Source organism: Convolutriloba macropyga, chromosome 10 (assembly GCF_964194025.1).
Source record: "Convolutriloba macropyga chromosome 10, txConMacr16.3, whole genome shotgun sequence".
NCBI classification, from domain to species: Eukaryota; Metazoa; Xenacoelomorpha; order Acoela; family Convolutidae; genus Convolutriloba; species Convolutriloba macropyga.
In genome coordinates this window covers 29201595-29312460 of record NC_134477.1, presented here as the reverse complement: position 1 = coordinate 29312460, position 110866 = coordinate 29201595, and the positions used below count along the sequence as shown (strand labels likewise).

The window sequence follows — 110866 nt, the reverse complement described above, 5'->3', positions numbered from 1 at the left end:
GTATGGTTTTTGTAAGTTACAAATTATTTTTGCTACCGACTTTTAGTCTGACAATTTGACCTTCGTCCTCTAAAACGGGATGAACAGGCAATGCCCAGGGGTCATTAATTTGTTTAGCCGTTAAATAGAGTTTGACTAGTCTCTAGGTGAACAAGTCACCGAAGCAGCTGAGAAAATAAAAAGTTATGGCGTCTTTGGTGGTGTAGGCCCTCCCTCGTTCTAACGCCTCTCCTTCTCTATCAATCACGTTTGTATGTCGATTTTCGTAACCCTTTGATTTTGTTATTATCAATTAAACTTTGTTCTAGTTAATAGCCGCGAAGCGATAGCGGCTATTATTGGGGACATCGTGTTTTTTTTTTTTACAATTCAAAGAATTTGAATTGTATTGGGGCGCTGTCTTTTTACGACTCGAAGAGGAGTATTGGAGAAGTCCTTTTTTAATCAATTTTATTGGAGTGAATTTTGAAGCGGGAAATGAAACACGTGAAAAAATGTGGAGTGATTTTGTTGCTGAACAAAATGAAGAGTGTAGCGAAACGAGAGTGGTTTTCTGTTCATATCGTTGTTTTCTAGAGAGCGAGAAATTGAGGTGTGAAAAAAATTCTGTAAGCGAGTGAAATTTTTTGTTCACGTGTGGCATTTTAAAGCAGTTTTTTTTCATTTTTTTGGTAAAGAGCTTTGGTTATGATTAATAGCCGCCCTGATCTTCTCAGCCGGCTATTATTGCGCTCGTATTTTTTTTTTACTTCGTCAAACTTTTTTTCGCTTTACCATTTTGCCGCTTTTTCGACATTTTGCGTGAAATCTTTCTGACTTCTCTAGGCTAGTTTCTCTCTTCTCTCATTCTGCTAAAAGTGAATTTGAACATCAGTTGCTAAGCAAAGCAATTCAAAATGAACAGAGTCGGTATAAAAAATTGAAGTCAGAAATAGAAACGGGATAAACCCATAAAGCCCAATTTTAGATGCCCGCTATTTGAACGTCGTTCCTATAAGTCTTAGTTACCACCTCTAATGCTTATTGGTGTTGATAGTAGCACCTGTAGCCTCTCTCTAAGAAACAGAAGTATGTTCAACTACGAAATGCCATCAAAATAAATCGGACTTAAAAATATTTTTGTACAAAAATCTTTTTTTTCAATAAATTCTATTCGTTCAATCCCAATCATGCTTATTGGAATCAACGGCGGCTATTTTCCGGCAATCTGCCGGGTATGTTTTTCTTTTAATCTGGGACTGGTTTTGGTAGTGGTTTGAAGGTTTCGGGAAATTTATTTGAATTTTATGCTAATTTGGTGGTTTTTCATGTATTTTGATGATTTTTGGTCTTTTGACTTTTGTTTTGTTTCACTGCCTCAAATGGGTACTGAAGAGACCCCTATTACTTGAGCATTTCTTAGTTTACAGGTGGTTACAGTTTTCTTGATATAAAGCTTTATTTGTTGAAAAATATGGCGAAAATTGGAACTATTTTTCTTAATTTTTTGCAGTTTTTTTTTCTGGATTTTAGAAAAATTTCTTAGCCTATTATGGCTTGCCTATTGTTGTGCGAGCATTTGGATGCACTAATGGCTGGAAAGAATTTTTCTTTGAATTTAGGTGCTTTTGTAATATTAAAAATTTTGTAAACTCTTTCCAGTTTTTTAGTCAAAGTTGTTTGTAAGAGCTTATTTGTTTTTTAAAATTATCGTGAGTGGTTTTAGTAGGTACTAGATGTGTTGGCGAAGTAATTTTGGCTCAGATAGTTAATTCGGGATCTCGAGTTATGACAAATATTGATCAGATTTTAATAGATCTGTTTTTTTTACTCTTTTGTATTACGGTTTTGTTTCAAGATAATTCTAAATTAGTGGAGGTACTTTTTGTATGATGGGTACTTGGAAGGTATTTAAGTTGATTTCCGCTTCGAGTCGTTTTCGGAATTCTTCCGGCTATGTTTTAAGATCTGTTCACACATTTTCATGATTTTTGAAGTCAAATTGGAGTAGTGATTTTGGTCACGCCGAAACAGGAAATGGATCGAAAAAGCGAGTGGTTTTGCGGCGTGAATTTTTTTCGCTCTAATTTTAAAGTAGAGTGAGAAAACGGTGTTTGAAGTAGAGAGAAAATTCGGTTTATCAGTAGTGGTTTTTTGTTCACATGCGGCAATTTCACTCTGATTTTCACTGTTTTTTTTGGATCGGATTTTTTTCTAAATGGTTTTCCCCAATCCATTCACAGCTTATTGTAGGCTTAGTTTTTTTGTTTGAATTAAATTTTCATTTCTCGCTAGTGGTTTTTTGTTCACATGCGGCATTTTGACATTGATTTTCTGTTTTTTTTCCTTATTTTTGATTTTGTTAAAAATAGTTTTTTCAATTCACTTATAGTCCATTCTAGGTCTAGTTTTTCTGTTTAGTCAATGAAAGTTCTTTGAATTGTACGTCAGGACTTGTCCTGCTGTGTTTTTTTAATTCGTCGTCTCCATCGATGATTCTTACGACCTGACTTCTTGGAATTGATATCAGTGACTTTTATTGCTTTGCATTTAAAATTTGTGTGCGTGACGTCATTTCTGCTTTTAGGTCAATTGCGTGACTTACCTCACTCAAAAAATGACTTCTGAACTCACTTATGGAACTTTAAATTTTAGGAACATTTTAGTTAGAGATCAATAGTGTGCATCTAAGTATTGCCAAATTTATATACCCTAATTCTTGAGTATTAGTCTTGAGTTTTCGAAATCGAATATCAATTTTGAAAAAGCTCTCTGAGCGCGAAGGCCTCAAGCGTCTATCGCGGCTTTTTTCCGGCAATCTGCCGGCTATGAAGAAAATAGGCACGAACAATTTTTTGCCTAATTCTTCATGCCTACATAATAGTTTTCGTTGTTCAACTGGTGAATTAGGGTTGCTTGTAGTGTTATTGTTGCTAAGTGAACGCATTGTAAAGGTTTAGGTGTTTTCCAAGTGCGTTTGTGTGTCATTTGGTGATCAATATCTCGAAAAAAGTACTGTCACGAGCCAACATCAGAACGAGAAACCACGAACGGAAAATGAATACACAAAGAATACCTCAGAATAAAAGAGCACGATATGCAGGATATGCTCAAGCAACAAAAGGCAAACCAAGCAAAAATCATCCAGCAAAACAGACAAGAAAGAAAAGCACAAGAAAAACAGTCGGGCATCATGCTCTCTCGACAACAAATCAAAAACATACAAAATGGTAGCAAAGATGTCTACATAGCAAAAAAGAAAAGGGGGAACAATCGGTCACTGTGCCCAGAAGAGTAGTCAAAGCAACACGAAATCAGGCATATTGTCACCGAGAAAAGGAAAGTTGGCACGATGTTTACACAAAATAACACAAAAGGACATGGTTTAAAAAGGGGGGACGTTGTGAGTTTTTCCAGCAAACTAAATGCAACATCCAGCCTAGCCATAGGACCAATAACTCTAGTTTTAGTTGACTTTTGTATCAAACACAGCAAAAGCACAGAGCTTGGTTGCAGTTTTCAGAGGGTTTCCAGGTACAATCCAGAACTTATTTAGGTGTCTCGATATATCCTAATTCCCCAAAATAAGAATGCACCTGTCGAATTTGGAGCAGTACAGATCGTCCGAGTCTAGGTGCTTGGCACGCATACCTGGCCTACAGTTAAGTGTGATGTTCCTTGTCTTTAGCAGATTGTTGTCAATGTCGAAGTCCGGTCGTACAAAATTGCGTCATCAGTTATCACAATTGAAGCGTTGAAAGAAATAATAAAAATCGAATCTGGTTTTAAAAGAAATTGGCTCTTTCTGCGGAGCTCAGACTTATTTGGGTACATGAGTTAATAATTTTTAACTTGTTACACTGTTGCCAATTTAAACGAAAAGATAAGATCAATAAGGAAAAAATAATCATGCTCAAAACCGTCACTTAACGCTTACTAGAAGACAAACTTCCTCGACTAAAACCATTAATTTAAATGCAACTCAGCAGCAGGAACTATATCTAAACCGTCAAGACCGAGAAGCTCAAAAAACAAACGTTTTAAGGACCTCAGTGGGCTTAAATTCATTCACCAATTTGGCTGCTTTACCAACAGCAAAAGAGCTGACTTTGAATTGTTACATTGAAAGACACGCAAACAAATTATAACCACTTCTTGAATAGGAGAGGGAAACGAAACATTTTCTAGACCTAACAACACCTTCTGTACAAAACTTTTGAACGTTTTCTAACACAGTCAGTCCTTTCAAACTTTTTTCAGAGTTTTTTCCGGTATCTTTTCATAGGAGGATTGATGTTTAACAAATTGCTCTTCTGTAGCTTTGGGCTCTTTTACTGTCCCTTGTATGGCATCCATTGAACCATGATTTGCGGATTTAAAGCGTAAGGCTGAAAAACATCAGAGCGGCCTCTTCCCTATAACTTGTTCGCACAAATGTCTCATTGTGTGAAAGTTGAAAGATTGCGATTCCGAGCCGTAGAGATCAACAAAGTATTCAAAAAACAATTTTATCAATATTTCGTTCACGTTCACGTTTATCCTCCTGCCTAGTATCAATATTAGATTAAGGTCTAGCAGCTAGATCTGTTTTGTGGAAACGAGTTTTTCAAATAGGTTATTGGCGGTAAAGTTGATAGGAAAGTCCGAGGGAAATTGTTTAATGACGAAAGAAGTTCTACCCATTTTTCTTCTTTAAACTGTGTATATTTCAGCTATAGGATTTGTTGTGTGATGTAAAACAAGGCGGCGAAAAGACGATAATTTGCTTCTAAATTGTTTAAATAAATCTCAAGTACGAAGAAGACAAACTGCACTTATTACATAGACTCTATTCAGACTTACTGCTTGTTCAGACTGACACGTGTCAGTAAAGCGTTAACACTAAAAACATCAACAAAGTACAATCAGCGGGGCTGATACTACGAGTTTGTAAGATATATATATATATATATATATATATATATATATATATATATATATATATATATATATATATAGATTATCATAGTTTAAGCAGTGTTCATAAAAGTACTTGTAACTAGCTTTGTTACGGGATTTTCACTCTTCATTGGAGACGTGTCTTTCAGTGCCTTGTGCTGTTGTATTTTCTTTACAGCTTTGACCACTCTCGGTGTGCGGATGGTTGACGTTAATATGTTCGGGATTTCAGGGCTATTTGGAGATGTGACCATGAAATCGTGTGGAATTGATGTGTAAATGTGTACTGGGTTGTTCTGCGTGGAGTCCGACATTAGGGTGACAGTTCGTGAACTTTGAAGCAGGCTTTCGTTTACTTTAATGAATGATCCGTTCTCTTTTGTTCGTTCCATATGGAGTCTTGTCTGTTGTAGCGCTGCTGCTTTTGACTTTGTGATGAATGATTCGTTTGCTTTTGCTGCCGCTCGCTGCTTCGATGTGGTTTGTCGTGTTGTCGCACTCTCTGGAATTGTGTTTTTCTTTCGGCGTTGTAGTGATTGTCTTTGTGGTCGTCTCTTGCATTGAATTTCGTTTCGTCTTCTTTGCTGTTGCTTTTTTTATTGTCCTTTGCTAGGGCTATTAGTTTCTCGTGCTCGTCAAGTTGTGTGTCTCCACTTGGAGTTTGGCGAGTGGAGGTGCTGGGTCCTGATTGCGCTGCTTGCTGTGCTCTTTTCTTTTCCTCTAAACAGAATTGTTTTTTTTACTTGGTTTCGTTTGTATTCCCGACTGTTTTGCAGGCTACCATGCGTTTTAATCGTTTTGGTAGACATTTTTGTTTTGTGTGTGAGTGTAGTGGTTGTGTGACAGCAGCTCAGTCTTTTGTCTCATTACTGTTTTTTCTAGTGTTTTGTGTGGTGAGTAGTTATAGTTATTGTTCCATTTTCTAGGATGTTCCATTGTGGTTTCAGTGTTGAGGGACTTTCGGGTATTTTTCGTGCGAAGGTTTTTCTTGCTAGTTATCTCTTAGAGTATATCACCTTGGATGTTTTATCGCCAAAGTTCATTTCTAATTTTGATGGAGTTATCTTACCCGAAATGCGCTTGTGGCTAAGCAGTGGTGCATTCACGGAGTCGGTCACTGTCCTCGCTTTTTCGTTCTTTGTTGAAGTTGTCGGACACATGACCTGGTGTTTGTTGACTGTTTCCTTCGTTGTATATTAGCTCCGGTTCTGAGTCGCCCTCCATGTTCCACATTGCTGCATTTGTCAGTACTGGTTGTTTCTGCAGTCGTTGAGCTGAAGCAAATTTCTTTCTTTTATGTTTGTTTAGTTTTGTTACAATATTTGACAATGCTGTGTTTGGTGTGCGGCTGGAGCGCGTTTCGAAAGATGTGATTTTTGTTGTGCGGTTTGGTATAATTCCTATGTTTTGTATTATGTGTGCGATGGTGGTGCTAATGTCTTTTAATGACAACGGTGGCCTGGATTGGTTTGATGGAGTGCATCGATGACAAAATGTTTGAGTTGTCCTGGAATTAACAATTTGTTGTATAATATACACCCTGACTCGGTAACTGCGAGATCTTTTCTTAATGATTAAAAGTAGCTATTCGTCTTTTTTAGGCTTTTTCCAGTCCTTGTATTTGAATATAGAGGCAAGTGACTTGTCGTTTTTGCTTTTTCGGCTAAAAATTCTTCGCCGAACACCTTGGCCAAATGTTTGCTATAGCCGTAGAGATCAACAAAGTATTCAAAAAACAATTTTATCAATATTTCGTTCACGTTCACGTTTATCCTCCTGCCTAGTATCAATATTAGATTAAGGTCTAGCAGCTAGATCTGTTTTGTGGAAACGAGTTTTTCAAATAGGTTATTGGCGGTAAAGTTGATAGGAAAGTCCGAGGGAAATTGTTTAATGAAAGAAGGTCTACCCATTTTTCTTCTTCAAACTGTGTATATTTCAGCTATAGGATTTGTTGTGTGATGTAAAACAAGGCGGCGAAAAGACGATAATTTGCTTCTAAATTGTTTAAATAAATCTCAAGTACGAAGAAGGCAAACTGCACTTATTACATAGACTCTATTCAGACTTACTGCTTGTTCAGACTGACACGTGTCAGTAAAGCGTTAACACTAAAAACATCAACAAAGTACAATCAGCGGGGCTGATACTACGAGTTTGTAAGATATATATATATATATATATATATATATATATATATATATATATACATATATATATATATATATATATATATATATATATATATATATATATATATATATATATATATATAGATTATCATAGTTTAAGCAGTGTTCATAAAAGTACTTGTAACTAGCTTTGTTACGGAATTTTCACTCTTCATTGGAGACGTGTCTTTCAGTGCCTTGTGCTGTTGTATTTTCTTTACAGCTTTGTCCACTCTCGGTGTGCGGATGGTTGACGTTAATATGTTCGGGATTTCAGGGCTATTTGGAGATGTGACCATGAAATCGTGTGGAATTGATGTGTAAATGTGTACTGGGTTGTTCTGCGTGGAGTCCGACATTAGGGTGACAGTTCGTGAACTTTGAAGCAGGCTTTCGTTTACTTTAATGAATGATCCGTTCTCTTTTGTTCGTTCCATATGGAGTCTTGTCTGTTGTAGCGCTGCTGCTTTTGACTTTGTGATGAATGATTCGTTTGCTTTTGCTGCCGCTCGCTGCTTCGATGTGGTTTGTCGTGTTGTCGCACTCTCTGGAATTGTGTTTTCTTTCGGCGTTGTAGTGATTGTCTTTGTGGTCGTCTCTTGCATTGAATTTCGTTTCGTCTTCTTTGCTGTTGCTTTTTTTATTGTCCTTTGCTAGGGCTATTAGTTTCTCGTGCTCGTCAAGTTGTGTGTCTCCACTTGGAGTTTGGCGAGTGGAGGTGCTGGGTCCTGATTGCGCTGCTTGCTGTGCTCTTTTCTTTTCCTCTAAACAGAATTGTTTTTTTACTTGGTTTCGTTTGTATTCCTGACTGTTTTGCAGGCTACCATGCGTTTTAATCGTTTTGGTAGACATTTTTGTTTTGTGTGTGAGTGTAGTGGTTGTGTGACAGCAGCTCAGTCTTTTGTCTCATTACTGTTTTTTCTAGTGTTTTGTGTGGTGAGTAGTTATAGTTATTGTTCCATTTTCTAGGATGTTCCATTGTGGTTTCAGTGTTGAGGGACTTTCGGGTATTTTTCGTGCGAAGGTTTTTCTTGCTAGTTATCTCTTAGAGTATATCACCTTGGATGTTTTATCGCCAAAGTTCATTTCTAATTTTGATGGAGTTATCTTACCCGAAATGCGCTTGTGGCTAAGCAGTGGTGCATTCACGGAGTCGGTCACTGTCCTCGCTTTTTCGTTCTTTGTTGAAGTTGTCGGACACATGACCTGGTGTTTGTTGACTGTTTCCTTCCTTGTATATTAGCTCCGGTTCTGAGTCGCCCTCCATGTTCCACATTGCTGCATTTGTCAGTACTGGTTGTTTCTGCAGTCGTTGAGCTGAAGCAAATTTCTTTCTTTTATGTTTGTTTAGTTTTGTTACAATATTTGACAATGCTATGTTTGGTGTGCGGCTGGAGCGCGTTTCGAAAGATGTGATTTTTGTTGTGCGGTTTGGTATAATTCCTATGTTTTGTATTATGTGTGCGATGGTGGTGCTAATGTCTTTTAATGACCACGGTGGCCTGGATTGGTTTGATGGAGTGCATCGATGACAAAATGTTTGAGTTGTCCTGGAATTAACAATTTGTTGTCGTATAATATACACCCTGACTCGGTAACTGCGAGATCTTTTCTTAATGATTAAAAGTAGCTATTCGTCTTTTTTAGGCTTTTCCAGTCCTTGTATTTGAATATGGAGGCAAGTGACTTGTCGTTTTTGCTTTTTCGGCTAAAAGTTCTTCGCCGAACACCTTGGCCAAATGTTTGCTATAGTCGGTCATAGTATTTGGAATTTGGTTGAGGTGGAATGTGTGTGTGTGTGTGTGTGGTGTGTATATATTTATATATATATATATATATATATATATATATATATATTGTGTGTGTGTGTGTAGGTCTGATTGAAACGGTGTGCGGCCTTATCGTTGCTTTCCGTTTGGGTGCTTGATGTTAGAGGGAGGGATTTTGAGGACGAAGAATTCATCTTTCTAGGTAATCGTGCAAATGTTATGTTGCGGGCTCTGAATCTCCTGGATATTGGTCTTAATGCTGTATCTATATTTGGCCTATTACGCGTAATTGCAAGTATATGCGTTGTGTTTAGAGGATTTGTTGTGTTTGTGGGGAGAAGATTACATATGCCGATAGGTTGATACTCGGCACCCAAGCAGCATATGCATTCTTCCCCGGTTTTCAGAACCTACCCGACAATGATAGTTCTAATTTTCAAAACACTTCATTTGCTACTTGAAAAATTAAATAAAAATATTACTAACCTCACTTTGCGTTCCTAATAAGAATACCAACATTGAAGCACACTGTTTGAGGGCTGCGGTGAACATTCAGGTTTGACCCCTCCGTCCTGTCTTCCCGTCAATAATTCGTGTTAATTTAGCGCTTGTTCGAATTTTTTCGTCAATAATGCAAACTGTTCTATGGATAATGTTATTAAAATAACCAATTTCTTCATTTTGAGCCAACTTGAGACTTTTCCTCCACTGCGCGTGCATCACCACGAATTTGATCTCATTATACTTTTTCTCTAGCGCCTCTATTACCTTTGCGCAACTTTTACCATCCAGCGCTTCATGACCGTTATGGTACTCCAGCGAATTTCCGACAATATCACAATATATTAAAATAGCTTTTGGTGCGTGCGTAATTGCCTCCATTACAAGATTCCTAAACAAATACAAAATAAAAACAGGAATGTCAATAATTAAACACTTTCCAAATTAAAACAAAGAGAAGAAATTACTAGAGGCTCTCTGTTTCATGATTCATACGAGCACCAGACACGCTCACAAAATTGACTTCTTCCACCCACTCAGTCCAATGAATGTCCTTTATACATTTATGGTCCACATTTACACCATCACAACTCATAATCTTTTTCAATATTTGACGCACCAACGACAACAAGTTTAGTCATCTTAGTGTAAATATCGAACTGGCTGCTTTTTTAGTTAAAACTTACTTGCTCGTCAAGGGTCCGTGGTTCAAAACTGGCACTTTGTGATTTTTACTTAATCGAAACAATTTTTAAGAGCATAAATCAATTAAACTACTCTAAGCAAAACTAAAGAAACTTAACATAAAGAGAGATCTGTTTGCAAAGTATACACGCCAGAGTCTGCTCTCGCTAGAAGGGGCTTGTACGACTAAGACTTGAGTTTATCTTTTGATCAGCTCAACAATTGATGGTCAGCAAATCAGTTTGCTCGCACTCGCTGGACAGGGTTTGCATGACTATCAACTTGCAGCCGCCTTCAACTTTCTAAACTTTCCCACTCTTCATGAAATTCTGTCATGCACAACAATCTTGGGTACATTTCACTTGTAGCCCGAATTGAGAGATACTGCCGCACTCGAAGTTCTTTAAAGTTGAGAATACCCTCCCGAGGCATCTGATAGAAAATAGTTTGGTCATCGACACGGAGCTGCAGCAACCTCCTCAAAATTCCGCCTATATGGTGTACGTGCTTTATGAGGCTGATATTCAGTGTTTCAGCCCTTTCGAGGCAACGCAGCAATTTTGACGGGGCTTCGTCGTCACAAATTTCTTCAGCCTGTTCAAATTCACGGCCGGCAAGATCATCTGCCTGCCTTACGATGCTGCGTAACTGATCCACCGTTTGCTGCAAAACAAAGTAAATAAAGAATATTTTACGTGAACTGTCTGCATCATTTTTTCCCAAGACGTCAACATCATTAGTCAGGAGCAAAATGCATTGAAAACTACTTAAGCTCACCCTGTCTCTTTCTTCTCTGTTTCTTCTCCTCTTGTTGGGTGATGCATTTCTGTTGGGTGCAGGTGGAGAAATGAACTGTTTTTTAGCGGCCTCACTTTCTTCATATGAGGGAGGTGGATTTCGGACACCCCGGTGTTTTCGAGTGCCTGATTCGACAGCTCAGCAGTACTTGGTGACTCAGGCGACGGGAGAAATACTGATTCCTCCAAAACTCTGGCGGCTTCTTTCAGCAGACCGTCATTGTTGTTATCATGCCCTCCCACATCACGGCCAAGGAAAACCAAGGCTGTCTCCGTCTCTTGGACATCCATACATTCGGAGCAGATGGCAAAACTGTATCAGATGAGAACTCAAAGGCCTCGTTTTCGCCGTCTCCTTCTTCCAAGGCCATCCGACTATTATAGTCGGAGAAGGAGTCTAAAATGTACTGCGCGCCTCGACGTTGAGGTCTCAATCTGAGCCTCCTGTTCATGGAAGTTAGCTCCTTATCGTCATCTTCCACTACTTACTGCGAATTTTGATTACCGTTTTCAAACATTAGTGCAAACTCATCTCCATTTTCCATTTCCAATTGAGGCGAGGGAAGGATAGACACATCACTCGCGTTATTGTCCGAGTTAGGATAGTGGACTAACATGGCAGAAGCAGGAGTAACATTTGAGTTGGTGCTCGACATTCTAAATAATTTTCGGATTTTTTACGTTTGCGTGTTTGTTTATTTTACTGACTCATTTGTTTTTTTCCTCTTTTTTGCAGTCAGTCGGATCAACTCCTTCCTTTTATCGCAAAAAAATTAAATCTTATTTTGATGACTTGCAATATGTTTTGCAAAAACAATCTACTTTTCAAAGGATTTATTTTCATAGTAGAAATACTAAATTTTTCAGCAGCAAATTGTAGCAATTCTTCAGTTAGATAAAAAGGAAAAGTTCGGGTCGGTAAATAGATACAGTGAGCAACGTATAAACAGTACAATGCACACAGTTTACTTGTCGCTAGCTGTTTGAACAAGGGACGAATTACGACAAATTTAATGGATGTTTCTGCAGTCTTTGGAAAATACTCGGAAAACTTCGTGAAGATCTCGTTTGAAGGAGTCGTAGAAAAGTAGTTGTCCATTACTGTCTGCGATCAAAAGCCAGTGTTCCCCAAAAAAGCAAGATGGTTGATTGTTAACAATCACAAATTTGTTTCGCTTAATGAAAGCGAAGTTGTCAGCAGAATAACAGCCAAGGTAACGCAGTCTAAGCTCAGAGTGTTTACTGACAAAACTGTCATTGTCACAGTTGTCAACCACTGTCAATTGCAGAGTTTTTAATAACTTCTCTATTGCAATCAATCAAAGCAACAGATTGACGTTCAGCCATAAGTATGACTCTAATGAGTTGCTTGGTTGGTGTTTTGAATTTGAATTTGATCCGGAACCGTTCCACAGTAAGTTCTGGGCAGATTGTGTTGTCCCGTAAATTAAAATCAGCTGCAGGGTTGAAAATCAACGCAACATGATTGGCAAAGTTTTTGAAAGTAATTCCGTTGCCGCCGACAGAATGACTCAAGGCCCTCATTGTGGAGAGAAGAATGCATATGCCGATAGGGTGATACTCGGCACCCAAGCAGCACATGCATTCTTCCCCGGTGTTCGGAATCTACCCGACAATGAAATTGTTCTAATTTTAGAAACACTTCATTTGCTACTTGAAAAATTAAATTGAAATATTACTAACCTCACCTTGCCTTCCTAATAAGAATACCAACATTGAAGCACACTGTTTGACGGCTGTGGTGAACATTCAGGTTTGACCCCTCCGTCCTGTCTTCCCGTCAATAATTCGTGTTAATTTAGCGCTTGTTCGAATTTTTTCGTCAATAATGCAAACTGTTCTATGGATAATGTTATTAAAATAACCAATTTCTTCATTTTGAGCCAACTTGAGACTTTTCCTCCACTGCGCGTGCATCACCACGAATTTGATCTCATTATACTTTTTCTCTAGCGCCTCTATTACCTTTGCGCAACTTTTACCATCCAGCGCTTCATGACCGTTATGGTACTCCAGCGAATTTCCGACAATATCACAATATATTAAAATAGCTTTTGGTGCGTGCGTAATTGCCTCCATTACAAGATTCCTAAACAAATACAAAATAAAAACAGGAATGTCAATAATTAAACACTTTCCAAATTAAAACAAAGAGAAGAAATTACTAGAGGCTTTCTGTTTCATGATTCATACGAGCACCAGGCACGCTCACAAAATTGACTTCTTCCACCCACTCAGTCCAATGAATGTCCTTTATACATTTATGGTCCACATTTACACCAGCACAACTCATAATCTTTTTCAATATTTGACGCACCAACGACAACAAGTTTAGTCATCTTGGTGTAAATATCGAACTGGCTGCTTTTTAAATTAAAACTTACTTGCTCGTCAAGAGTCCGTGGTTCAAAACTGGCACTTTGTGTGATATTTTATTTACTCGAAACAATTTTCAAGAGCATAAATCTATTAAACTACTCTAAACAAAACTAAAGAAACTTAACATAAAGAGAGATCTGTTTTGCAAAGTCTACAAGCCAGAGTGTCTGCTCTCGCTAGACAGGGCATGTACGACTAAGACTCGAATTTATCCTTTGATCAGCTCCACAAATGATAGTCAGCAAACCAGTTTGCCCGCACTCGCTGGACAGGGTTTGCATGACTGTCAACTTGCAGCCGCCTTCAACTTTCTTAAGTTCGCCACTCTTCATGACAGGCTTTCTGCAATTTCTTGTATCCCGTCAAAAGACTTGACGAGTTTTGAAAGCCTGTCACGCTCAGCAATCTTGGGTACATCTCACATGTAGCCCGAATTGAGAGATACTGCCGCACTCGAAGTTCTTTAAAGTTGAGATTACCCTCCCGCAGCATCTGATAGAAAGTAGTTTGGTCATCGACACGGAGCTGCAACCTCCTCATAATTCTGTCTATATGGTTTACGTGCTTTATGAGGCTGTTGTTTTTCAGAGTTTCAGCCCGTTCGAGGCGACGCAACAATTTTGAAGTGGCTTCGTCGTCACCAATTTCTTCAGCCTGCTCAACTTCAAGTCCGACAAGATCATCTGCCTGCCTTAAGATGCTGCCGAACTGATCCACCGTTTGCTTCAGAAACAAAAAAAAACAAAATAAATAAAGAATCCTTTAATTGAACTGTCCGCGTCAGTTTTTCTCTCTGTCTGTCTCTCTCTTCTCTGTTTCTTCTCCTCGTGTTGGGTGATGCATTTCTGTTGGGCGCAGGTGGAGAACAGAACCGTTTTTCAGTGGCCTCACTTTCTTCATATAAGGTAGTTGGATATCGGACACCCCGGTGTTTTCGAGTGCCTGATTGGACAGCTCAGCTGTACTTGGTCACTCAGGCGATGGGAGAAATACTGATTCCTCCAAAACTCTGGCGGCTTCATTCAGCAAACCGTCATTGTTGTCATCATGCCCTCCCACATGACGGCCAAGGAAAACCAAGACGTGTGTTGCCTGTCTCTCTCCGTCTCTTGGACATCCATACATTCGGAGCAGATGGCAAAACTGTATCAGATGAGAACTCAAAGGCCTCGTTTTCGCCGTCTCTTCTTCCAAGGCCATGCGACTTTTATCGTCGGAGAAGGCGTCTAAAATATACTGCTCACCTCGACGTCTAGGTCTCAATCTGAGCCTCCTGTTCATGGAAGTTAGCTCCTCATCGTCATCTTCTACTATGTCCTGCGAATTTTGAGCACTTCCGTTTTCAAACATTAGTGCAAACTCATCTCCATTTTCCATTTCCAACTGAGGTGAGGGAGGGATAGACACATCACTCGCGTTATTGTCCGAGTTAGGATAGTGGACTAACATGGCAGAAGCAGGAGTGAAATTTAAGTTGGTGCTCGACATTCTAAATAATTTTTTGGGAATTTGTAGGTTTGCGTGTTTGTTTATTTTACTGATTCATTTGTTTTTTCTCTAGTTTTTGTCAGTTAGTCGGATCAACTCCCTGTTATCGCAAAAAAAATTAAATCTAATTTTGATATTTTGCAATATGTTTTGCAAAAAAAGTCAACTTTTCAAAGAATTTATTTTCATAGTAGAAATACTAAATTTTTCAGCAGCAAATCGTAGCAACTCTTCATCAGTTAAAGAAAAAGGAAAAGTGCGGGTCGGTAAATTGATACAGTGAGCAACGTAGAAACAGTACAATGCACACAGTTTACTACTCGCTAGCGGTTTGAACAAGAGACGAATTACGACAAATTTAATGGATGTTTCTGCAGTCTTTTAAAAATACTCGGGAAAACTTCGTGAAGATCTCGTTTGAAGGAGTCGTAGAGAAGTGGTTGTCCATTACTGTCTGCAATCAAAAGCCAGTGTTCCCCAAAAAAGCAAGATGGTTGATTGTTAACAACCACAAATTTGTTTCGCTGAATGAAAGGGAAGTTGTCAGCAGAATAACAGCCAAGGTAACGCAGGCTAAGCTCAAGAGTGTTTTTTGACAAAACTATCATTGTCACTGTTGTCAACCACTGTAAATTGCAGAGTTTTGATAACTTCTCTATTGAAATTAATCAAAGCAACAGATTGACGTTCAGCCATAAGTATGACTCCAATGGGTTGCTTGGTTGGTGTTTTGAATTTGAATCCGATCCCCAGCCGTGCACCAGTAAGTTTTGGGCAAATTGTGCTATCCCGTAAATTGAAATCGTCTGTAAGATTGAAAACCAACGTTAAATGATTGGCAAAGTTTTTGAGAGTAATTCCGTTGCCGCCGACAGAATGACCCAAAGCCCTCATTGTTGTCTGGTACAGAAGGACGTGACTTTTAGAGATATCAATGGGTGTGCCACCTACTTCCGATCCTTCTCGTGTGATCCTCACTGAACACGAACTAAGGTCCTAGAAAATGAAAGGATTAGATTTGTACGTTCCCGTGAAGAGTTCTCTGGTACCACGACCACAGCCAATTTGAAAGCTGGAGCTCTATTGAACAAATCATCCTGGTAAATTCCGCTAAACTGTTTAAATCAAAGGCTTATTTTACTCACAATATTGTCGGAGTGAAGCCCAAGATGCTTTTGGATTTAGGTTCAATGACACTCCTCCACTTTTTGTTTTCTTCCAATGTGAAACAAAATCTAAATGTAGTAGTGCAGGTCAATCTGAAATAAAGTGGATGGGCTGTTTTTTAAAACGAAAACAAGCAAAAATGAGGAATCACTTTAATTTATTTTTGTTGATGAAAAGTAAAAACAGCGAACGACCAAATTCTACAATTTGTGAAATTGGAGCAAGATATCCCTCGCACGTTAGAAATAAACCTCTTTTTTACAATCTGTAAAAAGAATCGATATAAAGATTTTACAATTAGAAAAATTGTTTGATAAGAAATTTTTGGACTCCAGTTTTCATCATTAAACTGTGTGTAAACGTCTGTTTGAGGGCCGTTCCGCTATAGGATGAGCTTAGAATAGATTGAAAGGTTGAGAAATGCGACTTTTTGAATTTTCCGCCAGGTACTTCTTAAATGATTGAAAACGTTATGTTATCGCTACGCATAACATATGATAGACAATTTTATAGGAACTGTTTGTTTTTTTTCACTCTCAACTGAATACTGACAGTTGTTTTTGTGGTGCTTGCTACCTAATAATGATTCAAAACTGATGCAGTTGTGGAAAAAGTCTCATTTACAGAACAAAAAGTTGATTAAAGCATTATTTATTATAAGCTGGAAAGCACTGGAGAGCTGTCTAAGGCCTTTATTAGTGCTTTCCCGTTCCTTCATAATTGGTTTTAACAGAATGAACCATTGAACGGGTCATTGAACTATTTTGTTAGAAAGCCGTATTTCAAATACGTTATCAGCGGTTAAGTTGATATAAAAACTTTCGTGTAGGCCCGAGAAAAATTGATTGATGGCAAAAAAAATTCGCCCCCATTTTCTTGTTTAAACTGTATGTAAACTTCAGTACGAGTACCGTTCTGCTTTAGAGTGTGTTCAGAACGAAACAAAACGTTGGCCGCTAAAACCGTTTACCGTTACTTCGTTCAGTTATGTTGAGTGTGTAGTTTTTGTTCCGACCCCCACTTTAGTGGGTAGGGAGGAACTATATACTCAACTGGGTTTTTTTGTTCAGTCAATTTTGGCCGATCCATTTATTCATCGTAGAGAATTTTGAGTGGTATTTTTAAAAAGCCCGTCCAGCGTATAATACAGAATTAAAAAGATTTTTTCGATTACCGTTTTTTACAGGGTGTTATCGAGGTTTAAAGTTTTGTGAACATTCGACTGTTTTTGTTCATATTTTCAGTAATTTTTGCTAACATTTGGCACAATTTCGCTAATATAATTCAAAATAAGTTAAAAGTTCTTTAACGGCAGAGTGTTGTTGTTACCGTTAGAAATAGAAGAGCGTTGCTGAATTGTTTGATTGAAGTTTTTTGGCTAAAATTTTCAAAATTCAAACTTTTTTCATCAAAAATGGCACAATATGCTTTTTTGGTCCACTTTGTTAATGTTTGCCAGACTTAGTGACCGAAAAACCTTAACAAAGACTTCATAATCTCAAAAAGAGTGCTAATTGCAATTAAGCGCCGTATGAAAGTCTTCTGGAACTAAAACTTTGCCGTTTTTTGCAGATTTAACTAGATAATTATACAAAATGCATCGTTGTTTTTTTTAATATTTGAAGAATTCCACTCAACAATTGGTCTAATTCGCAAACACTTGGTCGGTTTGCTGGGCGCGCGACAAAATCAGTGAGAGGTTTTATAATATCATGGATTCTTAGAATCAGAGACTTTTTGGTTTTTTTTGATAGTGCTTTTTTTCAAAATATTTTGCATTTATTTTATTGTCAATCACTGACAATATTTTTTATTCACGGCTACGTTAATGACAGCTCCAATTTACGTAAAGTTGAGACGGATTGTAGATACAGAGAAGGGTTTTTATCGCTTTGAGGAAGAGTTTTAGTAAAATTTAACTGAATTCTTGTCTTGTCTTCAATTGTTATTCTTTTGGCAGTCGGATTTTCCAGATTAACCACTCAGAGATCTAAATTTCTTACTCAAGAGGTACAAGTGAATCTTTTCTATTCATTCGGTGGTTACCTAATGTCTCTAATGTTATTGAATGTATTTGTTTTAAGGAAATTTCTGTGATTTTTTGAACTTGTCAATTTTTTATATTATTAGTCAACATTTTGCTTATTCTCAGGAAGTTCATGTCAACCTTTCCTCCTTATAGAATACAAACTAATTTTGTGGCCCATTGGTTTAACAGAAGGTTTTCTTGCTTTTGGTAGTACGAGTTTTCATACAAATTTTTCTGATTTTTGTTCATAATTGCCCATTTTTGCTGTTGTTTTTGTTTCTTTTGTAAATTGTAACATAATTTAACAATCTAACTGAAAAAGCTTAACAACATTCAAAACTGAACATCTTTTTTGTTTTCATAACATATGGTTTGAAGGGCTGCGACACCGTTCTCTTGCAGAAATTGGTAGAGATTTTTTTTGCCCTTTTTTTGTTGTTAATTTTTGTTGTCATGTGCCAAATATTGTTTAATTAGAGGTCATAGTGGCCAACTATAGATAAACAAATGAACTTAATAACTGTTATCGGTAAATAGCTCATGGTTTTTTTGACTTTCGAATTAAATTTCTAAAAAAAAAGAGTAGTGTTCTTCAACTTATCAATTTTTGTTCTGGTTTGCGTTTTTTTCGTCTTTACTATGTTATCATTTTCGTAGATTAGTCTCATTACTTAGAGCTCTTTTAATGTTTTGTTGAGTCAAACAATACTTTTTCTGTTGTTTAAACGTTTTAAATGATGTCTTCAGGGCTTAGACAATTTGTTTCGGAAGAATTTCGTGATGTTTAGATACTTTTCAGTTTTTGTGGTTCTTTTTGTTGTCATTTTATGATAGTCGTTTTACAAAAAGACGTTACGATCATCAAAGGAGACGCAAATGAAGATGTTAAATTCTCGCGGTTAATGTGTTATAAATTTAATGGCTTCAAAACTGTGGTTTCGTAAAGTTGTTTGTGAAACGTTAGTTCAGCTTGTATTTAATGTTATTTTATAGTCTTATGATTAAGTCTCATTAATAACAGTCGCAATTAGTTTTCCGAGTAGTTGCAAGGCAAACTGTCTACACTTTTAGTCGAAAGCTTTTGTTGGCTATGAATTTTGAAACTGTTTGTTTTTAATAAAGAAAAGAGATAGATTTTTGAGATCTGCCAATTTTAGTTCTGTTAAATTGTAGCTAAGCATCTCTATATACACTTCCCATCATTTATCTATTGAAGTATAATTTGGTCTTTATAACGGTTTTATGTTCCTCAAATGGTCTTTGTTCTTGGAACAACCAGTTTTCATAAAACCAATTTTTGTGATTTTTGTATATTTGCCCCCTTTTTTTGTAGGTTATTGTTTTCATTTCACAGTATCACAATAATGGGCGTCATTCGATTAACAAATGTTTTCACCTGCAAAAAAATGCAAACGAAGATTTTTATTGTTTTTAGTGATCAGCTTAATATTTATTTGATTGGGGGGACATCGTTTTCGTGCATAATTTTTTGTGCATATTTTTCGTTTTTGCCTGTTTTTGTCGTTCTTTTTGTAGTCGTATGACTTATCCTGGGTAATGAAAGGCCTCAGTCGCTCTCTATTGAGGTATGAAAGACTCTCTCCATGATTTCATTTGATGCGTAATGTTTCTAATCAGTTCGAATTTTTTTTTTAAATTATGGTATTTTAATAGAATTAAGGTCATATTATGGTAGCCACAGGTCTCATAGGCCCTCTAGAGTAGATTGTTTTATTCTTTTAGTAGTTTGTTGAACAATATGTTAATTTTTTATCTCTTCCTCATTGGGTAGACAATTAAGTGAAAAATGTAAATGAGCGGGGTCGGAACTTAATGTGCGAACGCACATTACCGAGCCGCATTGTTGTTTTTTAAATGCACCTCAATTTCGCAAACATACAAACTCAGCGATCTCGGATTTTATTTACTCATTATTGGAAGTCTGTTTTTTTGCAAGAATCTTGCAAGATAACCGTTCATCTTGCAAGATTACCATACGGTCTCGACTGGGGTAGAAAGTGAATCGTGAGTGTGTAACGATTGAGTGTTTTTTATGGCAAATTCCTTTTTACCAGCGTAAGAGCAGACTCAAGGGAAACAGAAATCTAGTAAACTTCATTTTGCATCCTTTAACTGTCGGTCCTGAAAAAATTTGCTGATCACGTTTGAGATCTTGTAGTATTGGATTTGAATATGGGTCTGTTCGGTCTGAACCCACTGTCTGCGACCCAGGTCTGTCTGGCCTATACCTGTTTTAGGTTGACTGATCATAGCAGTCACCATGACTAAACCTTGTTTACGCTTTGTCGTTTTTTGAAAAACTAGCAGGTTTGACTTTTCGGATCTTTTCGACAATTGCCCCCCCCCCCCCTTTTGCAAAAGGGGGGGGGGGGGCTATTCTTAAAATAGAATTTAAGCGAGCTATTTATTAACCAATCAGAGACGACTAATAACTTTCCACGCATGCACATATTATTAAACTGAATAGAATAAAATATACCGTGGTATAGCAATTAGCCGAACCGGAATATAAAGCGAAAAGAATTTCCGACTGGCGGGTCGGTGGGCGCGCTTCGCGCGCGTCGCGGCTTCGCCGCGATAACCGACCCGCGATTTCCGGATTACATCCCACAGCGCATGAGAGGCATGGCCATGAACAGCGGTTCGCAATTGCACTTAAACAATTATTCGGCTATCTAAAGTATAGGCCAAGTAATATTGTGGTAAAGTATAGCACAAAAGGGGAGGCGGTTCTCTACTAGGTACCAAGGGGGGGGGGGGGGGGGCAATTGTTGAATAGATCCGACTTTTCTAACGGCAGTTTGATATCTGTTCCATTTCAATCAATCGTAGTATATGCACAACTTAGTAATTTCGTATCAGCTTCCGCCGTAAAGTGCTCGTCGGTTGTTTCCTTTCTCTGGTTGATATTATCCGATGTTCCTCGACCCAAATTGGTGCTTATGATATGGTAAATGTTCAAAGATTGTACGGTTTACTTGTTCAGAGTTGTCAATTATAGCTAAGGTTATTGATATCGTGGTTTATGTGCTAATATGATCACCGTAATAAAGTTGAATAATGAATGCATTGTCCTATTTCAAAAAGTGCTGTAAAATATTTCACACTTTTTTCACTCTATTCGTTGCTTATACCTGCCTAAATAAAATCTAGTTACTGATACTTTTTTGTGATAGCTATGCGCCAGTAATCTAAGTATACAAACGAAAATGCTCATTTTATCCATTGGACTGTGGGGGATAACATCAACCTATTTTAATTGTCCTGCTAATGTTCATGAAAACAGGCTGGGATTTCCCAGTCCGTTGGGAGCACACCAAATACCCATTAGTTTAAGGCCAAGTAATTTTCGGCTACTTTACTGTTCGTCATTTTCAGCGTCGAAGCGTCAGTGTTAAATTCATGTAAAGTGTGCTCAACTCACAAAATGGCCTGCGCCGCATTGGCCGACAGTGCGTTTAGCCAACAACCAAAAAATCGAAATTTAGCCGACAATTCACAAAAAATGCGCCATAGATTGTGAAGCTTTGTTGGGCTTATTAAAAATTTTGGGGCAAATATTCTTCATCGACTAACGTAGCGAAGGTCAAAATGCGAAGGGCTTAAATTCTCATGTTTCCTTTTCGGCTAAACGCCCTGTCGACCAATTTTCTTAGCACCGGACAAAATGTAGCTAGCTGAACAACTAACAATTCAGCACCGCACATTTAGTACGTTTACAAACACGTTGCGTAGATCAGTATCAACGTGTAAAATGAATCTATTTTGTGTATAATTTATTCGGTCCCCTAATTCTTCAGCCTAAGATCGAGCGTGTTTAGCATTAATCATCTTTTGGAAATGGAAGCGAGAAATAATGTGCAAAATTTGTCATTTTGGTGTCAGACACAATATGGTAAGGGTCTCAAAATTATACAGAGAGTACTCTGATTCTATAAAAAGAAACTTGTTTTAAAGCATCATTCGATTTCAATTTAGTATGTTTCAGTAACAGGGCGCGGTTCATACTTACTTGGCGTGGGCCTTTCGTGGATCACGTAGCACGAAGACCCAGGGTGAGGTGTCTGCATTGCACTCGGCAGAGGTTGACCCCTGCGACTTCCTCTAATAGGGGATTTCGGGCGCGCAATTTCTTCGTGTGGGACTGCGTTCGCGCTTTCCCTTTTAAGAATTGGATAAATATTGTATAACAGAAAATATTGTATTGTATCAATATCATATTTTAAAAGAAGTCCGAACTTGACTGACATCTTTTCACGAACACCCTTTCTCAGCTATAGTCAATATTGATCCAGATATGCTCCCTTCTGTCCCCAGTTTACCACTACCAATTTAGGTGCAATCGTGGGTCGCTTTTAAACGGCCATGCGATGTGGAATTTAATCCGGTAATCGCGGGTCGGTTATTGCGACGAAGCGTGCGCAGCGTCACGACAGTCGGAAATTCTTTTCGCTTTATATTTCAATTTGGCCAAATCACATAGCATTGTTTGTTTAAATTAATTTCATACAGCGTTTCAGAGTTATCCCGAGAACCTACATAAGAACCCAATTTTTGTCATATTGTTAGTGAGGACATAGATATTGCCCACGACAGAAAACCAAAAGGACTTTTAAGTTCCTGCTGCGGGGTGTTAGGACTTTTAAGTTCCTGCTGCGTATCAAAGATGTCGAGATATGATTACACCAGGGAGAAAGCTAAATTCAAAACCGAAGAGATATTGATTACAGCTCCTCTAAATTAACTTGAATTTCTAGAAACTTCAATCTGAGCACTATACTGCGGAAATCGAATTGCGACATCAGTGAAATATACGAGAACATATCTGACCATTTTTGTAGAAATTGAAAGCAAACTGCTGATGGAAACATTATTAATCAAATCGCAAAATCAACTGAGTTGATAACTCTTTAGATTGTGAATCAGCTTTTGAAAGATTTCATGGAATTGTCCTTATTTATACGAAAGAGATTATCATAAAATGTCAACATCAAACACAACCAACAAACTCTAACAGCCGTGAAATTTGAATGGAAAAAATATCAGGTTGTATTGTCTTTTCAATAAACAGAAAATTGTTTTCATAAACACTATCGGGAAAACTATAGCAGACAAAAGTAAACACAGCTAAGAGATATTGTAATATGAAACAAAATTCGAAATGTATATATCTCATGGGAGCTATTAAAAAAAGAATTTTCCTAGCAATTGACACTGAAAATAAATAGCAACACTGACCATGAAGTTAGCAATTCTGTGCTAATGACAAAAATGCCCTAGTTCTAACACGTACAACTTTCGTGCACAAATTTTTTGAAAACAGGTTTCACGAGTTCACAAAACGCTTTTAGTGCAAATCATGCGATGGACAGTTTTTAAAGAACCGAAAAAAATACAGATTATTGGTTTTTTACTAGCAGTAGTTCTTGGAATTATCAGCCATAAAAATGACCTTTCTTTCGCATATTTTGTCATTCTCGTTAAAATTCTGTGAGTCAATTTAATTTTTGACACAGATAGATCTGAAGAACTCACTTGACAATGTCAAACACCGGATGTTACTACAGAACTGGAGTTTGTAAGAATGGGAGGATCAATTCTGTTACAATTTTTTAAACTTCTATTTTTCTCAAAGTAATCAAAAAATATTTTTGTTGACTTTTTGATCATTTTTCCTCTTGTTCTGGTTTCCCTTTAACCCATAGTAGTGCTACAGGTATCATTGGAGTTTGACCGTAAAGATTCTTTAATGATCTAGCAAGTGGGGAAGGAGAAATTTAAGTACAAATGCAGAAAGTGCTTTAGGTACAAAGAGCTAGAGTCGTCAATTAACTGCATCCCACATCCCAGTTGGTCATCGGATCAGAAAAGTAAGTAAAAATAATTTAAATGCAAAATTGCATCAATGCAAAAAGCATTTTTGTCATTTTTTGATGTCATAATTTGGCTTTAATCCCTTCCAGCTCCTACCCAATTCGACAAAAAGTAGAATTTGATTATTTTGTTTAATGAAGATTGTGTAGAGTTTTAACTAGAGATTGTGTAAAAGCTATTTTCTTTAGAGATTTGTTTTTTCTGTGAATTGATGAAGCACTCCACAAGTTAACAGTTAACTGAATTGTCTTCGGTCTCTCTTTGGTGGCTTTTTTGAATGAGATCTTGTGTTTTTGTATTGTTTTCACTTTTTAAGTCTGTTGGTTTTAACGAGAGAGTGGCTGATATTGTCGTGGTCGATAACACGGGTCAAAGAATTCAATAAGTTAAATATTCAATTAAATTTTGAACTGCAGATATACAAAAATTAGTTTGTTTTTATAGTAGTTATCTATGCGAAAATATACAGAGAAAAATTAGATTTGCTAAAAATATTTTACATGATTGGCATGTGAATACATCTTAACTCCGATTCCCGGAGCTGATTATCTATTTTCATCGACATTTCATGCGAATCAGATATGGCTTGTGTACAATCGAGTTCATTAGTTGGAGGTCGTTGGATGTTAGAATCAGGTTTCTGTTGGTGGGAGAATTTAATTCCGACATTTGATTGATAGGTCAATAAAATAATGATAGCGCCGAAACAAAATTAAAATTGAGTTTAGTTTTGTGGCCATTACTTATCGACAAAGCAATAAAATTCGTCAGGTAAGTTCTTCTTTCGTTCTTTGAAACTTTTATACAGAAGACTTCTAAGTTTCTTGTTGTATCTTTGAAACCGTTACAGTTCTGTAAGTCAATTTCATTTTTGACACAGACGGATCTGAAGAACTCACTAGACAATGACAAACACCGGATGCTACTACAGAACCTGGAGTTTGTAAGAATGGGAGGAGCATTTCTGTTATAATGTTTTAAATTTTTAATTTTCTCAAATAAAGTAATCGAAAAATACGGCATTTTTGATCAAAAACGAAAAGAAGTTGAAAACTTGACATCTAAAATTCACAAAAAACAAAATGAATGGTCTGCCCTAAACAAATATATGTTATATTTGAGAGATACTAAGTTTTTTACGAAATGCTGGACCTAATTTCAATTAATTGGAAAAAATTTGAGTGAAACGCGCTAAAAGTCCTGCAAAATTAGACTTTTTTCATAATAATAAGATATCCTGCCGACTAAAAGGTTATTCTCTCTTGACTTTTTGATCATTTTTCCTCTTGTTCTGGTTCCCCTTTAACCCATAGTACTGCTACTGGTATCATTCGACTTTGACCGTGAAGATCCTTTAATGATCTAGCAAGTGGGGAAGGAGAAATTTAAGTACAAATGCAGAAAGTGCACTAGGTAAAAAGAGCTAGAGTCGTCAATTAACTGCATCCCACATCCCAGTTGGTCATCGGATCAGAAAACTAATTAAAAATAATTTAAATGCAAAATCGCATCAATGCAAAAAGCATTATTTTCATTTTTTGATGTCATAATTTGGCTTTAATCCCTTCCAGCTCTTACCTGATTCGACAAAATTAGAATTTGATTATTTTGTGTAATAAAATTGTATAGAGCTTTTTAAAAGCTATTTTGCTTAGAGATTTGTTTTTTTCTGTGAATTGATGAAGCACTCCACAAGTTAACTGTTAACTGAATTGTCTTCCGCCTCTCTTTGGTGGCTTCATTAAATGAGATATTGTGTGTTTTTGTATTGTATTCACTTTTTAAGTCTGTTAGTTTTAACGAGAGAGTGGCTGATACCTGTATGTTTAAAATTTACTTAGAATATCAAAACTGATTTTTCATGCCTGTACCCAGTTCATAATCCCCAATAAGTTGTTATTCGATTTTGCAAATAGTTCCTCACTTTGTACTTCAAGGAAAATACGAGGAACGTCCGTATAGCCAATCTACTTGTGAGGGAACACTTATGAATTGTAACTAAAAGTATTCTAATTGCCCATTTTACAAAAGCCGCTTGTCTTCCCAATGAAATTAATTTCACTGTCAAATTTCATACACGAAATTTTAACGACAGTTGCCTCCTTTAGAGTTGTAGTGCCAACTGAGGTGTTGATTCAATAGAAAAAATCAGTTGTGATCATCTGTATTATATCACGAATTCAAGTATAGTTTTAATAAACATCAATTGTTTATTTTATAGCTTACTACCAAGAGCAGCTTAAACAATAACCAATTTAAAGAGGTCTTTGAGTTTTCAAAAAAATTCCAATCCCTGCCTTATTTCAGACTTCATTGGGAGCCATCAAAAGATTGTTATAGTAAAAGTTGGGGTCAAAACTAAAGTGAAAAAATTTCAAATGTAGCAATTTTGTATCGTAGAGGAACAAAGCTTTTCAGCTCTTGTTAATACTTTGCAGATTTAAAATTTTTAAACGATTGCGCAAAGATAAAGGAAAAATTAAAAAAAAGACTTGAAATAGGTCAACAAGGAGGCTCGGTAATGTGCGATCGCACATATGGTTCCGACCCCGCTCATCCAAAATTTTGGCATAATTGTCTACGATAGAAAAACACAAAAATTCAAGTATTTTTCAAAAAAACTGGTGTATGAACGAAAAGATAGCCTCCAAAACAAATAACTCAATGGAGTAAAAAATGATGCTTTAGATTGATGAGATATGCTGATATTAAGAAAGCGAGCGAGGACGAACGGCAAAATCAAGCAACAACAACAAACATTAATTACATCAAAAATTTTATGTCCGTTTTAAAAAACAAAAATTAATAACAAAGTCAAAATGCCGTCAGATAAAACTGAAAGTAAACAAAATAAACTGCAATTAACCAGAAAAAAATGGTTATTCACCAGTTCATATTAAGGCTTGGTAACAATTAGACAAAAAATAACAGAAACTTCAAAGTTAGAAAAATCGCTGAATTTTTTTTAAAAATACAATTAGTTTCAAAATAATGAAAACCATTAGGAATCAACTAAAATTTCCCATAGGTTAACAATTACCAATGTTTTTTTAGAAGGCTATTAAGAACTGTCGGTGTTCAATTTTTTTAAGTTACAAAAAGAACAACAAATAGACAACAAACAATAAATCAATTAAAACTTGTCAGAAAATGCTTTCGAAGACGTAAAGCCTTGCTTTGGCCCTCAAAATATGTTCAATTGCAACTTCGTTGAACACCGATAAGGAAATTAGGTAACAATTACACAAAAAAGAAAAAATTGCAAAATTATGTAATACTTGTTTTTTTTTCAAAAATTTTTTTTCCAAAGATATGAAAGCCATTAATTACAAAATTAAAAATTTGAATGGGTTCGTCCATTCTTCCAGATGAAGCCCTTGGGACTTGCAATTATCCAGAATATGTCTTACAGCTACAAAAAGAATGTCAAATATAACAGAAACAAAAATTCCTTTACTTTTTTTTGTAAAAAAAAACTCATGTCGAAGCCGGTAAAGTAATAACGAATTCTTTAAAAACATTAGACTTTGTGACATCAATCCCTTTTGACACCTTCCCCTGACAAAAATAAGGTCATCTTTAAACGTTATTTAACGAGACCAAGTAACAAACAGACAACAAAAGGAACAAAAATTCGAAGTTAAAGTGTTTTTTTTTTCATTTTGGAAAACAATTGTTTTCAAAGTCATGAAAGCCTTCAGCTATCTACTATTATCAGAAAACTGGCTCATCTAATCTTCCATGAAAAGCCAATCAAACCGTGTCATTGTACAAGAAATTAAATAGACTAAAAAAACAAAGTAAAAACGACAGTTAAAGACAAAATTACAAAATTCAACTAAATTCTTCGAGAAAGTATTGTCGAAGCGCTAAAGAACCACAATCTATGTCTTTAAGTTTCTAAATATTATCAATTTTACGTAATTTTCAAAGCGAATAATGTGATATATGAACTGCCAATAATGCAATAACTTGAAAAAACTAGAAAACATGAAAAATGGGCAAATACCTAAAAATTAAAAAAAAAAATGTGAAATCTAGCATTATAAAAGCCAGAACACCATAACTTAAAGCGTAAAATAGCATAAAGACCGTCTTTGAATTCATTAGAAAGAAGGAGCACTCTTTGATTGCTTACACTAAGCTAGAAGCTGACAAAAATAAGAGAAAAATGGAGGCAAAGTTCAAAAAGCCATTTTTATTTAAAAATCAAATATTTTAAAGGTCAAAACGACCATAAGATTTCAAGCAATCAACTAGATCAATGATTTGGAGCTAATTTAGGAAGCCAATATGACCTATCACTAGTGAGCTTTGATTTGAGATGTTCTGTTATAAAATTAGTATAAAAAAGATTGAATTTTCTATTTAAAATACTGACTGATGGCAATCCGAATTATTTGTGGATTGTAACGGTCCACGATTGGTACCAAAATACTCCTGCAAATGCTAATTGTACATCAGGAATAATTAATTTTTCAAATGTCAAAGATATAGATGTTTTGTTATTTATAAATCAAAAAATAAATGCTGCGTTTTTGACAATCAATGAATAAACTTAGCAAAAAACGGCAAAAATTTAATTACAGAGCACTGTCAACGGAATTTGAAGTAGAATTAGCCCCCTTTTCAGTCCACAAAGGATTGTGTTAGTGGTGTTTGGGTGTGCACTTCCTGCAAATTTAATCAGAGTGGACTAAAGAAACTTATTTCGTGCTGTTTTTGATGATAAAGTCTGAATTTTATGAAATATTTAGCCGGAATTTTTGACAAAAAAAATTCAATAAAAATAGCCGACAATATATTTTGTCTTTAAAAATAAAATCAACAACTTTTTCATGAAAGAATTTATTAAATTTTAGCAAAATTGGCGAAGTTGTAGTCAAAAATTCCGAAAAAACGTGAATAAAATCAACGGAATTCACTCTATTTTCTCGAAAGTTTAATCCTCGATATCTCCCTGTAAAAAGCGAAAATCAAAAAAATCTTTTTAATTCCATATTCTACGCTGGACGTACTAGTGTCAACTCTCTACGATGAATATATCGATCTTGAGCATATAACCGTTATTCGCAAGAATCTTGCAACATCTTAGTAGATAACCGTGCCAGTTCGTCTAGTGTGTTGCATGTCTTTGCTGTGAATGGCGGTGACAACTGGGTCCGCAAAGGCGGTTTGTAGTTACTGGAAAAATTATTGAAAATTGGATCGTGGAGCTACATTTAAAAAAAATAGCTCATCACTGAATCAAACGTTATTTTCACGAAATTGCGCCTCTGTGATAGAATTCAGGCCTCAAAGCACATTTATAAATACTCTGGGGTGTTTAATTGCGGAAACTCTAGGTAGGAACGAACAAAAACTGCTCACTGAAAAATGCCAATTATCTCAAGAGTTAAATGTTTCTGGTCTAAGCTGACGACCCTTTTGTTCGCTTCGAACTTTCAAAATAACGTTTTAAAAACTATTGAAACCCTCCTGACTTATGTTATGAACTTATAACATTCTTTTATTGTCCGACTATGGCATCCAAAGTAATCATTTAAACACTTGGTGTTTACAAAGACTATTTATTAATAACTTTAACACAGTTGTTTATAGACCGGTCATGACCTCTGGAACCATTTATGTATCTTGTGACAAACATCTTTTACCTTTTGTACAAAGTAAAAGCTTTTAATATTTTTGAACATTAAAATGAAAATGCATTATGTTGCTAGTTTGGCCCCATTTACCTGTAAGTTGCACATTTTTATGTTTGACATTTTGATTGACTTTTTTCTCAAACAAGGCGGCTCGTTAATGTGAGTTCGCACATGATGTTCCGACCCGAGCTCATCTACATTTTTGACTTAATTGTCAACCAAATGAAGAGATAACAAAAATAGATGTTTGAATTTTAAAAAAAATGCTACAAAACCTAACTACAAACTGAATTACATAATGCCATTTCTCATTACAGCGCTCACGAGATCTACCAATAAAAAGACTACGAGAAAAAACAGCAAACAACAAAAACTGCAAAACAAAATTTTCACGGCAGAAACCAACTATATAATTTTAAAAGCACCTAGTAACAACGTCAAATTGCAATCAGATGAAACCTCAACTCCACAAATTTAGTTTTTGCTAACTCTACAGCAGATGTATGGTTTTCATAATGAAATTAGGTATAAAGTTGACATAGAGAAAAAAAATGAGGTTAAAGTCAAAGATCAATCAACATTTCTTAAACCAAATAATTTCAAAAGTCTAAAAAATCTCTAGCTTTTTAACAAAATAATTCTTGATAAATTTACTAAAAAGTCAATATGAAACTAATGGGACCTGTCTTTGCTGTGACTAAACCATAGGAATAAACTAAATACGCAGAAAATCTCAAAAAAACGAACAATTTACACAAAGATGCAGAAAATCTCAAAAAATTACGAACAATAACATAAATTATTGAAGCCATTAAAATCATTAGCTATTATCTGAATTTTATTTGTTTTTATTTCAGTTTACATTTATACTCATTCAGCTAAAATTATACTGAGAAAAAAAGAAGTTCGTTCATTTGGGCCACATTTGAAAATCATTGGGATCTGTTATTACCTGAATAAGCTAAAAGAAGAGAAAAAAGAAACACAAAAACACCACTCACAATATTTTTTGTGAAAACGCATAATGTCCACCAAACAAAACATCAGTTACGACATAATATTAGTAGAAAAGTTGTTTTTCGAAATTCAAGGAATTGGAGTGGACTTCTCAATGACGAGAATAAGTTGACGAAAAGAACAAAAAAAATGAAACGTTTGAAAAATCTTTGAAGATGAATAATATCATAATTTTTAAGACTATTGGCTTTAAACTGACTGCTTTGGGTAACATCACTCATTACAGGTTTATGGGCAACAGTACAGGCAACATTACAGGTTTATGAGACCGATCAGAATTTTACGGCTACCTAAAAACTAAAAAAAAAAGCAAAAACAGCAAACTCACAAAAATTAAGCGAGAAAAGTTTTAAAGCCATTAGAGAATGAATTTTTCAGTATAAACCCTTCTATTTGCAATTAATTTTTAACAGCAAGGTGATTGTTTCTATTGTTACAAAATGACTTGAAAAACAACAAAAATAAACAAAGATATTAAAATCACGAATTTTTTGAGAAAAGCCCTAGTATCAAAGACATAAAATTCAATTATTTTCAACGGAGTTATTTAAACACACTAAATTCTGCCTCGATGAAATAGCAATCATAGGTTTCATTCATGTGACATCAATAACTCATAACAATATGTCGTATGGCACAGAAAAATACATAAAACCACGAAATTTTTGAGAAAAACCATAGTATCGAAGTCATAAATTTCTACAGCTTTCAACGGAAGGCATTTATTACGCTAAATTATGCCTAGATGATGTAACGAATAGGATGTTTGTCATTCAAAATTTATCAATAAGACATTACATCAAGTCAGTGACTATGAAAACAACAACAAAAACAGGAAAAATCCAAAAGTTCGGTAGAAAATTGAGAGAAGAAAGTGTCGAAGCTATTTAAACCATAAGCTTTTTTCTCTGAAAACTTTTTCAACGATCCATTGAACGTCTTTACTAAGCCAATGGGAGCTATCAATATTAGGATATTGTAATACAATTTCAAAAGGAACCAAAATTACTAAAAAAATCCAAAAATTATAAAAATTATGAAAACTCGTGCACCGAAGTCAGAAAAACCAATATTTAGAAGACAAAACCGCTAATTAGATAAATTGTTGTTGATGTAGAAACAAAGCGGTTCTGTCATTACCGAGACTGACTTACAATCACCGAAAATAAGCTTAAGATTGATTTATGTTCAAAAAAAATTCAAAAAAAGTATTTTTAAAGTCTTAACAGCTATTAAACTCAAAATCTTTCATAGGAATTCAATGAATACGCTCAACTATGCCATGATGTGAATACAAGGATGTTTATCATGTCTAGGTAATCAATAAGACATCACAATATGTCTTATGACTATGAAAAAAAAACAACAAATACAGGCAAAAACCAAAATTTCTTTAGAAAAATGGGAGAAGAAAGTGTTGAAGACATTTAAACCATATTTTTTCTCAGAAAGTTTTATCTATGATCCTTTGCACGTCTTCACTAAAGGAAGATTTAGCCATCAATATTAGGATGACGTGATAAGATTTCAAATTGAACAAAATAAAACGAAATGTCCAAAAAATTTTTTGAAAAATTTGAAATCTTGTGGCATTGAAGACGTATAACCAATAGTTATTTGATAAAGCCGCCAATGAGATTAACTTATTTTGCAGTGGTATGAAGGAGTTCAATCCTGTTTTAACTGAGACGAATTTACAGTTCACAAAAATAAGTTTATGATTTACTAATTTAAAAAAAAGATTCGAAATTTTTTTTCAAAGTCTTAACAGCCATTAGTTGTCCACTCACAACACTAGATAGGTTCACTTAATGCTCATTAGCAAATTGATTGCACCTTTAGTCAACAAGTTTATGCCATAGGGTTATAAAACTTTAGTAAAACCTCAAAAAATAAATCAAAATTTCATTTGAAATTACGAAATTTGAGATACGAATCCAAAAAAAAAAACATGAGCGATCCCTTCGAAACAAATTTTTTGTTCATTGGGCTTCATTTGATCATAAAAGAGGTTTGTCATTAACGGAACTTCGGTATTAAATGTGTCTACTAGTCTCTAGGTGACCTAAAGAAACAAAGAAATAGCAAAATTTTCTAAAAAAAGAGCTCCCAAACCTAATTCGGTTTTTTTATATATTAAACCTCCCTCTAAGACTAGAACTAGTCTTTATTATCTCCTTTCATCTACTAAAAGCCTAAAATTGATTTACTTTTTGTCGTGAAATCTAGTTTTGAATTAAATTTTTCGTAGAAAAAACGTTAATTCGAACGAAAATTACGGTAAAAGTATTTCTGGACTCTGCGAGCAATTCTGGACTCTGCATCTCAGAATAATCTTGTAACTGAAGCTGCAGTACAAAGACTTCAGCTAAAGAGAAAGAGGAACAGTACGCGTGTTTTTGGACTCGGAGGAAATGAAGTCTCAACTAATCGCGGATTTGTTGACCTTTGCCTTCAACCAAAAAACAAAGCACCAATTATCATTGACGCGTCAGTTTTAACGAAAACGACAAACGATTTACCTTCTCGGTACATCAACACAGACAATTGGGAGACAGTAAAGGAACTACAGTTGGCTGATCCCGACTTTAACAAGCCCGCCCAAGTTGATCTAATCATTGGAGCTGGACACTACGAGGACTTGATGGTTGGGAACAACAGACTGAAAGAACCAAACATCCCCGTTACTTATCGGCTCTCAGTATTCGGTTGGTTAGTAATTGGACGCGAAAACGTGCAAATTTCCAATTCTTCCAGTTTGCAAACCTACTTTGTGTCATCATTTGAAGACAGTTTGCAGCGTTTTTGGGAAATCGAGGAAGTGCCTGCAACTAAACATCTGACCGACGAAGAAAGAAGATGTGAAGAACACTTCAAGTCAACCACACGAAGAAGCCCTGAAGGAAGGTTCATCGTAAAACTGCCGTTTAAGAACGAAATTGGAGAACTGGGGGATTCCCAGCAGCAAGCACAACGAAGACTTAGAAGTCTCCTTCATAGACTTCAAAAACAGCCTGATCTGTACAGAAGATACAACGAGTTCATCAATGAGTTCATTAAACTAGGACACATAGAAGAAGTACCAGCAAAGGAGATGCTAGTGCCAATAGAGAAAAGCTATTATCTCAGCCATCACTGTGTGTTCAAGGACTCAAGTACAACTACGACGCTGCGTGTAGTCTTTGATGGTTCAGCAAAGACTACCAGTGGAATTTCTTTGAACGATAGACTGATGGTGGGACCCAAGATCCAGAAAGATCTATTCAGCATCCTGATCCGTTTTCGTATGTATCCTGTAGCCCTTTCAGCAGACATTGCAAAAATGTACAGACAAGTGCAACTGGATACCGAAGATAAGGACTATCATCGACTACTTTGGAAGGAACCGAACTCAACAGATATAAAGACATTTAGGATGACACGTGTCACGTACGGAATAGCATCATCAGCGTTCCATTCTATTCGCCCATTACAAGTTATAGCGGAAGATGTTACGGACAAAAATGTACAGCTAGGAATCACGACAGACATGTACGTCGACGACTTGTTGACAGGAGCACCCGATCTGGAAAGCGCAATGAAACTGCAGGACTCAATCATAGCAGTTCTTTCAAAGGCAGGGTTTGAGATTCGCAAGTGGACTTCAAGTAACCCAGAACTTGTTGAAAGGCTACCTGCAAAGTTTCGAGAAACTACCGACGAGAGGACGATTAAAAGCGACGACTACAGTATAAAAACTTTAGGCGTCAAGTGGAACCCAAATCCAGACCACTTCAGTTTCATAGCAAAACTAGACGAAAAGACAACATCTACAAAACGCGAAATACTGTCAGAAGTTACACGGCTCTTTGATCCGTTGGGATGGCTTTCACCTACAACAATTCAGTTCAAATCTTTTGTTCAACTGCTTTGGATGGACCGACTTGGATGGGACGAAGCTTTGTCGAAATGCCTTCAGCAACAGTACAGCCAACTCAGAGTTCAACTGAAGGAATTGGAAACTATTACACTGCCCAGAAAGGTAGTTTCAATCTCGCCAGCATCATCGGACATTGAACTTCATGTCTTCTGTGATGCATCAACTACAGCCTACGCCGCAGTTGTGTATATACGACAATCTTTCGACTGAACAGTTCACACAAGGATGTTGACAGCAAAGACCGGAGTTGCACCAATAAGGAGTTTGTGCTTTCCCCGGTTGGAACTTTGTGCAGCACTTCTTGGAGCAAATTTGGTGGAAGCGATATCATCATCTTTGAACGATCAACGTTTCCCGACACCAAAAGTGTACGCTTGGACAGATTCAACGGTAACACTGGCTTGGCTGCAAGACTTTCCAAGAAAGTGGAAGACATTCGTTGCCAACCGTGTTGCATAAATTCAGAACCTCATTCCATCCAGCAATTGGAATTTTGTGCCGACGGAGGAGAATCCTGCCGATTGCGCATCACGAGGAATCTCAGCCGCAAACCTATCCAAACACAGCCTTTGGTGGAATGGACCCAGCTGGCTAGAAAAAGTGAAGATTATTGGCCGAAGTCAGAATCAATTGAAGAACATCAGCATGCAGTGAACAACGAAGTGCAAGGAGAAACACTAAAGCAAACAACAATGGTTGTTACTCAGGAGAACAACTCAATAGTTCAGCTAATTCATCGAACATCCTCATTTGGAAAACTGGTTCGAATTTTTTGTTATGTCAAGAAATTCATTCAGAAGGCCAAACAACAAAGCCAGAAAACCATTGCCATTAGAACAGATCCAACAAAATCCGATACCAAATGCTACTCACAGAAGAGGAACCTATCATCAAAAAGATGTCAACAGAAAAAGTCGGAAGCTGCAATAGCATCTGAATTTCAGTCACTTCAACTCAGCTCTTCAGATCTTTACCTTGGACGGATTGCCATATACAGCCTGATTCAAAAACTTGACTTGCAAGAGTTTGATGCCATTGTTAGTCAATCATCATCATCAATGACAGAAGGGAAAGGTAACAACATTCCGGAGAATGTGTATTGTCATAAACCCCTTGGTAAGGTTGAGGTAGGTAAAGTTGGTGAGGTTGAGGTAGGAAAGGTTGAGGTTGGTAAGATTAAGGTAGGTAAGGTTGGTCAAGGTGAGGTAAGTAAGGTTTCTAAGGTTGAGGTAGGTAAGGCTGGTAGGGTTGAGGTAGGCAAGATTGGTAAGGTTCAGGTAGGTAAGCTTTGTAAAGCTCAATTAGGTATTTCAGATAAACCAACAAGATTCAACGATTTGCAGCAACAAGTAGGTACAAGTGAAGAAGAATTGATCAACAGTACCACAAAACGAAGAATAAAGCTTTTGCCAAAAAGAGGACGACTTTTCAAACTTTCTCCCTTCTACGACCCAGACAATAAAGTTGTTCGCGTGGGCGGACGACTAGCAAATTCGCCATACAACATAGACAAGAAGTTTCCTATCCTTATTCCCAAAGATTCTCCAATCACAGTGCTCCTGATTCGGGAAGCTCATGCAAGGAACTTACATGGAGGCCCACAGTTAACATTGTTTTATCTTCGACAAACGATTTGGATACCCGGAGGACTATCAGCTGTTAAAAAAATTATTTACAACTGCAAGCCCTGCATTCGCCACGACGCCAGGATTCTTCAGCCTCAAATGGGAGATCTGCCAACAGAACGTGTTGTTTCATCATTTGCTTTCACCCACACTGGTTTGGACTACTGTGGACCTTTCAGCATAAAAGACTGCAGCGGAAAATTGCAGAAAACGTATGTTGCCCTTTTTGTATGTTTCAGCACAAAGGCCGTCCATATGGAAACAGTGACAACGTTGACCAAGGAGGACTGTCTGCACGCCATAAAACGTTTTACAGCACGACGTGGACTGCCCGAAAATATTTATAGTGACAACTCAAGGACTTTCATTGGAACTCGGGGAGAAATTGAGTTTCGTAAATTATTAATGGACAGAGAATTCCAGGAACTGGTAGATGCCTTCACTACAGGACATCAGATAAACTGGTTGACAATTCCTCCACGGACGCCTCATTTTGGAGGTCTCTGGGAAGCCGCAATAAAATCCATGAAGAGACATTTTTACAGGACTGTGGGGACAACAAAGATGTCTTTTGAGAATTTCACAACCCTGATCACTCAAATTGAGGCCATCCTCAATTCTCGCCCACTTACAGCCCCCTCTAGCGATGCCAATGACCCCTCAGCACTAACACCCGCTCATTTTCTTATTGGACGCCCACTGACAGCTTTGCCGGAGCCATCTCAAGAAGACAACCGGACACTAAACAGAAGGTTCAAAAGCATCAACAACATTGTCAGACAATTTTGGAAAAAGTGGTCCGTGGACTACTTGACAACACTTCAACATCGACCAAAATGGCAGGATAACAAACAACAGCACGCCGTCAATGACATTGTTATCATCAAGGAAGAAAACACGCCTCCAATGCTATGGCCACTGGCAAGGATTACAAAAATATTCGACGGAAATGACAAGATAGTACGAGTAGTCCAAGTTAGAACGCAAACAGGACTCTACATACAACCAGTAAGCAGACTGGTTCCATTGGAGAAGGAGAGACCAGAATCTCAGTTACCCAAATGGAAGACAGCGGATGACTCAATGGATGAGGATTGACCAGTCAGCAGCACAACCCAATTCAATACAACAAGACCGAAAGATAAGCGTTCCTTAGACAATGAGCAATCAATATTCAAGTCAATATCATCAGCATTCAATATTTGCAATATTTTGAAGTCTGTCAAGCTAATTGTAAATCATTCACCTTCATGACATCAACGACAATGACGACCACAATGATGATGATGTTGATAATGAACACGAGGATAATGATGATGACAACGACAAAGACGACAACGATGACGACTACGACGACGAAGATTACAACAAGGCAAACAACAATCAATTTTCAGAAAACAAAAATTTTCTGTGAAATGTCTTGTGTCAAAAGGTCTCAAGTGACTTCAATATTACTTTTCAATTGAACTCGTTCAAGGAGGCCGGGTTATGTTGTGGTTAACAACTTTTTGACCTTCATATTGCGAGAGCTTCTAAACTTCAATTCAAGATGACTTCTTCAACAAACGCAACAATAAATTACCACGTGATTTGAACTAAGAAATCATAATTTCATCTGATTTTATCAACAACACTTGTTTCCTTTTGAGCTTGAGTTCTTCTTAAGCATAAAGCATTTAAGTCTTTAAAGCGTTTAAAGCAAGTCTAATCAACAAAAATAAGTGTTGCGACGCAACACCTTTCATCTACTAAAAGCCTAAAATTGATTTACTTTTTGTCGTGAAATCTAGTTTTGAATTAAATTTTTCGTAGAAAAAACGTTAATTCGAACGAAAATTACGGTAAAAGTGAACAAAAGTGAACCAAATATCCAGTGTTTACATGAAACTTTAAACCTCGATAACTCCTCGAAAAAAACGAAATTCAAAAAAATCTTTTTAATTTCGAATTCTACGCTGGTCGAGCTTTCTAATGATACCACGCACATTTCTCTATGATGAATATATCGGTCGGCCAAAATTCACGGAACAAAAAAAACCCATTTGAGTATATAGTTCCTCCCCCCACAAGTGGGGTCGGAACAATAATTGAATTATTGAATTGATATTAAAAACTAATAAGAAAAGTAACAGTTTCAACTTACGATAGGTTAGTGCGTTTTAAGCCTCTCTGTGGTTATCTGTACTACAAGCAAACTGAGAAACAGACAAGTAAATTTAGAGCAAACCATTCCAAAATTACAAATCGGTTGTTGTGCTCTTCAATTATTACCGAAACTTCAGATCTGTGACCTGACAAATTATCTGAGACTTCACAAATTTGCATAATCGATAAAAATAATTTTGAAGCTTGTTTTCTGACAAACTGAGGGGGCCCAATCAATAGGTTTTTCAAGAGGAGCTGTCTCCTTCCTACAATGGCTTGTATAGACGAATAAGAGGTAGGAATCCTTCATTGCAATTATATTTACCATTATAAAGTTGTAAAATTATAAATTAATGAGAAATTACTGGGAATAGGGGTATTTACTTCAAGTCGCTGCAGTTTTATTTTCATTTTTAAATTGTCAAAGTTTGTTAATAATGTCTCTGGAAGTTTTCTCGGGAAAATACAGCGGATTGGAGAAACTAAACTTTGCTAGGCGAAAAAAACCGCTGCTGCTTTCTATTTCAGTTATACTGTTGGCATCTTTTTGTGGGTTTTGTGAGTGTTACGAATCTCTTGAGTTCATCCTACCAGATACGGAAAACAAACTTGGCAAACGTTGCCATGACTTCAGGTTTGTTGGAGCTGAGCTTAAGGAATAACAAGCTTGCGTAGTTGGGGAAAATAGAAACAAAACACTTTCTGTTGTCTTAGTCATCTAATAGTTATAGTTATAGTTCTAGTTCTAGTTACAGTTTGTCACGTGAGAAAAAAGAGAAAAAGGGGGAAATAACAAAAGCAACACACAGAACGCAACGTAGCATCCGCAGAAAACGGCTTAAAGTATAACGCAGCAAAATTATTGCAACAACAAATTGTCTTGAGCAGTAAATAACGTGTTACTGTGTCTTGAACTAGAAATATTCCTGAGCAGTAAATTGTTACTGTGTCTTGTATCCAAAATATTATTCTTGAGCACTAAATTCTGTTACTGTGTCTTGCATCAACGAATTATTGGAGCTGAAATTCAACTGTTACAACCCCAACTTCTGGTATTCTCAACTTGTGAGTACAAACAGCAAAAGCCAACTTAGGTTTAAATTTAAATATTTTTGCACAAACAGGTCTTAGACATAAATTTTTGTCTTCGATTTGTTTTTTCTATCGGATTGAACTGGTATACATAAAGAGATCCCGTATTGTGTGATCTGTAGCAATCCAGTTCAAATTGATAGTTGAAAAAACTAAGATCAGCGAATAGTTACGAACTAAAATAGTTAATGCAACGGTAAGTACAGCAGAGCGGATATACAGTTACAAAAGCGAACTGCATAAACGAAGTATCCGGACAGATTTTGTAACCACTCAGAACGAACTGGGCGGTGTAAAACTTTCTTTGTGAAACACAAGGAAAGCAGCCATTACATTTGGTCCGCCGACCCGGACAGTAGAATAAACTGCTGTCCAACCCAACAGTCGAAGTGACGAAGTCACCGACGAACGAGAACAAAACTCAACAGGCAATTAAACGAAGCCAAGCCAATTAGGCAAAGTGCATTTGAAGTTAAATAGCAAGGCTTAATTAAAGCAAATAAACAAAAGGTACTGTAGAGATTCAAGCTGCAGTCCCAAAGTACAAACGCAGTGACTCCGTCACAGAGTCAAGACATTTTGCAGAGACAGAATAGCAACTCCAAAAAACAAATCGAAGCAAAAATTCAGGAGGGCCAGGAGCTGATCAAAAACAACGATAGATCAAGCAAACTCAAGACCGTCTATAAACAGGTGCTGAAACTTGACGACTCTCTTTGCATTCTTAACCGAAAGCGAGCAAATTTTCTTCGTGATTCTGAATTGTTTGAATGTTACGAAGCCGAACGACTAAATTTCTTACAAAAATTAAACGCAGACTGGTTGCCATACATTCACGGAGAAACAAACATGACGGATCAACAGAATCAAACCGCACAATTGACAAGCGATGCAGAACCAACTGCCGCTAAGTCTTCACAATTTGTTGTAGGAGTTTCTCAACAAACTGCTGAAAATGGAAACCCAAACAAAGACAACAATTCAAAGGCCTCCTCTGATAAACGAGCTAAGAAGGCAGAAAAGCTTGCGGCTCTAGAGAAAGACTTTGCATCAAAATTGAGGTTGAAGAAAATTGAATTCGAATTGAAAAGGAAGGAGCATGAAATGGAGATGCAACTTTTTGAAGAAGAAGGAGCACTGAAACTGGAATACGAGAAAGAAGGTCTTGACGCAAGAGCACCAGAATCTGATGACAGTGCAACCCCTAGTATTCGAAGTAGATCACCATTCAACTGGAAAACCCCGAAGGATAAAGATGTTTCCGGTTGGCTCGATAACTCGGATAAATTCTCCAACTTGCACGATCATAGTTTCGAGCGTGCGAAAACCAGGATCGACAACAATTATCCCAGGGTAAGTTTCAATCGCGAAGGTGTACTTAAATCACGGTCACCAAGTGGAGAGCGCGCCAGCACAGCCCGGGAACAAGACAAATTTAAGCGTAATAAACCAAGCAGTAGTAGTCAGTTACCTAAGTTGAAGTTGAGTTCATTCGACGGAAACCCCCTAGAGTGGCCGGAGTGGTCGAATATGTTCAAAGCAACGGTTCACCATCGCGATATACCCGACTCAGAGAAAATGAGCCACTTGAAAACCTTGTTGACAGGTAAAGCAAAGTCAGCTATATCAGGAATGGGCTATTCGGGAGAGTTCTACGCTCAGACGTGGGAACTCCTGGGACGGAAGTTTGGGCGACCTTACTTAATTGTCGACGCTCAGCTTAACATGTTGCGCAAACAACAATCAATTCGGATGCACGACTCAACGGCTATAATTAATTACTCAATAACAATCAGCAACCTAGTTAATGTACTGAAGCAATACAACTATGAAGGCGATCTGCAATCAAGTTCAACACTGCAAGTGGCAACTGAAAAACTGCCCCCAAACTTGAAAGAAAAGTGGTTCTTCTTCGTTGACGAGTGTCAAGAAGATAGACCCGATCTCACTCTCCTTGAAAAATGGTTAGCTCGAATGGCTTTTGTCCATGAAGGAATGACATCAACCAAGAGCGAACGAAAGGAGGATGATCGACCAAACGCTAACAAGGAAAAACGATTCTCAAAATCGTCAAATATTAGTGCAAGTTCGAATGCGAACGAAACGAAGCAAATGCAAAACAACAACTGCCCACTAGCGGATGGCACTCATAAAATATGGAACTGTCCAATATTTAAGAATATGAATGTCACCGATCGCTATGCAGTAGTGAGAGAAGAACGTTTATGTTATGGATGTCTGGGGAAAGGGCATGCAATCAAAGATTGTAAAGTCCACCCGTGCGGTATAAATGGATGTACCAAAAAGCACAACAGACTGCTACACTCAGAAAACCAAATGGACGAGGGTAGTCACGCAGTTAATGTAAGCGCTGCAACAATAAACCAGAGTAACCAAGTTACTAGTTTTCTTCAATTAGTTCCTGTATCGGTTCAGAGTGGTGGTAACAGGCTGACTACCTATGCTTTCCTCGATAGTGGGTCAACAGTTTCATTTATCGATCAAAGTGTCAAGAATCAACTACAAGCCAAAGGCACGGACGTTACCTTGAACATAGCTGGCATACATGGGACGCAAGATTTGAGGACAGAGAATGTTCCTATCACAATAGAGGGACTACATTCAAAGGTGCATTCGATCGAAGCGTTTGCACACCCATCAATCTCATTGGGAAACACAACATATGATTACAAGGAACTGAAGAAAAAGTTCAGACACCTGAATGTTCTCACTAACAGAACATTCAACCTGATGGAAGTAGGCATCATACTTGGACAAGATGCCTACGAAATTCAACGTCCATTGGACTATAAGATTGGAACACGAAGTGAGCCTTTTGCCGTCTTAACAAAATTAAGATGGGTAGTCAGTGGTCCCATGACAGGCAAGAAAAGTCAAAATGTTTGTCATAAAAGTTTTTATAAAAGTTTTGTGATTTTTGGATATTTGATCAAAATTTTGGTTCTTTTTAGAAGTGTTGTCACATTATCAGTGTATTGACAACTCCAATTTGTTTTGAAAAGAGGCCCAATAGGTTTTATAGGAATCCAATAGGTTTGACTTTCTGTCTGCCGTTAGCAACAAATGAAGACAGCAAATCTTTTGCTTCCTGGGAAAACCATACAACTCAATTTTTTTAGAAAAGTATGCTATGCGAAATGGAATTACAAACTTTGGCAAGATCAGGAAGAACAGCAACAGTCTCTTGATTTTGTTTAAATTAGATGCTGAAACTGGTTCAACTTGCTGTAAAACTGCATCCGCTGCTGACGTGATCTTGTGAAATACAAATAGCTTTTCATTGCCACATTTGCGCTTATCGATGAAATCCGTCATTTGAGTGAGAAGGACGCGCTCGAAAGTTTTTGCAATATCAAGCGATACAGAATTTTTACGATAGTTCGTACTATGCATTTTATTCCTGTTTTTGAAAGTTGGTGCTACTCTGGCTAGTTTCATTTACTCGGGATTATTACTCCTTAATGTGCTCAATAAAAGCGAATTGTAGATGTAAAACTGCAGCCATTCCACATGAATTAATGAGAGGAACTGTTAATTCGCCAAGTCCTGCTGCTTTGATATCATCCAGCGGGCCAGTGACTGACAACAGTTCTTTTCTAATCACAGCTACGAATGTGGACTCAGGTTTATGTAATCAAGTTTATCAGGGTGTTTACCAGCAGTGTCTGAATCTTTGAAAAACCATCAATTAGCGGTTGATTTATTTAGTCCATTAGTGATATTCGTCGGATCCCTTAAAACTAAGCCACTATCTAATCTGATTGAATGAACTTTGACGTTTTCCTAATTAATTTTCCACTTCTAGCTAACCAAAGCCATTGTGGTAACTAGTTTCATTTTTGTACGCATTAACGCACTGAATAATTCTTTCTAAAGTTGGTTTTACTACTAATTTGGAATTGGTTTGTTTGAGCGTTTTGATGAAGACTCAGATACTCGTGAAAGTTCTCAAAAACTTCCGGTTTGACTATGTCTGACTTTTTGAATGGTTTGATTTTTTGAATGGTTTGACTATGGTTTGACTTTTTGAAAAAAATGAAAAAATGCGTGTGTTTATGGGAATTTGATTTCTTATTAGGTAAGTTGATCGGATAGCATGAGCCATCTTTTTAACGTTTTTTTCAGCTGCTCAATAAAATTAAAGGTCTTGCACATTTCAATAGCAAAAATTTTTCAGTTTATTGTTGTCAAAATTTCGTTTCCATATTTAGTTTATTTTTCAGTTTATTGTTGTCAAAATTTCGTTTTCATATTTAAAATCTTTCGTATTTAAATAAGAAAAACAGGAGGTACTAAAATTTCCGATAGATTTTTTAGATAACAATCCAATAGGTTTGACTTTCTGTCTGCCGTTAGCAACAAATGAAGACAGCTAATCTTTTGCTCCCTGGGAAAACCATACAACTCAATTTTTTAGAAAAGTATGCTATGCGAAATGGAATTACAAACTTTTGCAAGATCAGGAAGAACAGCAACAGTCTCTTGATTTTGTTTAAATTAGATGCTGAAACTGGTTCAACTTGCTGTAAAACTGCATCCGCTGCTGACGTGATCTTGTGAAATACAAATAGCTTTTCATTGCTACATTTGCGCTTATCGATGAAATCCGTCATTTGAGTGAGAAGGACGCGCTCGAAAGTTTTTGCAATATCAAGCGATACAGAATTTTTACGATAGTTCGCACTTTGCATTTTATTCCTGTTTTTGAAAGTTGGTGCTACTCTGGCTAGTTTCATTTACTCGGGATTATTACTCCTTAATGTGCTCAATTAAAGCGAATTGTAGATGTACAACTGCAGCCATTCCACATGAATTAATGAGAGGAACTGTTAATTCGCCAAGTCCTGCTGCTTTGATATCATCCAGCGGGCCAGTGACTGACAACAGTTCTTTTTTTAATCACAGCTACGAATGTGGACTCAGGTTTATGTAATCAAGTTTATCAGGGTGTTTACCAGCAGTGTCTGAATCTTTGAAAAGCCATCAATTAGCGGTTGATTTATTTAGTCCATTAGTGATATTCGTCGGATCCCTTAAAACTAAGCCACTATCTAATCTGATTGCATGAACTTTGACAGTTTTTTCACATGGACTGATCTTCTGGATAATGATTTTCCACTTTTTTCCAACTTGTTTGTAGCTTTTGTTAACCATTTGACGCAAGAATTGTTGTAAACAACTGTTTTTTATGTCTCACTGCCAGGATGTTCTGCATTGTAGAACAAGAAGAGTTTTTCGTTAACTTATCTTAACAGTGTGGAGCGTTGCGTGTCCATCAACAGTTTCCTCGAAGGTATCAAGGAGTGAAATAAACATATCTTTGCTATTCTCAGATTTTTTAATTTTTCGCCATTTTTTTTATTTTTTCACCATTTGAATTTGTAATGTGAAAAAAATCTGAAATTTTTTGCAGTTTTCATGTTCTCACTGTCAGATGTCAATGAGTCAAAATTTTGATTCAAATTTTTGATTCAAAATTTACAGGAAAATGGTCAGATTTATAAAAGGGTTGTTGTGACATTGTGATCGATTATCTTTCTTTCGAAATGAAACAATGATCTATTAGCGTAGATGCTTTAGCAGCACATGTGATACCCAATTTTAACAATTGCTAATCCTGAATTTGATGCACAACTGACTGTCTAGTTTATCTTTTTTTCTGTTTTTTTTCAGACAGTTCAATTTTGTAATCCCTCAGCAAAATAACGTTGTCTGTTTTTTCAGGCCACCGATATGGGGACACTTAATCCTGTTTTATCTGATCGACATTTTCCAGAAATGTATGAGAGGCCGTTAAAAATTAGTATTAAATTCTCCGTTCAGCCATGTTCAGTTACCTTGTTTTAATAGTATTAAAAGGCGTTGTTTGCAAAAAACTTGGAAACTTTTCCAAACTTTTTATGCTTTGACTTTTTAAGAGAAAAAACAATGATGAGTTGTGCGGTCTTATCTTTTACAGGTAACTGGAACACTTAATCCATCAATCGATCTGAGACTTGGGTTCAATTTTACGTCACCTAATACGATGAGACGTACAAACGGGTAAAAAATAATTCAACTTAAGGAAGCAAACCTAAAAAGTAGACATCAACTGTTTCAAAAATTACACATTTTAGGTTTGCTGAAAAAAAAGTTTTTCAAATGTTCATTCTTGAACTTCAATATGATTTTTGTTTCCCATCATCATGCTGAAAATTTTTTAAAAAAACCACGAAAGATCACATTGTTCTATATTGCAACAAACCATAAGCATAATATACGTAGAACGCAGGATATTTCTCACAAAAACTGGAAATCTATGGCTAACTGATATATATATATATATATATATATATATATATATATATATATATATATATATATATATACTCCATTACTGCTGTTTGCTTACAGTATATTGTTTAAAAAACAATATCAAATTCGAAAACACTACTCAACTCCGTTGCAACATTCTCTAAAACTTTGTTGTTTTTGTTTATAGTTTCGTTGTATTTGCTGCAACAACAAACAATTTTTTTAACTGGTGAACTTCGCAAATATTAACTTTGAGAGGTGACCGTTTCTTAAGAAACTCTGAGAGGGATTCCATTAATTTATTAGTTGTTTCAAAACCGCTATTTCCAGAATCAACATTATTACATCAAGCATGAATAATAAGATTTTCAATCTTGTGATCATTGGTTGACAATATTTGGTAGATCATGATCTTTTGTGGAAGGATAAGAGCAGGTAGGTGTACGTGCATGCATTTTTTTTAAGTAATAGTTTGCTATATAGTGACACGTGCTCTGTAACTTGGGGAAGCATAACGTGCTGAGGAGGGCAAAAACGGAAAAGACACAGTTTAAATTAAAATGCTGCTTTGTTGTTGATGTTGTTCGACTTTGTTCTGATGGATTTGCTTTGAGTTTTTTTCGGTTATTTTTTTCAATCTTATTAACACTCATTTTGTTATTTGGTTGACAGAGGAGAGCATTTTGATCATTTTAAGTTACGTTAATAATTTTTTCAAATTCAGACAGTCATTTATCAAACTTTCTTATTTCATTTTTCTGAAATCTTTGCTTTCTTTCTGCACCTTTGTCATTTTTTTGAAAAAGCTGTGTGTTGTTTATGTGTTTCCACAAAAAGCCCATTTGTGTGACTTCTGACTTCAACAATTTATAAAAAAAGTTTTTATATGGTTGCGCGTTTGAAAATCGCTGCCATTTTTGATCATTACTCGATTTCAATTAGAAGTCAAAACTAAGTTCCAAAACAAAGTGGAATTTATGGTGTTCATGACGTTTTTGTGCGATATGTTCCGTTTCAACTCAACCAGGTTTTTTTAGGAAGTATATTGATGTTAATAAGGACACTCCAGTTTTGACCTAGTGTGCGTGCATGAGTACTTTATAACATCCCAGATAGTGGATCAGCTTCGAACGTAAAACTTTGTCAAAAGCTCAGATTCTTTTCAGGTGAATTTATCTGACAAGCTTTTGATACAATTTCTTAAGTTCATTTACTTAACAAAAAGTAAGCTAGCGATTCTTGAAAGACAAACTATGATAATTTTCTTAGAAGGGCAATTGCATGTGCACTAACGTTTATGAATAGCGATCGTTTTATGTTTGCCTGAATTAAAAAACTCAATAACCTAATTGCATATCCCTAATATCAATTAAGAAAAAACTGTTTAATTTTACTGTTTAATTTTTAATACGTGATTCGCACAACAAACCACTCTTTCACTTGTCATCATTCAAACACAATATGAATTGTTTCCGATTAGTATTTTGTGCATATATGCATGACTGACCAAAAGCATTCTCTTGCTTTTGTTACTCGGAAGCGGTTATCCAATTAAACCTAGTAAAACTGAAAATTTTGGCTCTCGATATTGAAATGACTAAAAAACGGCTAGTTAAATGTTTTGGTCTTTTGCCTAGCAGAAGCAAAATTGAATTGCTCGGTGAATTCAATAACTTTGTTCCAATAGTCTAAGATGGGGCAGCCATCGTTACGTGACCGTCCAGAGACTTCTTTGGTCAATAATCTTTATAGGATAAGTCCGCTCCCTATCCACATCTATGATGGAGGAATTGGAAAAAGCACTTCACCTTTTCTCTATTGGCGCAGAAGAATTTTGTTCTTGATATAGTCCTACGAGCACCATCTGGAAATTTTAATCCACCCCAGAGTCCCATTTTGAAATTATCAATGTTGTTTGCTCGTTAGACCAAAAAGAACGATAAAAACAAGGGGAGAAATGGCGACGTAAAAGTGAATTTGCAAAACATGTCAAAAACTGATTGAACAAACTAGCCTATGTGGAGAGAAACCATGAGCCCAAATCAACTTTTCAGTACCCTACCTATTGTTTCGACCGATAGGACGTACAATTGTCAACTGTGAAAACCGGCATGTCGGAATTGACAACAAGCTAACTGTTAATTTCAAAACCTAGTTAAGGCCATAGTCAGGCCATGGAAGGTTAAGGTCTGTCAGGCCATGGAAGGTTACTTCTGATCGTTATGTTATGTTGACATTTTTGATAGTTTTCTTAAAATGGCTATTGCATTTTTTTAACGTTATGAAATAAAGATTGTTATATATAGGCCTGAATTATAGTTCTCAATATTCTAATTGCTTTTCACTATTATCAAGCAAGAAAAACAACTTGAGCTCCAAGAATAAAAGAAAGTAGTCTTTATGTTTTACTCTATTATTTTTATTACGTGATTCGCACAACAAACCACTTTTTCACTTGTCATTATTCAACCACAATATGAATTGTTTCCGATTAGTATTTTGTGCATATATGCATGCCTGACCAAAATCATTCTCTTGCTTTTGTTACTCGGAAACGGTTATCCAATTAAGCCTAGTAAAACTGAAAACTTTGGCTCTGGATATTAAAATGGCTGAAAAGCGGCTAGTTAAATATTTTGGTCTTTTGCCTAGCAGAAGCAAAACTGAATTGCTCAGCGAATTCACTAACTTTGTTCCAAATGTCTACGATGGCCCAGCCATCGTTACGTGACCGACCAAAGACCTCTTTGGTCATTGATCTTTTTGGGGATAATTCCACTCCCTGTCCACATCTATGATGGGAGAAATGGAAAAATAACTTCACACTTTCCCTAATGGCACAGAAAAATTTTGTTCTAGATATAGACCTGCGAGTACCACCTGAAAAATTTAATATAATCCCAGAGTCTCATTTTGAAACTACCAGCGTTGTTTGATCGTTAGCCCAGAAGGAACGATAATTACAAGGGGGAAAATGGCGACGTTAAAATGAATTGACAAAACATATGTCAGCAGCTGATTGAACAAACTATGCTATGTGGAAAGAAACCATAAGCCCAAAAGGATTTTTCACCACCCTACCTGTTGTTTCGAACAGAAGGACGCAAAGTTGTCAACAGTGAAAACAAGCATGTCGAAATTGACATCGTAACTAACCGTGAATTTTGAAACCTAAATAATCTGTCAGACCGTGGAATATCACTTCTGATCGTTATGTTATAGTGAAAACCTAGGCACGCGTTGAATCAATTGGGCAATTAATTGGTTAATATAAAGAGCGCAGAGAACCGTCAGTTCGATAATAAAGAAAATGCTAATTCGAGCTGTATTCAGAGCCAATAATTTGATGTCAAGACACAAAGAGATCTTTGCGTAACGTCGCAATTCAGGTCCGATTTCGTTGGCGTGCAAAATGAAAAAACTGACCAAATTGACGGGTCAAATTTGTAGAAAGCCCTTGAAGACAAAAACGAGAGCCAGCTTCGACAATCGAAAAACATCAAAAAATCTCGACAGATAGCACTAAAATGAAGAAAAACGTGTGATACTGTTTTAGAATAATATTGATGAACTTTGTTCCGATCAATCAAGTCCTTCATTTGAAGAAATCTAAGCACTACTTTTCAATATTTGCTTGATCAGACTAATATGTTTCGCTTACAGTCAATTCTGTTACTTTGTCTTTGTAATGTAACATAAATTCTAGACTTTTGGTTGCTCTTATTTGGTTGCGACTTCTTGTCAGATGTTTTCGGAAAAGAGTAACTCTCAGGTTTTTGGTGGTAAAGTAATCATCGGCAAAGTTTATGCTTCTGAGCTCTGTAAATTAAATTGAAGACAGTTGCTTGGGATAAAAGTAGCCTATTCCATGTTGAAAATTGGTTCGGGTCTAGAACAGGTTTGATTGATATTTTTCATTTTTGGTTACGGCACCGACGGTTGAAAACTTTTTCTTATCTTTCCAAGAACTTTCAGTGTCTTGCATAAAATGTGGTGCTGTAAGCCAATTCGGGGAGATTTCTGATGGCTCAAGGCCACGCGTTCCATGGTCGAATGGATTAATATTAGTTGGGACATGATTCCACTCATTAGTTTTAGTTGGATTTTAATTTTCTTCCAGTCGATTCGACACGAAAATGTTTTGGTTCTTACTTGAGCTAATCCAATCTAAGACAACACGACTATCGGTCCACAAGAAGACGTTTTCAAATTTTAGTGTCATTTCGGTTTGTATCAAGGTGATGAGGCGTGTACCTAAAACAGCAGCTTCGAGTTCTAATTTTGGCACACTAATTTGTTTAATTGTTGCAACTTTGCATTTTCCGAGCAAAAAAGATGTTTGAAAACTTTCGTCCTGTTTTTGGGTGCCAATATAAGCAACTGCTGCCAATGCAACAGTTGAGGCATCAACAAAGACATGGAACTGATGATTTTTTTCTTGATCCGTTGAGGTGTTCAACCATCTGGGGATTTCGATATCGCATTGCAAAGTAACTATCGAGCACTTTTCATAAGTTGGAACGTAGTTCTGCGGGAAGGGGTTCATCCCACTTCTTGCCTAGCTTTCAGACTTGTTGTAAAAGTATTTTGATTCTATTGTCAGCGGGGACAAATTTCCTAGGAGATCGAATATGGTTGATACAAAGCTGAACATTTTCCTTTGTGTATACTCACTTGATTTTCGGGAAATTGTTCTAATGTCTTTGTTAGAAAACAGTCAGTTCTGGTATTCCAATTCTGACCGAGGACTTTATTGATCTCTTTCAGTTCATCTCGATTTTCTTGCTGAATGAACCTTAGGGCTTCATGTTTGTTAGACACAAATTTTGTCGAGGGAAAGCCACCTTTATGAAGGCTATTTTTAGTTTGGTTATTGGTTTCAATTGTTTGTCTATAGACGGCAAAGAATGGATATAGTCGTCCATATAAAAATGGTTTTTGTTGAATTAACTGCTTTTAGAAATTCAATTGCATTATCTTTTGCGCAACGTTTCAGCAGGAAAATTGCACAAAATGGGGAACAGGTTGCGCCAAAAATTAATCTGGTGAAATTGTATTGGTTACCCATCTCTTCATTGGGCCGGAGAAAGCGTAGTGCAGATTGGTCCTCATGCCTTATTGCTATCTTCCTGAACATGCCTTCAATATCAGAGAGAATGGCAACTGGGTTTTCTCGATATCTCAGAACAATTCCTACCAAGTTGTTTAGCAAATCTGGTCATGGATCAAATCAGAGTTCAAAGATTGGCCTCTAAACTTCGCCGCAGCATTTGCTACTCTGCGCAGTTTTCCGGGCTTGTTTGGATTCACCACCGGGTGATGAGGCGAACACCAAATTTTCTGGGGTCTGGCTGCTGCATTTAAATTGCTTGACATAAAATTTTTGAAGATCTGTTGTGAGAGTTTGCTCATGCAACTCTTTTAATTGGATATCATTACTGAGTTGCTTCTGAAGACTTTTCAGCTAGCTGAGAGCTGCGAAAAAATTATTTTCAATTCTCAATGGTTTTTTCCAAGGTAGTACAATTCGGTACCTCTCACCATTGTTGCTGATTGTCTTGTTCAATATGTCAAGGGCTTCCTTATAAATTGGATTCGTAGATTCACTCTCGGCTTAAGTTCCTTTGGCTTCGATTTTCCAGAATTGCTCAAGTAACTCATCGAGGGGCTGATCGTCTGAGCTTTGTCGTGATACGTGGTACACGTACTGTCTCTGCTGGTGAGATCGTTGTTTGGGTTGCATTTGTACTCTTTCAAACTCTCCAGCTAGGGACCATCCAAGCCTCGTCTTTACGCCGAATGGCTGGTTTTTAATTGCCGGGATGAATTCACCTGGATCTGTGAAAGCAAAAGTGTTTATTCTCAAAAGGGCATCGATCTTACGTTCTGCTTTTTTTGGAAGTGAACGTGACGCAATTCTTTGGATGCATCGCAAAGCTGGTTGAATTCGAATGTATTAGCTGGCGCCACATTTAAACAAGGAAGTCTTTGAGTTGTTGTAGTTTGAAACTTTTAATCCAAATTTTTGTAGGGTGCAACTGTCTATTTTTCAGAAATTTTTGAAAGTGACATATCATGCTCTGTGTTAAGATACTGAAGCCTAGTGGCGTCTTGAGCTTCGTATAGAAGACCAAGGAAATCTGTGATTTTGTCAATTATGGAAGTAAATTGGCTGCTTGGATCGATCAGAGCGTTTGTATCGAAAGCTTTCTTGCCGTTTACAAAAGATACTGGGATAAGTTGAAGTTGTTCGAAACATTCTTTTGGTGTAGACTATAAATAATTCACGTTAAAATTTTGGTTGGAATTGTTCAAATAAGCGCGCTGAATTTGACTCTGATTTTTGTTTTCAAAAGACTGTCCGTAGCGGCTCTTTTGTGATTTGGATGAGACACCTGCGTTGCTGTTACTTCCTGGTCCACATTGCTGTTTGAGTGGCCTATTTTCTTGGTTGATAACATTTGTACCTGTGGAATTGCTGGTGGCAAAAGCAGTTGGTGGAGGCTTGATAATTTTACCAGGGTCATGCAGTGCTGTGTGGTGGTATCCGCTGCATGTTTAGCAGCGTTTTGTTGATCGGCAGTTTTGCTTCTTGTGTTTATTGCTCAAACATTTTGAGCAAAGATTGCTCTTGCTTACAATGTCAAATCGCTGGCTTGGGCTGCATTTTTGGTAATCGGGACAGTTTGCTATCATATGATTTCCACGACATTTTTCGCAGGAAGGCTTTGGTTCATTTGCGTTGTTTAGAGGTGGAACTGGTGGAGTGCTAGGTGGTTTCACAGTACCGCTACTGCTTATTGTTTGTGGCTGATTTTGGTTAGTCGGCTGTGCTGGAAAGCCTGAACTTTGGGTACTTTGGGTACAAACTTCTTGCGTGATTATCGCTGTTGTTCAAGTTTCCAGAGCTACTAAAGTTGTTTCTACGAAGATTATTTTGCTGGAACTTTTCGCGGTTTATCTTATTGTACACATGTGCTTGAACTTCTAACCATTTGTGAAAGTCATCCAAAGTAGTTGGTGTTTCGATTGATGTAACGGCGTGTTCTGTCCATTTGAGGAGGATGGTATGCGAGACTTTTTCTTTAGCTTTCTTCATAAGTGTTGAGCTCTGTAGGTCCGCTGTGTATCACAGGTACTGGAGAGCTTGCACTAAACGTTTCAAGAACGAAGCAAAGGCTACAAAGTTTTGCTTGTTATAGTCATTAAATTGTTTCCAACTTTCTAATTGATTTATGAAGGCGTTTACCACTGTTTTAGGATCATTAAAATATGACATGAATTCGTTTAAAGCTGTGCTATAATAAGCAGGATCGCATCAATACGCTTGGATAACATCCTTTGTTTTGCCAGTAACTGCATTTTGCAAGTGTGATACGATGTGTGTCAGTAATACTGGTGTTGTTTTGTACGAGGAAAAAAAATTATTTATCCATTCAAGGCACTTCAATGGGTTGCCATTAAAAATTTGAATCTTAGGAGGTGGTAACTTGATTGAGTGTTTACTTGTTAGATTTTGCCGATATGGAGCTGTGTTTGAGGTCCACGGTAAAGAATTGATTTCAAATGAAGGGTTTTTGAAACTTTCATCTGATACTGGATGTAATACGCTGGAAACCTGATATGAATGTGAAAATTGTTGCAGGGGTTTTTGCTATGCTGAAGGCAGTGCGTGTGGGGAAACGTTGAGATCAACGGAGCAACGGGAACTTTTTCAATTAATGGTTTTGAACAGGTGGTTTGTTGAACGCCGAATGGGTTGAGCGGCTCAATGCCAACGGTTTTGTCTTGTGACGGCTGCTCAAATTGAGTAAAGTTTCCAGGTAAAATTTTATTCTATGTGTTTTTGAAGTCCTGTCCATTATGCAATTGTAAAGAAGGTATGTTAGACGTTTGAAAATTGTTTGGGTTTTGGCCGGATCGTTCAGAGAACTGATTGAAATTTGTTATTGTGTTACTCAGTTCAAATGGTTGTTTTGTCTGTGGAGATCAAATTTGCAAAATCTGGGTTCTGTGGGTCGTGTTGACTGTAATATTTGACAGGACTGGAATTCATCAAGGGGGGATTATGTGTTCCTTGGTATTTGGAACAACCTATGCTCATTGGTTGAAATGTTTGCATCGGAAAGAGCTCCTCGGCAACATCTCGAGAAAATTCAGAACGTATGTTTTTTGACTGAAAATGATTATTAAGGTTTTCCTGAGGGAATTGTTTTGGAAATTTATTTTGCGTGCTTACAAAATTAAGCAGCTGGATTGAATCATTGTTTTTTTAGGCCGCTAGTGTTTTACTGTGAAATGATCTGCATCAGAGATTGTTGTATCACTGAGAGCAAAACGATCGGGAATTTTTGCGACGGTCGTCTCAGGTTTTACAAGTTTTTTATCCGAGTATTTTGCTTCTGTTTTGAAAATCACTGAGTTATCAATGTTAATTGGTCTGAATAAAGTTGCTGTACTCATTCCAAAATTAAGGGGATTCTCATTGTTGCCATTCAAAAACGTTGAAAACATTGGTTTGGTCGTGTGGCATTCAGACAAAAACAGTGATGGTTTCTCCGGTTTCGGTGGTAAATGTGGTGTTTTGTTGGAGAATGATAAACGTTATGGGTTGCTTGCTTCTGGAATCTAGTTCATAAATGGTGAGCATCTCCGTGAGGTTGGACACCTGGCAGTCGTTTGAGTTGTTACACTGTCATCATCGCGTATCCTAGTTGAAGATTGGCTGAGTAGTCCATTGTCATCTAAACTCTCAATTTCGTGTTCAAATTTTTCTAGACGTGACAGAAGCTTTGAATATCGTTCCATGACAGATGAAGTGTTGTTGGAGTTCGGACTTCCTTTTAACACGGCATCAAGTGTTGTTTTCAGTTCGTCAACGTTTGCTTTTGCTTTATTGATGAGCAGGGTGAGTGATTTGAAACTCTTTCACTGATCAATTGCAGTGTATAAGAGGTTCAGCTTGCTTTTCAAACTGAGCTCTGCAATTTTGAATTTGTTTAACACGTACTGACAACTTTGACTGTTCTTCTTTGTCATCTTGCTCTTGTTGGTCTGTTTTGTACTGACTAGTAACAAACGGCTTCGAAACCGGAGCGACGCAAATTTCAAAGTTGAAAAACAATTTTTCCGGCACTCTGAGACTAATCAGCCCCAGGTTTTTCGTTTTTGAAAATTATGACGCAACTTTTCTGAAAAATACAATCCTAGTGTTTTTTGTTGCGCTAAATCTAGCTATTTTTATCTCTAAAAAAAGAGAAATAACCGTTTGCGCGCGCTTGTTTCGTTATTACAATAAACACGACCAAATAATTGCTATTTCTTGGGGAAATCAAAATGTTCTCTTTAGTAGAAGAGGTATATGGCTTTTAAGTGGTTTTTTTACAAACTTTTGCAAAGACAAACGCCTTTTTTGGAACAAGGACTAAGAAAATGCTTAGAGGTTGCTACTGCTCAGACCTTGTGTTGAAAAATTTAATATTTGTTTTATAAATGCAGTGCGACTAAGCAACGTGAGCTACAGAAAAGCAGACAAGACAAATCAATTTGTGCTGAAGTTGAATTTCTATCCCGTCAAGTTTAACATATTGCTTTTTGTTTTCTTTTCAAAATTTTCGAAATCTTTACTTTGAAATTTACTTCCGCTCTTGTAATTACTGACACTAAGTTCTGAAGTCCATCTACTATGTTAACTACTGACACCAAAAATGCTCTCTTCTATCTGGTGACTACTGAGACCAAAAAGGGGACAAAGAGACTTCTTTAGGCAACTTCTGAGACCGCGGAAAAAAAGGAGGAGACGTTCGAGTTATCAAACTCAAAAGGCTTATTTGCATGAGCGAATATAAGTGGGGAAATAATTCGACCTTTTGATTTTCTTGCTTTTGAGCTAAAGAAAAGAGAGTTCTTAATTTTCCTTTTTTTCGCTTTTCTTAAGAAGTTGTTTTCAGTGCTTACTACCCCATTAACTAGGCGCGCGGCTGGTAGTATGCACGAATTGAAAACAAAAAATTGTGATTGTCTGGTTTTCTTATGAATACATACTACTCCATTAACTAGGCTCGCGGCTAGTAGTATGCAATTGAAGTCAAAGAAAACACAAGTTCCTTTGTAGGTTTTTTTTGAAAAAGCTTCTTGCAGCTTTTCACTCCGTTCTTCACGGTTTTGCAAAATGGTTTAAAATAAAAAAATTCTCAGCTTTTTTTGTAATGAATCTGATTCAATAGGTTTTTTTTAAAACTCGATTGATATTTCAAATAAACGAAGCAATTTTGCCACTTTTCTGTTGCTTCTTTGCAGTTTTGCGAAAGTGATAAAATTATTTATCGGCTTGTTTTGAAATAAACTCAAGGGCTACTATCAATAGATTTTCTTGGATCTAATGAATGTTTTAACCAGACGTTGCGAAAACGTTTTCAAAATTTGAGTCAAAGAATCACATTTTTGCCAATTTTAGATTGGTTCTTTGTAAAATTGCAAAATCGATCAAACAACTTTGAAGCGTGTTTTATAACAAACTGAGGGTGCTCAATGAACAGATTTTCGTGGGTCTACTAATTGTTTATATCAAAACGTCAGGAAAACGTTTTTTGAGTTTTTTAAATCAGCGAGGCATTTTTGCTGCTTCTTTTCTAAAATGCAAAATCTATAAACTATTTTTGAAGCTTGTTTCTTTAACAAACTGAGGGAGCTCAATGAATATGTTTTCTTGGATCTACTAATTGTTTTTATCAAAACGTCAAGAAAACGTTTTTGAAATTTTAAAGTCAAAGATAAAATTTTTCCAAATTCTAGTTGCCTCTTTGCTTAAATGCAAAATCCATAAACTAACGTTAAAAATTGTATCATGGAAAAATGCGGGAGCCCAATCAATAAGTTTTCTTGGATCTACTAATGGTTTATACCATAACGTCAAAAAAACGTTTTTTGAATTTTTAAAGTCAAAGATGCAATTTTTGTCAAAATTAAGTTGCCTCTTTTGTGAAATGCAAAATCCATAAACAAACTTTAAAACCTGTATTATGGCAAACTGAGGGGGTCCAATCAATACGTTTTCTTGGATCTACTATATGTTTATATCATAACGTCAAGAAAACGTCTTTTGAATTTTTTGAAGTCAAAGATGCAATTTTGCCAAATTCTAGTTGCCTCCTTGCTAAAATCCAAAATCCATAAACTAACTTTAAAACTTATATTACAACAAACTGAGGTGGCCCAATCATTAGATTTTCTCGGATTAATTAAAAATTTTTCTTTAAAAGGTTGGAATAACGTTTTTTTTTTTTTTGACGCTCAAAAAAGCACTTTTGCGACATTTTCGTTTTTTGAGCAAAAGTTTTACATGAGGAATTCAACTTTAAAAAAGTCAAATTAGATCCAACTGAAGGGTTCTATTCAACTAGTAATTTTATTTTCATGTAGATTATTCGCGACAAAATCAGAAAAATGTTTTGAAATTTTTCTGATGCAAAAAACGCTAAATCGTTTTTTCGTACAATCTGTGTTTTTTTTGCTAAAGGCTAACATGTGGTTTGTCGCGGCTATTTTGTTTCATAAATCATTCACAAAAACTCGTTGGGGGACAATTTTCCTGTTTTGATTTTTTTGTCGCAAAAAATCAAGTTTCTTTGGATACGTCTAACCGGGGAAGGGACTTTTGACGTGACTTCTTGAACCTCGGGCGATCATCTCTTGGTGACGTCTGGAACCAAAAAATAACTCAGGCCTTCTTGCTCGGGTGATGTCTGGAACCCTTGAAAAATTTCTTCCTCTGGTGACATCTGCAACCAGCCAAAAAAAATTGTCTTGGGGGGCGTTTCTTGCTGTTTTGAAGACGAATCTAATCTCTTCTTCGTGAACTTTTTGGTATTTTTTGCTGCCCTTCTTGCTGGCTGGATAAGTTTCTCTTGGTTGGCTTCTCTAGAGCTGCTAATACGAGCTTGTTCTGCTGGTAGGTTCAGCACTTTTAGACTTGGGGGGTGATGTCACCCTCTGTGTTTTAAAAAAATCCGTTTCTGAAGGTAGACGATGTTTTCGTAATCACGGAGGTAGGTCTCCAAGCAATGTAATGAAACATATATTCTAGACTTTTGGTTGCTCTTATTTGGTTGCGACTCCTTGTCAGATGTTTTCGGAAAAGAGTTTTCTCTCAGGTTTTTGGCGGTAATGTAATCATAAGCAAAGTTTACGCTTTTCTTGAGTTCACAAGGCCATTGGGAATAGTCTTCGATCTTAAATTCTTCCCTGGAGAACGCTATAGCAAAAAAACACTGCCTTTATTAAAATTTTGTCAACTCCCACGGCAAAAGGTTTCTCGAAACATTTTCAATCAATCGCTCATTGTCGCTGAAAATGGCTGTTTTAATAGAAAAAGAGGTTTCTGGGCATAGGTCTCCCCAGATGATGATCCTTTCAGTTTCATGGGGCTCTAAGTCTCTAGTGATGATTGAAAGTTTAACATTAACAAAGGACTCGGGTTTTGCAATTTTTGAACTCGATGAAACCTTTTTTTGAATAATTTCTCCCTAGTTTAGGCAGATGTGGCGTCTGGCGATGTGGGTCACTACTTCCCGGGTTGAGGTTTTGTCGAAAAAAATGTAAGAAATGCTGTGAATAACAGTGGAAAAAATTATTGTTCACCACAAAGCGCCCGCAACGATATTTCTTGTGAATTTGATTCAGATTCAACAAACGTTATGAAAAACAAAAGCGTTGAATTTGTAAGATTTGCGATTTTTAGCGGTAAATTTTTATTTTCACAGCTTAAGTGGTGCAAAAAATATTTCACCACTACCAACGGGAAGCGGTGAATATTAAAAATTCACCGCTAAAAACCGCGAATCTTACAAAAATTCACCGCAAAAATTTGCAATTGTTAGCGGTCAATTCTCTTTTTTTTTCACCGCATCCACCGCATTCAACGCCAACAATTGCAATTATTACATCTTTTTACCGTAATTAACGCAAGTCTTACTTTTTTAGCGATTTTTAGCGTTGACACCTCAACCCGGGTGAGTGACGGTGAATGAGGGCTTTAACAGAAAACATCGCCTCTGTTGTGACCAACATCGTGCATGTTAACCCCGTCACAAAACTTCCAACAAACTCCGGATAGAGGAGTCAGCGCGTTTCAACGAACTATTTTGTAAGAAATGCGCTGAATGCATTGAAATTATGTACAAAATGCGCTGAATTTCCCTGATTGCGCTACAATTTCCTTAATATTTGGCCAGAAATGCGCTCAATTTTCCCAGCAGTTCTTATATAATTTCAAAACATTTCAGTTCTTTTCAGCATAATTGATTCTTGAATTTTTTAAAATCATTTATCTTGTTTTAGTTTAATAAACAGTCCTAAAGGAAATGCGCTGAATTTATACAAGAGAAGTGCTGAAAATTCAGTGCAAAATTTTTCTCCCAAAAGCATTTCTCCCAAAAGATTTGTCAATGTAAAATCAAATTAACAGATTTTGCGAAACCAATGCCATGGCGGAATAAGTGATTTTTAAAAAAATCAGAGAGCAGGGCTCGAGATTCGAGAATAGTTTTCAATGAGCTGAACTTTTTGAAAATACAGCTGCTTTCGGCGTATTTCTTGCAAGTTTACAACGCATTTCAGAGCATTATTGTCCAAGGTTTTTTTGCTAAAATTTCTGAAAATTCAATGCATTTCTTACATGATTTTCAGAAAATTCCTTGATCCTGGACTCTTTAGATTGAGATGGGGGGAAATCTGGAGATAAATGATGGGACAAAACTTGGAGGTAATACACCTCTGTAGAAGTTTTGGGAAAAAACAGGATCTGCTGCCTTCTCATTCTTTTTATAACTTCGTGGCTTCAATTTATACAATTCTTACTAGATGTGTGGAGTTTTTTCTTGTTTTAACCGACTTTTTTATTCAAAAAGTCAGTAGAATGCAATAGGAACTGTTGCCAATGTTATTGCAACTTTCAAGATGATTCAAAAACCGCCAAAATTGCAACAAAAAACTTGACTCTTTTGTCCAACAACGTGAAACTTAGACGTGCTCTTTTAACAAATTAAGAAATGATTAGACTAGAGATATGTTTTAAAACATAATTTTGGCGACCATCCGCCTTGATAATAAGGACATAAAACCTTCTGAATTAAATTTAATTTTTTTTTGAAACAAAGAGGGGGCATGAGCACACCCCAAGACTAATATCTAAGACTACGACAGTTTCTTATTGCAGACGAGCCAACCAAAGACGAAGAGTTTTTTTTTTCAAGGGTTTTCAGACGTCACCCGACCAAGAAGGCCTGGCATTTTTTTTGGTTACAGACGTCACCAAGAGATGATCGCCCGAGGTTCCAGACGTCACCTTAGAAGTCCTTTCCCCGGTTAGACGTATCCAAAAAAAACGTGATTTTTTTTGCGACAAAAAATCTCAAACACACAAAAATTGTCCCCCAACGAGCTTTTGGTAGACGGTTTATGAAAGAAATAGCCGTGAGCAACTACAAGTCAGCAATTAACGAAAAAAAAAACACAAATTGCCCGAAAAAACGATATAGCGTTTTTTGCATAGGAAAAACTCAAAAGCAATTTTCTCAATTTGTCGCAAAAAATCTACATGAAAGTAAAATTTTTATTTGAATGGAACACTTCAGTTGGACTTAAAATCAACTTTATTTTGGTTGAACACCTTATGTAAAATTTTTGCTCAAAAATGAGAAAGTCGCAAAAGTGCTTTTTTGAGCGTCAAAAATCAAAAAAACGTTTTTCTAACGTCTTAATGAAAACTTTTTATTAAATCCAAAAAACCCATTGATTAGCCCCCCTGGGTTTGTTGGAAAATAAGCTTCAAAATCAGTTTATCGATTTCGCAATTTTGTAAAGAAGCAACTCAATTTTGACAAAATTTGCTTCCTTGACTACAAAAAATCAAAAAACGTTTTTCTAACGTTTTAGGGAAAACCTTTTAATAAATCCAAAAAACCCATTGATTAGCCCCCCTGGGTTTGTTGGAAAATAAGCTTCAAAATCAGTTTATCGATTTCGCAATTTTGTAAAGAAGCAACTCAATTTTGACAAAATTTGCTTCCTTGACTACAAAAAATCAAAAAACGTTTTTCTAACGTTTTAGGGAAAACCTTTTAATAAATCCAAAAAACCCATTGATTAGCCCCCCTGAGTTTGTTGGAAAATAAGCTTTAAAATCAGTTTATCGATTTCGCAATTTTGTAAAGAAGCAACTCAATTTTGACAAAAATTGCTTCTTTGAATCAAAAAATTCAAAAAACGTTTTCCTAACGTTTTGAATAAAACATTTAATAGTTCCACTGAAACCCATTGATTAGCTCCCCTGGTTTTGTTGGAAAACAAGTCTCAAAATCAGTTGATTGAAAATACAAACTTATAAAGAGGCAACTTGAAATTTGCAAATTTGCTTCTTTTACTCAAAAAACTCAAAAAAAAAAAACATTTTTCTAATGTTTATTGGAAATTTTCAGTAGATAACAAGAACACGTTCGAAATAGCTCCTTCCGTTTGTTTGAAAATAATCGGAAAATTTATTTCATTTAATTCAAAACTGCAAAGAAGCAACAGAAAATTGGCAAAATTGTTTCTCTGTTATATAAAAATCAAAAAACGTTTTTCTAACGTTTTTTTTCTTATTAAAGAAAAAATCAATCAATTTTCAAAAAAGAGCTATTTTATATACCTCCGCAGATCATTAAAAAAACAAGCTGAAAAACTATATAACCATTCTGCAAAACCGAAAACAACAGACAGAAAATTACTGAAAAGCTTCTGACAAAAAAAAAAAAACCTGCAAAGAGGTTTGTGTTTTCTTAATTGATCTTAATTGCATACTACTAGCCGCGAGCCTAGTTAATGGGGTAGTATGCTTTCCTAAGAGCACACGACATTTACACTTAATTTGTTTTCATTTTGCATACTACTAGCCGCGCATCTAGCTAATTGAGTAGTATACACTGAAAATACCTTCTCAAGAGAAATAAAAGAGAAGATAAGATCTCAAAAAGAAGTAAATCAAAAGCTCTCGAATAATTCCCCACTCAATTTCATCCACGCATATAGTCCCTTTAAGTTGCAAAATTCAAACGTCTCTTCTTTTTTGTCCGCGGTCTCAGAAGTTGCCGAAAGAAGTCCCTTTTCCCCCTTTGGTCTCAGTAGTCACCAACTGAAGAGGAGTGTGTTTCCGTTGGGTCGCAGTAGCCACCAAAGTAAAGATGAGCAATTCATAGGTGGCAGATAATATCCAGAAACAAATACAAGCAGTTTAATGGTAGCAGTTGTCCTTAACTTCATAAGAATCGCAATACAGAATTTCTTGGAAAAGAGCTTCAAAGTAGACCCAGCTTTTAAGCAACCAGTTTTCTCTGCTTGTCTGTAGCTCACGTTGCCTGGTCGCACCGCATTTTAAATTCTAAAAAAAGTTAACTTACTTTGAAGAAGTATCAATATAGATTTAGTTTGGTTTTAGGTTTTATTGTTTGGTTTTATTTGTTCCTAAAACTCCACACGAAAAAAAAAAAGAAAACACTTCAGTAAAATTTTTTCTGGTACTTTGATTGTTATTTAAGGGAGAACTAAAATTTACAGGCGAATCGTTGCGAAGTCATATCTGTAAAAAAAAAAATTGAAAGCAATTATTTGGTCCTGTTCAACAAATCAACGGTACACACGCGCGAACGTTTAGTTTTTCCTTTTTTTAAGCAAATTTTTAGCTAGATTTAGCACCAAAAAACACCTTTAGGATTCCTATTTTTGTGAAAATTTGCGTTGCTACTTTTGAACGAAAAGAGCTAGGCTGATTAGCCTACAAAAACTTAAGAGGTTTTTAATTTACCAAAAAAGTCGTCGCTCCGTAAATTTCGAGCCGTTCTTTACCTTTACTTTAAATACAACAGAACCATTACAAGTTGACTACAGACGGTTCATCAGGATGACAAAAGAAAACAGCCAGAAGTTACAATACGCATTGAACAAGTTCAAAATGACTGAGCTGAACATGAAAAATCAGCTTGATCTCTTACAGACATCCGTTGAGCAGAGAAAAAGCTTCCGCACTCTTTCTTTGTTGATCAACAAAATCAAGGAGAGCGTTGAAGAGCTGAAGACAAACCTTGACAGCATCATGATTGAAAAAGTAAGCTCCAGTAGCATAAATTCGGTCATGAAGCGTCAATCGAACTTGATCTCTCGTCTAGAAAAGTTGGAACTAGAAGTCAACAGTCTCGACGATGATGGTCAATTGAGTCAATCATCGACACGAGTGCGCGATGACATCAGCTGCATCTCACAGTCCTCAAGAAGACAACTCGAGTTGCATCGATTGACACCGGTTTCCCAAAACTCAGAGCAAAACAACATGACAGTAAAGAACCCTGCCAGCGATGTCTCCCCTCCAGTGCCCCCAAGACCGGCGAAACCATCGTTTTTCCTTCCGCAAGGAGAAAATAAACCCAACCTTCTCTCCAAATTCCTTCAGAGCAACAGCCAATTTGCGCAGGATACTAGAGAATTGACTGAAGAACCAGTAAAAAATTTTACGACGGCTGAACACATAAATCAATCAATGTCGTTGTTAGCAGCCCCAACACCAGCATCAACCCTATTATCCAGAGCAAACATTCAGGACAGATTTGTCTTGAGTAATCCTCAATACCCAGAACACAAAGTTGTTCTCAGAGAGCAAGAGAACACTTTCAACCAGTTTGCTTCAATTCAACAACCCTCCATTCCAATGAATCAAACTGCAGTCTTATTTCCTGTTGAATCTATTGATAACCAGCCGGAATTAATTCACTCATCAATTGGAGAATTGAACCAGTTCTCTAGTTCAAAGCTGATCACATTGCCCGAAATGCCAATAAATCAACCAGCAAATCCCACAGTTAGACCAAAAGAAAAGTCTTCTGTTCCCTTAAATAACAAAAGTGAAGATCAAAGCATACAACGTCTTGCATTAGATTTACAAAACTCAATTCAACATAACTGTCCAGTTAACAAAACCAAAACATACCAAACATCAAGTTCATGCAATTTGAATGAGCAAATGCTTCAGCGTCAATTTCATTCAGAAAAAGGAACAAATAGAGTGACAAATGAGACCACGCCAAATCCATATTGTTACGAAGACAGTCGACACAATCCCCTACATTTTGACAACAATCAAAGTGCAACTGCTCAAACTGTTTCAAACACTCAATTTTCAGCTGTTCCAATAAGTGAAAACCAGAACAGCGTTAAATTGGCGTCAGCAATGTCGTTACCAACAGTAGCGCAAACAAACGTTTCCCAACAATTTCAGAACCCACTTTACCCAACTGGAGTTCATTTTAGCAATGGAAATCGAACGGAAGAACCAAACAATGGAATTGTTTTCCCCTCCAATACAACACTCAACAACCAAGGTACCAACCTTGTTTGCTGTACATCATCTCAGCCACCTAATTGTCCGCTTACTCCGGAAAATCCCTTTACAAACTACCAAACAGCCATTCTTCCCCCCTTTGCTCAATATATTAGCCAACCAAACATTTCGGGAAATTCGAAACAAATTCCAAATTGGTCTTTTTCTGGAAAGCAACTGTTTCAGCCACGAACTGAAATACAAACAGAAACAGTCCCGTTTGAAAATAATTTTAATTTACAAACCACAAACAAAAATTCCATTAAACTTCCACCAATTACAATATCAAATTTCAATGGTAACCCACTGAAATACCATGAGTGGATAAACAATTTTTTCAACCTAGTTCACAATAATACTAGCCTTACGGATACACACCGTATAACATACTTACAGAACTCGGTCGTAGGAAAAGCCAAAGAAAAAATTCAAGCCTACTCGTGTGACCCAGCTTACTACGCAATTGCTTTGAAAGAGCTCATGGATCACTTTGGAGATCCCAGCATTGTTGTGAATGCTTTCATCAATCAACTGGAAGCCTGGCGTCCGAACAATGACTACAACAAACAGAGTTTCGTATCTTTTGCTTCTTTTCTCAAACGATTAGTGCAAGCTTTTGAATATTTAGGCTTCAAAGCCGACTTGCAAAGTTCAACATTGATGAAAAAGGCAAAAGAAAAAATTCCACATAATATTCTGATAAAATGGACAGAGTATACAATAACATCATTTGGAAATCAACCAACCGTCTCTGATTTTCAGAAGTGGCTTGAAGTACAGGCCCAAGTATACGACAAAATCAACAGAGAAAATGTTCATAAGCCGTTTAATAATTGGAACACATTCGGTCACAACAGTAATAGCATTAGCAGAATTAACAACAACAATGATAATAGGAACAGCAATGCTATGAATCAATTTTCTAATTTTTCACAAAACAATTGGAAACCGAATTCATTGCACTCAAGTCGCCCTGCAAACCAGCATGGTCAACCACCCTTTCCTCCGCGTAAAGATGCTGATCAGTCAAACAGGTCTTGCGAGAAATGCAAAGGAAGTCACATACTCGCAACATGCCCTGAATACCAGAAATGTGCGCCAGACCAAAGGTATGACATTGTGAGCAAGAACAATCTTTGCTCGAACTGTTTAAGCAACAAACATTTTAAGCAGTCATGTCCGTCCACAAAACGATGCCAAACATGTAAAGGATTTCACCACACAACTTTGCATGATCCTTCGAAACAAGTTAAGCGGCCCACCGCTGCCTTCTCAACAAGCAATCCCAATCAGCCGACACAAAATCTAGCAAGCCCCCAAACACAGCCATCCTTTCAACAACAAAATCAAAACAAAAGTACTGACACTGTCAGCAGTACAAAGAGCCAGCAGACAAGATACGGTCAATCGTTTTCTGGTAAAAGACAATCACAGCAACAAAATGTTCAACGCGCCCATTTGAGTGCTTCGAATCCGACCCAAAACTTCAGTATCAACCGAAATACAATTCCTCCTCCTGAATGGTATGAACAACTACAAATAATACCAGTTTCATTTGTAAACGGAAGTAAAGTGTTTGATACCTACGCCTTGATTGACCCCGGAAGCCAGTTCACCTTCCTGCTGGATAAAGTTACTAGCTTTCTTGAGCTTCCCTGCGAAGCACAAGCATCAACAACTCTGCAGTACCTAAACACTGAACATGAAATGCCACTGTCCAAAATTAGTGAAACAGTGACAGTAACGCCTTATGACAAAATCAGTCAACACTTCAGCATTGCAAGAGCCTATAGCACGCCATGTCTCAATGTATCACCCGCTAACGTTCTTGAACTCAATCAATTATGCGACACCTTCAAGGAACTTAGTCACATTTATTTCTCTGACATAGCCAACGGTGCAATAGGCGCCCTTCTTGGTGTCAATACGTTTCCCTTCACATATCCAGTCGAGGTAATCCAAGGTAGCAAAAAGCATCCATTCGGCGTAAAAACAAAGCTTGGTTGGACTCTCGCTGGAGAGTACGAGCTATCTCCTAAAACAATAAACTCAAACAAGCCCCCTCGCCAACCATTCATTTACCATGTCTGCCGGAAAGACACTGAAGAAGAACCATTGGACGAATTAGTTCAAAGATTCTGGAAAATAGAAGCTGAAGGTACATTACCCGAACAGAATGAAGACAGCTCACTAGACCAATTAGCAGTCCAAACAATGGAAAACTCAATCTGTCACAACGGTGAAAGATATCAGATTGGCCTTCCTTGGAAACCTGTAAAGAAACTCCAGAATAACTATTTCTCAGCTGTCAGTCAACTAAAAAGTCTACAAAAACGACTACAAAACGATCCCGGTCTCAATCAGAAGTACAACCAGACACTCCAAACAGACTTGGATAAAAATTTTGTCAAGCCAGTCGAAATGCAAGCACCACCCCCAGAGTCAATATGGTACTTACCTCATCATCCAGTCACTAATCCAAACAAACCCGGAAAAGTGAGAAGAGTTGCCAACGCAGCATCACAATTCCGCGGTGAATCACTGAACTCAAATCTTCTAACTGGTCCTGATTTGCTAAATAACTTAGTTGGAGTGCTGTTGAGATTCAGAGAACACCCGGTTGCTGTTTTGTCAGACATCGAAGGAATGTTTATGCAGATTGCCGTGAGACAAGAAGACCAGTCTGCTCTTCGTTTCCTTTGGATGATAGACAACTCCATTCGACAATTTCAATTCACTAGATTAATCTTTGGCGCAACATGTTCACCATTTTGCGCAATTTATGTGCTCAATAAATGTGCAGAAGACAACAAAAGTGAATTTCCAGCCGCCTTGAACGCTATTAAACACCACTTTTATATGGATGACTACATTCAGTCCCTGCCAACAATTTCAGAAGCCAAAGAAGTCATATCACAGACAACAAGATGCCTGAAAAAAGGTGGCTTCAGGTTGACAAAATTTGTTTCGAACCAACCAGATATACTTGCTGAAATCTCTTCCGACGACAAAGACGAAACAAAAGAGATCATAAGAGTCCTTGGTCAAAAATGGAACATAACAACTGACGATTTTGTCATGTTCCCCCTACAACAATTTCCTAAAGATGCAACAGTGTACACACAAAGGAAAATTTTCAGTTTGGTATCTTCAATCTTCGATCCCTTCGGCCTGTTGTCTCCCCTGACAATTAGAATCAAAATGGTTTTGCAGCAGATTTGGAAACTTGGAAGAAAATGGGATGATTTGATACCACATGAACTACACCATAACCTCCAGAAAGTTCTAAACAGCTACTTTGCCATGCCCGAAATCCGAATACCAAGAACTGTTCACAATTTCAGTAAAATCACAAGCAGCCAACTTCATATATTTGTGGATGCCTCAATGGCAGCTATGGCAGCCGTTGCTTACCTCCGTACAACCAATAGTCAAACCACTCCGCCACAAGCATGCTTTCTCATGAGAAAATGCAAAGTTGCTCCCATTAAACAAATAAGTGTGCCAAAAATGGAACTAGAAGCCGCTGTTATAGGAGTGCGCCTTCTACAACTGATCCAAAGAGAAATGACACTGACATTCGACCAAATTTTTCTCTGGTCCGACAGTCAAGTAGTTTTGGACTGGATAGCCTCAAATAAGAAGCAAAACGTTTTTGTTTCAAACAGATTGCGAGAAATTCATAAAAGTTCTTCACCCCAGCAATGGCATCACATCTCAACTTATCTCAATCCCGCCGATCACGGAACTCGCGGTCTTGAGACAAACGAAATTCAGCAGAAATGGTTAGATCCACCCCAATTTCTTTGCCAAAGCGAGTCGACCTGGAATGAGATAAACAAACCACGCGCAACATGTGCGGCAGTCACGAGAAGTCCCAAGACAATTAAACCTATTGTCGATCCGAGTAAATTCTCAACATGGAACAAACTTCTTCTGACAGTTGCAACAGTTTTCAACCTAATTAATCGTGCAAAGAAAATGCGCACGAACAATCACCAATACACAACTGAAGACATTCAATTATCGCGAAATTATCTCCTGAAATTATCTCAGGACAGTTTTTTCCATTCGACCGTTAATTCCTTACAACGTGGAATCAAACTAAATTCTAAGTGCAAAATACGATGCTTAAATCCGCTGTTGGATGAGGACGGATTACTCAGATCTTGTGGTCGGTTGCAGTATGCACCAACACAACTGGATTTGGAAAAACGTCCAATAATTTTGCACGCCAAGGACAAAATTGTTCGTTTGTACTTGGAACATGCCCATCAAATATGTATTCACCAGTCCACAGAACCAACAAAAGCATTCATTCAACAACGTTACCATGTGATTGGCCTTCGGAAAGCGTTAGCAAGCGTACGGTTTCATTGTTTCTTATGTCGACGCTTTGACACGAAAAACATTCAACCAATTATGGCACCATTACCTAGTTTTCGTTTTCCAACAACAAAAACACAGTTCCCCTTTGCTAATTCTGGTGTAGATTTCTTTGGACCCTTCTACATCGAAGATTCCAAAGGCATTTTAGAAAAACATTATGGTCTAATATTTACATGCATGGTGACGCGAGCAGTTCACTTAGAAACGTGTCCAGACCTCAATACAGATACATTTCTCAATGCCTTCAGAAGATTTTGCAGTCGTCGATGCCAGCCCCAACTTCTCTACAGCGACAACGGGAAAACTTTCGTTGGCGCTTCTGAAGAACTGAAGAAAACTGTTAAAGCCTTGGACAATGACAGAATCTACAAAGCTTTAGCAGTAGCCAATACAACGTGGAAATTCAATCCCCCATACGGCCCTCATTTTGGCGGTGTCTGGGAGCGTTTGATCCAGAGCGCCAAAAGAACGCTCCTCCTCATTCTAGGATCCAGAAGACTCTCTTTTGACACTTTCCTAACAATTATGGTGGAAACAGAATCAATCCTCAACTCCAGACCACTGACTAACGTTGCTGAGCAGCCTGACAACGAGGAACCTTTGACTCCAAACCACTTTCTTATCCAGCGTCCCTTCAATAGCTTGCCACCAGGACAATTTGGAGACCAGCAACCTGCAAGCTTGAAGACATGGAAAAACACGCAGAAGCTGATGAACCATATATGGCGACGCTTGGTGAAAGAGTATCTGCCAACGCTTAGCCGACGGTCGAAATGGTCAAACAGCAACGATCGACCTCTCAAAGTGGACGACATTGTTTGGGTGTTGAAAGACCAAACACCAAGAGGCATTTGGCCACTGGGAAGAGTCATGGAGACAACGCCAGGACGAGATGGAGAAACACGAGTCGTAAAGGTAAAAACGGCTTACGGCACGTTCGTTCGCCCCGTTTCCGGTCTCGCACGCGTTTTTTCTCCGTAGTTTTTTTTTAGATTTTTCTCGCTCCGGTTTTAGGCAACGTGAGTTACCCCTTTCCCACAAATTGATGTACTGACCATATTGACAACATTTCAGCCTACAGTTTCAGAGCCAATTTCAAAGAAGATGAGAAAAGACTTCAATCAATTGATGCCTCCGAAAACCCTTGATGCCCCCTTTGTGCCCTTGCAGCATGTTGCCAATGTTATTGCAACTTTCAAGATGATTCAAAAACCGCCAAAATTGCAACAAAAAACTTGACTCTTTTGTCCAACAACGTGAAACTTAGACGTGCTCTTTTAACAAATTAAGAAATGATTAGACTAGAGATATGTTTTAAAACAGGAACATCGTATTGTGATCATGTGCAAACCTGTTCAATTTGCAATATTATTTGCATTCGTGAGAGAAACTTCATCTAGGAAAATCTTCTAATAAACACTTTTTTGTCAACTAAAGGCTTCAAATCTTGATTTCTGTGTTATTTTAGTGGGTTCTTCTGTCTGCGGAAATATTATATAACAGCAAGAGTGTCCCCTAGAGTGTTCCACTGGAGTGACACTATGCGCATGCATAAATTGGCATCTCAGGTCTTCTTCAACTACAACTGGTTCTCTCTCGATCCCAAGGATGAAGACCATGGTATGATATGATGATCTTTGAATGGGTCGAGGAATAATCGGAAAAATATGCAAGATAAGCTGTGAAAAGTTGTTTTTTTTTCTCCGACAATTTTGTACATAATTTTGCGGTGAAATGCGGTGAATGCTGTGAATTTATGTAATTTCACTCACCGCTACCAGGCGATAATTTTTTCACAGCCTGATTAACACATTCACCGCTTGATTTATGAAATTTCACCGCATTCAACCTTCATCTGACAAAATTTTCCGCAATTACCGCTTAACTTACATAATTTTTGCGTTGAATGGCGGTGACATCTCGACCCGGGTCGAATGAACTTAAAACTCACACTCATTTGCAAAAACAAGTAGGATAATATAGAATTGAAAGGTAGTTTGAAAAAACAACAGAAGCTGATTTAGCTTTACAACAATTGGAGAATCTTACATCAAATGTAAGATTTTCGACAAACAAGAAAGAAATGGGAAAAATAATCTGATGAAACTACAGGATTGGGCTTATTTGGTATTCTCCTTCATTTTTTTTAACTCGGCAACATCTCGACGACTAAATACTAGAGATCTCACAAAAATTTTAGTACCATTGATGATCTTCATAACTCCTTCGTTGTTCCGACCCCACCTAGTGGGGAGAATAATATATTTTTTCGTTCAGCCAACATTGCTCGGCGATATATTTGACGCAGAAAGACGAGCAGTAAATAGAAAGTCAGCAGCGCGCATTACGGACATCTTATTGTGATCATGTGCGGGGGCTTCTCTTTCAGGTCTTCTCAGGGTTGGTTCGAAAACATTTGAAACATATAGCCTTGCTTTTCGATAACCGGCTGTTTTATCAATTGCCTACAATAGGTTATCTCAAGGAGTTTCGGTGACCTTAATAAGAAGTTCAGCCACAATGCTGATTGCTAGAAATCTTCTATTATGTGACTCATTCATGCAACAACACCCTCAATTCCACAATGGTTAATTCATAGTCTTTGCTCATCCAAATTTTAGTTGCCTAGTTATTGCTGTGCGAAAACTCGTTTGTCACCCAATGAGTGAGGACAATCCTCATTTTTTCTTTTCAACCCTCTTGTGTGGTTGATGAGGAAGAAATTATGGGGAGCCGATTGTGTGGGTTCAGGGGAACAAAAAATGGAAAGAGTCAATTAAACTTAAAACTGATTTCGACCATGAGTTCTCTAACCAAGTACCTTGCCAAAAGAATAGAAAGCCTATCAAGCGACGAGAAAGTAACTAAACTTTTTTTTTACTTTCGTCTTTTTCATGGAGTTATCGGGGTTTAATTGTTTGTGATGAGCCTGATTTGTGTTGTTTTTATTATTCTTCCCGTAAATTTTGCTAAACTATGCTTGTTTTTGATATTATATGTCAAAAAGCCTATGATTGTTTTTGATACTGCCTTGAAATAATGTGAGAAATTATTCTTAGCGCAAACTTTCCGTTTCTAGAGAGAATTTTAATTTACAACTGGCATTTTTAACTTTTTGTTAGCTGTTTTTCTCCTTTTTCACGAATGCTTCTGAGGCTGTACCAGTTTTCTGACGATGGGTAAGATTCTACTATTTGATTGAATCGAGGACTATCTAAAGTATTTCACGTTTAATGTACGTGTTTGTTTGTGTGATTCAATGTTCATTCTTTGTGAATTAGCGAGTGATTTTGGATTTTTGCTCGTATTGAATAACATTTTGTTTTCAAACTGAGTCTTAATAACAAAAGGTCATATTGATTTTTTTAGTGAGAAACAAATAACCTTCATTATTTCCAGATGATAGATTTTGATTTTATCTTTTTTATTATGACTTCATATCTATGTAATCAAAGACAAATCAAATGATTTTTTAGTCTTGGCTGAATGCTGACATGTATGAAAGAGTTTTCAATGAAGCTTAAAGAAACCTATTCTTTGTTCAGAGTTGAATAATGAATAATGAAGTTTCCTATTGGTTTTCTAATGGGAAGCTAGCAAAATTTCCAGACAAAAATTTTTTATTTGATTTTTTTTTACCTTTATGCAGATCCACAAATCCCAAAAACCACCTATGGATTTCCATGTCTTGTCCTTTTTGATGTTTTTCGTTGTCTTAATGCATTTGCGTTTGACACCACTTCTTAATGGCGGTCCAATTTAGCAAAAAACATTTATTTTTTATTTACTGTTTGAAAGTGATAACATCTGGTTCTGATTTCTTCATCGCAATTTAGTCCAAGAAAGTATTATTGATTATTACCCCTATTGGTTGTTCTGTTTTGTTGTCTGGTCACTGATTGTTATTTTTGACAAGTCACAATTGCTTTTATATGAAACGTAAATGAATTTTACTGTAGTTGTTCTCACGTTCTGTCACATATTTGCATTAACGAAATAACCTTTTTGCAGGAATTGAAACATACCATCATATCTACTATTTTTGACAATATTGACACCATTTGTTTTCATAGAATTTTAGTGGTTTTAATTTTGGGCATGTTTTTGTAAATCAATTATAGTTTTTGTCACTCAGTTTTGTTAAGGAAGTATCTGCAAATCCTGTATGGAGGATAAAATGAGTGTTTTTAGCTTCCTGTCTCTTTTATTGTTTTGAAGGTTTTGTTTTATTTGTTTGCGGAAAGTATTATTGTATAATGAGAATCACCTATGTTTGTTGTTGTTTTGTTTTCTTGTTAATTTCAGTAAAGACATGTCGGGATAACTTTTAAGTAAGTTAAAAACCAACCTTTTTCGGTCTTAAATACATTAGACCGAATGCTTATGGAACATTTGATGACTCAAAAATTCTCTAATTTTCTCAAAAAACCAAAAAGGATCAATTTCAATATTTTTTGTTTGATTCTATCTGTATTGCTTGTTTCATGGACTATCAGATACTTTTTTAGTATTGATTTTGATGGCTATGTTTTAGATCGTCCAATCGTTTGAAGTATGCTGCATGACTTGTTCTGTTATAACAATCTAAAGTATCTGTGTGCTGTTTTTTAAGTATTTTTAAGATGTTCACCTTTTTCGTTCTTTTTTACGTCAATGAGTGGTGATATTGATCACGTTGAAGTAGTAGAAGGAGCAAAAATTCAATTAGGTCTAAGGCGTAATGTTTTGTCAGTCTACTTTTAAAGTGGGTTGAGAAATTGGTGTTTAAACAAAATTTAAGTTTTTCGGTCGATTTTCAATTCACGTATATACATATACATATATATTTTCTGACTGCGCCTAACTACAATTGCGTGTTCAATTGTCAGCTTAAGTTTTTTTTACATTGGCGCTTTTTATAGTTGCAAAACTTTAAAGAATATTTGAATCTTGTCCGCTTTTTCAAATTTTACACGTTATTGACAGCTCATGTTATTTGACAGCTCTTGTTATTGACAGCTCATCTTATTGACAGCTCAATATTCAATATCGACAGCTCATGTTTATTGCTAAGTGTGAAAAAATGAGCCTAATTATTGGTGTGAGTCTATAGCTAGTGATTTTAATGACTCTGCCATTATTTGTTCTCAAAAACTTTTTATTTATTTTGTGTTTTGCGTTTATCTGTTGAACTTTTGGTCTCTTTATCCTTTAATCGCAATAGGGATAGGTCTCATATAAACCTAATAGTAAGTAATTTGATCAATATTGTCTTTTCAGTCCAATTCTATTGATATCTTTAACTTTGACACTATTTTTCTTAGTAAATGCTTTCGACGTTTTTAGGTTCGATTCTTTTTTGTCGCCCTGTTGTCTGATTTCTAATTTCATTAATGAAAGGTAATATCAGTTGCTAAGGAAGCTTTAATCAAACAAGGTAATCGTTTAAAGTAACGGCCAATGCCTTCTATGGATTATACGCTGTTCTTTTTGAAAGGCGTTAGTTTTCTTTGTTTTTTATGTTTTTGTTGTACTTATTTTCTTGTTACTTAATCCCAATGGTGACAGGATTCTTGAGTGGCCGATGAAAATTTGTTTTATTGAAAAATAAATTTTCATTGCGTGCTAAGGATGAAATTTATACTGGTAATTTTCAAAAAGTATGCGCCAGTTCGTCATAACTTGCAAAAGTTTGTCGTATTCTTGTTTGTCTTCTCATTCAGTCTCATTTTTGACAGGTTTCATTGGTTGCGAATGCGTTAAACTTTATGTTGTATTGGTTTGTTATATTAGGGGCAGGTTTCATATAATCTTCAGGGAAATAATGATCGAATTGATTTTTTTCAGTTTTAAGCTATTGATTTCTTTGACCTTGATAATAACTTTTGAAAAAAATTACTGTCAAGTTGTTACCAATCTTTTATTGTCACTTTTTTGTTATTTCGCAATTTTTCAATGAACAGTTGCATCAGTTTCTAATGGTGCTCCAATCAATCAAGTTAATCGGTTCAGGTTATAACTATTTCTCTGTTAATTACACGCTATTGGTTGTTATAAACTATAAGTGAATTTTTTAATTTTTGTATTTAATTGTTGTACTTATTGTCCTATCAATTATTGCCAATATTCACAGGAATTCTTCGCTGCTAATGCATATTTATTAATTTGGAAAAAGTCTTCATTTATAGGGTAATGTTTTCGCTGACTTTTATACTATTCAGGCTCAAACGGTATGAACCGGTTTTTTCTAGTTTTTGTGTAGGGTTAAATTGTTAGGTTTTTGGTAATCGCATTATTCAGTCTCATTTATGACAGGTCTTATTAGCTGCTAATGAGGAACACTTTTTGCTGTTCCATCGTTTAATGCCTTTGAGACATGTCTCAAATAATGCTAATGTCTCTAATCTTAATTGGGTTGAATTTTCCTGTGTTTTCGTATTTTCAAAGTTATTGATTTCAATGAATTTGACATTATTTTTTTTAAATAAATTCTTTCTTTTGTTTTTTAGTTTTGGCGACCTTCTGTTGTCACCTTGTTGTCTTATTTCAAGCTAGTCGTTTCACGTCACAGCTAAGGCTTTTTTGAATTGTACTCTGTTCGTTGTTCAAATAAAGTAATGAATTTTTGAGTTTTCGTATATTTGCTTTATTTATAGTCTTTTTAACTAATTCCAATAATGACCAATCGTGACGGTTGCTAAGAAATATTTATTTTATTTAAGAACTTCTTTTATTGTGAAACTAATGTTTTCTGTGACTTTCATTCTGTTGATGTTCAAACAGTATGAGGTGGTTCTTTGGTTTTTGAAAACATTGGTTGTAGTTTTATTGGTTATTATTCCTTCTCATCTTTGACACGTTTTGTTGACAAGTCACATCAGTTGCTAAGGCGCACTAGTGACAAGGCATATCAGATGCAAAGGATACTTAAAATCAATCAAGTTAACCGTTTCAAATCATAGCTAAAGCTTTCTATCAATTAAAAGTTGTTCACTTTTAATAAATGTTGGAGAATTTTTGAGTTTTTCTTGTGTTTGCTTTACTTTTCACTTTTCAAAGAAATCTGTCGTTGCGTAGCTAACTTTTCGGTGAGTATCAAACTGTTAATGTTCGAAGGATATGAGCCACTTAAATAGTTTTTGCGAAAATTGGTTGTATTTTTGTTGAGTTATTTTTCAGTCTCCTTTATGACATTTTCCTTTAGCTGTCAACGAGATAAAAATTTTCTTACCAAGTAATCGCATTAGGGACAACTCTCATTTAATGTTAATAGAATTTACTTCGATTACTATTAGTTTTTTTAGTTTGAGGGATTTGGCTTCTTTGTCCATGACATTGCTTCTTTTCAAGAAAAACTGTCAATTTTTTGAGTTTTGCGAGTTTTTATGTCATTTTAATGTATTATCTCTTAACTTCTTAAATTACAGGTCCCATCATTTGCTAAGGATGCTTTAATGAATCAATTTAATCAGTTCAGGCCACAGCCAATGTTTTTTATGAATTATTCGCTGTTTTTTAAGCTATTGGTGATATTTTGAGTTTTTATGTCTTTTGTTGTACTTATATTCTTGTCCAGTAACCCCAACAGTGTCAAGTTTCTCTGTTTGCTAACGATTCCTAATTTAATTGTAAAAAAGTTCTTTCATTGCGCAGCTAATATTTTTAGGTGAATCTTAGACTAGTAAAGGTCAAAATGTTTTGCTAATGAGAAAAATTGCATCTAATTAGGTGCTTGATTTCTTCGGAGTCCATTTTTTTTATTTTGACACTTCTTTTAAATATTGAAAATTGATTTGTCATTCGTACATTTTTGTTGTTTTTCTTGTTGTCTTGTCGCTCACTTCCAAAAAATACAGTTTTCCAGTTGGCCTTTTAGTGTGGCGTGATTTTAGACATTTTTTTTTCAAGTTTTAGCTAACTTTTTCATTGAATGAGATAACGTTTTTTTCAATCAAATTACTTATCTTGCCTTCTTTTGTTGTTCTGTTTTCTTTTTTAACCACTAGAACTGCTAAAAGACATTTTACAACTTCTAAGGTTTTTTTTATTTAGGAGTCCCTATATTTTTGTGTATTCATTTTACTTTGACTCACCTGATTTTCAAAATTTCCGATTTCTTCCATTTTCTTATTTGCCATCTTTTCTTTGTCTGCCACTTAGTTGCATTAGTTTGTTGTATTGTGTACTGATTCTTAGAAGGTTTAGGGTCAGTATTTTTATAAAGTGTTAAAATTATATTTGTTCCTCTAAACACTGGATCTTGGATAACAAAATTTTCCAATTGTTTGTAGATTTTTTGTTTAATTTTATAGAATATAGAGCCAGGGGTGTCTTGGCCCTTTGTTTGATATAGCTGAGTGAAAATTTTATTTGTCAGGTCATTAGTTAATTGTATTCTTTGGACTGCAAGTATATTTGTGCATGTAAAATTTTTCCTTGATAAATTAGCTTTCTAATGAGAAATTGTAGAGAAATCGTTTTAATCAGTTCAATTTTGTCCTTCCTAGTGAGATGAAAAAGCAACTTCTCTGGAACTAACACCACTGGTATCAATGGTTGTCAATCTTTTAAAATCAATCAAGTTTTAAGGTGCAAAATATTAACTGTTCTTTATAATTTGCAAATTTCTTATCTCTGCATCCTTTTGCGCATTTAAGCTTAAGAAGTCGGGAGAATTCGGATTTAGCTAAAAAGTCGGAACAGCACGTGTCAAAGCACAATACCCAGCATCCTTCTCTTATCCAATACCGGTGCTCAACATTAATTTTTATTGTTCCGACCCACATGTGGGGGGAGGAACTCTATACTCAAATGGGTTTTTTTTTGTTCAGACAATTTTGGCCGATCGATATATTCATCGTAGACAGTTGAGACTGGTATCATTAGAAAGCTCCTCCAGCGTAGAATATAGAATTAAAAAGATTTTTCTGATTTTCGTTTTTTACGGGGAGTTATCGAGGTTTAAACTTTTGAGAAAAATAGAGTGAATTCCGTTGTTTTTATTCACATTTTCCTTAATTTTGAACAAATTTTGTTAATTTTGCTAAAACTCGTTAAAATTTATAAAAACAATGTTATTGGTTTTACGGTTAAGGGTGGAGAAGGCTCGCCAATTTGTTTTAATAAAGCTTTTTGGTTAATATTTGTGCTAAATTTTTCGAATTTGAGACTTTTTTTTAACTCAAACAAGGCTTCAAATAAGCTTTTTTTTCCTACTTCGTTTAAGTTTGCAGGAAGTAGAGACCTAATAACTGCTGCCACCATCTTTAAAAACTACTAAAAACACAGTTGTACGTTTGCTTCCTGTTAGAGTTTTCTGGAATTCAATTTTTGCCGGGTTTTGAAAATTAAACGTAAAAAATATACAAAGGGTGGTTTATTTATTAGAGGTTTATTGAAATATTTCATTGAATAATTGATCAATTTCTTTCGCAAAATTATGGACTAATTATTGTTTTCATTGGACTCTGAGAAAAATCAGGACTAGGGGACAACTCATCGTGGAATCACACAATCAATAAATATTCGGATTATATTAGGGCGTGGTCTTTTTCAAATTTTTTTTTCGCATGTTTGTTTTTTTATGTTGATTACTGACATGAATTATCTCAAACCAGGGCCCAATCAATGACTATCAAATTTATTTACAACAAAATAAGGCCATTTGAAAATATAGTTTGTCTTCAGAGAAAAGCTCATAGTTTTTATGGCTTTGAAAATGTATTTTCGTAAATTTTAAATGATTTCCTTTTGTTTTGGATTCATTTGTAATACCTTTTTGAGCCCCATGATTACGTTTTAATAAATAAAGGCTCCAATGGCTTTATAAAGAGCTGCAGGTGAGCCTATACAATGCCTTCAGCTATTATCAAATGCCTCTTATGACTTTGAATGTATTTGTTTTACGAGAACATTAGTGGAGTTTTGAAATTTGTCAAGTTTTAATCTTCTTTCTGTCCACATGTAGCTTAGTCTCAACTTAAACAGGGTCAAATTTATTCCAAGCCGAGGAAAAATACTCGTTACGTTGGTTATATTTTCAAGTAACGTTTTTTGTCTTACTTACTACGAAATTTAATGAAAATTTTGGGAATTATTGCATGTTTTCCTGTATGTGAGGTCGCTTTTCCCCTTTTCAACTAACCATAATAATTACAGCTCCGATTTTCTGTGAAAAAATGCGCAAAATAAACATTTTTAACGACTTCCGTGAATAGCTGTTAGTTTTAACGACTGCAAAGCCGTTCTCTCAAAGCTTCTTAGATTTGTGTCTTTGCCTGTAATTGTGATTCTTTTTTTTCATACGGCATATACCTCTTAAAAAAACACTAACTGTTTTTGTAGACGTTTAAATAAGTCTATAACTGATTTTAGATTTGAGCTAAAAATTTTAATGACTTAAATTATTTTTTTTAAGAAAAAAGTTTTTTGTTTCCAATATTTACATATTTTCCTTTATCTGGGGTTGTTGTTTGTTCTCTTTTCTAAGTTATCACTCTAAAAATGGTTTTAACTGTCTTTGAGGAAATGCGCAAAAGAACCTGTATAAAGACTTCAATGAAGTCTTTATACAGAAGTCTTTATACAGGTTCTTTTGCGCATTTCCTCAAAGACAGTTAAAACCATTTTTAGAGTATAGCCTATAGTTTTAACAGCAGCGAATCCGTACTCTCACAAACTTTATTAAGACTTTTTTTGTTTTTGCTTCTAAATTTGTTTCTAATAGTTGTCGTTTGGTATATTTATGACAATCAAAGGCTTTGAAGGCGTCCACGATTCCTTAATTGAATCTTTTTCCTAATTTTCAGTTTATAGTTAACGGCTTAAGACTTTCAATTTTTTTCTTTGAGAAAACAGTTTTGTTATTCCCATTTTTTGTTATCTTTGTCTTCAACAAGTAACTAAGTCTCAATATTGACATAACTAATTAATTTTCTGTTGCTCTCAACATTTTTTCTGCGATGTGTTTGATTTTGACTAAATTCTATAGAGCTTAGAAATGAGTTTTCATAAGAATTTGTGTTTCCGATACTGGTCCGTATTTGTGGTTCCTTTTGTTGTCTTTCCCAAAAAGACGCTTTACCTAGAAATCCTAATTATAATTTAAAAAGACTATACTTTAATCGCTTTCGTCGGTTTGAAGTTTTTAATGGTTTTTTAATGTATTATCGATATAATGGCTTTAACACTGTGGCTTCGATATAATGTTTGTGAATTTTCTAATTTATCCGCATTTTCTGTTTTTTGTCGTCCTATGATTTGGCTGCAAAAATAACAAGCGCAACTGGGTTCCTGAGCAGTTGCAAATTGATATGTTTTTTTAAAGTTTAAAGCGTATGGTTTGTTGGAATTGTCGAAAATTTTTCGTTGAAAAAGATCAGTCGATTCTCGAGCTTTGTCACTTCTATATTATTTCTTTCAATTTGGTAGCTTGGTGTCTGTAACGATAGGTTGCATACTCTTTCTAGTAAACCAAGATCTTATCTTTATTTTAGTTCTAGTTTTGACCAATTATTTCTTTGTTGCTACCTGCTTCTATTAAAAAAAATTTGATTTTTGGATATTCGCTCATTCTGAGTTTTCTATTTCATTTCCAGATTATGACATTAATAGTTTGACCAAATTGGCAATGTTAGTTTTGCAATCTTTCAACATATTACGGATAACGACAAGTATCAATTGCTTCACGCATAAATTAGCCTCCCTTATGAGCAGAGTTGAGGCGAAGTGGTTTTAATCAATTTGAAATTGGTTGTTTTCAAAATATGAGAATTGTGTTTTTGAACTTTGTCCTTTTGGCTCTTTATTTTCGACCTGTTACCAAGTCGCATTATTGAGAGGTTTTATATCTTATCCAATGATTACTTAATGAAGTACAGGTTGATTTGTTTAGATCGGGTTTTATCAGATTCCTTCTTCATTTTGATATTCTCTGTTTTTAAATAAATTCATCGAGTTTTGGTCGGAATTAATGTTTGCTAGTATTTGTTTTTGGTTGTGTCGCGTCCAGTACTCTCATTGCTGGCAAGTCTCATCGGCTCTCTAATCCAGCTTTATCTTTTCACTTAATTCTTTGCTTAAAGATATGAGAGTTTTTGAACCAATTCTTTCTCTTCCTCATTTGGTAGACTAATAAATCAAAAGGTGGATGGGCAGGTTCCGAACATCATGGGCAAACGCACATTAACGAGTTTTCTTGTTTGATATGTGTTTGAACACTGGGTTTTTTAAAATATGATGAGAAAAGTTTTCCCGAAACATCATTTAGAAATCCGTTCAGTTTTCAAAACTCATAGAACAAAGAATTTACGATGTTGTGAAGTAATAATTTAATTTGAATATCACAGTTTTATTTGGATCCCTCGTACAATATTGGCACCGCCTCAGTTACACAGCACTTCCATACTCCATTATGTAAGTATATGGCACGAACTCTTGGTGGTTGCAAATTATATGCACCCAGTAGGTTGGGAGGGGGTACAAATGGAAAAGAAACGCGTTTCCGTGTTTGACTGATTTTTTTCATATATATTATTTATCGTCTCTCGTTACTGACGAAGGATAGAAACACACTGAATTTTTGACTAGGATCAGATAGACTATGTACAGAAAAGGGAACAAATTTGCAGCGCGCAATCAATTTTACCGTTTTGTCGGGTTCTTGAAGCATGTTTTCTGTTCTCAAACAAAAACGGGTTTATGTTTTACGAATTGTAACTTTCTCTTTAAGTACTTAGAGTTCTGATAGCCGTAGGTTAATTTTGTTGATCCACAGTTTGTTTAGGAGATTTCTGGTAAAAATAAGCGCTGATTGTGCAGGCAAAATTTTGTGGCAGATGGTGCGGTGGTGCAGCGCTATGTGCTTTTTAAGGCAGATTTGAGGGCAATTTCCCAGGCTGAGGTCCATGACCCAATATCGCACTGATCAGACTAACTTGAGCCGCGGACCGGATTGTTCAGACCCAAAAATGGGACAAGGGGTTTCGATCTCAATTGGGTCTCGACTTTAAATGTTGCGATCAGAGGGATTTTGGACTGTGGACCTCGCCCTGGGGTGAGCTGGTATTTATTTGCTTTTGAGCGGGGACTCAAATCTAACAAAAGCTTACGACTGTTTTTAATCTTCAAATGTTTATGCAGATATTTTCTGGCAAGGTTGAAAATTTGATTTTCTGTGCGTTTAATTCAAGCTCTTTATCACGGCAAATATTATTTGGATGAGTTTTGGATATGAATATTGGTCAGTGAAACCTGATTACTGATCACTAACTCGAGTGGAAATCAAAAGTTCCTCATATCACTGCTTCTGATTTCAGGTTGCTGTTATTCACAAATCAAGACGTATATGTCATATGGACAACCATTTGGTCTGTCGCCCGATCAGTACGTGGCCAGAATGACAGATTTGACGAGTAGTACATACAGAAGATTGAACACTGTCAGGGTACGTTGAAAACCTCAACATAATCAATAATATCCCAATTAAACTAAACTGGCTCACAGGAGTAATTAAGTCTTTGGATTCAGTCTCAAGTTTTTTATTAAATAAACTTGAATACTAAAGTGTTCTGCTAATTGAAGAATGTTGTCAAAAACTCAGTTCTCAAAATCGTCGATAATGAGCAAGTGATCCTTCAGTACGGTTGTTATTTCTCGGAGACGAAATTCTTAATTTCTTGTCAATGTTCACCACGGTCAAAGCATCTGCCGAATACTGACGTACATAGGAAAAGTACGCGACAATGTATTGTCACTGCTGTACACAAAAGAAGCCAGAGCTCCTCAAAATTGGAAAGTGCACAATTTGCAACGTAATTTTGGCAATCAAAATGGGCACAGAATTTTAAAATACCCAATAGTTGTAAGCCATGGTCTCTTTTGTAAACCGATTTCTCAAATAGGGCGGTCATAGAATAGAAACAATAAAAAAATAAAATAAAATAATTGAACAAAAAAATAGTTCAATAATAAAATTTGTTTAACAAATGTGAAGTGTGCAATTAGCATTTAAAAATAAACCTCTAAAAATACTTAAGAAGCACAAACAGATACTTAAGAAACACAAATTAGTTTCACACAACAAACGATTTTTCTATTATTTAAGTGTTTTATTTAATATTGCAAAAAAAACAGAACTTTATGTTTATAGATCGAAATAATTATCCTCCCAGGTTTAGGTCCAGACCCAAATTGAGCTATGATTAGACTAAGCAGACTGAAATGACCTCTGATCAGACTTTCCAGACCGAAATTACCTCTGATCAGACCTTCGATACCAAAATGATCTCTGATCAGACTTTTCAGACCAAAATGACCTCTGATCAGACCGAACCCAGACCACTGTCCAGACTATAGTGCGCTTATGATCAGACCCAAGTTCAGACCATTGTCCAGACTATAAACAGACTATGATCAGACCATCTTCAGACCATGGTCCAGACTCAATTTCAGACCATTGCCCAGACCTTAATCAGACTATGATCAGACTCAAGTGCGCTCCAAATAGTCTGATCAGAGAAAGATTTTAATTATGAACAAATCTCTTAATTTTGCTATAATATATTCATTTCATAAAACCTGGTGTTTGCAGTATTAAAATCATCTAAGGAAAAACCATTTCTGAAAATATTGCTAATGAAAACGAAACCTAACTGTTGAGAAAAAAATTTTATTTACCATACCCTTTAGTTCATATTTCTGACTCAATGGATGAACTTAGACAGCTTTCCACAAGAAACGTTGTGGTCTTCAGTTAATCAAAATTTCCTCTTGAGGGGACCGGCATTTGCTATCAGCCGGACTCCTTGTTTCTCGTCAGAGTCATCGGACTTTAGATGAGTCTCTGATCGGAACGCTGCTTTATTGTTGCCTCTTGGCAGAGCCAACATCCCACAATAAAAAAAACAAAAAAAAATTGAAAAAATAATGCACTGAAATCAGACCTTCCAGACCGAATTGACCTCTGATCAGACCGAACCCAGACCATGGTACAGACTATAAAGACTGTGATCAGACCTTCTAGACCGAATTGACCTCTGATCAGACCGAACCCAGACCATGGTCCAGACTAAGAAGACTATGATCAGACCGTCCAGACCGAATTGACCTCTGATCAGACCGAAATCAGACCATGGTCCAGACTATTCTGCGCTCGAACCGCTTTCCAGACCCTGTAATTTCGGTCTGGGAACACAGGGGTGTGCGCTCGATTGGGTCTGATCATAGCTCAATTTGGGTCTGGACCAAAACCTGGGCTGCTTTATTTAATAACTTGATTGCATTTAATGTTAACCAGACAGCTTTTTGAATTTGCATATTTCTTTCTATTCTATTCAGATATTCAAAAATTGAAACCTTCGGTTAAATTTTCTAGGAGATTGCATTATATTTGACCAACTGTATCTTATTGTTAGCGGTCCGTTTCAAAATGGGACAGCTGCAGACTAAATGACATTTTGATGTCCTCCATTTTTCGTGAATTGAATAAAACACGTAAGACTTAGTTTCTTTTTTTTCTCATCTTTGTACCGAAAAGCAAGCAACATAAGTAATGATTAGCGTTCAAAAAATCAAATTTTCAACTTTAAATTTTTTTTAAAAAACTATGCTGAATCCATTGAAATGCGTTGGTTACAAGGCCATTTTCTGGTAGAAAGTTACCGTTAATCTTAAATAGTTCCAACGCTTTGAACGCGTTCTTTGCAAAAATATACAAGGAATTTTATACCTCCACGATCATCACCTCTGTCCTAATAATTTGACCACAAAACCCTAGAATTAGAGCATTAGAGTTGGAACACGGACCGTTTCGCCAAATGTCCTTATTGGCTATTAGAATTGCACGTTTTATGCACTATATTGAACGCTCAATTATGTGAGCTCACCACTAAAATTTCGGTGGTAATTTAATATTACCTATGCCAAAATTAACACATACATTTGAAAAATAAACCCTAAATGTTAAGCGCTATAGATATCTAAGATCAACGTCTAGTCAACGTTAAATGAAACCTGAAAAATATGGAACTTTTATGGCCACCGATTTTATCGCCGAGGTTCATAATTCTATCGCATTCATTGCTGATTTAAATTTTCTCCTTTTGAGCTCTGACACCCCTGGTACTAGTAGATTCACTAAAAAAATTTACAATGTACTTCAACTTTAATTTCGAAAAAATTCAACCCTAAAAGTGTTTAAAAAAATGTTTTTTTTCTCTAATGTGCAAACCAAAACAAAAAAATTTTGTGTTCATTGATTGTCCTGTTCACAAGGCTTCCAAAACTCCAAAACGTCTGGAAGGAAAACAAATTGAGACATGTTAGTTTCTGAGAACGATTCATCCAGCTAGTAAGCTAATTTTCAAATTACTAGGGCACTTTTAATCTTATCATTAATTAAAATCAATAAAAATTTTGTTCAAACTTTGCGATGCGGTTCATTACTTCCCTTCGAAAGCAAGGAGCGTTTTATTATTCAACTTTCTGGTTATATTTGGACTTTACTTGCTTAAAAAATGATTGATTATAACCCAGGTTGAGGTCCAGACCCAAATTTGCTTCTCATCAGACTTTCCAGACCAAAATTATCTCTGATCAGACTTTCCAGACCGAAACTATCTCTGATCAGACTTTCCAGACCGAAATTAACTCTGATCAGACTTTCTAGACTGAATGAGTTCTGATCAGACTTTCCAGACAGAAGGAGTTCTGATCAGACCATCTCCAGACAATGGTCCAGACTCAAATTCAGACCATTGCCCAGACCTTAATCAGACTATGATCAGACCCAATTTCAGACCCAAGTAGACTCTGATCAGACTCAGTCGAGACCATCTCCCGAGCTGACCACTCTGATCAAAAACATTCAAAATCGCCATCGTCAGCCCTCCCGTCCTTTAACCACAACACTTAAATTGCCCACTCTCCTCCCCCTATCGAGTTGACTTCCCCTCTCATCAGCCTTCTTCTCAACCTAACCCCATCGCTTGACCCCTATCCACAACACACACACACTCACGCACGCACACACACACACACACACACACACACACAGACACACACAGACACAGACAAACAGACACAGACAAACCGGTTAACCCATAAACGCACACACAAAACTTACACACACGTTGGTTGAGATTTTGCTGCAAAATTAGCTATAAAATAAAAGATTTGCGATGAGTTTGAATAAAAATCTTAGACCTCTGATCAGACCCAAGTGCGCTTGAAGTCGCTTCTGATCAGACTCAATTGCGCTTGAAGTCGCCTCTCATCAGACCCAAGTGCGCTCGAAAAGATTATGATCAGACCCAATTGCGCTCGAATCCGCCTATGAACAGACCCAATTGCTCTCGAAATTGCCTCTGATCCGACCCAAGTGCGCTCGAAAAGGTTATGATCAGACCCAATTGCGCTCGAATGCGCCTATAAACAGACCCAATTGCGCTCGAAATTGCCTCTGATCCGACCCAAGTGCGCTCGAAATAGTCTGATAGGAGAAAGATTTTACTTATGAAAAAATCTTCTAATTTTGCTATAATATATTCTTTTCAAAAAAACTTATGTTTGCAGTATTTAATTCATCTAAGGAAAAATCAATTATAAAAGTATTGACAAAGAAAACGAAACCCAACTGTTGAGAACAAATTTTATTTAGTGTACCTTTTAGTGTATATTTCTGACTCAATGGATGAGTTTAGACAGCTGTCCATAAGAAACATCGTGGTCTCAGTTGATCAAAGTTTTTTCTGAAGGAGACCGGCCTCTGTTATCGGCTGGACTCCTGTTTTCTGATCAGAGCTATCGGACTTTAGATGAGTCTCTGATCAGAACGCTGCATTATGGCTGCCTCCTGGCAGAGCCAACATCTCTCATTAAAAAAAACAAAAAAATGGAAAAAATGCGCTCGAAATGGTCCCTGATCAGACCCAATTGCGTTCAAAAGCATTTCTGATCAGACCCAAGTGCGCTCGATGAGGCTATGATCAAACCCAATTGCGCTCGAAGTCGCCTCTGATCGGACAAAAGTGCGCTCGAAGAGGTTATGATCAGACATAATTGCGCTCGAAGTCACCTCTGATCAGACAAAAGTGCGCTCGAAGAGGTTATGATCAGACCAAATTGCGCTCGAAGTCGCCTCTGATCAGAACCAAGTGCGCTCGAATCTGCCTATGATCAGACTTTTCAGACCAAAATGACCTCTGATCAGACCATCTCCAGACCATGGTCCAGACCGTAGTGCGCTCGAACTTCCGAAAAGACCCTGTAATTTCGGTCTGGGAACACACGGGTGTGCGCTCGACTGGGTCTGATCATAACTCAATTTGGGTCTGGACCTCAACCTGGGAAGTTCCATAAGGACTGAACAAAGTCAGACATCGAAAAATAAGCCATGATTCGCCGAAATCTCGTTTCTGATGAGACAATACCCTGTCATGACTCGTTCATGATCAGTCGATAGTCAGTGCATGCAGTGTTTGACTATATGGACCTCGTCTGTGATTTATGAGCGCTCCATTTGCCCCTTTAGCGTTGATAATTACCTAAAAATGAACGGGGGAACTCAATCATGTTATATTTGTGATGAGTTAATTCCTGTTTCAGCTTCGGTATGACTGGCTGAAATGCTTGAATATAATAGAACGCATCGGTTTTGGTGATGGTAACATTGTCAAATTGGAAGGAGGATTTCCCAACAGAAGCATTGCATTACCACCAAATCCAACTGGAGATCTCTTTGTATTCAGAAGTGACGCAATCGATAAAGAAATGACTTTTGATTGGTTCAAAAAGAACATAATGTGTCCTGATCAGCCGTGGATTTGCATGCAGTACCCTTGAACTTAATTACCTCGACTGAAGCAGAGAAAAATATTAGATTTTAAGTAGACGGTCGTTTAAATGTGGCATGGAAATTGGAGGCCATTTTTGTATATTAAAACCTTGGTGCCTTTTGTTTTGGTTCAAGTCTCTCTCCTCAGAATAATCCAATGCAACCGTAATGGGTAGATATTTTCATCTGACAAATAATATGTTATAGTGCTCAATAGGCCGTCATTGGGGGATTTCAAGGAAGGGCTTCTTACATTTTTGGGCCTACAATAAACTAGCGGAAATGAGCTGAACTGAAACTCACAGAATTTCTCGAACTTTCTCTATCAATGCGACCCAATTGCTGCAGTCCGTCTCCTGTCAGTTTACACCCCATCCCATCGCCCCCTCATCGTTATCCACTCATATATCAAAGTGTTATAGAGTATTTATAGAGTATTTATGTAATAAAAAAATATGTTCTCCTTTAAAATTTTACAACATAACGCTTCATATTTTTTCAAGGAACGCATTTTTCGAAATATGCTATATTAAAATGTTCTCACTAACAGTACATGAATCACAAAATTTATTTAGAAAAAAAAGAAAAAAAAGTAGTGAAAGCCGCTAAGAATTCCAGAACATGTAAAATTAAAAAAAGCCATAAAACAATTGCACAATCTGAAAGCGAAACCAATCTTTTTCCAACGAATTGTCCGTTTAAAGACATAATACTTCAGTAACTAAAGTGAAAGTTCAAAAACTATCATTATCAACTGTGTTATTTTTTCAAAAAATATGCTCCATATTCTCCTTAAGCGCTGCATAACATGGAATAGTTTCATGTCTAGGGTTACAGTTCTTTTAAAAGACCTCTGCAGTGACTATTGAAATTGAACTGTTTTCGCAGTGCGAGATTTCTAAATTTCTGGAAAGCGGAAACGCGGTGCCAATCCAAGATTAAAATAAATTGAGCTAGTATTGACGTTTCTGATCTACCGAAAAATGAATTGCTGAGCAAAATGGATTTGCGCGACATATCACGATGATGCAAACGAAATTAGTGATTGTCTGACGAAAAATCAGGCATGAACAAGTCAACAAAAAAACTTACAGAGAGCGAGAAATTGTAAAGATATGATTAAAAAGATATGATATTCCCAGGGCAAATACATTTAGTACTGATTTTATTAGTTCTAAGAGGACAGGTGAACCCAAATAATTATATGCATTATTTCCCTATCACACAAAAATGCAATTCATCTCACAATGTATTAAAAAATAACAGCGTATTAATTAAATTAATCAATGTTCAAGACAATAAATACTAACTATTAGCTTGTTATCATAGCTAAAAACCTATAATCGCTGGTTATCATAACTAGTAATAATAAGTAATTTAGAAAATCAATGAAAATGTTCATCAGAGTTTTGTGGTACTATTTCATATGATTTAAATTTGATTGGTTATCATAGCCAGTTTTAAATCATATGAAATAGTCCCACAAAACTCTGATAGATATATTTATTGATTTTCTAAATTACCTTTTTTCACTAGTTATGATAACCGGCAAATATAAGTTTTTACATATGATAACCAGCTAATAGTTTTGGGATGTTGCAACAAGATGTCGATGCCGAAAACCGTTTTTAAATCATATGAAATAGTCCCACAAAACTCTGATAAGATATTTATTAATTTTCTAAATTAATTATTATCACTATTTCTGATAAACAGCAAATTGAAATTTTTAGCTATGATAACCAGCTAATAGTTTATTTAGTGTTCCAAAAATGTTATATTCCTAATACGCTGTAATTTGTTTAATACATTGTAAGATGAATGGCATTATTATGTGATAGGGAAATGATTCATATAATTATTTGAGTTCACCTGACATCTTAGAATCTTTAAACTATATGAAATTTTAAATCAAATGATTTCATATTCATAATCAGAGTTACTCTGATTAACATCGGCCCGCTTTTCCAAACACTTCTGCAAACGGATATTTATACGCTTTTTTGTTTATAATAAGGCCCCCAAAATCATTATTTGGACTTTTTATTAGGTTCAACGCAATGCTTCTGTGGTTGCAATTTAGATGCTGGTTTTTAAGGTTCCAATTTCCTACCAATTTCTGTGCATTGATGTTTTTTGAGGCAAGAATTATCGATTTTGCGGTGCATGTTCGTCCACCATGCACAATGCGAAAGGGAAATAAATCCACTACTACTGGGTGTGGTGCGTGGAGCAACTTAAATAGTGTATCTATCACGACGTGTGGAATTGCCAAGCGGTTGTCCACACATAAACACCCTGATTTCACATGGAAGTCCCTCTAGAAGCTGTGAATGTAGGGACTGACCGAACGGTACTGGTCCTCGTCATCTTTGATTAAAGCGTCCCGGACTTCCTTTAAAACTGCTCCTTTGGACGTCATAAATTTAGGAGAAATTTTCGTAAAGACTCAGACTGGACTCGAAAATATCCTCACGAGATAGTTCAAGATCTGAAGTATCAACATTCCCTACTGATGAAATTGTCACATTCTTCGTCGATGACGTTGACGTTGGTCAATTCAGCACTCTGGACTTTTTCCGCAACTGTTTTGCAGCCTGATTTAAAGCAGAACGCGAATAGTTCGGAATTGTTCTGATTTTGGGCGGTATTTGCGGAATTTAGTTGAATCGAAGAGGTATTAGTGTCATCTAAATATGCGATTGCAATTGCGTAACAAATGTGGAAAATTGTTGCTACAACAAATTCGCTATCGTACTTGTTAATCACGGCTAATTTTTTGATTCGGTTGGCGTGAAATATAGTCGACAACTCCCAGTTTTGCGCGAGGAATATGATTAAAAAAATGAAATTGTAAAAATGTGCCAACCCAATGGGTCAATCTGCTATTATAGGATTTATTCGAACAATATTGGGCAATTGACATTTGTTGTTAAGTACAAATTTGTTTAAAATTTTGGAGTCAAGGGCTAACTTTAGTGATCGATCACGTTTGACAGTTATGACAATGGGTGAAAAAAATGGATCTGAACAACTATCCAATCTCTCAATATGTCCGTTTGAAATGATTAAATGAATAGCGGTGTTTACTTTTGACAGTAGATTGACTGGCACTCTTCATCTTTTCCGGTGAGAAAGGTTAAAATGTTTTGGACATTGCCGTCGAACTACAACGTTTATGGACTTTCCAATGCAAGTTACCAATCCGGGAAATTTTTTGAGAATCTGTTTTTTGTGCGGAATGTTTTGTTTTGGGAGAATGATTTTATTTACGTTAGTTTGTTGAAATGAAAGTCATAGTTGAAGAAACACAACGCTTCCTGGTTTATTCTAATTTACCATTCTAGTTACTTGTTCTAGTGTACCCTAATTTATATCTCCAACTAAAAGTTTTCCCCTTCTTTTACAAGAGTAAAATCGACTGGATTTGCTGCGCAATCGTTGATCGTATTTTAAGACTGTATTTTGCACATTATTGCTATTGGTGTTTTTGAATACCTTCGAAATTCTCGTGCATTTGAGTCATAATGCAACAAATAAACAACAAATTTGAATCTGTGGAAAAACTTTTTGGAAATCAAAAATAATTTGCGAGTAACTGTGATTTTGGAGATAAAGAAGACTCGTTTGTTAGAGACGTAATTAATGCTTTTATGTCATAGGAAATAGTCTCACAAAACTCTGATTAAAATATTTATTGATTTTTTAAATTACTAAGTTTTACTAGTAATGATAACCGGCAAGTATAAGATTTTACCTATGATAACCAGCTAATAGTTTTGGGATGCTGCAGCAGGATGACGATGCCGGAAAACAATTTTAAATCATGTGAAAGAGTCATAAAAAGTTCTGATAAAGATATTTATTAATTTTCTAAATTACTTATTATCACTATTTCTGATAAACAGCAAATTGAAATTTTTAGCTATGATAACCAGCTAATAGTTTATTTAGTGTTCCAAAAATGTTATTTTCCTAGTACGCTGTAATTTGTTTAATACATTGTAAGATGAATGGCATTATTAAGTGATAGGGAAAAGATTCATATAATTAATTGAGTTCACCTGACCTCTTAGAACTTTTAAACTATATGAAATTTTAAATCATATGATTTCATATTCAAAATCAGAGTTACTCTGATTAACATCGGCCCGCTTTTTCAAACACTTCTGCAAACGGATTTTTACAATAGCGGTCAATGCATGCCCGAAAACACCTCAGCTCTTTCTTCGTTTATAATTAGGCCCCCAAAATCAATATTTGGATCTATTATTAGGTTCAACGCAATGCTTATGTGGTTGCAATTTATATGCTGGGTTTTACGGTTTCAAACTTTTACCTATTTCACTGAATTGCTGTTATTTGAGGCAACAGTTATCGATTTTGCCGTCCATGTTCGTCCACCATGCATAATGCGAAAGGGAAATAATTCCACTACTACCGTGTTGTGGTGCATGGAGCAACTCTAATAGTGCATCTCTGAGGACATGTAGTATTGCCAATTGGTTGTCAACACATAAGCCCCCTGATTTCACATGGAATCCCTCTAGAAGCTGTGAATGTAGGGACTGATTGAGCGGTACTGGTCCTCGTCATCTTTGATTACAGCGTCCCGCACTTCCTTTAAAACTGCTTCTTTGGACGTCATAATTTTAAGAGAAGTCTTCACAAAGACTCAAACTGGACTTGAATATCTCCTCACGAGATAGTTTGAGACCTGAAGTATCAACATTCTCTTCTGATGAAATAGTAACATTCTTCGTCGATGACGTTGACGTTGGTCATTTCCAAACTCTGGACTTTTCCGCATCTGTTTTACAAACTGATTTAAAGCAGAATGCGAACTTGATTCGGAATTGTTCTGACACATTTAATGGTATTATGTCAAATGAAGGAAGCCAACGAAAACTACAACGAGAAACAGTGAATTCACAGAATGCATTGAAATGAGCAATCCATTATGTAATTTTGTTATTGCATTTTGTTGTTTCATTGTTTCTCGTAGTAGATGTCGTTGAATTTGTTCATCTGACATATCAGCAAAAAATATGTCTCTACCAAACAAGTCTTCTTCATCTCCAAAATCACGGTTGCCTGCAAATTTTTTAGACTTCCAAAAAGTTCTTCCACACAATTGCATTGGTTGTTTTCTGGTTAGAGACTGGTTAACGTCGAAACTGATGTTTCTCTGTCTGGTTAAGGCATTAACCTTCGCAGCCCACAAATTTTTTTGTCTTTTCATCTACGTTACTTCTAAAGTTTTTCCTTTTGAACACGCGGCGCCCTTCTTCTTCCAGAGTGAGAAACGAAAGTGAGGCTGCTTTCTGGTCCTCAATTTTCCCTTGCCTTTCTTTACATAGGTTTCCCTGAGCTGTTAAATTTGAACATTTGTTCCTCCACACTTCTTTTACTTGGGCATTGCGAAGCTGGCATTCGCGCTCAATTTAAGTATTTGTTTCCAATTCATTTATGAGTTCCAATGGCAAGATTACCGCGTGTGTGGTGGATATAGTAAAACGTCAACTTCAATCCATTCTTTGGCCAGAATTTACCATCTTTAGATGCACTTTCTATCTTTCCCATCTCAATGGGTGTTCCACAGTCGCTTTTCCCCGAAAGGGTTTTGTGCCAAGGGGTGATTTTCATGAATCGCGCACTGCTGCTGTATCATGTGGCGACTATTCAAATAGAACTATGTTTTCGCAGTGCAAATGTACTAAAACGTTGGAAAATGGAAACGTGGAGCGAATCCAAGATTGAGAAAAAACTTGACCCAGAACTGACGTTTTTGATATACCGAAAACTGAATTGCTTAGCATGATTGAATTGCGTTCGGGATATCTGGAAACTGCTATGAAAGATTTCAATTGTTGGCGCCATTAACATAAAACGACAAAAATGCTCGAAAGAACAAAAAATGTTTTTGAAAACTGATTCCTGGCCTCTATTCGGGGACAGTTGGAGGATTATAAATAAACTGAATGCTTACGCGGCGTTCGATATTTGTACTTTTCTGAATTTTCGGAGTGTTTGAATAGATTTAAAATTCTCTCACCAAAAATACTACAGCTCCAAAGTATTCAAAATTGCTAAGATTGAAGGAATATGATCAAAAAAGCCAAAAAGAGAAAAAAAAGCTGGAAAATCGAAATTTTTTGAACAAAACTCTTTGTTTGCTCATACGAAAAATGGGAATGTCGAGGTTGTTGTCAACGCGATTGCCTTAATCGAAGCACTGATTGTGTAGAGAGCGAACAAAAGTTTTCAAAAGGTAATACTTGAGCCTCAAATAGTCATCGAAAAGTAAAAATATTGAGAATATACTGCAATTGAGTCAAATTGTCCACAGTTTTTCATTTTGGCATTGCGTTTAAGGAATCTTTATATTTATTTATATTTGAAGAAGTGTTAAAAAGAAAATCTATAACTGATGAAACAGAAAATGTAAATGGTGACATAAAGCGCTAAATATTATGAAGAAAAAATACAAAAATTTTAATAGAATTTTAAATGTTGTTAACCTTTTCGAATCTCTTCAATTTTTTTTATATGAAAGAAAGAATTATCAAAGATGAAATGCAGTTTAAATAAGCAAGTTTATCAAATATCAACAGCTAAAAATAACAAATTTATTGAAATAAACAACCACCATAAGTCAAGACACGGAGGGGTTCTTATGGCTGTTAAAAACAATACTCTGCAGGATCATGTTTAACTAAAAATTGATCATTCTGACTACTTAGTCCTGAAGTTTTTTCCCTAAGAATCCCCAGCTCTGGATTTCCATTATTTACAATGCCTCAAATCCCAGCCCATATCAATGGGATTTGGTAACTTTCAACTGCCTCTTAGAAAGTTGAATACTTATGCCAAAGAAAAATAATGCAAACAGGTTGACATAAAAGGTGATACTACTTTCTCGCGTATATTTAATGTGTAATCTCATCAAGCAAACCCTAGGGAGATGAACCTAATTTCAAATTACAAAAACATAATATTGGCAATTTTGCAAAAAAAACTAATTAAATGTAGTTCTTTGTAACCAACCAGACAAAACTCTGGGGTGTGGAAATTTACGAAAGGCTGCAAGCAAATCTAATAATCAATAAAAAAGTATTTCTCTGACCATAAACTTAGTGAAACCATAACCGACATTGACTCAATCAAAATTGTACACGAGTTTCTTCTCTATGATATGCCTTTAAAATAGATGACTGGAAAAATTAAACTAAAAGAGTGAAAACGAGACTTTTATGCCATATTAATAAAAAAAGTAATGTAGATGAAATAGTACGACAATGGTATAAATTGTTTTTGGGGAAAAATTGACAAACTCTTTGCCGGTATCAGCAAACAAATAAATGGTAAAAAATCATCTCTCCAGAATGTAACCAGTGGAGTCCCACATTGATCAATTCTAGACCCACTCCTCTTTTTGTTGTTTATAAATGATTTGTTCGAAGCAAGGCCAAACAACAAAAACTTTGGCTGTGCCGATAATCTCAAAACAATTGTCTTTGATCAAAACCAAGTGAACAAAGTCACTAAAAGCATTGAAAACGGCTCTAGATGAATAAAATGATACCAATTAGCCAAATACAAAGTAATCATATGTTTCGAACATAAAACGTATTTTGAATTTTAAAGCCACATTCTTGCAAAAAGATCTAAAAGCAGTTTTTTCCAGAAATTCTTAGGTCTTATTGTCCTGCACAATTTGAATTGGAAGGAAAATTGCTAAAAAATAGGTACTCTCTTCCAAGATAAACGCAATCTAACAAACTTGTGTCACTGGAACATTAAATTAAGTGCCTACACTGGTTATGTAGTACCCACGGCGGTTTATGCCTCCTAACAGTTGCTACCTAACAAACGGAGAATGCATGAATTCGAGAACGCCTAACGTCAAGCAACAAAAGGTTGCTGAAATCAAAATATCGAAAGACACCTGAAACAGTTGAAATACTACCGCTGAGCCTCTGTGTTGAAAGGCATGACTTTCTGTTACTATTTTCACTAAGAAAGGGAGAATATGACATTGTTACACATGCACCTTCTAAAAAATCTTCTCGAAAAAATGAAATGAAGAGTAAAGCATACCAAAAAATTTTATATATAAAACAGAGAACAATTTTTCGAAGAACCAAATTAGACTTTATCTATGTTTCAAGATGTTTCCATGAATATGGGGACGAAGTGAAAATAACGTCTGCAAAAACTGTATCAAAAGTGTTTTCAAGAAATTACTATCCGGAAGAAATTACTTCAGTTGAAGAGTGAACTAGCAGATGTTAAAACTGGAATTTCATTAAAAAACAAATCTCTAAAATTTGCGAAATTGAAAGATCAAGCTCTAAGCGATTAGTTATTATTATATTACCATAGAGCAATGGAACAACAAGGTCTACTGCCAACGCTGACCATGGTGCAAGATAAAGGAAGCCAATACAAGAAAAAGTTTCCGCACTCATGAAAGCTTAATATTCTCCAACTGAATTGTAATTGTCTTAAACAAAAACTTAAATCAGTTCGTGTTTTTTGTGTTCTTTGTTCAAAAACTTTGAACATATCGTCCAACACGGTTTTAGTGGTAAAAGCCACTAACTTCATTTCATTTCCCTTTAAGTGAATTTGGTCCCCCGACTGAATCAGACTGCAATACAATCCAGGTCCCACTAATTGTTCGAGAGCAATTCTAACGTTAGCGGTCTCGTTAGCGGTTTCCTCTGTATTGAAGAAGAAACATCGATTTCAGCTGATGTTTTTTGAGACTGTTAATTGTTCTGAAAGGTGGTTCATTTTTAAGCGGGGGTGGGGGCTGTAAACTGTTTCTGTGTGACTATGTTATTCAACGTCTCATTAACATTACTGGAAGACCACTCATTTGGATACTGATTTTAAGTTAAGATCTCCCGATTTTTCCTAAGTGCTACATAAAGGATTGCCAATAACTTCTTGCATTAAAAATCTTATTTACACTCTCTGCAGTCTCATTTTTAAGTTTTAACTTTGCACTGCTACTGAAATTTAAGAATAGGCTGATATCACCCGATTTTTGATACCAAAACCGCTAAATTTTCTTTCATTGTTTATATGTATGTTCAGAACTAGAAACTCAAGAGCCCCATTACCGTTGGGTGTATCAAAAGTGAATTGTAATAGCAGTAGAAGTAGTAGTAGTAGTAGTAGTAGTAGTAGTAGTAGTAGTAGTAGTAGTAGTAGTAGTTGTAGTAATAGTAGTAATAGTGTTGAAAGACTGACTTCCGAAACAACATTGAAGAAATTATTTAGTCGAGGCGTCGAGAGAAATTAAAAGCGACAATTTCTACAAAATCATCATTACAAAATAAGAACAAGAGATATCGATGTAAAAATAAGTAAGTTTTGTAACTAGAAGTTATCTTCAGAGCAAAACTTCTGCGTTTTATGCACGCTAAGCAGTCCAAGAGTCGGTCAACTTGTGTTGAAAATCTATTTCGTACTTCACTATGACTCGGCTTGTTTTCCAAAGCAGCACAATGTCCGACTCTATCTTCTGGTGCAGAAACGAAAATGCGATCAAAATTAATCCATTGAAAACTCCATCGGAATGCAAATCCTCGAGCTTGCTCATAAACGTTAATGAAAGCTGCCATACAGAACAACCGTTTAGAAGAATGGAGAGGATTATGCTTTGATACAATAAAAGTTTCCTCTTTGCTTAGGTCTTGAAAGCAACCTTTGGCTTAATGAAACAGAAAATATTTGCATTTAGCTAGTTTTGTATCAATATGACGTTGCCAGCTCAAATTACTCAATATGGTGAAGCCGAGGTCTTCGATATGGTCAATATAATCCAGTGCTGTCTCTACCAAGTTTTAATGCTTGCGAACAGTCAAAAGGGGCAAGTAAAATTTTACATCTAGACGAAATAATACTCATGCGGTTTAAAACTGACCTTTGATGTAAGGTGTTAAGGTCTTTTTGTATAAGTTGTGACTTGTAGCATGTGGAATACTTAAATCATCAGCGTACGGAAAATGAAGTCCATGTAAGATTACATTTTGAATATCATTGAGAAATGACAGAAAAAAAAGTGGTACGAGGACAGCCTTTGTGGTACACCAGATGTCACATTCCAAAACGGAGAGAAAGTGCCATTCACTTTGACGCACTGTAAGTAATCAAACAGATAAGACTTAAAAAATACCAATAAACAAGGAAAGAAGGCAAAAACTTGAAGTTTTGACGGCAATAAATGATGAGGAACAATGCCAAAGGCCTTCCTGATGTCAAAATGTGTTGAAAGCCGAAAGTGCAGGAGAGCTTTTGTCTTGAATTTTATATACGTTATCTAAGTATTCAAACATTTGAGTTGAGATGCTCCTTAATTTGAACCCGTGTTGCTGTTTGCAATTTAATGACCTCACCTTTGTATAAATAGAATCAAACAAAATACGTTCGATTGCCAATGAAGGTTTACATAAAATTTTTATTGGAACACAGTTTTCTACCAAATTAAGAGGTCCCGTTTTATGTAAGGGCATAATTTACGATGTATTTCATAAGGAAGGCGAGGTGCAATTGTTTGGTAACCCAATCAAATAGTTGTTGAACTACTGGAGTTAAAATAGTCTCACGAAGAACGAATGGGGGAATACTATCAGCACCCATAATTCTAGAATCATCACAGCGCAATAAAAAGGTTCTTATCTCTGTCTTCGAAGACAATAGGTTGTCTGTACACAACTCTGACAAAAATTCATAAGATGATGGCTAATCGTGCTTAATTATGGAACAAAAACCGAAGAAAGGGTTGAAATCGTTTGCGATATCAGAGCTACTAGAGAGAGAGAGAGAAACTGCGCTACGAGACATATAGGAAGGAAAAATTTATTAATGCCAAGTGTTCAAAGCAACCTAAAACAGTGAGAAGAACATGAGAGGTAGATTTTTTCAATGAAAATTTGCCTGTCCAATTCAATCGACTTGTTTAGAGATTTATTAAGTTCTTTTTGTTTTTGTGGGAGTGTCCAGTTTTTTGTTAGGTTACGGAGGTTATTCTCTTTCTGACCCAATAGATCCATTTTATGCAAGGAGGAAAATATTGGCGCATTAAATCGCTTAGTTCTTTTTGTTTTAATACATTGAATAAAACTTTCCTGCAGATAAGAATACCATTGCTCAGGATAGTCTAAAGTCTTGATATGGTTGAAACCGTCAGAACTTGAACAAGTCAGAAGCTAAATTTTGAAAGCCTGCGCATTGAATGAGGAGCATGAAAAACCCGATTCAATGTTAGGATAAATCAGATCAAAGTAACAAGAAAAAATAGATCGGGTTTTGACAGCGAAAAAGTTTAGTGCAAATCGTTGCAGGTAATTGATCCACATTGGACAAGATAATATCAAACGTGTTGTGACTTTTGAACCGCTAACAAATTCATTCAATTTAAATTTGTCAAAAAAACCTAAAAACAATTTGCTGTGAGTTAATCGGTGTAGGTGTTTACCAATCGATACCGGGAAGATTAATATCACCGAGTTCATAAAAACTAAGAGTTGTCTTAGGCGAATAGTCGCTGAATAAACAATTTATTGTCGCTAGGTATTCAATGAGACAATCAGTGAGAAATCCGATGTAGCAGGAAGATCCGAATGTGGTTTTGTATATCATTATTTACAGCAACGGTATGGTGTCCAGAAGATCACAAGCAACAGAAAAAAAGGAAAAAAGACATTGTGATAGTTCAACATCTTTTTTTGTGTTTTAATGCAATTAGAAGCAACAAAAATAACATTCCCGTGTTCTTCTTTGCTGCAATCGGAACGGAACGTGCCACAACGTTGAAATTAGATGCAATCAAAGTTTCTGAATCAGAAATGCTTTCAGAGAGCCATATTTAAAATTAATATATTAAGGAAATTGTTGATCTTGTCATTATCCTAACTAATTCTTGACGTTTAGACAAGTTGCAAATTGATTGACTATTGAGAAGCAAGCAGTTGGCTAATGTTAGTTATTTACTGCTCATTTCAACATCACGCCCTTGATAATAAAGTTTGAAAATATTTTTCCTAAAGTCTAGTTTTTTCCTTCCTGATGAATCATATGGAATAGTTTTCCCGAGGACATCTTTCTCCTTCTGTCTTTCAGTAGTGTCAGGAACTTCTTTAGGTACACAGGTTTTCCAAAAGTTCGCAGGTAGTGACTTCTAGCAAAGCAATTCTGAAGGATTGGAAGTTGTGATAAGTATAGGACGGCATTTTCGCTTTTAATTGTTCAGTTGCCATGTTGTTTGCGACCTGATACACTGCCATTGAAAGCTATCCCCATATGCAGTCATATGTTTTTGACATCCTTCGAGTCATTCTTCTTGATTTGCTTCAAATATGTGTACTCAGATTCAGTAACACCATTTATAATAAACTGAAGATCAAGATTTTGGTTCTGAACGTGTGAAGGACCTGAACTAATGTCAGTGTAGGATGGCAAGGTGTCATTAACCGTTTTTTGACGTCATCGTATGAATGGTCAGCAATAGACTGTTAACAATTTTAGGACCTAACTCAGCAATTGATGATGTAAACTTGTTACTTAAAGATTCAGGTAAACCATTCAACTTGGCTTCGGTTTTTGAAGAAATGAAAATGTTGCCATTCATTGTGCAGATGAACAAAGACATACACAGTTGCGTTTACCGCCAAGCCAATAAAGCTTTTCCCGGAGAGGTGGGCACAGGTACCTTGAAACCAAACTTGACAACTTTTGCAGCCAATCGCAGAACCATCATACACTTTGGCTCCTTTCTCTTTTAATGCATTGGCCGCATTTGACTGATAGCAGAGTCAACTCTTTCATTCCTGGATGCCATTGTTCTAGCATACTTTCATATTAAACTATTTAAATTTTTGTGGAGAGCATTTGCATACTCAAGGTATTGCAGAGATGCACAATCACTTCGAGTCAGGAGTTTTGTTCTCCCTTCCCTCATTTGCTTTCTGCAAGGTTTTTTCAAAAGATTTTATCAATAATTGTGACAAAATGACCACCAAAGAAGCGCCCATGGCAATAACGTTCGATTGAGTGACTGCTTCAATATGTAGTGCTCTCTCTAAAGCTTTGTCTAAAGTCATATCCGCGTCACCCAAGTTCTTTCTCAGGTCGAGTCGCACCTGACTATTTTCTATGCCTTTGAGAAATTCCCTCTGAATGAGGTGTTCTCTTATCTAATTAGACTCCTGAGGGTACGCTTTCAAAGCTAAAGTTTGCAAATCAAAGAAAAAATCTTTTAAGTTTTTGCCGGCTGCTGGACTCTCCTAGCTAGCCTCCACCGGAAAACATTTTTTTCATTAAATATAGTCTGAAAGCTTTTACGGTCTCATCATAGCTCTTCCTGTTGTCCTCCAAAAGTGTACAACAAAAATCAATAGACGTCTTTTGTAGCCTTAACGCAAAATAATGCGTCCGTTCATCAATTTCGATTTCGGCGCCGTTTACTGTTTCTTTTCTTTGCCACTTCTGAAGTTGCGACAAGAGCTCAAAGTGTGAAACATAACTTTCAAAATTATTCGAACCCGTGAGAGGCTGCGGTAACAGCGTTTTTGAGGAGTGTCGCGCAATCAATGTTTTTTTTTTAAAAAAAACTGCTGTTTTTTTTTAAAAAACTGCAGAAAACACCAGGCAGGTTCAATGGTGTATTTAAGTCAAATTATGCCGAATTCAAATACGCTTGATTTTGAACCCTATTTTATTATCAAAAAACATATATGAACCGATTTACGATATTCTAATTTTTAGGGAGTACTCACTTAAAAGTTCGAAGATGGCATTTTTCCTTGTCGAATCCCGACACCAGTTCAAAATTCCTCTTTCGGGTCGTGATGTTAAGACGTCAGACTCATATCGAAAGTTGATTTTCAAACAAAAATAGATTTCTTTTAGAAATCAGTACAACGCTCAATATTATAGGTTGGTGGTTTTCTATTTAAATTTAATCTATGTCGCCACTATAGTAGTCGCACGTGCGCAATACTCTGTCTTTGTCTTATTGAACGTGGTGCTTGGTAAAAACGCAAATTTAGAAGTTAAATTGTTAAGTAGATTAAGGTGAAGAAAAGTTGGTTTAATTAGATTAAGATTTATTAAAGTGATTTGCTCTGATGGTAAGTTTGGTGTTCAATATTTGTTTTGGTCGGTACTCAATATCGGTTCTATCATTGTGGTAAATTAACAAAATCAACAAAGATATGTCACTTTCGTTGACTTCGCTCGAAGCTCGAGCTTTGTCTAATCACAGGTCTATTTTTTTTCTGACACCTACCAACCTTGTGTCAGCCATAAATCAGGTAATAAATCAAGTGTCTAACTAAATCTGCAAACTTGAAAGCCAAGGTTTTTAGTACATCTGTTTTATACATGTGTGACACTCACACTGCCCCCATCTTAACAAGAATAGATTGCACCACTCACTCAAAATGAAACAATTTTTTCATTCACAGATCTTGTTATATGAACGTCTTACTATACGAAAAATTTGGACACTTTAATTATCAGCTTTGGTTGTTCATAACTTTTTCTGCCTCGTCAAGTCCAAATATCTTGTACGCTTCCCGTGCCGCATCATTTGTCATGATTTGATATGCCCGGTTGATGGTCTTGAAGAATTCTTCGTCTCCACCAGCATCAGGGTGCGTCTCATTTTGTAGCGTTTCTTAATCAGATCTTTTGAAGCAGAACTTTTATCAACAAAATCTCGTATAGCGTTGCAGGCTGGTTCATAATGTTACGAATCTCGGTTAAACATTTCTCCGTGGCCGTTGTTTTGGCTTTTTCGTTTCTTAGAGTACTCTTTTATCGATCAATGAGAGAATTTTTTTTCGGCATTCGTTGGCCATATACTGGTTGTAGCTGCTCATGCTCTGACTTCAATTGGTCATTCATTTTCTCCATATTTTTGATGGCAACGCCCTTCTTAGCAGCTTTAACTTTCAAATCGGCAAACTCTTGCTTCAATACCTCAATGGGTTGCTCCTGTTCAGCATTTCTGGCTGCTGTTGTCTTTAAATTATCTTGTAATGCCTCACACTTGGCGTTCCATTTGACCAAATCTTCTTCTGTTGCCTTTTTGGTCTTGTTGCAATAGTTATCCAGTTCCTGTCGAAGTTCGACGAGGCCTTTTGTAAGTGAAGAGTTAGTACTTTTCAACTTCTCTAATTGCATGCATTGGTTTTGCAGTTGCACTTCAGTATGCAGAGCATGCGACCGAATATTGGCTGGTGCCCGATGTTCCAGCGTAGTTATTTTCCAAGTCCGCGACAGACAAGATTCCACCCGGTACAATCCCGGGGAAATCTCGGAAATAATTTTCCACAATTCTGGTATGTAGTACACATATCCACCAATCTTTGGAATCTCGTTACCCGCTATATTGGATAAAAAACCCTTTTTGCTTCTAAATTTTCTTGTTATTTTCAATCTTGAACTCAGGGTTTTTCCTTTTTTTCTTTTATTTCTTTTCTTTGGTCTCGAACTCGAGACGTTCCAGTTTCTTTTTTTTTGGTCTCGAACTCAAGATACTTTTTTTGGTCTCGTACTCAAGATTTTTTTTTGGTCTCGAACACGAGACAACTTATTTTTCTTTTTCTTTCTTTTTATTTCCTTTTTTCAAACAACTAACCCTTTTAAGGACTCATTTTATTCAATAACTTTCTTTTGTTCTCTTTGTTGTTGAATTTGAGTAATTGATTATACGTACGTGTTCCTGTTATTGGGTCCAGATTCCGCAATAGTTATTGCCAAGACGCTCCATTCATTTATAACTAATCCTGAATAGATGAAAATTTTAGGAAAATTATTCACAAATTGAAAAATGAGGTAGACTGTTAGGACGGACACAGCAATTTCCTTCGCTTTTAACCAAACGTATAAGATTTCGGTTCTTAAATTCCGAAAAAAATGTTATTCATTTGTTAGATAAAGATATTGTTGTAACTGCTTGTTCCAGTGAAAAAATTTTTTATGACGGTATTTTCCAGTCGGATCTTGGAATGCTTCCAGACTGATAATTCCTTTACTATTATGGCGAAATGTTCGAGCAGTTTGACTCTGTTTTACATCTGATGTGGAGAAAAGGCAGCGATTCAGGTTTTCATCACTTACATTTAAGTTACTATTCATTGACCACTGATAAATCTCACGCTTGAATTTCTTCAGCGTTTCTCCATATTGTTGAAAACTGCCGTATTCTAGTTTGACAACATTTGGTTACAACGGATTGCATGCAGCGATTGCGTGATTATGATACAAAATTTTTATAATAGTGTCCATATATCTAATAAAAGAAAAATTCTGACAGTCTGCTAACACACATTCTTCTTCTGTGCAAAAATGAAGTTTAGTTATTGTTGCTACCATATTGGCACGTTTATGAACATATAACAATGATCCTGCACTCTCAACGTGAGTTCCTTTCTCGAAGAGCGTTACTGATGGTCTAACAATGTTTTCTGATACTTCACTCATTGTTTGAATTTTCAGTTGTTGAATCTCGCTTTTGAGCGTTATAATTTTCATTAAAAAATTCCCTCTCTTTGAGAATTTTGAAATAAAAGGTGTCAACAACGCTGGAATTAAATATTTCCATGGTTATTTTAAGCTAACCATTTTTCAGTTCTGAACTTTCCTCGAAATAAAAAACAACTGGAACTCCGGTTTTTTTCACCTGCTCTCCACACAAACTAATTGCTTTCTGCTCTAAGTTTTCTAATGCAAAAAATTTCATATTTGTTTTTTTGTAAAGTTTTTCCGCTGATAAAAGTGGTCTTGTTGTTACTAAAAACTTTTGCAGGGTCCTCCTTATTAAAGTGTTTGATCGTTTCACATATTTGCTCGCCTTAATTTTCAAAAAAATAGTTTACTAAGTGTTCTTGAAAATATGTGTTTTTGATGAAAACAGTTTTCGAGAAACCTAGGGGAACGTTAAAACTTAATAGGTTCCTTTGCAGCAGCTTCCCCCGAATTGTTCCGATGTAAATTTTTGCATTGATTACCACATTTCCAATAACTTTTCTCCTGTAGGTGATTCCACTCTACAGGCTCTGCATACATAGTGCCTTCGCGCCGGTTTTTTGTCATGAAGCTTTGACTATGCTCTTCGACATAAGTGGTTTTCTTGGCTTGTCGTAAAATTGTTTCAGTTACTGACCTGTTGACATTAAAGTTCCTATCTCCAAAACCTTGTATCGCAAAATTTTTGTACTGCCAAATCTTTCTATGAACTCCCTTATTTGAAGGGTTTATTAATTTTAGTAGTCTTGAATTTTCTGTGAGAAAAACGACATTGTCATATACGTTGCTTTTTTAAATGCCGACTCTGTATATGCCACTTCATACTTGCAAAATTTTAGTTTGAACTCAGGCTGAACCTCAGCATATATCAAACTACCTTCTTCTTTTGTTTTCGATACTCGAGTTTTGTTATCAAAGTTTGTACTGTGATCTAGGGAATAGATCTTCGTAGATACGATATTGTCAAAACCACAACCGTATAACTTGATACAAGGTGATGGAGAAGCAAAAATGGCTAGCAATGCCAGATACAATCATTGTGATTTGCGTTTTGCCGGAGGCTAAGGCGTGAATGGTTTTTCTCGTGTTTTATATTCTTTTAGTTGGTCATAATGGACCTTAATAGCTTTCCTCGCCTTTTTATTTTCTACCTTGAAATTCAAATCAATTATAATTTCAATTATTATGTATGGTCTTCTATAAAAAAATGTGAATTTTCTTGTTTTTCCTTTTTTAACCGTTGGGTTGAAAGCTAACATTTCTTCGCCAACATTATAGCTCGGTACGTACCTACTGCGATCAAAATAGATTTTCTGGTGTTCTTGTTCGACATCCATATGCTCTCGCATTAACTGATGCGTTTCTTGTAGTTTCTGTTTCATTGTGAAAACGTAGTCACTTGGTGCTGCATATATTGCGGTCTGTGGTGTGCTATAGATGCAGTCTATAGGTAGTGACAGTGGAAAATCCAGTACCACATACGCTGGGCTGTATTTTTTTACACTATGGATTGATGATCGATAGGCCATCATCGCTAAAGGTAGAAAATTGGTGCACTGATGTTGATATTGGCCTATGTAATTTGAGAGACATTCTTCTTTTGTCCGATTTGTTCTTTCAATCATCGGGTTCCCTGGTGGGTGGTAGAACGTTGTTGATGTCCTCTGAATTCCTAGTTCACTGCAAAGACTACGAAAAAATTTTGACATAAAGTTCGACCCTTGGTCACTGTGTAATTTCTCTGGACAGCGAAATCTCACTATCCAGTGTTCAACAAACGCTCTTGACACGGTTTTTGCCTCTTGATTGGGTAAAGCTACGGTTTCGTACCACATACTGAATTGATCACCGATAAGCAAAATGTACTTGTTTCCCTGAGACTCGGGAAGTGAACCCATTATATCAAGAGATATTTGCCAAAATAGATGGCCAGGTTTCCATTTTGTGAGTGAATGCCAATGTTTCTGCTTAGTGCCTTTCCTTTTCAGGCACATGTAACAGCTTTCTGTCCAGTAGCTTACATCCCTTCTCATGCACGGCCAATAAAACTTTTCACAAGCCCCGTGATATGTTTTCTCAATCCCAAAGTGACCTGCGCTAGGAGAGTCATGCAACAGCTCAAGCACGTTGGACACTCAACAGCTAGAAGCATTTGGTAAATAGTATCACAGTTTCGTTTTGTTTGGTGTTTAAGATACAAAATCCCGTCTATGAGACGAAGATTTGTATACTGAACCCAGTATTTCCATAATTCCTTCGATGCTCCATTTTTCATTTGCCGTGGTTCCGGGCTTGCTTTTGTTTAGTACCCAGGCGTATACTTCTATGAGTAGTTTGTCGTTTTGCTGCTAATCTCGCAGTTTTACTCTCTGCAGTATGTCTAACTGCCAACCTCTATTAACATAATCGGAATTGTCTTGCTCTGCGTCCATCGCAATAGCGTTAACAAAAGCTGTTTGTTCACCGTCTCCTGTGTTTATGTGCAAAAAACAGTCAGCGTGTGGGATTTTTTTTGCCTGCTCTATGCTTGATGTCAAAATTAAATTGCCCAATCTTCTCCATCCATCTTGCAACCATACCGTCTGGTTATTTAAAACTATAGATCCAGACAAGAGCCCGGTGGTCCGTTATAATTAAAAAGTGATGACCAAGTAAACAGTTTTTAAAATGTTGAGTAAAATGAACGATTACCAAAAAATTCCCGCTTAGTTGTTGAATAATTTTGCTGACTTTTACTCAAAGTTTTGCTGGCAAATGCAAAAACTCTATCCTCCGTTCCTTGCTTTTGGGTAAAAATTGCTCAACTTTCTCTCAACGAAGCATCCGTAGTTAATGTTTACGGATCCCTATTGATTGGATATCCTAAACTGGGGCGTCCAAAAGCTTTTTTTTAACTTGGTTACCGCATTTTTTCACTCTGTACTCCATCCAAGTTTTTTTGACTTATTCAGTACACTGTAAAAAGTTTCTGCAGTTTTTCCGAAACCCGTAAAAATTTTTCGATAAAAGCCCACAAGGCCTAGAAAGGCCTTGATGTCTTCAGAGATGATGGTTTTTTAATTCTTTCTACCGCTCTTAATTTCTCGGTGTTGACATCGACTCCAATCTTGGATATAAAGTGCCCCAAGAAGCTTAAAAAATTTTTGGAAAAAATCGCATTTTGATCTATATTCGCATTTTGATCTTAATATTTAGTCCATTCTCTGCTAAATGTTGGAAAACCAGTTCTAATTGTTTCAGATGCTCGTCCAAATTTCTTCCGTAAACAATTATGTCATCCAGATACACAAAAATTGACTCAATTAGGTTTTGAAAAGCAACCGGAGCAGACGCTAGTCCCATAAGGAGTATTTTCTTCTTATACAGGCCTGGAGGCGTTATAAAACCTATTAAAATCTGACTCTCTTACTCGATCGCCATCTGAAATTATCTCGGCAAGAGATATATGTTCGAGAACTACATGTTTACCTCCAGTGAGTCAATAACCTCATTAATTCGTGGTAAAGGCTAGCGTGTTTTTTCTATTTGTTTGTTTATAACTGGATAGTCTACAACTAAGCGATAGATTTCATCTTTTTTGGTACAAGTAATGATGGTGCAGCCCAGTCAGAATGTGTTGGTTTGACTAGGTGGTCTCGTTCCGAGTTTTCAACAATTTTTTTATGGCTTTTCTTCTCTCAAAGCTCATGCTGCCCTATGTACGTCTGAATGGCACAGCATCCTTTTTTATTTTAATTTATGATAAATTCGTTCGCAAAATCCCATATCATTTGTGTCTCGCGAAAATATTACTTCATATTTTGTTCAAAGTAACCTCATTTTTGTCATTTCGTCACGAAACAAGCTCATTAAACTTGCATCCCATGCTTCTTCAAATCAAATTTGACTCTATGTTTTGTATTATTGTAAGGGTTATTTTGTTGTTTTCTTGAAATTTTTTCAATGTTTTCCGCACATGCGATTCTGGCATTTTTGTAAACTTTCCTAGTTCTAATGTAGAGATCAGAACTCGAACTCTTACGACATCATCAACCATGTCATTCAGCGAATTCGCTTTTAATAAATGTGATTTGTCTTCAAACTCTTTCATGGGTTCGACTAAAACTCTGTTTTCTGTGTTTTGTTACCTTCTTCATCGACAATTTTGCATCTAACGAAATTTTCGCAGCGACGACGTAATTCGTGATCCACAGCAGTATTTAAAAATAGATTCTTATTATTTCGTTTTGATGGGGACAATTGTAATGTTTTCCCAATTGTCCCGCAAAAAGTTTGTTTTATATGGGGTTTAATGTAGAGTCAAAGTTATATAAAAATTCTATGTCCAATAAACAATGCGTTTTCTCACTTTTGGTCACTAGAACCTCAAAAGTTATCTCAGATGTAAATTTTTGAAGTAGGACCTGAATAGCTCTTGACCCTTTTACAGGCATTTTTCCATTGTTGGCAGCTATTGTTTTTTATTGCAAACACTGATCTGGCTCGGTTCTCCCAGTTGCTGGTAGAGTGTGTCGCTTAAAAATTAACAGTTTTTCCACTATCAATTAAGGCCACTATCAGTTTGTCTTTAGTCATAAATTTGGCAAACAATGCCTCCACTGGGATGTTTCTGCCACGCAAAGTTTTTACGTAGCTAGCTCAAATTAAAACCTTCCCATCTTCAGCTAGTTCTTGTTTAAATACGGGCAATTTCGTTTCGGACTCCCACATTCAAAACAATTCCTGCATTCCTTGGATGCAAGATTTCGCTGACCGCAACGGCAACATTTTTCTCTCTCAAAACTCACCGCTGCTCTCGCCACCTGGTGTTGGTGGTTGCGCTCTACGGTCGTAATTGTTTCGTCTATGATCAGCGCTGCTTCTGTATAGCTATTATAATTTCTATTTCTATCTCTGGTTTCTCTTGAACTACGCTCACTTCCACTCAGAAACTCTTTTGGCCTGGCACCTTGCAAGAGAAACTTTTGATTATCTTGCCTGTTAGCTTAGTTGGTCTGCAGTGTTCGTATTAAATCGTTGGTCGAATTAACTAATTGAGTGTTTTCATTTGACTGGATGGCAGAAACCGCGGCTCATTATCCTCCTCAACTCTCGTGACGTTCAATATGTAGTGCTCTTTCTATAGTTTTGTCTAAAATTATAAATGCGTCATCCAAGTTCTTTCTCAGGTCGAGTCGGACATGACTATTTTCTATGCTTTCGAGCAATCCCCTCAGAATGAGATATTCTCTTATCTCATTAGACTCCTAAGGGTACGCTTTCATAGCTAAAGTTTGCAAATCACCGAGAGAAACTGTTAAATTTTCACCGGCTTCTGGACTCTCCGAGCTAGCCTCCCCCGGAAAACTACATTTTCTCATTATAAAGTTGTCTGAAAGCTTTTACGGTCTCATCATAGCTCTTCCGGGTGTCCTCCGAAAATGTACGATAGAAATCAATAGCCAACTTTTGTAGCCTTAACGCAAAATAATGCGGCCGTTCATCAATTTTGGTTTCGGCGCCGTTTACTGTTTTATTTCTTTACCACTTCTGAAGTTGTGAGAAAAGCTCAAAGTGTGTAACATAACTTTCAAAACCATTCGAACTCGTAAAAGGCTCCGGTAACAGCGTTTTAGTAGTAGTAGTAGTAGTAGTAGTAGTAGTAGTAGTAGTAGTAGTAGTAGTAGTAGTAGTAGTAGTAGTAGTAGTAGTAGTAGTAGTAGTAGTAGTAGTAGTAGCGAAGTCTTTAGGGATATACCATGGGTTTTTACCCTTTATGTCATTAGTGAGTAAGTTTTTGAAGAGTACCGCGCCATCAATGTTTTATTTAAAAACTGCTGTTTTTCAAATTATTTGAATAATTATGTTTGAAACCCGAACTACTTTTTGACACTCTAACTCAGCAGCTTTTGAATCTTATTGACACTGTATTTTTTTGAAAAAAAATAAAAAAAACTCGTGGTTTTGAAAAGCAACCGGAGCACACGATAGTCCCATAAGAAGTATTTTCCACTTATACAGGCCTGGAGGCGTTATAAAAGCTGTTAAATTCTGACTCTCTTACTCGATCACCATCTGAAATTATCCCGGCAAGAGATATATGTTCGAGAAGTACATGTTTAACTCCAGTGAGCCAATAGCCTCATTAATTCGTGGTAAAGGCTAGCGTGTTTTTTCTATTTGTTTGTTTATACCTGGATAGTCTGCAACTAAGCGATAGGTTTCATCTTTTTTGGTACAAGTAATGATGATGCAGCCCAGTCGGAATGTGTTGGTTTGACTAGGTTGTCTCGTTCCAAGTTTTCAACAATTTTTTTATGGCATTTCTTCTCTCAAAGCTCATGCTGCCTTATGTACGTCTGAATGGCACAGCATCCTTTTTTATTTTAATTTATGATAAATTCGGTCGCTAAATCCCATATCATTTGAGTTTCTCGAAAATATTACTTCAAATTTTGTTCAAAGTAACCTCCTTTTTGTCATTTCGTCACGAAACAAGCTCATTAAACTTGCATCCCATGCTTCTCCAAACCAAATTCGACTCTATGTTTTGTATTATTGTAAGGGTTATTTTGTTGTTTTTCTTGAAATTTTTTCAATGTTTTCCGCACATGCGAATCTCGCATTTTTGTAAACTTTCTTAGTTCTAATGTAGAGTTCAGAACTCGAACTCATACGACATCATCAACCATGTCATTCAGCGAACAAGCTTTTAATAAATGTGATTTGTCTTCAAACTCTTCGATGGGTTTGACTATATTTACTGTTTGCTGTGTTTTGTTACCTTCTTCATCGACAATTTTGCATTTAACGAAATTTTCGCAGTGACGACGTATTCGTGATCCACAGCAGTATTTAAAAACAGATTCTTTTTATTTCGTTGTGATGGAGACAATTGTAATGTTTTCCCAATTGTCCCGCAAAGGTTCGTTTTATTTGGGGTTTAATATACAGTCAAAATTATATAAAAGTTCCATGTCCAATAAACAATGCGTGCTCTCACTTTTGGTCACTAGAACCTCAAAAGTTATCTCAGATGTAAAATTTTGAAGTTGGACCTGAATAGCTCTTGACCCTTTTACAGGCATTTTTCCATTGTTGGCAGCTATTGTTTTTTTTATTGCACACGCTGATCTGGCTTGGTTCTGCCAGTTGCT

General features: G+C 36.3%; 1 protein-coding gene and 1 non-coding gene across 2 annotated transcripts; both read left to right on the top strand.

Moving 5' to 3' along the window:
- Window positions 1-21948: 21948 nt before the first annotated feature.
- LOC142348865 (U1 spliceosomal RNA) lies at window positions 21949-22109 on the top strand. The gene has a single exon (XR_012760796.1). It is a non-coding gene; the product is annotated as a U1 spliceosomal RNA (small nuclear RNA).
- Window positions 22110-29426: 7317 nt separating this feature from the next.
- On the top strand, window positions 29427-87316 carry LOC142348419 (uncharacterized). The gene is made up of 5 exons (XM_075399777.1): window positions 29427-29555; window positions 38698-38803; window positions 69840-69991; window positions 81667-81794; window positions 86954-87316. The coding sequence occupies exons 1-5, from the start codon at window positions 29516-29518 to the stop codon at window positions 87188-87190; spliced, it is 663 nt and encodes a 220-aa protein (XP_075255892.1). The 5' UTR covers window positions 29427-29515; the 3' UTR covers window positions 87191-87316.
- Window positions 87317-110866: the final 23550 nt, after the last annotated feature.

Bases quoted from the DNA above. Each gene is read 5' to 3' on its own strand.
- LOC142348419 (XM_075399777.1), top strand. From the start codon at position 29,516: ATGAAAATGCATTATGTTGCTAGTTTGGCCCCATTTACCT. The intron at 69,992-81,666 runs GTATGATATGAT...TTCTGATTTCAG, and splicing joins TCCCAAGGATGAAGACCATG to GTTGCTGTTATTCACAAATC. The intron at 81,795-86,953 runs GTACGTTGAAAA...TTCCTGTTTCAG, and splicing joins GAAGATTGAACACTGTCAGG to CTTCGGTATGACTGGCTGAA.